The following is a 144,179-nucleotide window of genomic DNA, read 5'->3' as shown; positions in this document are numbered from 1 at the left end:
GACAAAGAATTAATTGGGAATGTCACTGGCAAATAGGGATAGTTGGATGGTACCGTCTTTAAGCAGTCACCAGACTGAATTTTCATTTGAATGAATTTAACACAATTCATTTGCATATTTTACACCCTTTTTTATATATGTAGCATTTTGTTGTTGCTGTTGTCGTTAATGAGTTTTCTTTTCAAAACCCACTCTGGGAAGGATTGTATACAAAGCATTTTCTCTATGATTCAGTTTAACCCCTTCCCCATTATCATTATTTTAAAAATCAGTTTGTCCTCAAATAGTTTTGCAGCCCCAATGACTTGTCAAAAAGATGCACCCCAGAATCATTTGCTACATTGCTGAGATAGCCTGGGTACATCACTCAGAATGCCAAAGGCTGTAATAATAATCAGTTCAAGAATTGCAATAAGGCTCTTTATCCCTCTTTGCAAAGAACCTTGGCATAAACAGCTCCCTCAAGCAATCCCTTGAGTTGTCATAGTCAGACTCAATAATAGTGAGCTGCCTGTGTTCCTACTCAGATAGATGTGTAGCAATGCAAGATTCACCACAAGAGCCTATTGTCAGAATGTTTTCCTGGGACTGTGGAAAACAAGGTTTTGGTTCCCAAAGAGCTATGAAATTCACTGGTTGACCTTAATCTGTCATTCTTTCTTCACATGGCCTATCTCACAGGGGAGTGTGAGGATAACATGGAAAAGAGAGTTATATCCATCATTTTAAGCTCATTGGTGGAAACCTAGAATCCAACATCATTACCAACCATTACAGCTTTGTGAAACAGCTCACATTTTGTGATTCTGGATTAAGTACAATTTTTCTTGTGCCAGATAACAGTTCATCTGCATGCAAAGACAGCTGTTTCCACATGCAGAAAGATGTTCTCAAAATTGCAACCTTTGTCCTAACTACTAATTTCTTAACAGAATAATTAATGTACAAGGCTGTCCCAAGACACTGGGCTGCCTGAGGCAAAGGACACAAAGCTCCCCCTGCCTTTCAGATACAAAACTGCCTAGAATAATAAGCAAATCTTACTTTGGGCCAGTACACACCGGCGGTGAAATGCCGCCTCTCATTGCTGTGCAGCATTGCCGCAGCAACCAAATTGCAGGGCAGCTTCAAACTGCAACATTTTAATCCTACCCTGAAGTGGGATTCTTTTTAAAGGCATCATAGGATATGTTATACATATTAGAACAAAATCTTCCCTTCTTTTCTCCTCCTTAAAAAAAAGTTATAGCACTATAGTGCATCAGTTAATTGACACTTTTGCACTATAACTCTTTTTTTAAAATTCAGAGAGAAGAAAACTTGCCTTTTAGATCGTAAGACTGCCTCATCAAACCACATTCAGTTTTTAGACAATCCTTGAAAAGTACAGAACCAAGAAATCATTGCAAACAGCACCTCACCCTCAGAACAGAACTTATGGATGAGGAGACCTCAACAATGAGCAAAACCCAAGGAGCTCTATTTCAAGAACTCATGTGTCTTTAGATAAATCTAGAAGAGCCCTTAGATGACACTGAGGAATACAGAGAGATGCAGGGGAAGGTCTGTTTTCTTCTGCAAGATATTCACTAGAGCAACTGAGTCATTTTCTGCCTCAGAACTGGACTAGATTGTACAAGATCCAAATATTTATTCAGGGAGACATGAACCTAGGTTGCCACAATGTGATCAAACACCTAGTATAACAGATTTGTGAATTATATGGCCCTCCAGATGTTGCTGAACTGCACTTCCTGGCAGTCCTAGCTGACATAGCCAATAGGGTGGAATGCTGGATATTGTAATCCAACAACATCTGGAAAGACACAAGACTCCCACCTCTTTTAATAACAATGCAATGTTAGAAATATGGATAGCACATTTTTAAATTTCGGACAGTGGTTTGAGTGCTGGACTACGATTCTGAGAAACAAAAGGTTAAAATCCCCGCTCAGCCATGGAAACTCACTTGGGCAAGTCTTACAGGCAATAACAAACCTCTGAGTAAATCCTGTCACAAAAATCCAAGTCTCTCTAACTCAGACTTGACTGGAAGATACATAACAGCAATCACAACATAGAACTATTTCTGAACAAAGAATGCACTGTTGTTCTCTATAGCACATCTGAAATATGATTCTTAATTAAAGAGGTATTTATAGCATCTGCTGCCCAGCTAGACTAGGGATGGACAACTTCACTGGGTCCAGGGGCCAATTTTATGTTCCTCAGACCTTCCGGGGATTGTGTAGACTGTGGGGGTGGGGGAGGGATGAACAAAAGTGGCTGGACATCTACTCATTTTGGCAGATTGGTATTTTTTGATAGTGCATGTGGCCCCTGCAACCTACTGGAAAGTTAATTTGCTGCTTCCCCATGCTTCCAGGAAAGCAGTTCACACACCCTCTTTTTTTGGCCAGAAAAAGTTAGTTTCAGAGATACACTGTGCCTGTCCCTGAGTCGATGATCTTAATCTGACAGGATGAGAATTCATATCTCCAAACTACATATCTGCAACAGGACTCTGGCACAATGATTTAGATCAAAGAAACTGCATGGAGACAAGAGTTCAGTCTCCCCTTCCTCAGCATTGCTTCATGGACCAAATTCAAACCACTCCCTCACAGCAACTTTTAATTAAAAATTGAAATATCAGCTACAGGACTGCTGATCCTGCAGTCTTAAAGAGAAACTAAATTATTGTACAACTATCTCTTTAGCCACAAATTTAGTTAATCCATTATAGAATATGAGAGTGTGCATAATATAAGTAATTAAAATTATTCTTACCTTCCTCCTCTACACATATCTTCTTGTATAAATGATTCTGATCAAAAGTGCTTCCGTGGAATACTTATCCTCCATGCACTGAAAAAGAAAGCCAAATAGGAAACTATTATAATGAATTAAATGCTATACAGTATTTTATTGAAAAATGAAAACATAATGTAAGGGGCTCATGCAAGAAGGGATGGCAGACCATTCTTGATTACAACAACCATTAGATTCTCTTCTCTGCTGAGTAAAACTACTCTCTTCCTTTCTTCAGCATTTTTTTCCTGCCAGTTTAAAACTGGCGAAACTCATAAATACTGTCTGCCATTAGGATAAGTTTTACCAGCTAATCTTCTGATTTTTGGGTTGTTTTGTAAGGTACCTCCTGCTCAAAAGTGGCTGCTCTATTTTATTGCTTTGAACACAGCTTCCAGTCTGCCAACCATCAGTTGTCAGAATGCAGCAAGTTTTAAGGAAACTGCCAATAAATAATAACATGGAAAAAATTACAGTGTGGTACTAGTCGCTACATAATGGGGAAGAATGCCAGTCTGCCACAATAGATAGCTTGAGAAACACTGGGTTAGTAAAAAAAACACACAGGGAATTGATCCAAAATGGCCCAATGGAAGAACTAATAAGAGGCAAAACCAGAATGACAGACAAAGCCCTAGAAGCATTCATGTATGTCTGATCACTGCTGAATATTTTCACATGACAACAGTGGTAATTTTCTACCACTTATTACTGTGATTTCATTATGGGAATGACACCTAGAATATTTCAGAAGAAGATCAGATGGAAACTGTAGCTGTAAATATATACAGTATATACAGTAGTCACGTTTAGGAAATTGTTTGAGTTGGCTTCAGACTAGCCTAACAATTATTTAGTACCTACTGGTTTTAGAAAAGCCTACGGTCAAGTACCTTAATATGCATCCTCAGATTTTTGAAGATATGGAATACAAGACACAATTTACAGAGAAGTTAATCTTTGATTTTCATAGCCCTGAAACTCAGAGGGTGAGCTTTCTATAGATTTTTCTACCCCTTACTAACAGGAGAAGGAACAATTCTATGGTAAATGGTTTCTCTAGTCAGGAATTATGTGCTTTAGAGCTATGCCATAATGTCACTGCACTAGATGACTCTAGATTGTTCAGATTGTCACCATGCAGGTGGACGCAGGCTGATTATGTGGCATAGTATGAAACAAAGACAGGCATGCAACACAGATTAGGTAACCAATAAAGTACATCCAAAATGCCACCAACCTTTAGAAAAGTAATTAGTTTTACATATAAGTAAGTAAAAAGTATTAGTTATACATATATGTGTTTAGAATCTGTTGCCCAAAAGTATCTGTGAGTAAGGGAGGACTGCTCAACCTAAGGCTGGAAACACACATTTGACATCATGGCTATGAACAGTTGGGAGCCACAGTGATTCCCAGTTGCCTGATGTGTATATTTCTTGGTGGACCCTGAAAAAAATAGTCTTTGCAGAGCAGATCTGGAATGAAAGACATATTTCTATCAAAGAAACTAGAATCTCGACAATCAGCTGTTTGGTAGGGGAAAAGTTACTTGCTGGGAGACAGCCCTCCTTTCCCTACTAAACAGCTAGTTGGCAGAATTAAGAATCTTCAAAGAAAAGATATATATATATATATATATATATATATATATATATATATATATATCTCCAGATCTTCCAGGTTCTGTGCTGGTTGGGGAGTCTGAGAACTGCAGTCCAAAAAGTGACCTTTCCCAAGCTTTTCAAATTTATAAAATAGGTGACAGATGTACAACCCCAGATTGATGTTTTGGTCATAGGAACTGCAGGGAGAAATGTTCAATCTAGTTATGGATATACTTGGACATCTGATTTCATGTTCATGTAGCTCCTAGCTGGACTGAAGCAAAAATATATTAAGTAGCCTGTATAATTGCCTTTTCCATATAGGAGAGCTAGTGTGGCATAGTGGTCTGAGTGTTGGACTATGCCTCTGGAGACCAGTGTTCAATTTCCAGCTTGGCCATGAAACCTACGGTCTGACCTTGGGCAAGCCACTCTCTATCAGAAATAGGCAATGATAAACATCCTCTGAATAAATCTTGCCAAGAACAACCCATGATAGATCAACCGTAGTGTCGCCATAAGTTGGAAATGACTTGAAGACACAACAACAACAACATGTTCTGTTACACCAGTGTAAGGCACGTCTTGGAGTGATGAACAGCAGCAATAGGTGAAGGGCAGAAAAAGCCATCACCTGAGAAAGAGTTCCATAGCAGCTCCAAACAGCTCAGGAGCTGGCAGGGCTGCTTTCTCTCTAGAAAACAAACAAGATTAGGATATCAATACTGTGTATGTGCTTGCCTGCATGCATGCATCCATGCATATGTCCAAGTATAAAAATATTAAAAGACACAATCTAGTAAATAATCAGTTGTTCCCATTTTTAAAGTATACAGGCCAAACTTATAAATAACAGCACAAGTAAATGCCTATAAGGTATAAAACAATAGTTGGAGGGAAATGGATGGTCAAAGGTCATGGCAGGTCTTCATTCAGGTGGTATGAAGTAAATTCAGATGGCATGAAGAGGCATTTTTATTTTGTAAGAATTTATATTGATGTGTTAGACTTGAGCTGGAGGTGGGGGGGGGGGAATGAAAGAACTTCATTGGTCACTAAGGTAGTTTGTTGTGTGCCTTCAAGTTCTTTCCAGCTTATGGTGACCCTAAGGCAAACCTATCACAGGGGTTTCTGAGGCTGAGAGTGTGTGAAGTTTACCGCATTAAAGTTGGAACAGCCCTTAAGCATTCTTAAAGGGACCATTCCTGGAACGGGAGGTGGTGGGGAATGCTGTATATCACACAGTGGGAACACCGCCACCGCTGCTGAGCGTTCCCATTCCATTCTGGAAGTGTTCCAGAGGGCCGATTTTCAAGAAAGCTTGAGAAAGCGTTTCCGAAAATCGGCCCCAGGGAACGCTCCCAGAACGGAAGGGGAACGCTCCCAGAACGGAAGTGGAACGCTTGGCAGCGGCAGCATTCCCGCTGTGCGATATACAGCGTTCGCTGCCACCTCCCGTTCCAGGAACAGATCCTTTAAAGGCCGGTCCAACTTTAATGCAGTCAACTCCTGTGTCTTACCCACTGTCACCCAGTGAGTTTCCATGGTCAAGCAGGGAACTGAACCCTGATCTCCAGAGTTATATAAGTTAAAGAACTGTTCAGAATCATTCTTCAAAAATCGGCTGCTGTGGGATGGATGGGGAACGGATTGGGGACTCCCAGCAGCATCGACGGCATTCTCCCATGTGATAACATGAGTTTTTTCCCCATTCCATTCCATTCCCTTTCCCATTCCACTCCATTCCCATTCTCCAAGCCTCATGCAATAAACTCCATAGTCCAACACTCAAACCACTACACCACACAGGTGCTCCACAGAGGTAGATCACAGGACAAAAGTCAACTGGTCTCTACTTGAATGAAGACCTTTGTCCATCTACTTTTCTTCAACTGTTGATTTATACCTTATGGACCTTCACTCATTGCAGCTTGTTTATAAGTTGGATTGTGATTATATAATAGTGTTATGATGTCTTTTTTGTTACATATGCACGCACACATACAATATTTATATCCTGACTTTGTTTTTATTGTTTGTGTGAGTTAGGTCTTCTGTCCCATTCTTTTGTTCAGCTTTCTCTGTAGAGAGAAATTACTTCTTATGCTTCCCCCAGCCCCACCACTGCAGGGCCCATGGCCATTTCACCCTTGCTGCTGCACCACCTCCACCGGTGTAATTGTTGTCTTTACATGCTTTATAAAATACAAGAAGTTAGGAAACAAAATAAAGATAGAGTTAATCATGCACACAGAGAAAAATATTCACTTGCCTGTTTATTGGATGGACTTTTAGGGAAGGGAGCTTTGTCTAAACATTGGTTAGTTTGTTTAATGAATTTGTTGTTGTGTGCCAGCTGCCGGATGATCCTGGACAAGTCTGTACTTTGAAGGGAAGCAGGAATCAGTAAACTCAAATCCAATCTGTGGTTAAACATCTTTACTTATTGGTTACAGTTATATAACTACCCTGGTGGATTGACCCAGTTAATATTGGTAGACAACTATAAATCTTCTTCGGAAACAGCTATCCATGAGAAACTGAGCATTTTTGGATTTTCCAGTAACACCATTCTAAGGTGAGGATTAGATCAAGTAAAATCAGGTGTGAAGCAAAGGATTCTGGATATAGAAGGTCAGACAGATTTTGCTGCGTTTTCCAATTACATATTTGCAAACAATCAAATGCTGGCTTCTAATCCAACTACATACTTATGTTACAGTACCTAAATTTAAGAAAACTTTATCATTAGCTTGAGTTGATTTTCTCCCAACAACAGTACTGGAAGGGAAATGAATTCCGATTCTGTCCTTGTGATACTGGTGCCATAAAAACTACAGTTCATGTATTTTAATTCCAATTTTATAAGGCCATTCACCACCAACTGAATACCCCCCTTTCAATTAAATTTCTGGGACACTGATGTTTTTGATTTGTGTTATTTGTTGGATAGTCAGAACGAGACTGTTATACTTAAAGTAACAAACTTTTCCTACATTGTGTGTAAGATACATCTTCAAACGGTTAATAATCAGAGGTTAAACTTGTTCCTTTTTTTAATTATTGTACTCATTATTGATATATTGGTCAATGAATGAAATAAATGGTTATCGTTTAAAAAAAGAACAAGCTTTTGTTAACATTCAGCATTTTAAAATGAATTTGAATGGGAAAATTTAAATCAATGGATTGATTATAAAAAGGAGGTAGATCACAAATTCCTATAAACTCAACTTGTTTGTGAGAAGCTAATAAAACATAAAAGTTTAAAAATCCAGGCTTCTAAGTTTAATTCCAAAAAATATAGCTAATGTTATCATCTTTGTTGGCATGCTTTTAATTTTAAGGATTTTAAAAATGAGAATGTACAGGTTATAATCTAGCAAAAATTTAGATGTAGTCACATCTATTGTTAATAGACCATCCACTTGTAATACATTATTGTGTCAAATGTCTCTCCTCTTCAGATTACTGTACACCTGGAGAGTAGAGGACATTTTTGTAAACTATATTCTGTGTGGCATGTTTTTCCCCCCCTTGAGTTGTGTGATTTCATGTAGTTAAGATGCAGAGACATACACAATAAAGGACTATATATTTCTGATATATAAAATATAACACCAATTTTCTTTTACAGATGTGTACAGAGTTTTATTATTATTAATTATTATGATTTGGGACTTAAAGCAGCTTACAATGTAAAGGAAAAATATAATTAAAATACACAAAAAGTGAATATTAAAATAGAATTAAATTTATAGTATTAAAACATAGTATCAAGTTAAATTAATAAAATGCAATTAATATATATTTTAAAAAACGATTACAACTGTTCAGTTTAAAACAATACAGCACCACCTGGTTGTTTTTTAAAAGCTCTTTGTTTTAAAAATCTGAAGGGATAAAAAAGGGTTTAGCCTTTTTAGAGGGCATTCAAGCTCCCCGGAAAGTGAGGCATCCAATGAGAAGGCCCTCTCTCAAATCTTCACTAAGTGTGCTTGTGACAGTAGTTGGACTGAGAGAAGGGCATCTCCTGATAATCTCAGGCTTGTGTAGGAAGATACGGTCCATCAGACAGTGTGAACCAGAGGCATAGTTGGTTTTATAGGTCATGACCAGCACTTTGCATTATGCCCAGAAACAAACTGGCAGCCAGTGAAGCTGTTTCAACAAGGATATTGTATGGTTTATATAACCTGCCTAAGTTAAAAGTCTGGGGGCAGCTCTTTGGACCAGCTGAGGTTTCCAAACACTTTTCAAAAGCAGCCCCATGTACAGCACATTACAGTAGTTCAAATGAGATGTAACTAAGGTGTGTTTCACCACGGCAAGATCCAATGTTTTAAGGAACAGACACAATTGGCACACAAGCTTTAAATGTGCAAAAGCACTCCTGGCTACTGTAGAAACCTGGGCCTTCCAGGTTCAAACTGGAATCTAGGCATACATCTAAACTGCTAAACTGGAGTATAACCCACTCTAATTTAGGCTGAATCCTATTCCCTGATCTGCCTTTTGACTGACTAGGATCACCTCTGTTTGAATTAAATGGCCCCTCATCCAGTCCATTACTGATGACAGATACTGCTTTAGGACCAAGACAGCCCCCTTAGATTGAGCTAGAAAGGAGTACAGTAGTAGAATTAGGGATCATGTTGATGGCACTGTACTCCAAAACTTCAGATGACCTCTTCCAGTGGTTTCATGTATATGTTAAATAGGATAGAGGACAAAATAGAGGTACCCCACAGCCAATGGCCCCTCCAGAAAGGAGGGGAGCCACTTTAAAACAGTGCCTCAATAGAGATTATCACACAACAGATGGGATAGGGATGGGATCACTCTCCTGTCCTTATCCAGTCCATGACAGTGATGGCATGATGATGATGATGATGATGATGATGATGATGATGATAATAATAAATATTTATTTATATCCTGCTTCTTCCGATTGAGGTTCGAGGCAGGTACCAACAAAGAAAACATAATATACAACAATAAAAAACCAAGCCCCACAAAACCCCAACCCAACCCTCCCTCCTAACTGTAAAATTAAACAGTAAAAAAAATGTTTAAAAAGTACATAACAATACATCAAAGTTAAAAACAAATCACAAATAAGAAAAATAATAAAAGGGGGATTCAATTGGTTCTGGACATTATCAATCGGGGAAGGCCTGCCGGAAGAGAAAGGTTTTTGTTGCCTTTTTAAAAGCCTCAAGTGAGGATAAATGGCAAATCTCTTCCGGCAGGTCATTCTAAGTTTTTGGAGCGGTGACAGAGCATAATGTCATTCTGATCATGTCATTATCCTGCCACTGAAGCAGCACTGCATTAACACGAACTCCCGTTGATACAAAATGCCGGGTAATGCCACTTCAATTACCGGACAATGACAGGATCAGCACGATATGATATGAAAGTCTTTCATGTGATCACTGTCACTTGTGCTTTCCAAATGGGATAATGTCCAGATAAGCGTGACATTGTCTGAAAATCCTTCCCGCAATCATCCATGAAGGGTGGAACTGGGTCAGGACAATGACATCCCATCTCCCGTGTGATAATCTCCTAAATCCCATCCAAGCGAGGCAGCCCAGGAGAGTACCATGGCTGATATCATGGTCAACCATGTATCAGAGTACATGTCTATATAATTCTGAATATCTTCTTAATTTGCTTTCTTTGAGAAAAAGAGTAGGAACAAATATCTCTGAGATTGCTATTCAGCTGTGATGGATCTTGTAGTCTAATAATATCCAAAGAGGCACATTTTCCCTGCCCCTGGTCTACAGGAAAAGGCCACAATTATACCCAGGGTTTAAAACACTGATTTATTACATTTGTTTTCAAATGCCCAATATAGGTACCATAGTTTTCTGGGAGCATACAGATATTTTTATTTTATAGTCTATGATATGAAAAATTAACAACAAAAACATACTCAAGATAAAAAACAAAATAATTTCAAAAGCAGCAGAGAAAAAATTATGTGCAAAGATCTAAAAGCAAATCCCAGCGTATTGAAAAAGATGGTTTTACTCTTGCAGTTAGTCCAATGCATTCTGGCCTAGTAATATCTAACAGCCTTCTTCAGGGACTTAGAGAAGATAAAAGAAAGAAAAGGGACAATTGAAATTATAACAGGAGACAAGTTACAATTTGCCATATCAATTTTGTTTACATATATCTTCCATTAATATGCATGGCAGATTTATCAATTTTTAAAATGCCTGTTAACCCAAATATGTTAGTACAGAATATTACTTACAATGCAACTTTAAAATTATCTGCAGGGATTCCAAAAAAAGTGTTACCAAAATTATGCTTGGCAATTAATAATCTGAGAAGTAGGAGGCAGGCCATTACACTGTTCCATTTTTTACCAAGGCCATCCTTATCATAGCAATTCTACAGCAGAGTGGAAATTTAGGGAATATGTGAAAACCCAAATTATAAAGAAGACGGATATACTTTCTGGCAACGTCCACATGGCAGAATTAATGCCATTTGACAATGCTTTAACTGCCATGTCTCAATACTATGGAATTCTGGAAATTGTAGTTTTGTGAGGCATTTAGACTTCTCTGTCAGAGAGCTCTGGTTTCATAATAAACTACAGGTCCAAGGATTCCATAGCATTAAGCCATGGCAGTTAATGTGATGTCAACCTGGATTATTTCTGCAATGTGGATGCAGCTTCAGTTCACATTTAGACCATGGGAGACTAATATGGCAAGTCTCAATAGCCAATCCATTTCTTTTTTAACCAGGGCCCTCTCATTCTGAGAAAAAATATTCTCCAGCACCCAAAAAGGCATATCCTTAAAGGAGTGACCATGTTCCAGAAAGTGGTCAACCAAAGGGGCACCTGATCTTCTGTTCCTGATATTGCTAAGATATTCCCCTATATGGATTTTTAAAGCTCTAGATATTTTTCGCTATATAATTTGTTGCATCCGATGGCATAAATCACATATGGGGTGCTACAAGCTGAAAATTGTTTTAGGGTGTATGTTTTTTTCATTATGATTTGTAAATGTTGTTATATTTAAAGTATACTAACAATATGTACAATGTCCACATGGGTGGACAGCCTTGCAAGGCTGTTGCTGATGGTAGAATGTTGGGATGCACATATTGATGTCTTCTGAAATCATTTCTTATTAATAAATCAAAAGTACTATGAGTCCTCTTAAAAGAAACAAAGGGCTTTTCCTGCCACCCATGTATCGTATGTACTCAACTATAAGTCGAGAAATTTATGCCCCAAATTTGCTCCTAAAATTTTGGGTAGACTTATATAAGGGTCTGTACATCAGCTGTGCTTAGAAAGGTCCTAAAGCAAGCAAACCTGATACCACAATCCCCATTGACACTAATTCCTTCCCCCTCAAGTCTGCTTTGCAAGTCTTTGCTTCCTATCAGAAAAGCTCACCATTTAAATCTACTTACTTCTCTCTGCTCCGTTTTGCAGGAACTGGATTCCTATGGAAAAAAACTCCCCATTTAAATCCACTTGTTTCTCTCTCTGCTTTGTTTTGCAAGACCTGGCTTGCTATAAATAAAAAAAAACACCTCTCCATTTAAAAACATCTCTCCAGTCCCTTTGGCAAGACCTTGCTTCCTATGAAAAAACCTCTCCATTTAAAATCACTTGCTTCTATCTTTAGTCCATTTTGCAATCCTATGGAAACAACTCTCCATTTAAATCTACTTGCTTCCTTTCTCAATCCGATCTTAAACGTTCTCCTCCAGCACCTGGGAATAGGTTGGGAGAGGTCCAGAGAAGGAGAAGGAAGGATTTTTCCCTTTCCATCTTTCCGAGTTTTACCCTCGTCTTATCCACAGGTCATATCAAAATCCAGGATTTTGACCCTGAAACCTTCCCTCGACTTATACATGAGGTCAACTTGTACACGAGTATATATGATATGACCTATAAGATTTGTCACTATTTTCTGATACTGCTCTGCAATTTTTAGGTTATGTTATCATAAGTCAAACTGCAATTTATTCTGGAATTAATTTTTCTTTCCTGGTTTTTTCTTTCCTCTTTTTTGAAAAGATCAGTGGTGTTATCTGTGCAGCTCTGTTAAAACTGTTGTTAAAGACAGGCTGTTGTTAAGGATATCCCCTGTCCTATAGCTGATTCATAAAAAAAAAAATCCTCCTTGTGCATTTCTTTTAATTCTCAAGAAGTTCCCCTGAATTTCCACCTTGTTGTAGAACTGCATGATAAGGGTGTCCTTGGTACACCATGACAAAAAATGGAATAGTATAATGCTCTGCCTTCTACTTCTCAGTTGACAGGCATAACCTTTGGAAACACTCTTTTCAAAATCCCTGCAGGTGGTTGTAAAGCTGCAATGTAAGTAATATGTTGTACTAACTCATTTGGGTTAATAGGCATTTTTAAAACTGAGACATTTTACATGCATCTTGATGCAGCCCCATCAAGTAACCTGAACCCAAGTCATTTAGATGGAAAACCACTGGATTAATTTGATCATATCATTCAGTCCCAGTTAACAATCTGGGCTGATGTTTTTGGACTATTTTCTAAGGCAGCCCCAAATATAAAACATTCCAGTAATCCAAATCAACTGCCAGTTCATGATATTCTCTCTTTGGGGTTAGAGCGAATCAACTGAAATCAATGGTTGAGATTCTACATCAGATTTGCAGGATGTAAACATCTGTCTTCTCCCCTTCTCTGCATCAGTACAATCTACATGGCAACTGTGAGAACATACTCCATGGTCATTTTAATGTCCAGTGAGGGACAGTCAAGCAACATCTAGGAAGGAGGATGATTTTTTTTTCTGTCTTTGCAGCTGAAGAAATACAGTTGGTCACTGCCTGGTCTTTCCTGCCTTCCCCTGGCCACTAAATAGTTGTAGCAGAACCAACCAATTAAGTTGTTGAAGGGAGTCATTGCACAATGGCATACCTCCTTCCATAAGAACATAGAGATATAAACCAGCACAATTCCAGCCAATAACTAACTTAAGTCCAATTCAGTCATTCTACTCTATGGATGAATAAGTATGATTAAGTATTGATCCACCCTTTCATATATATGTGTGCATCTTCAAATCGCCTGTTGACATAAGGTGACCTCATGAATTTTATATGGTTATCTTAGGCAAGAAACACTCAGATGTAGCTTTGCTCATTCCTTCCTCTGAAATATAGCCTGCAGCAACTTGTAATTTTGGTGATCTCCTATCCAAATATTAACCAAGACTGACCATATTGAGCTTCCAAGATTTGATGGGATATTTATATATGTGCTTTATTCAGCTGAATGTGTGCAATTGGGCTGTGTTAAAGTTAAATGTATGTATAAATATATCTCATTAAAATGGGATAATAAAAGTGTGGCTGGACTGTATCCTAAGCAATTGGATCATGCAATTTCATACAGACGCTCATCTTATCATTGGCTATTTCTAAAGGTAAATCAAATAATAATTAGTCAAATGAGAAGAAAGTTCATAACTTACATAATATGACAGGAAATATTACAGTGGGCCCTTGGTGTCCACTGGGGTTTGGTTCCAAGACTCCTCACCCCCACCCCATGGATATCAAAATCCATGGATGCTCAAGTCCCATTAAATATACTGGTGTAGTAAAATGGTGTCCCCTATATGAAATACCAAGGTCCAAGTTTGCTTTGGGAAATTTATATATTTTTTGAATATTTTCAAGCCATAGATGCTTGAGTCCAAAGAATCCATGGATATCGAGCATCGACTGTATTTGTGATTGACTTTAAAATAATACTAATAAGTTATATGACATAATAACCCAGCCTTTGTTACATATATCAACCCAGCCTGTGACTTTTGCTTCTCTGGTTCCACTATCCTAAACCATCTGAACATGCCTTGTTGACTTCATTTTTGCTCCTTGGATGTCCCTTAGCCTTGGTCTGTTCTTCCCATCTCAAAATTCCAACCTGCCAACTTTATTCTTTCAAATCCCTCCTCAAAACCCACCATGTCCATAAAGCCTTTGCCTGAGCCCTTTCACCCTCATTGTCTTCAACTGAAAACAGATGTGTGTGTGATTTAAGGGATTGCTTACCCCACAATCCAGCTTCACCCATAGCTTCTTTCCCTCTCAGCTATTGCCTGGAGCAAATTTTAGATTGGAAACTTTTCAACACAGAAAGAAACCTCTAGTTTTGCTGTTACTTCCTGTAGTACCATGAATGTGGCATGTCACAGTTCCTATAAAAATAAATATTAGCAAAAACACAAACAACCGAAGTCAAAAGTATGGCTAAAAACCACACACTTCAGCCCTAGTTTTAGCTTTTTTCTGCCATGGGTTCTGGAAGTTGTTAAGTATAGAAAAGCCACCAAGTGCTATCAGACCAATAGAGGTTCCCACTGAAGATCAGACAACAGGCTGTCCATATAGCCTTCTCTGTATGGACAATCGAACATTCAAGACATTAGATCCCACAACCACAGCCTTCAAGAAAAGATGCTTCAAATGAAAGAATTCTGAGCCCAGATATTTGTTTTGACTAGTAGAACTGAATGCAAACTACAGTCCTTCCATGCACACACAAATCCACTTCTGGGGATGCTTCCTTCTATTCAGCAGAATAATCTGTCAAGAGTGACACCTGAGGACACCCCAGTAGATCTACCGCCAGTAAATTCAGTTCTAAAATTTGGTCACCTCTGGCCTAAAAAGCACCACACATTCACACAATCACATGTATGCTCTGATTTACTGCACCAGGTATTGGAAGCATTGCAAACACTGATCTCAGCAATGTGTGGCCTACAGAATTCTGATAAATTCCCATCTGCCTCCTGAGTTTACAAGCACAAAGCTACTTGTGTAGCACTTTGGGCCACATGAACACCTGGGCATAACAGTTCTCATGTAAGGAGTGGAAAACCCCTGTGTACACTACAGAAACTAAAAGAGTACAACCAAGTAAAAGCTTTTATAGCCCAGCCACAGATGCTGGCAAAATGTCAGGAATAAACTCTTCTAGAACATGACCACATAGCCTGAAAAACCCACATAAAATATGGATGCTGGCCATGAAAGCCTTCGACTTTACAAAAGCTTTTATGTTTGAAATCTCACTGATTTTAAAAGGTGCATTTATGTTTGCTTGTACCTGTTGGAAGAGAATCAGTGAAAGGTGTTTTTATTTTGACCAGATGTTGAAAGAAAGGGAGCAAAGGAGAAGGACAGGCAGAACAACTTACCAGATGAAGGCTGCTAAACAAGGTCCCCTGTCGGCTTTGGCAACAAAATCTTTTCATCAGAAGATGATGACGATTTTTTTTAGAAGTTTTTCTTCCCAGTTGCAATTTCACAGCAGACTACCATCTTCAGTCTTACAGAGAAAAAACAAACCATATGAAGCCACCAAGTTTTCACATGAACCCCGAGGGAATCCAGTTGCTTCAACTGCCTGGATGGTCAGAGCAGAAGAAACAGCAGCTTTGGAAGTGAAGAAGAAGAGATCAGGGAACAGTGGTGTACGAGTCAGTTTCCTGAAGGCTTCTCTGCTCTGTCTGTGTGGGTTTCATTGTGGGCTGCCTCATCATGATCAAGACAACCTGAGGATGTCAAGCATGAAGTGAGGAGGAGGTGCCTGGCCTGTGGCAGCTTGCTTTTCCTTGCCAGCACTGTTACCATTACCGCCTCCTCCAAACCTTAATGCTTTTCTCAGCGTGAAATGCAAGCACAGGCCAATCTACCAGTATCTCTACCCTCCCTGTGCAAGCGAGGAAGCCTTCTCATCTGCTTTTGAAGTAATTTTTCAAGTTCTGTTTCAAAGAACAAAAGGATGATGCAGTGGGTCATTTGCACCCATGATGGAAGACATCTGCACAGTGCTTGGGACTCATAGCAAGGGCTTTTAAATCAGTCTGCTTATGGTGGCTTTCTTCTTAGCAAAAAGGAGTGGGAGTCATGCATCTCATGGGCCACAAGCATCCCCAAAACTGGTTTTGTGTCCTGCAATGCTCCCAATATTTTTTGCTATTCTCTCCCACAGGGCAACTATACCCAAAAGACCCAGAGAAATCATTCTCCTCGAGAATAATGTTGTCTCCTCCCCCACATTTTTCCCTTAATGGAAATATGTTTTTTTTTAAGTACTATAACTGATCTTCAGGTCCCTTCTCAATTTGTATGTCTCTTCTCAGCAGGTCTGAAAAGATAAGGGTGGAAACTGGCCCTCAAAAGTTGTCCACTCTGTTACAGAAAATTGCCATGAATTGGTGAGTGCCCTAGAGAGACTTGGTTTGGGGATACTTTGTTGCTGCTGTTGTTATGTGCCTCCAAGTCAACTCTGATTTATGATGATCCTATAATATGTTTTTTTCAGTTTCTATTATTTCTTTTAAAACATACACCCATTCTAGAATACATCATACAACTCACAAAGGAACTAACAATTAATAACAACAATAATAAAGCAAAAAAATAACACCCTAACAATATCAATATCACTGAAACGATCAACACAATAGTAAAGCACAGGCATTAAGGGCTAATAGTAACGTACTTATTGGAAAAGGTGGAAGAACATCAGTGTTGTCACCTGGTCCGTAAAAGCCAAAGAACCACAGGCCTAAATTCAATAGCTAGGCCCAATGAGAACAGGTGTGTCTTCTTTTCGTTGGACTAGAAATTGGAATTAGGTCATAGACATTTGTTTGGACTAAAAATTGGAATTAGGCCACAGACACCATCTCTTCCTGGGAAGAGGATTCTGAATATCCAGGATATTCAGCAGTTAACAGCAATACTCTGTTGGAGATAGACAACTTCAGGGGGATTGTGGGCCACTTTCTACCCACTGGACCAACCCCTTCCAGCCATGTGAACTGATAGAGGTCCCTGAGTCTTCTCATCATCTGTGTCTCTTCCAAAGGCAAAGAAACATGGAGAAGAGCCTATGACATATATTTTAAAAGTACAGTGGGACCTTGGTATCCGCTGGATTTTGGTTCCAGGACCCCTTGTTGATACCAAAATCTATGGCTGCTCAAGTCCCATTAAATACAATGGCATAGTAAAATATAAAATGGCAAAATCAAGGCTTGCTTTTTGGAATATATATATATATATATATATATATATAATTTTCTTTGATAGCCCAACAGATTTCCAAGATAGAAAGCCCCTACTGCCTTTCTGGAGTTTTAAGAGTTGTGTCTGTTACAACTGCACTTAGATACTTTTGAAACTCCAGAAAGGCAGTAGAGGCTTTGTACTTCAGGAATCTGTTGGGTTATCAAAGTAACGAATAGATCTGACAGCCCCACAGAGTGCAAACCTGGTCCCTATGGGAGAGTATAATGCTGTCTAGAAAAAGCTCATGCCTTCCATCCAGTTCCCATGAACAATGTACCAACAGTACACCTGTTCTCTCAAATAAGTCCATTAGCTCTCATGCTAAAGTAGTGTTTCTGTCTCCTTGAAATGGGAATGATCCCTGGGTGGGGAGAGAGGAACAAGAGCTGAGAAATACCCAGTTCAGAAAACATAATCACCAAGCAGATAAGGATGAAAAAAGTTTTTGAATGTCCAAATGGACTCTCCGTATGATTTTCAGCACCAAGGGCTGAATGCTTCAAAACCAGCTACTAGAGAACACAGGAGAATTGTTGTACCAGGGGGTTCTTTTTTGGATGATAGGCCACTATGGGAAACAGTGTGTTGGATTTGAGAAGACTAATATAACACAGCTTTTCTTAGTGTAATGCTTCTTTTTCAAAATGGAGGCTACCCTGTCAATATACCCTGGTGGCGCAGTGGTTAAATGCCTGTACTGCAGCCATTCACTCAAAACCACAAGGTTGCGAGTTCAAGACCAGCAAAAGGGCCCAAGCTCGACTCAGGCTTGCATCCTTCCGAGGTCGCTAAAATGAGTACCCAGACTGTTGGGGGCAAATTAGCTTACTTGCTAATTAGCTTACTTGCTGTTCACCGCTATGATCTTTGGAATAGCAGTATATAAATAAAACAAATTATTATTATTATTATTATTATTATTATTAGGGTTAACCCAGATGTGACTTCATAAGATCTGTGGATCATGAGATCCAGTTTACTTCCAGATGAGGGAATAGTTTAGTATGTATGAAAGGGAGAGTTACTCTTCCTCTATTTTCCTTATTTAGCCTCCTAAAAAAAGCAAACAAAACAGAACAAAAAACATATAGGTCTCCTAGTATCTGCATATTTTCCTCCTTGAGGGAAATAGCAAATTGGACAGAGGGAGCATCTAAATAGGGAACATGTTGGCTTCATCCTTCTTCTATTGTTGTGCCTTAATCTGTGTGTCTATTTTTAGATTTAAAAATTACTAATAACTTCCCATTGAACTTCTGATCATTGCTTTTGTCATCATGGTCAAGCTGATTCATCTTGAATAGGGATGAGCCAATCTGTCAGTTACATTTCCTTCTGCATTTTGTTTTCTTCTTGTTGTTGTGTGCATTCAACTAATTTCCAGTTTACTGTGACTTTAATACAACCCTATGATGGGGTTTTCCTGATACAATCTATTCAGAAGAGGTTTGCCTTTGCCTTCTCCTGATGCTGAGAGAGTGTGTGAGTTGTCCAAGATTATCCTGTGTGTTTTTGAACAAAATGGGGATTTGAACAAAGCCATTAGTTTTTGGAAGGCATTTATAGTCTAAGTAGCCACCTAATTTTGCCAAATTCTTATAAAAATGAACTGAAATGAAATTGGTTTCCAATCTAGACTTGAACATGTCACTATGGCTATATACATATATGTCTTCTACCCATATTTAAAATATATGTTAATATATATTAAACATATTTAAATATATATGAAATGTTTTAGGCAATTGAGTGAATTCCTGGGCAGTTCCAGCCAAAGTGTTGTGTTTTTACTGTGCTCTTCTTATGCGTTTATGGTTAAAAACTGATATACTTCAATAGGGCTCCAGGCAAGACATTTAACTGCCTGAGACAAAAAAGTGAATGTGTTTCCGTATCTCCCATAGAATACTACCCCAGGCCAGCCAAACTGTTCTCACACCTGAGCCAGACAATGTTTTTTACAGTAAAAATAAGTCATAATGACTGTTAGTTCTTAATAAAGAACTAATAATTTCTGACAACTGCTTGTAGTGGATGCCTCATTCTGCACAAAGGTTGGGCTAACCCCAAACTTCTGTTTTCCACTACATTTTTAGCCAGAGAAGAGAAAAGAAACCAGCAAATTATGCAAAACAACTTCTCTCTGCTTGCCTTTACATGGAACTGTTTGTGTGCCACAGCCACAATGTGAGAATGGCCAGCTTTGCAATGTCAACACTGACCGAAATTAAATAACAGTTTTAGAGGAGAGAAGGCATTGGGCCTTGGTATTCCATGTGCATTTTACAACTTGGATCAAAAATGTTTATTTGTTTATTTGTTCATTGATATATTTTATGTATTCATTTAATGTAGATCTTGCTTCTCTACCAATATGGGAGCCAAGGTCGCTTACAATACAAATTAAAGCCAACTATAGTTAAACAATGGATAATGCAAAAGTTTAAAAGCAATTAAATAAACAACCATGTCAAAAATTAATTTAAAACAGTTAAAATTTATTTAAAACATAATGATAAAAAAATAGAGCACACCCCTATTAAAATTCTTTCTGCTTTATTTTTATTTGTATTCTCATTGTTATTGGCATGCTATTTTTTTTATAATAATGTTTACATCTAGACAATTGATGACACCAATTCATGTTTTAAAGACACTCCTCAAGGTATTGCTCCTATTTAGAAATAAAGTTCAGCACTGTAATTCAGCATTTGTTTAAAACGAGCCAAAACCTGGCATGGATTCATTGCCCCTGTTACGGGCAAGGATATTCAATTGACAACTTTGGGGCAAAACAGACCGGCAATAAGAGCCGACTTGGGGGTGGCATGGGGGCATGGCGACCGCATGCCATGCACCCTGACTCTGCCCCAATCTGGCTTCATGCCACCTGCCTGCCCAGACAGCAGCCAGCATGGGAACGCTCCTGTGGCACAGTGATCAGATGCCACACACCACAGGAACAGAAAAGAGCCACAGCAGCGGCAAAAAGGGCACCCTTTCCCTGGCACTGGGAAAAGGCCATATCAGGGCTGCAGTGTGCGGTTGCCGTGGCCCCGATGTGGCGCACAAAAGGGTAGTGTGATATTGTCCCTTTAGAGCTGTCTGCTTTTGGCCTTTGTGACTTGTGAACACACTTTTTAAGTAAAGCATGTAACTTAATATAACCTATAGCGTTAGATCTATGAGAGTCAGTGGGTGTATGAGCTTTGCTGGGACTTGGCTGGCAAGTTGAAAATGCGCTGCTGCTCCTGTTTTCTTTCATTGAACAGGTTGAGAGAAGAGGTAGCAAAAATAGCAATGTTTGGGGGGAGACACTTGAATCTGTGTGGGGAAGACATGTTTCTAGGGGAGGAGAGGGAAGAGTATCTGGGATTGATTCTTGAAAAGAGTCCTTCACCTTGGAGTGGTTCCTGTAGTTAAAATCTCTCCCTCTTTCCAGCTGTGCCAGTCTCCAGGTCAGGTCATGTTGGCTCAGTAAACCCCCAACATATACGGTGGCTGTGCCCAATAAAGAAGGATTGGGAGTTCCTCCTCACCAGGAAGAAGCTGGTCAGACAGCTAACCTCACACCATGCATAGAATGCTTTGTCTAAAACAGTGGTCCCCAGACTTTTTCTGGCAACCACCCCTTTTGTCTTGGGTGACAAACCTAGTGCGCGCACACACACACAATGAATATATATTTCTTGATATTAGGTTTATTGTTCTACTGCAAATTCAAAACAACCGAGCAGCTGGCTGAGCAATGACTGAAAGGCCTGAACTGGTCTTTGCTGGAGGATTGGCATGGATGAGAGGCTTCTCAGTTGCTGTTCAGCCAGCTTGCTGCTCTTAGGTGACCAGGTGCAAATGGTGACTGAGCTTGTTTTGAATTTGCAGTAGAATAGTAGACCTAACTCCAGAAAATATGCATAGGGAGTGTGTGCTAGGCTCATTTCCTAAGATAAAAGGGGGTGGTAGCCAGAAAAAGTTTGGTGACCACTGTTTTAGAGAAAGCATTCTATGCATGGTGTGAGGTTAGCTGTCTGATTTTACACCTGTACCAATGGTTTGTAGAACATACAGAAATGGCTACAGAATCAAGTTTTTGTTTCGTAACGGCTAACTGATTTTCAGTAACACCTGGCTTTAAACCCCCCCCCCTCATTCCTTCAAGAGGGTCAAATGTGGATTTTTACAACCCTTGAACATTATGACTCAGTGTGAGTTAAGAAATAAATAAATATGTTTATCTGATAGTGTTGATTCTGCTCTCTTGAGCCAGATGTTCTTCTCTGTTGCATGCCAATGGAAAAAAATAGCCCACAAGAAGAGCTGGTATCACTGTACAGCATCAAAATATACCCTTTAGTTCAGATCCCTGCATTTCCCCCAGTGAGCGTGTCACATGTATACTGCTCTCCTCTTGCACATTAAGGCTGCTCCCTTTATTTCAGGAGTGGCATCTGATCTACTAATTCTGCCTTCACAAATAAATGAGACACTCCTGGCAGGCTGGGGAGATCCCTATATGTGTACTGGAACATTTGCAGCCCTAAATAATTGGTTTACTGCAAGACAACACAGAGCTAACATCATTTTCAGTGCAGTCCTAGGTGTGTCAATACAGAAGTCTCACTTGGAGCGAGATCTTATACTTGGAAAAGGACATATAGGGTATAGGCTTGCAGTCTTAGCAAGCATGATAGCTGAGCAGATTTTTTATTGATGCATCCCTAATCTAGTAGCAGTGTCCTAAGGATATGAAACTGCCTTTCTTTTTGTTGGACTGCAAATTCTATCATCCCTGATCATTGGACATGCTGGCTGGTCCTGATGGGAACTGGAGTTGGCATCATTGGGGGGGGGGACAACTACATGTTACCTATTCCAGCTGTATGTAGTGTGTATAAGCTTCTAACTTAAATATGGACATTTGTGGTTTAAAGTAGGTGTGGGCAAACGAAGGTCCATGGGCTGAATGTGTCCTGCAGGGTTGTTTTCATGGCCCTTGGGGCACAAATTGGACTGACAACTTGGAAAAATTACTTCTTAGACTACATTTACTAGAAAACACCTGCCCACATGGCAGTTAGAAGGTGGTGGCCAAAAAAAGGAATATTCCCATGCTCAACCCATAAATTCCTACATGTTTGCAGGTTAATTATTGTGAACTGGATTATTCATAGATTCCTTTTGTCCCTACATAAAATATGTTCTTGCTAGGCATTTGCAGGTCTTCCAGCACAATTGTATGGTCCACCTCAGGTGAAGGTTGACTTTATAGTTGCACTCGAAGACCTACAGGTGCCTAGAAATGACACTTTTCTAGGCTTCTGGAGATCCTTCAGCATAAATCTGTTGTTAGCTTCCACTTGAAGCTGGCCATAGAGTCATGCTGGAGGACCTACTTTAGGCATTTGTGGGTCCTCTAGCATGATCCTATGGTCACCTTCTGGTGGAAATTGACTATAGAGTCAGACTGGAGGATCAACAGATGCTTAGAAAAATGCTATCTCAAGTAAAAAAAAGAAAGTGTGTTTATATTGTCACCCCTCCATATTCACAGATATTTATTTTTATCCACGGTTTCAAGCATCCATGGCTTGGAAATATTTTAAGAAATATATAAATTCCAGAAAGCAAACCTTGATTTTTGCCATTGTATATATGGAACACCATTTTATTATGCCACTGTATATAATAGAACTTGAGCATCCATGGATTTTGATATCCACATGGGGTCATGGAACTAAACTCTAGGGATACTGAAAGCCCACTGAATGTGCAGTTCAGTGAAATGAAAGACATGCAGTCTGTGATAATTCAGTTAATTAAACTCCTGTTTTCTGTGAAAACTGAATGTGAAATTCCATTCTACAGGGGCCATTTTCTCTCAACTGCACCTCATCTAACTGTTAGCTGTCATTTATTGCATGACGTCCATTAGGTAGGAAGATTTTGCGGAACAGGCTTATGTAAAGCCTTGAGTGTATCAGCACCATGAGGAAGTGAGCAATTGGAAAATCACTTCCTTGACATGGTTCCTCTGAACCACAACTTCTGCTTTCATCTGAATTCATTGGTTCATTTATATATTGGTGAAAGTGAAACACATAGCACTGAATCCTTTTATTTTCTGGAAAAAACTGAAAATGGAAAAATATTAAAAAATAAATATTTCCTCTTACAATTTGAATAAAATGTTTAAGACAAAGCATTCATGCATTTACTCCCCCAAAGTTGTTACTAAAAGCTATGTAACTGAAGGAACTTCATGTAAGACAACACACAATATCTGACTATCAGAGTGTGGTCAAGATGGCAGAAGTTATGTATGAGGAAGCTAACAGAGGCTGCAGCCATTTGCTTTCTCCTGAATCTACAGGAAAGGACAAGCAAGATTCCACCTCCTCCTTTCCTGTTCCCCAGCTGAGATGGTGCAGACTACTTTTGCACTTTAAACTCCGTTTGTAGCAGTTGAAATATGCTAAGAAAAAAGGGAGAAAATGCAAGCACAGGAGAGAAAGTGGGATGTTTTAAAAGTGGCTGGGGAAAATTAGGCTATCAGAGAATTAATTTGGACTCTCTCTGACAAATTGAGACAGTGGAAGGCATATCTCACTTACATAACATACCAGGTGGAAAATATATAGGAAACAGATCCAAAATGTGTGAGAAGGGTTGCCTATCTTTGGAACTAAAGTCGCAGCATCTCAGCTTCCCTCCCACTCCTCCGTTTCAAAACTTCTCAAAATGGAAGTTCCATCAACCCATGCATCCTGTCAAAGCAGTTGTTGAGTTCTCCTCTGCTCTTTCTGGAAGGGGGGTGTTTCAAATCCCAGGGCTGGTGGAGGCTGCTACTCCCATTTTGCACCTCGCCCCCTCCTCCAAGGAACTGGCATCTTGTTCCTCAACCCCAAATTCACTGGTCTGCAGAGGCATCACTAGGTTTGGCATTGCCTGGTGCGGTAACTCATGCTGCCACTCTCTCCCCATTGACCTCCTTCCATCCCACGCCACACAGAATCCTTAGTCATGTTCAAAAGCCTCAAGCCACCAAGGCTTCTTGCTGTGCTGGCTACAGGATCCTAGTTCAAAGAAATAAAAGCTAATTAAATTCCTTGGTCTATAACGCCATAGGTGACATTTGTACCAAAAACTGTAAGGAAAATTAAAATAAACAATTTTCCCATTTCTGCCTCATTAAAGAGTGAAAGCTTGTTTCACCAAGTTGCTGCGCCTATCAAAAATTGCCTAACAAGTAAGCTGTAGCTTAACAACAACAACTGAAGAGTCAAGTGTGTGTTTCTTTTTCTCTTGGCACAATTTTACATTGTCTTTACCTTGAGGTATTGCCCACTAGTCAAGTTGGAGGAATGTTATGTGGTATCACTAGCAACCTCTAGTGGTGATAAAGACATTCTACTCTTTTGAATGTTTAAACATCATAAAAGAAAGTTCTCCGGCTTCTGGAGTCAAGGGAAGGTTTCACCAAGGTTCGCTTTAAGCCAAGTCTTTTGCACGTTTTCGTTCGATATAAAACCTGCTGAATATATTGCCAGTTCCTATCATGTAAGCATGTCTAAGGCTTTCAGCCCGTGCCATACTTTGATTTATAAAGCCAGTGGGCAATGGCTTTTAAAGTATGAGTTGTTCTAAAGACGGCTCAGTTCTGCATTTACAATTCTGACCTATTCAGTACTGTGGAAAAAGACAGTTGGCCCAAAGGAATAAAAGTAAGGAAAGTTTACAGTCACTAAGGGTAGCTATAATTTGTCTTAAGTACAATCCATGGCATTCAACTGTTTTTACACATGCACCTGGAATGTAAGAAAGCACTGGCTGTCTCTGTTGTTGTTAGGTGCCTTCATGTCACTTCCATCTTATGAAAACTGTATTGTGAAATTTTTTCTTGGCACAATTTCTTTAGAGGGGTTTTTGCTTTTGTTTTCCTTTGAGGCTGAGAGAGTGTGACCTGTCCAAGATCATCCAGTGTGGTATCCATGGGTCTCCAGCGTCGTGGTCCATTAAACTAACATTCAAACCACTGCACCACACTGGGTCCAAAGCAGCCACCAATTTCTACTGGTGTATAATGAATGCAGGCCATTCACGTCTTGCAGTGTTTCAAGTTCTCCCCTGAAAAAAATTATTTCTCTTAGGACTGAGTGCTAGTTCTTACTGAAGTGGTGATCTTGTTTCTGGGTTGTACTACTTCAAACCACAGGTTTGACTGTATGCTCTCCCCACATTCCAGAAGCCAATCTTTCCATACAGAATTATCTGGAATTCTATTGAGATACAGCCTTTCTCCAAACATCTCATTTTCTATATGGATTCTTTTTTTTTTTTTGCTTAGTTACAATGGAGCAACAACCACACAATGGCACTAGTACCTGTAATCCAGAGCCCAAACCCAGGAGTATTCTCTCAGTAATTGCTAGATCTGATAATGAGAAGGTTCTAAAGCTTCTTTTAAAAAGGCAACATAAAACTTCTTCATTAAGGAATTTTATTTTAAAGTCTTCACATAAGAAATTCTATATTCTAACAACCAAACATTACAAAACAGATAACCAACAGGTTTATACATGTTAAAAAAGGACAAAGAAATCCATGTATGTACTGGCCATAGGATTTTTGAGACTGAGTAGTACTCTAAAGTTTAATTCATACATTTTAAGAGTGAGACAATACATTTTTCTGTTCAGTAGAGATTCCCAACAGTTTTTTCTTCTTTTTAAAGAAAAACATCAGTATGATTTCCCCCTCCTTGTGAATATTTGTAATCATCCTCAGGTATAGGATAACAAGGAGAAATGTTAATATGAGATTGCTGCACCTGCTTATGGCCAGCAGCAATTTCCCTAAATATCATGACCGGAAAAGATGATACTGTGGCCACAGGCATTACAGTGCAGGCCATATATGTGATCAATTACTCCACGCTTGTTCATCCATTAAAAACACAGTAAATATATACACACACATATATATATATAATGTGTGTGAACCAGCCTTTAATGTTTTACCAGTGTTCTGAAATCTGTGTAATATTTGTTATTTTGTGATACATTCTTTTCAAGTGATGAGGAAAGAGTAGGTAACATTTTGAAACCTGGCCTGCATGCATATGATTAATTGAAACTATAGTTAAAATCTCTCCGTAAAATAGTATTTGCTAAGAACAATTGGTGGGAAGGCTTTCCTTTCCTTAGGCACTTTTCAGAGAAAAACCCACTGTCCTGAGTACATTTCTTTTCAATAAAAGTTAAGTTTATAGTAAAGCAATAGCCCTACGGTAATTAATTTCAGCCAGGGGAGGGGTCATGCAGGCCTTCAAATGTTATTAATACTGCAGCTACCAGTATTCCTTAATATAGTAGCTATGGTGGCTAAGGCTGCTGGAACTTGCAATCCAAGAATACCTGGAATGCAACATGATTCCTATCCTAAATAATAACTTTAATAGATATCAGTATATGGGCATTGTGTCATTTTAGGAAGTCAACCTAAGAGAACTTCGGTTAATGAAAAAAATGGGCACAGCAGAGTTAGATTTATTACTCAGCTTATGAAGTCTGTCTGGCTATATTAACAGGGCTTTTAATTAAGTTTAATGGGAAAGCAAAATAATTATGGGGGCTGATCTGTTCCAAAGGACATACTTCCTTCAATGTCTTCATAGATACTATATTCAGATTTCATTTTGAATTTCTTCAGCAAAGCCAAGTCCTTTTTAAAATGGATATATAAGTCATCAGTCATATGGTTGTTGTTCAATAATCCACTACAACTTTACTGATGTGTGCAGAGAGGTGTACAATTCTAGTCACTTCCAGCGGCAGTCCTATTAAAATTATTTGAACAAAGCATTCTAATTTATCACCTGTAGAGTACAAGTAATTTGAAACTTTCAGACAATGGTTTTCCTACTTGGGTAGCCTTTCAGAATAGGAAAAAGTGTGCGACCTCCCAAGCACAAACTGGGAAACAGTATTTTTCAGGATTACAGCTTCCAAAATACCCTATAGTGAGAGTTTCTGGGAGTTTTCCATCTGGAGCACTGTATCTGTTCAGGTTTTTTGTAAGCAAGATAATGGTTTTCCATCATGTATACATGAAAGAAAACAGACATGTATGTCCTGATCATCATAGGTGAAGCATTCCTGGTTTATATATTCCTGAATAAGTGTTTTGCTGAACACATGAATTTGTGTTTCTTTGTTTTTAAAAACAGAGGAGTCAACATTTGTTAATTATTTCAGCAGGGGCAGCAAGATTAGATGGGGGGGTATATTTTCCTGTTTACATGCACCTCCCTCAAATCCTTGATCAATAAAAATAGAATAAGCATTTGTTCTCCCCCTATAAATCTATATACCCATAAATTGAAAGTTAATGTGGGTTTCTGTTCTGCCACTTCCTGTGCCAGATGTTCAACATCTTATATTTGTTCAGAGTTCTTTTCAGATAATCACAAGCCTTGACAGATTCATGTTCAAAAACTGATTTTCACTCACAGCTCTCTTTGGAAAGACTGGGGCACCTGCATCAAATCCTGGTTCATTTCAACTAAGAACTTCCATAAAATGTCTTATTGTGTATGCATGCAACTTATTTTCGTACTGTTACACATGCATAAAAATGTCTGAAATTATTTAAATTCCACCATATTATATGTAAATAAATGTCTAGTTTTGAAAACATTATTCTTAGTACCTTACCGAAATGGCAACTTGAGAATATGAAGAATGGTTCATATTCATCCACTTAAACAATTGCTCACATGCAATTTTCAGCTGTATTAAAAGCTCCATGAAATTACAAAAGGTATTGTTTTAAAGAACATTTGCAGCTCCATTATTAAAGAATAAACATATAAATTGATTGCATATTCAGTTTTCTTCATGAAAATATATCACACTTATCACTGTTCTTAAAATATGTCTATAGGTATTAATTAGCTTGGCGTACAGCAGGGATGTAAAAAGTGTGGCTCTCCTGATGCCCCTGGACTGCAATTCCAGTCAGACATAAGCAGCATAGCCAATGGCAATTATTGCTGGGAACTGCAGTCCAGAAACATCAAGACACACTTTGCCCATCCTTATTACAGAGGCACTGGATATCACTGGAGAGATTCAATCCTGTTAATCTGATAACTAATCTCATTCTCTATTTTTCAATTTATTTATTTTTTAACGTTAAAAATATTTTGAGGCCACTTATTCCCAACAATGAATTCATACATTTAAAAATCCACACAAACTACTGTTATTAGCAACAACAAAGAAAGATTTTTAAAGGAGATGATATAACTGGGACACACATGCACACACTGTTGTACTTGAGATCCGAACACTCATGTCAGTTCAGAAGATACCACTTTTTTTCATCAGTGCAGCAGCTGTCACTAAAGACATGTTTCTATCTGTGTTCCTGCTAATGTCACATGAACCTGCACCCTCTTACATGGTGTCAATGTGCTGGTGTTTTCTCCAACAAGAAAGCAAAATAGAAAATATAGAGTTCCCTTACATTTTGTTTTTTCAAGATTTTGAAACAACCCCCCAGTGCAGAGGTTTTGCTGCACAAGGAGGAGTTACAGTAGACAAGAGAATCTGACAAGAGAAGGGACATTCTATTTCAGTGCTCTTGGCGCATATCTTCCGTGATGATGGGGGAGACTCTGACAGTGATATTGATAGGGAAAGCCCTGTCCACAAAAGGCTCTCTCTATTGCATGTCGACAGTACCTCCAATTAGGATGAATGTGGGGAAACATTCGAGTCATAATAAAACTCCAAACAAGCTCATAAGTGGCAGAAACTGCTCTTCACTACTCAGATAAAGGCAGACAAAAGAATTAGGTACCTCTGTTGTTTCATAACAAAGTTCATCATTTCACTGGGCTATACTGTCAATTCTTCCAAGGTATTAGAGGAATGAAGAAGGAAAATGTAAGAAGCAGAAAGGATTGGACAAATAACTCACTGCTGTAAAAGATCTGCTATTTCTCTTGTATAATACAGAACACTTTCTCTTTCTTCTCTTCCTCACAAAGAGAAAAATGAAACTCATGAAAACAGAAGAATAAAAATAGTTGTTAGCACTAACTACTAGACCCACTGTAACTTGTCCCTCCCAACCAAAAAAAAAAAAAACCCTTTTGAATATTTTAAAACATTTGAAGTACTCTTAAAAACTTAGTAGGGTTATTTTAAAATGCTTATACAAAAAAGGAAATGTCAAAAAGCATAGCATTCTAGATATTAATAGGTTTTTTTCACAATCTGAGGATAGTATTTCAAAACTGAACTTTGTTTCCCTTTAAAAGTTCACTTCTTGTACAATGCATATCATGACTCTTCACAATGCATATCATGACATCAAATTGCCTATAAAAATAAATCTCTCAAAAACAAATACCCCCTTCAGTTTTGGTGAGGGAAGGAGAAGTGATGCTGACAAAAAACACCTTCTAAAAATAAGTTAAAACATTTCCAGCAAAATATTGTTCTTTAAAGTACCACGGTAACCCCAATAAACTTTGAAATTATGTCAGCTTTTGCAGTCCTCTTCTTAGTGACATCCATTTACTTCAGCATGACTTTCAAGCAGCCTGGTTTTATTTCTGCAAAACTGGAAATTAAAGATAACATTATTGAGGATTCACACAGGATTGACTCCAAACAGTGGATAGGAGGGAAATAGTGCCATTCCACAAAAACCTAGGCTCTGCCAAAAGAGTATGTTCTAGAGTACTTCATATCAGTGGCATCCCCAGCTATTGTGTCACCTGATTGGGGGGGGGGGGGGGGCTTCAGGAATGGAGCTTCCGGGGGCAGCCAACTCATCCTCCATCAGGCTGTCCTGTCCTTGTCCTCTGGAGGAAGGGGGAAGCACGCTCGGCCTCCAATGGGCCACCTCATCCTTCTCCTCCAGAATAGAAGTACAGGACAGCATTGGGGAAGAGGTGTCATCTCTTCTGGGAATGTCACTGGGTGCGGGATGAATCCCCCTAGTGACACCACTGCTTGTTATGCTTCTCCAAGAGGTTTCATGGACATATGACCAGTTTTGGATTTAGTTTCACTTCTCTCACTAGGTAAAAAATGGCCCTTTTTTTGAGCAGGAAAAAAAAATCTTTCTGTATTTGCAAGAGCAACCATGGAGTCCAACCAGCTTTTACAATGGTTGACATCAAGGAAGAATATAAACCTAAAAAAATAAAGAAAAAGATAAACCTTATCATACAAAAACTACATACAGCAGCATCAAAAGTACAGTGGGCCCTTGGTATCTGCTGGAGTTTGGTTCCAGGACCAGCAGTGGATACAAAAATCCATGAATGCTCACGTTGCATTAAATTTGTTGTTGTTAGCTGCCGACTCATGGTGACCCTGTGGATGAGACATCTCTAACACTCACTTGTCCTCCGCTACTCCGCTTAGATCCTGTACATTCAAAGCCATGGCCACTTAATTAAGTCTAACCATCTGGTGTAGTCTTCCTTTCTTTTTGCTGTGTTCCAGTTTTCCCAGCATTATTGCGTTTTCTAATGAGTCTTTCCTTCTCATGATGCATCCAAATATGATAACCTCAATTTAATCATCTTGATATCCAGAGAGAGTATGGTCTTTATCTGTTCTAGGACCCACTGGATCTTCAGCACTCTTTTCCAACATCACATCTCAAATTAGTTGATTATCTTTCTGTCTGGCTTCTTCACTGTCCAGTTTTCACATCCATACATGGTGATGGAGAATACAATGATTTGGATAATCCTAACTTTAGTATTCAGTATTTGCACTTTAGGATCTTGTCTAGTTCTTTCATAGCTGCCCTTCCCAGTCCAGTCTTCTTCTGGTTTCTTCATTGCAATCTCTACCCTGGTCAATTTTTGATTCCAGGTATGGGAATTCTTTGATTATTTCTATTTTATCATTATCTACGATGAATTCATGTAATTCTTCCATAGTCAATGTTTTTGTTTTCTTAATATTCAGCATTAAGCCTACCTTAGCACTTCCTTCTTTGACTTGCTTTAGTAACTGTTCCAGGTCTTTGTTGGTTTCTGCTAGAGTATTATCTCATCTGCATATCTTAGATTGTTAATACTTCTTCCTCTGATCTTCACTCTTCCAGCCTCTGAGTCAAAGCCTGCTCCACATATGATATTTTCTGCATAGATGTTGAACAAACAGGGTGATAGAATTCACCCTTGCCTGACGCCTTTACCAACTGGGAAACATTCTGTTTCTCCATATTCAGTTCTGACTGCAACTTCTTGTCCTGACTACAGGTTACATATCAAGACAAACATTTGGAGTAGTACACTCATTTATGCTGTCAAATGTTTTGCTGTAGTCAATAAAGCACATACAGTGGTACCTCGGGATACGAATTACCCAGGTTACGAAATTTTCAGGATACGAAAAAAATTAATTTAAAAAAACTGTTTCGGGTTAACAAAGTTTTTTCGGGTTACGAAAAAACTTTTGGTGCTTTTCGGCGCGATTTCGCACCAAAAAGCGGCTTTTCCCCATTAGCGCCTATGGGGATTCGGCTTGCGAAAGCCTTTCAGGTTACGAAATTGACAGCGGAACGAATCAATTTCGTAACCCGAGGCACCACTGTACTGACTTTTTTTTCTGGAATTCCCTTGTGCACTCCATTATCCATTGTATGTTTGCAATGTGATCCCTGCTGCCTCTTTCTTTTTTGAAACTTGCTTGTATACTTGGGATCTCTCTCTCCATATATGTAGAAGTCTGTGTTGTAAAATACAATGGCATAATAAAATAGTGTCCCCTATATAAAATGGGAAAATCAATGTTTGCTTTCAAGCTGTGGATGATAGAATCCATGAATATGGAGGGTCGGCTGTAGATTCTGACACAGCACATGGAAAGGGATTCGCTATTCACAGAATTAAAACAACAATAACCAAAAAAATGGTGGTCTTGCTCAAGCCCTGGGACATATATGAAATTGTTCCCTGACCATCAGCTAAAGCAGCTATTCCTTCAGACATATAGTAAGATGTTTTCCAACGTGAAATAAAGAAATGTGTTAGAGTATGATGTAGGGTGTTTGAGCTAGCCTAGAGACCTAAATAAAAACCTGTACAAATTTACTTTCTGCTATGCTCAAATTCCTCCATAGTCCCAATCTACTAAATTCCTATTCATGATTCCCCTGATTCTCTTTTACGTGTAGCACAGCTTTCACCAACCTGCTACCCTCCAGATTAGTTGTTCAAGGAACATGCTGGCTGCTACAAATCAACATATTTGAGAAGCACAAGGTAAGCGAAAGAAGATTACTGTGGCATATTCTCATATAATCATAGCTGCTGTTATTATTGCTGCTGTTGTTGGCATTTATTTTCCACATTTTATTCCACAATCACTTTTCCCCAGGAATGTGAAGAGGCCATCATCACCAATGGGCTAACCAAGGTAGCCATCCTAATACAGCAATAGCATTCTGGCATTTCATACAGACTTGACTCTTACTTCTATGTACAGCTGTTCCTCTGAATCCACAGATTCTGCATCCATGGATTCAACCATCCATGGCCTAGAATTGGTCTCTCTCTCTCTCTCTCTCACACACACACACACACACACACACAGACTCAAATCTAAAAAATGAACATTGATTTTGCCATTTTATATAAGGGACACCATTTTACTATGCCACTGTATATATCAGGACATGAGCATCTATGGATTTTGGTATCCACAGTGGTGGTCCTGGAAGCAAAGCTCAGCAGATGCCAACGGCTCACTGTAGAAGCTGTGTAGAAAATACAGGCAGCATACTGCAGACCTAGCGATGAATGAGGCATTGTAGAAAGATTTAAGTATTATTGTTCCTTGAATATAATCATCAATTTTTAATCCATTAGATGCAGGTTTCAGTCACAGTACGTTGACTTACCTCAATTTGTGGTTTGTGAGGTATTTCATAACGGCTGGTTTGATACGAGCAACTCCTCCCTGGCTATGGTTTCCCCTTCCTGTGATCACGTAGAGATATGGCTTACCACCAGCCAGGTTGTACTCTGTTATACAAAAATGATAATATTCTCTCTTTAGAAAGCAAATTTTTTTTTACCTGTCTAAGAACCTTCAACATAGGGATTTTATGATAATTTTCACTGCTACATCCAGACAAATGAAGCTGCCTTATACTGAGCTAAGCCACAAGTCCATCTTGTCTAGCCTTGTCTACTAGATAGTGGCTTGCTAAAATCTATCTGGTTGTCTATGATTATGTTAATTAAATACCAGCAATTAGACCTGGGATGTACTGTATAAAGCATATGTTCTAGTCACTAAGTTATATCCTCCTCCAACACACAATCATGACATTTTCCCAGTGATGGCAAAGCAATTTAATACAGTTCAGAATTAGTTTATTTTACATCCCAGTTTTCTCCCATATGGGACCGAAAGCAGCTTATACCATAGGTTAAAGCAAGACAGCTAAAAACAATCTGGAATTCTAAAACTAAAAAAGCATTCATCTTACATAAAGCATTAGTTTAAAACAATTAAAGCCCATTAAAACCTATCCATTGCACTACCCCAACCAAACTAAAAACTGAAGACCTGGTTTAAATAGGAAGATCTTGGCCTGCCAGCAGAAGAACAGGAAGAGTGCCAACTGAGCTTCCTTTGGTAGAGAATTCCATAGCATCTAACAGAATAACATCTTTCTAGAAGGAAACTGACTGGTACCTTTTGTTTTTTCCTGTAGTACTCTATCCAGATGATGCAAAGCTTCATCCACATGAAGACCATGCAGGTCCAAAAGATTTTCAGGCAGTTTCAAGGCATTCACCTTCTCAAAGATTTGCAAAGCGGCAGCATGGTTTGCTTCTTTCATTTTTTGCTCATGAAGGCGACCCTTTATTCAAACATAGATCAGCTATCAAATCATGAGGAGCAACTTAAATGTAGTGCTGAACACTAGGACTCAAAAAAATTCTCACAAGCAGGGAGTTATAATGTCTCAATGCCTCGATAAGTAGGTCAAGTAAGGCCTGATCAGATGGATTACAGTGAGATGTAAATAAATAAGATTGCATGAAGCAGGAATAGAGAGCAAAAAGAGACAAAGGAAAAGGAGAGAAAAAGAAACTTCATGTGAGCCCTAGCTGAAAATAAACAACTGGCAGAGAAGAATCAAATTCTCCCTTAACATTTATAAAAGAATCAGATGTGATGGTTTCAGTACTATGGTTCAAAAGCACTCTGTGAGAGGGCAAAATGTAGGCTGGGGTTCAAGACACAGAGAAATACAGGTATGGCTTAGTTAACAAAGTATCTGGCAGTGGAGCACTTTTTTTTACTAAGGCTTAAAGCTACATATGCATAGAGGCTAATCCTAATCTAGCTAATTAATAATTCAGGTAAAGAATAAATATTTCTCTCGCCATCTTTTCAAAGAAAGTTGAGAAAGGAGGAAGATGGAGAGCCCAACAGGGCAGGAGAAAATCTTTGTGTGTGAGAGAGTACTTCCTAAAAGGGGGAGTGACCTGAATCACATGGTTTGTTTACCAATTTGCAAAGTTATTGCCCTGTGATCCAACAGGAGCAAATGGGATGTTTGTATGAGGGGAGACAGCAGGATTTGCCTGCGGGAAAATCTACTTATCTAAGGAGGAGAACAGAGAATGCAAAAAATCTTCCAACAAGATTAGGCAAAGACTGCCCAGCTACTGGTTAAATTAAATTTACCTGTTGTACATAAAATGCTGCTACAGGCTTCATTCCCATGCGATATGCTTCCCCAGCTTTTCTCAGACTTTCTTGTCTACGCTGCTGGTGAAGAAATGCCTCAGCCCTGAAGTCATCATATCCAGGATATTCAAAGTCTTGAAAAACATTCTCACTGAGAATGTCTTCTGGTTCCTTGGTTTTTTTGACCTATGATTCATGAAAGCTACACTTAGGACACAGTCCAAAACATGTAAGACAATTCCATGATGTGCAGAGCAGCTCACATTCTCTTTGCTTAGTTCAGCATAGCCAAGATGAGACAAGCATTTATATTATAATTGAAATGGATACCAGTAATTAATTAGTCTTTATACAGCTCTCTTTACAAAATATATATGTTAATGACTGTGTAAAACAGATTTTACCTTTTTCTTCAAAGCACTGTTAGAAGACAGAATGGCACCCTGAGCAGTTTCTTTGGCTACAACTGTTTTTACTGGATCAGCTTCCAGAACTGCATTCAGAAACTGGACAGTTTGTTCCAAAGAATAACTGAGACAAATTGAAAAGAAAAGGGATAATGGAATAAAATAGCCAAATCATTCTGCAGCAAGAAAAATGCAAAGAAAAAGCAAGAAAGAGAAGAATACTTTCTAATACTTCATTTCAAATTCTTAATTCATTTCTTTGTTGTATAAAATAATGGTAATGCAAGTAATAAAGGCTTAACAAAACTACAGGTAACAGCAAGCCAATGGACACTATCTTTGCACCTACTATGGAAGCCAAGAGAGAGGTACGCCAACAAGATGTGCTTGGGAAGCTTATTATACCTCTTATTATTTTGAATCTGAAATTTTAAAATGATGTGTATTTTACTCACTGAAATATGAAACATTAAGCAAAAAGCCAGTATTCCAGTATAAAAATTAGGGTCTAAAATGTAAGTTCTAAACTTCTACCCAGTAGTTGTTGGACTGTATCTTCCATAATATCCAACCAGCAGAGTGGATTGTAGGGGATAATGGTAATTACAGTTTAACAACATCTGGAAAACACAGGAGGTTACCACACTACAGTCTTATAGTGCTGCTATTCCACTTGTGCTGGTCTGGCTGCCTCCTGTTGCATTCTGGGATTGTCAGTTTGGGGAGGGGCATTTAAAATTCTTAGCCAGAGAACTCTTAGGCGTTATTGAACTACAGTCGACCCTCTGTTTTCTCAGGGGATATGTTCCAGACACACACACACACACCCCGCGAAAATGAAGACTTGCACGTATTCAAGCCCCATAGTCTTGAATGGGGCATGCCCCGACGAGCACGCAGGGGATACGCTGTGGGAGCGCGTATTGACAATAATGGAGGTTGTCCCTCCACACATATTCAACAATGTGGATCCCAAGTCCATGAGAAAGGAGGAGTGACTGTACATGCCTCAGAATGCAATAAGAGGCAGCCAGAGCAGTAAAAGTGGAATAGCAGCACTAGGAGTGTGTGCAGTAATCTACACAAGCTGCTCAACCAGATGTAAAACATCTGACCAGTTAATATTATTTTCAATTTTGGTGTCTGGCAAGCTTCCATGGGAAACCAGGCACCAAATTTGGGAGCTAGTACACCCAAGCTAATAAAGTTTGATCATTAGTCACTATTTGTCTTTATTTAAGACAGCAGGGAGACCTGGAAGGGAACCTCTGATGATGACAACGAAAGTGGTCTTCAAGATATTCAGACACCAAGTTATTTAGGGTTAGTCTACACTTAAAGATACTATGTGAATTGGTATACATTTTCACATATTCACATAGACAGTTAATTAACTTCACTTTCCTGTGCAAATTCACATCTATTCATGCTCCCCCTGCCAAAAATAACTATCAGGAATCCTAGGGGAGGTAAAAGCTGCTGGTTCTACTGCTAATTGGACCTCTGCCTTCCAAGTGCCTTCTAAGAAGCAGAGCCCTCCCTCCAGTTCATCTGGTGCTACCCAGAGATGCAGGCCCAGCTCCATTGGGCCTGGCCTAGATTAAGAAGCCGAGCCCTCCCTCCAGTCCATCTGTCTTGGTCCAGGCCTTAGAGGGAGAGAAGAACTGCAGGACCTGATCCCTTCCCCACCACCATTCCCTTCTCCTTTTGTGTCGTGTCTTTTTTAGATTGTAAGCCTGAGGGCAGGGAACTGTCTTATTAAAAATAATAATAATTGTAAGACGCTCTGAGAGCCTTTAGGACTGAATGGTGGGGTATAAATACCATAAATAAATAAATAAATAAATTGCACAACCATTCCAATGTATGCAAAGCAGACAAGTGGCCACATGTGTGATAATGAGTATTTCTATGGATTTCAGCAAGATACTCTGGTAAAAACTTCCATGCAGTTTAAGTTTTTTGGGGAGCCCTCTGGAAAAAAACTGAACTCCTATGAATCGCATGTGTCCAGATTCCAGGAGTATTTTAAACATGGAAAGAGGAGTATTTTAAACATGTTGACTAGCCCTAAGACTATCAGCAGTTTTATATTTACAATATTTATTATGTTAATCTACAATACTAAGCAGCCTTTTGGACAGACAAACTCCTTTTTCACTGATACACATCTTATCAGAAACTCACTTGTTGTCCTTGAACATGTCCATTAGGAAGTTTGGATTTATGGTTGGGAATATCTCCAGAAGTTGCTTCTCTTTCAGCCTGGCTGCACAGTCTTTTCTAGCCATGAAAGGAAAACATTTCTAAGGGGATTTAAATATATGTATATATATAATTATGTACCTAGAAAAAAACTATAGAAAAATAGATTCTGTAAGTAAAATAAAATAAAATAATTTCAGTTCACACAATTTCTCTGCTGCTTTGTTAATTCCAGTCCACTGTTTACAGTGAGACATTCTCTAGCTTTAGCCACTTTAATTTAAGGGCAAAAGGTTGCTTTCAAAGATGAGTTCAAAGGGATTTACACTCAAGAAATTACCTGTATGGTTGTTCATGTAATCACTAATTAAAAGGCAATGGCTTAACAATCAAACCTTACCACTGTTGTATGTGTCAAGAACAGTCCTGGTTGCCTTGCCATCCTCTTTCTTTCCTAAAACAACCACCAAAATTCTTGGCTATATAGCACATCAAGTGTTTATTGCTATCATAGTGTGAGCAAACTGGGTGGGTGAATAAATAAATATAGAAATTAGAGCCAGAGGATAGGATGTCCCTAAATATCGTGCCCCAATTGACTTATCTTATGCCCTTCTGTTGCCTATTGCAACTAACAGGCAGAAATATAGCTCAGACATAGGGCCGGAACAGACCGACATAAAAAGCCGCCGGAGCGCCTTAAAGCCAGCTTTCTGCCACATCAGGGTGGAAAAAAGACTAGCTATTTGCCGCTCCTTTTTTGGCCAGCAAAAAAGCGGACTGGGGCCATGGTGTGTGGTTGTTGTGGCCCCAATCTGGCTTTGTTAAGGGTGGTCTGTTTCACCCCAGAGTTATAAGAAAAATATACATACCAGCTCATGCTTTTCTTGCAAGGCTATTTCTTCAGACATAATCTCACGAAGTGATACTTTCTGTGTCTGGACATTCCAATGATCCATGAAAGGAAAAATGTCTGAAGCCGCTACATTTCCAGCCAGTTCATCAATGGGTGGTTTTTCAGTATTTTTTCCTTGACTGTTCGTATGCTGAGAAAGGACACTGTCCAGCTCATCTAGATGTAAGTGCTCAAATAGCATAGGATCTTCAGGGGGGCAAATTGAAAGACAAATTTTCAAAGAATTAAAAAAGGCAAAGGAAATTCAAGTGCTTTCTTTTTCTTGTTTTTAAAGCAGGAGTGAGCAAATTTTAGCCACGGGTCACATGTACTATTTATGGCTAGGCAAGGCTCATAACTTTGCCTCCTAGACACATATTTAAGGCATAATTCTATTTTAATAATGCCCATATCCATGTGGTAAAGAATAACAGCATATACTTACTTTCTTCAAGGAGCTTGTTCAATTCCTCTTCTCTCTTTTGACGTTTCTAAATTAAAACATTTAATATTAATGAATAACATATATAAGTATGCCTTAATAATAATAATAATAATAATATGTTTTATTTATAGACCGCTATTCTGCGATGATCATAGCGGTGTACAGTAAAATCGTAATACAATACAAAATACAGTTAAAGGAGGGAGAAGTCTCGTCCTTCAGGCAGTCCCTGATGTTGCTGGGTCTGCCTGAATGGCTCCCTCTGAGGCCGAGATGACAGTTGAGGAGGGAGGGGCCTCTTCCTTCAGGCAGTCCAAGATGTTGCTGGGTCTGCCTGATGGCTCCCTCTGAATATCAGGACTCGTAAATTTATTTAGATGACTTTATTGATTCAGAACAGGTTTGCATGTTATGCAAACACACATAACCAACTGAATTTCAATTACCATGCAAAATGAGTTCTTACTGTTAAAATGCTAGTTCCAAATATCAGAGCTGGGAAATATATAGCCCTGAAAATATCATAATCAGCATAATCAGCATAATAAATAGTCATATTCTCTCAGTGCTATGCTGAAAAGGGACAATGGGAGTTACCATCCAACAACATCTGAAGGATATTTCCTATCCTGAGATGTATGAAGAAAATGATGTATTATCATTAACATCATCCTATAATCATAGGTGTTGATATTTTAGTGAATTATAGCCATTTTTGGTTTAACTTATGAAACACACAGCTCAACACTTATTGCAAGTTAGGCAGCAATTCAGTATTTAGTTCAGAGCACTGCTCAGTAGTCATAATTAGTAGGACAGCTGGCCCTCTGTATCCTTGGATTCAATTATCCTGGACTTGAAAATATTTTAAAAAAAATATAAATTCTAAAAAGCAAAATTTGATTTTTCCATTTTATATAAGGGACACGATTTTACTTCACCACTGCATTTAATGGGACTTGAGCCTCCATGGATTTCGGTATATATTGGGGGGGGGGGGGGGGGGGGCTGGAACCAAATCCCAGTGGATACCTAGATGCCACTGTATACATGGGTATCCTGAACACAGCTGCAGCTACTTTCTTGTCCATAAGGCCAGGGACTTGGGAACAGGGTAAGAGATGGCAGAAGGCCCCTAGTTGGAAGTCCAGGGCTTCTAGCCAGAAGTCTCCTAATCCAATGGCGGCTATGCCCCAATTTATTTAGTTTGGTATAACTGTATACAATTGTGCTTCTATAGAAACTGGGAAATACCACGCTACAATGTTATAGCACTGTTATTCCACTTCAACTCCTATGGCAATCTCTTGTGGAATTCTGGCGTTTGTAGTTTAATGAGGTCTAAGAGCTCTCTGGCTGAGAATTCTAAATGCTCCTCCTTAAACTACAAGTCTTAGGATTCTACAGAAGGCAGCCACAGCAGTTAAAGTGGAATACAGTAGGCTCTCACCATCCAAGGGCTTGCCATCCGCAGATCTGAGCATCCACAGGCAGCAAGCCCCATTGTTTTCAACAGAAGCATGTGAGCGCACCTGCGCTAGTGGCCGCACACATCACACCACCATTAGGGATAACAGGACTTGAAGTCCCACATTTTTTTCTTATCCACAGGGGAGTCCAGAATGGATCCCCTCCAGATACAAAGAGATGACTATAATAATGCTATAACATGTGATATCGTCCTTAGTCTTTGACTATAGTTTTGCCAGTTCTCCTTCAACTCATGCTTGTAATTTTGAACCTTCCTTACATTAAGCATCTCCTTTATATTTTTAATGTAAATCCAAAATTATGTAATCTTTCTTTCTAAAATCTTTGACCAATCCCTCCACATTCAACAGTCCTAAAACTCTTATCTTCCACTTCTGGAACAAAAGAAAAGTACTTTACATTGATATGACTTCTTCCTGCTTTACAGATGTGATGCACTTTCTTTAAAAATTACTTCCTTCACACATTGTTTGACATCTATGGTTTAAATTTCTGCAGTAAATTGGATCAAAATAATGCTATTTATCTACATGTTCTACGTATTATGGTATGCATTTATCAAACATTAGTAAATATATAACTATCGCTGAATTTTAGCCTGAAGAGAACAAATAGTGTGAAGATTAATAATCAATCCATTTGGGACATTGTTAGGCACTGTTTATTTTAAAGGCACTAAGCCTACTGAAGGACATGGTGGCTCAGTGGTTAAGATGTTGACTCTGATAACAGCAAGGCCAGAAGATTGGCATTTCGAGACCCAAGCGTTGCGTGATGGAGGGAGATCCCATCACTAGTGTGAGCTTCTGGCAACACAGCAGTTCAAAAGCATGTAAAAGTGCAAGTAGATAGATACCACTTTGGTGGGAAGGTAACAGCGTTCCATGCACCTCAATGTTTAGTCATGCTGGCCACATGACAACGCTGGCACCATCATCTTAGTAACGAATATGAGCACTGCCCCCTACAGTTGGGCACAACTTGACAATCACATCAAAGGGGAAACCTTTATCTTTTTAAACCTACTGAACAATCTAATTTGAAGTTGTCATCCTCCCAGCACTCAGCTTCTGATTCCAACGATACCTTATCTTCTCCAAATTAATCTGTTGATTTAGATAAATTGGAAAATTTAACATCTATGTCTCTCAAGCTACAACAGCTGGACTTAAAGAAGAAAGAAAGGCTATTTTTCAAATGGCATCCCTGACTAATGATATCTCTTGGAAACCACATGACTATCATATTTTTCCTTCCTTTTCTGCTCTACCACCCAGTGAACAAGCAAGTATCTTAGAGAGGCTGAATAAGAGAAATCTAAACTGAGGCTAAGTACAGGGTGCACCTAACCCTCTTGATGCAATAGCTTTTCCATTGGCTGCCTATTTATTTCTGGGCACAATTCAAAGTGCTGGTGATGACCTATAAAATGTTATATGGCTCAGGTCCAAGACTGTACTCTCCTGTACAAACCTGCCCATGCTCGAAAGAAACCAACCTTGCATAATGTGGTAGATTTTTATTTCTTGCTATTGCTATTTTGATATGTTTTAACTGGATTCAAATGTTATGGTGATGTAATTGCCTTTTCACTTTTGTATGCTGCGAATTTTAAATTATGTTTGTTTTAACCTTTGTAAGCCACCATGAATCCCGACCTTGGAAATAAGCAGGAAATAAATAAATAAATAAATAAATAAATAAATAAATAACACATTTGGGATTGTTTTATAATTTTATATTTGACTGTATGTCAGTTACTTCTATAGTACTGAATTTTACTTACATAATATGTTTATAATTATTCTATAATTTGTATTTTATTATTAGATTGTATGCCTCTGGCAGGATTTAATACTTTGAACTGATTATTTCTGTAAAGGGCCATACAAATAAACAACAACAACAATAATTCATATATATATATTAAAGCATAAAGCTGTTTTAAACCTCATGCGAATTTAAGTAGTGCAATACTACTGGTTAGTAAATCTCTCTCTTCAGATTTCTTAAAAACTACAAATGGTAACTTCATAAGAAAAAAGCACAATCCTGACATTAGAAAAAACATAACTAACCATAATAGATGCTTTCCATTTCTCATGAATTTCTCTGGCCAAATTGAGATCAATATGAACCACATAGTCTTCAGAGGTTAGTGATCCTTAATTCAACAAAAGGAGACATAGATAGAAGGGATTATATACAAATGGAAATGAACTTTTGCATATTTAATCAGGCATTTTTTATTACATTGAATACAGCACCATGGTTTTGTAAGATGTAAAAAGATTTTTGGTTTTGGCCTTTTCTCTTTGTTTTAAAACTTGCTGTGTTTCATTTTATTGTTTTATACGGTAATTGTAATTCCATTCTTCATACTGGTTTTTTTTTAAATGTACTGCTCAAGAACTTTGTTAATTGGTCATGACAATTATAAATGTAACTTCTGAATTAAACATAACTCCTTGAAATAATTCAGAGGGCCTCTCTAAAATAGATGGGCACAGTAGCCCTTCGGACCCCAGTTCAAACGAGGTGATAGAAAAGAAAGTACTTTAAATTACTTTCGCAACTTTAACAGCCATGGCTCAATACCATGGAATTCTGGGAACTGGTTTGTTGTGGCACCAGACCTCTCTGACAGAGAAGGCTAAATGTCTCATAAAGCTACAGTTCCCAAAATGTCATAGCATTGTCATGGCAGTTTAAATGGTGTCAAAAAAAGAGATCAAATTAGTCTGGCATGACTTGTTTCTCAGAAACCCATGTTGACTTTTTTGTGATTATGCCATTCCCTTCTAAATGTTCACAGACTCTCTGTTTAATGAGCTGCTCTAGAATCTTCCCTGGTATCGATGTCAGACTAACTGGGTGATAATTGTTGGGGTCCTCTCCCCCCCTTCTTTTTTAGAAGATGAGACACCTTCAAAATGTAGTTTGTACATGCCGCCAAGAGAGGAGATGGAAATGTTACTATTTCAAACAGTTGTGGGAGCAAAGGCACTGTGGGAGGAAGGACTGAAAAAATCACCTGTACTGCAACAAATTTCCCCTCTCACAGCTGCTTGGTTTCAACAGATATTCAAAATAATAGATGTAATTATGTCCTTCTCAGGTCCTCCTCTCTCAGCTGCACGCAAGAGTGGCCACTATACGGGCCACTCTCACCACTACCTTTCCTTCCCCCTCCTTCCATGGCAGAGATCATCAAGGCAGAGGTAAGAGTGCTTACTTCCTAGTACAAAAGCCTTCAGGTTTTTGACTTTCTGCTACAATGCATCAACTACGTCATCACATTGAAGATCCTACTCTGTAATGAATATGGGTATCAAGAAACAGTAATGTTTTATGGTACTATACCTGAATCAACACCAACAGGTCCAAATATTTCACTTAATTGAATGGCTAATTCTGGAGGTAAGGTCAGTTCCAGACAATCTATGCTGACAGGATTTGATGCAGGTGTGGGGTTCAGTATCTTGGTTATGTCATCACCTTGAGTATGCTTTTTGTTCTGTTTATTTTCTGCTTGTTTTGAAAACAGTGGTTTAGAATCCATTTCTTTGTGTTCTTCCAATCTGCCTCCATTATTTTCCAAATTTTCTGTTTGCATTAGGTCAGACAACAGCTCCTGAACATCTGTATCTTTTACTACTGAACACTCCTGACACTCTTCTGAAGATGAATTACCAGTTACCTCAAAAGTAGGTTTCAAAGTGCTGAAGTCTCCATTAAAATCATCAGGTACCACCACAGGAACACATACATCCTTTTCAGTATGTAAAGGCATGTTCTGATGCTCATTTTCTGACAGAATAACAGGATACATCTCTTCTGCATGTGTTTTCATACAATCTAAGACAGAGGTGTCCTCTTTTGATTCTTCTGGAAGAGCTTGGTCAGAACCTTTGTTTATTTCTGAGGGAGTAAGCAACATATCTGCTAACATGTTGGATATTTCAGCATTTTTTTTGAAAGCGTCTGAAGTTTTAAGATGTCCATTATCAACTGAATTAGCAATTATTTCAGAATCTATGATATATCTAGAAGACACACTCACAGTTTCTTGCTTGGTTTCTTCAAAGTCTGCAACATTCCCTTCACCACCAGTATTTTCCTTGGACTGAGACATGGCAGAAGATTGAGCCTCTCCTTTCTGCAAGCATCCAATGTTATCATCTTTGCATAACTTCTCATCAGAATCTAACAGGATTCCTGTAGTCCAATCAATGTCCCTGTTACATCTTTCATACAAGTCTTTTAGTGCATCAAATGAGAAGGATCCAAAGAGTTTACACAAAATATCTAGATTCTCAGATTCATCAACACTGACAAGTTCACTTTCTTCCACATATGTGCTTTTCTCATAAGTTACTTTATAAGGTATTTTTTCTGGACATTCTAAAGTGGCATCAACATCTTTTGGTATGAATCCATCTAGCCTACCATGTAAAACATTGGTATCTTGCGAAACAATGATTTTCCTTTCAAGCCTCCAAAGAAGAGCAAAATCTTGAGGCTCTGTTTGTGAATGCTTGTTGGTCTCTGTCATGATGCATTCATCAGGTTTCTCTTCAAGCACATTAAACAGAGTCAACTGTTCCTCTGGTTTGCTATGGGCCAAATTATTGGTAAATGTTAGGGCTAATTTATGGTGCTTCCGTATTTTTTTATTTTGTACTGGCTTCTTGTCATGAACAGTGTCTGAGCTATTAGATGCATGAAAACTTTCCTTCTTGTCAGTACTTGCAAATGTGCCTGAAAGGTCAGCCACTGCACTTTGGATATTTATACTGTTATCACATTGACTACTTCCAATCTCTTCTGATTCACTAAGGATTTTCTTAGGTATTCTTTTAAGTTTGTGTTGCCTTTGTTCTAGAGAGCTTTGAACAGGCCAGTCTCCTACTACCACCAATCCTGATGTATCCTTTTCTGTATAAACATTGGACATAGAGGCAGAGATTTGGTGACTGTCGTGCTCCTTATTTACAGAAAGCACCATCTCCTTCGAAGCATCTATCAAGTCCAATTTTTCACCTTCACTTGGAATCTTTAAGGAATCAAAAGTGGGCAAGTTTGCATCTTTATCCTCTTTGTGATTCTTTGTAAGTTTTTCTAACTTTCTGGCTCTTTTCACCCTTTGCCCCATAGTTTGTTCTATCGGCCAGTCTCCCACAAAATTGAACACCTCTGGCCTTACTGATTTGTTTAAAGTTAAATCTCCCCCATCCATTGTTTGTTTCTCTCCTGATTTTGTTTCTATTAGTACTTCAGTGGACTGATTCATTTCTACTGGAGCTTTTAAGTCATTGTTGCTGTATTCCTGAATGTTTTCAGTGACACAGAAATCTGAGAGTTCCTTCCCTTTTGCTATGTCAGTTTTAATGAGTTCTGTTTCAAAAACAGAATCCATTTTGCCTTTTCTTGGCGATGTACAAACATCCAAGTCATCCTGAGGGACTCTGTATTCAGAATTACATTCGTGTAAATTATATCCAAAGTCATACTTTTCCTTTTCAAGATTTTGATTTTCCACTGCAACTTTCTCTGAGAGATAGTTGTCATCCACATATTTTAAAAGTGAACAGAAAGGTTCTTCATTTCTTCCATAAGAACGTATATTTTCTTTCCTGTACATGAAATAATGAAATTGAGTTCTTTTTGAAAAAATCATTTTGGACCATGTGCTTTTCTGCTAAAACATATTACAGTACAATCTCTTTTTCAATTAAGACTGATTAAAAAGACCAGAATGTGCCAGATTTGGTTCCTCTTTGTTCTGATTTTATTTTGGAGATCAATAAAAATTTTGTTTATCTCAGAATATTTCTGTCAACCCCTGGTACAATCAAAGAGTTATATCAGCTGCCCAGGTTGATTTTATTTTAATCGGAAAGATCAGGAACAAAATGTAAGATTGGATGCGCCCTAAGACATACTAAAATGTGCACACACATTTCTGTATAATGACTGGTGCAACAGCTGAATTGACACATTCTCAAAAGTTTTCTGCTTGTCACTCTATCTCAGTGGTTCCCAACCTGTAGGTCGGGACCCCTTTGGGGGTCGAATGACCCTTTCATGGGGGTCACCTAAGACCATTGGAAAACACCTATTTAATTACAGTTATGAAGTAGCAATGAAAATAATTTCATGGGTTTGGGTCACCACAACGTGAGGAACTGTATTAAAGGGTCGTGGCCTTAGGAAGGTTGGGAACCACTGCTCTATCTATTCCTTTCAAATCTTTTGTGACAGTGACACGATTTTTGAGCGTTTATTGTTTGAATTATGTTTTTACAGTTTGAATTATGTTTGTATCATGTTTTACTGTCTGTTAGGGAGATGGCTGATAAAAACTGTTGTTAAACAAATGAATAATATTGTACATGAAAGCTGCTCTATATTTTTAGGGGGAAAAGCATCATATGCAAATAAAATGCATATTTTGCTTCTTCCACTGAAGTCCCATCTATCCCTCAGCCTAGCATTATCCAGACAGGGTGATGCACACCATTAACCTCAAACCGACATCAGGCAGATCAGTTGAGGATCTGGTAGATCCAGTCTGATCTTGGCCCAAAAGACCCTTAATCTGGTCTAAAAAGACTTAGCTATTTGCAGCCCTGTACACCCCTTGCTTGTCACCGCCGTTGCATTCTCTCTGACAGCCATGATGATGATGATGATGATGATGATGATGATGATGATGATAATAATAATTTATTTGTATCCCGCTCCTCTGAGAAAAATTGGAGTGGCTAACAAGTTAAAAATACAAAACATATCAAATCCCTAGAATCCTCTCCCCCTTAAAAAGGTATTAAATATGATAGAGAAATAATGACCATGGCCTGTGACATCAGAAGGGGTGCCTGACCAAATGAGTGTAGCCAGGCACCCCACATCTGCCCTTAGGGGTGCCTTCAGAATAGGTGAAATGGAAGGAAGAAGTAAGGGGTGTATGGTGGCAGATCCACAACACTGCAGTGACAGACTGGCATATGAACCTTTTGACATGCCAGCCCAGAGACTGACCCAGGTCAGAATTCAAGGCAGGGTAGCCTGGACTGGACCCATGGTATCCTGCCCATGTGCTTAGTAGATCCATGCAAATTGATAAATGTACGTAATAAGCAGAATTTCTGTCTCTGAAAACAACAACAGTTGGGCAACCTGCAATATGAAGTTTTAATCACATAATCATAAGAGATGGAAGAGACGCCATGGGGTCCAACACCCTGCTCATTCTAGGATCTCCAACTAGAACCATGATGGCGAACCAATGGCACGCATGCCCTCCCTGGCATGTAAAGCCATTTATGAGGGCACACAAAGATGGGTGGGTGGGTGGATAGGTGGGAAGAAGAGGAACAGGTACATGACGGTTCATCCTCTTCCCACCGCCTGCCTGGGTCCTCAGCTGAAGACCTGGGATGGCGAGGAAGGGGAACAGGTGTGCCCAGGCCCTAGCTGTCTCAGCTGAAGGTCCAGGCAGGCAGTGGGAGAGAAAAGAGGAACAGGTGTGTGCCTGTTCCTCCTATTCCCACCCTCCGCCCAGGTCCTCAGCTACCTCAGCTGAGGGCTTGGGCAGGTGGGTGGGGAGAAGAGGCAGCAGAAAACAAGCCTGCACCCTCCTTTTTGTCATATTTACATGCTTTCAAATGTTTTTTTTTATGGCTCACTTTTTTTATTTCATCATATACCAATATTTTCAAATATACGGTAAATAAATGTGTGGCATACATGCCACCTTCACAATAGGGCCATTGGTGGTCCTCCCAGGAATGTAAAATACAAGGTCCTGTGCCTGGCCTTCTTCTTTCTTATTCTTTTTCTCTCTAGGAACACAAATTCACACCTTCAAACTGAGGAAGCCCATACAAGCCTCCAAAAAGTGTATGTGCGCATAAAATATATACTTATAAAACCAGAATTCTTTAACAAAATATTGTTTTGTAATCATTAGAGGGATAAAGTTGTCTAGAAAAATAGGCAAGCTACATTCAACAGGGTATTTCTCCAAAAGAAAAAGAACAAGTCAGACAGTATTAATTGGGGAAAAAAATAATTTCAGAAATTAGTATTGACAGAGTGTATTAGATAAAAAAATGTTCTGGAACTGTAAACTGCAGGACATTTTTAAGTCCTTAAGTGCCATGAATAGGTACACTCTAATGTTTCATACTTCTCTAAAAATCAATGTTTTCATAAAATGCAATCTGAGGTGACTTTATGTGACAAAAGGTCTTAGATAAAACTTTTTGACATCCAATGTCATACATAAGGCTAAGGAAACATATTGATTTTACCCCTGTTCTTTTTTCTGATGAAGGACTTCATCACAGGTTGCACTTTTCAATTCATCGGGGATTGAAGAATTCAAAATTGAATTAACAGTCAGGCAACGTTCATACCGCTCCAACATTTTTTTAATTTTTTCTTTAGACACACCATGAATATTTCGCCTAAACATAAACAAAAAAATCCAAAACATTTGAGATCCTAACACCATAATAAAATCATATTTTACTTAACACATTTGAAACGTGTGAATAATTTATTTAGGTTAAGCTGATTTATGGGACATTACAATTGAAAAACAGGTACAGAATATTTACCTTACTGGCTTTATAAAGGTCCAAAACACGCTGCAGAAATAATCCAGTTTGAGACCACTTTAACTGCCATGACTCAATGCTAGGTAATTCTGGGAGCTGTAGTTCTGAGAGACATTTAGGCTTGTCTGTCAGAGAGCTCTGGTGCCATAATAAACTACAATTCCAAGGATTAGTAGTGTAGTGGAGTCTCCTTCCTTGAAGGTCTTTAAGCAGAGGCTAGATGGCCATCTGTCGGGGATGCTTTGATTTGGATTTCCTGCATGGCAGGGGGTTGGACTGGATGGCCCGTGCGGTCTCTTCCAACTCTATGATTCTATGATTCTATGATTCCCTAGTACTGAGCCAAGGCAATTAACGTGGTCTCAAACGGGATTATTTCTGCAAGTGTCTTTTGGACCTTTGTATAGAAAAGCAAATGAAGAAATGTGTTTTTATTTAAATTTAAATTTAATGGAATATTATTAAAACAAAAAATAAATACACAGCAACACAAAGAAGAGGGAGAAAAGAACATCAAATTACTACTTATGCCTACAGACCTAAATGAACACATACTTACACACAATAAACACACTAACCATAAAGACAATAAAGGACTTTCATCTTTCTTCTGCCACAGTCTTCTATCTTAACCTTCCACATTTCCTCTTCTCATATGAAGCTAAGCAATTAGATAAAAGTCTACCTTAACTTCTAACCCACAAACTACGATGTTTTGTTACAACTAACACACAATTCTTGAATTTATATATTTTAGTATCAACTACTAAAACCTATTACCTTTGTATTCCCTTCCCTCTGGTGTACATATTCTAAAAATAATTTCTATTCTTTCAAGAAACCATTTATAGATTTTTCCCCTAATCAGATGCATTAGTTTCTCCACAATTTTTTATTTTTTTATTTTTATATACCGCCCTTCATACATACATTTTCATCATTTCCCCCCACTATTCCCCCCCACTATTCATTGGTATTTGGAAATTGGGAGTCTCTTCCAATATTTTGCATATACTAATCTACCTACCAATACCATATACCACACAATCTTCCCATGTTCTTTTTCTGTTTTTTAGTTTTCATCACAAATTACTAAAGAGCTCTAGATTTTTTGTTGACAATTTTGATTTCAATATTTTCTGAATTTGTGATTTAATACAATCTCACACCTTTTTTTCCTTTTTCTCTTTTTTACACCTCCACCATATATGGGGAAATTATTTGATTTATTACATTTCCATTGTTTATTATTAGTTCCCTAATTTATGTATTATTCTCTTCTTTTTTATTATACTAATATGTCTGCATAGGTTAACCAACCATTTTCCAAAGTGGCTCCTTTATAATACACCATTTCTTCCACAGAGATCCAAAATTGAATTTTTTGAATGTTTTGCGCCTCAGACTTTCCCATAATTCAGCCTGTAGGAACTGCAACACATGTTTTATTCCCACATCATCCAGCATTACAACTTTCTCAGTACACCAAATCACAAAAGCTTTCCAGGTCCTATTGTAAATCTCTTTTGTTGCTTGTCTCCTTGAAGCCATAAGTGTCCACTACTTCTTTGGAATAACCACATCTCTCTAGGTCCTTCCTCTCAATTCCCATGCAGTCAGTTCCAACCAATCTGGGTTTGGATGATGAATTAAACTGTGACTCAATAAATTCTGTCTTTTTGGCAATCATGCTGGTTGCGCTACTGAAAAGAAATAACATTAACGGGAACCATGGTTGCCTTGGCCAATATGGTGCTATTAGCATTGAGTACATCCTTTCTCTTTGCACTTTTAGTAATACCTTTTGCATTATCTTTATGGGCGGAAAGAAATAACAGCACCCTTTCAGCCACTCAACCATTAGAGCATGGTAAGATTCTGTTCCTGAGCTTCCATCTATCAAAATATATCTTCTTAACCTACAATTCTTTTCTGATGCAAAAAGGTCCAGCTGAAACAGACTAAAAAGATCATCCAAATCCTTGAACACTTCTTTTTTTAATGTCCATTATCCTGGAGGAATCATGTTGAGACTAAGATCATCTGCTCACACATTTAGCTTTCCTCTCAAATATACTGCAGATTCGGAGCTGAGATGCTTCTCCACCCATTTAACAACTTGTTTGACGCTGTCATGAAAGTCACAGAAGAGACCCCCTTGATTGTTAATGTAGGCCCTTATTGTCATGTTGCCTGTTAGAATCTGTGCATGCTGACCCTTTACTAATATTGTGTCGTCACTTACTGCTAGCTTGACTGCCTTCAGCTCCAGGTAGCTTATATTGTCTATCATGCTCCATACTCCTTGTGTTGAGAAATGCTTGCAATGCACCCCTATCCTGTTAAGACGAACATCTGTTATCTGAATTTCTCCTTGAATCATCAAAGGCAGTCCCATGTTCAAATTATTGTCTGAGAGCCACCACTTTCTTATATGAAATGGTATCCTTACTGTCCAATGTTCCTTTCTTCCAATAGTTCATTCATATGGTATCAGAAGACTCTGTACACATCTGGAATAATATCTTCCCCAAGTAACTAGGTGTATGGTTGATATCAGAAGACCCATTCTTTTAACTAGTCACATTAAGTCTGCAGTTCTTGAAGATCTCAGCCATGGTGATTCTTTTTTCAACTTCAACTTCCTGATCTGTAGAAGGCGCAAGAAGCTGCTTTTGGTGTCCAATAGTGCTCTCAAATGTTTCAGCTTCCTCGTTGGCATTAGATGGTTCCTTTTGTAGTTTACTACAAATCCATAACGTTCCAAAGTCAGTCTCTTCTTGTTTAGGTAAAACATCTCTTAAATCTGCCTTTAGTAATATGGCGTTGAGATATGGGTACAACTGTATCCCCTTTTTATTTCAGGTAAGCAATCAATGGTATCAACATTTTGGTGAACACTCTGCAAAGGTGCAAGGCCAAAAGGTAATGCACTGAACTGATAATGGTCCCCTTCGTATTCGAACCTGAGAAATCTCCTGTCTGTTACTGCCACAAGAACATGAAGTTAAGCTTCCTTTAACTCTATTGAGACCATCAGATCCCGTTTGCAAATTGTCCTTTATTGTCTGATGTGTTTCCATCGTGAAAATCTGAGATATTTCAGATTCCCCCAGTGGCTATTTGAGTGGCATTTTTCTGTCTCACCCCTTGTCTGGCTCCTGATTGCTTTTGTTTTTCCCAGTACCTTTTATATTTTTCTCCACGCTCTTTCCTTTGGTCTCCTCCTTATGTTTCGTCTCCATCATTCCTAAACCTACTCTTTATTTTCAATTTCTGTTCTTAATTTATTGGAGAAGAGAGTCTCAGGTCTGGCTGGCAGGGCAGGTAAATAAAAATTGACAGAGAAGGAGGGAGTCTCAACGGTTACAATGGAAAAAAGCATTTTAGATTTCTGGTTGGCACGTGGGATAAAACCTAGACGTGGTGGATTGCTCTACCTGCTATCCTGAGAATTCCATAGCACTAAGCCATGGCAGTTAAAATAGTGTCTAGATTATTCTTGTAGTGCGGATGCAGCCTGAGAGTGTGGCAGAAATCCCCAGCATCTGAACTGACATATTTGGGTTCAGTAAAAGCTGCTCTTACTCTTACTGGGCTCCTTTCTAGCTGAGAATATGTCAATATTTCAACTACAAATGCTATAATTGAATTGTTAGCACTATTATTGTTATTTACCTTTCCAGTTCTTTTGGTTTAAACTTCCACCACGTATCTGGTTCACGAAATATAACTTTATATTTGTGTTGCTGTGACTAAATAAAAGTTAAAAAAAATAAATCAACACATCACTCTACATTTCCAAATTGTTAAGAATACAGTTAAAAAATGAATCAAATCTTATTTTAAAAAATATCTCACCAACCATTTATCTGCTTCTAAAAATGCTGTTTTCCCAGAACTATACAATATAAATACCCTTAACATAAACATATACAATATGTCTATGCATGTTATGATTGTTCATATATATATGGCTTGTCCTGCCAACTGTTTCCAGAACCTAACTATAGACTGCAACCTAATGAACATTTATTTGGGTATATGCCCTACTGGATTCATTGGAGTGGCTGTTTCTCTTACTGTTAGGTATCCTGGGATTCATTTAGTGGGTCTTGACTTTATGCTCCCCGACAACCATTAGGCCATCCCTGATCCTCCAATAAGTATAATCACACATAGAGGATATGTGCCTAAAATACACCATGCCATCTACTACTGCACACAGAAAAAGTTAACAGGTTTTCAGGTTCAACATCCCTAAAGATGGAATACTAACCAAGGCAACATAAGGCTTCATTTCCCAAGCCTGAGTGTTCGTGTTGTCTATTATTATAGGAGTGATCCTTTTTTCAAACGCTTCTTTGGCTGAAAAATATATCAGTAAGTTAAAGACGTTATTACAAAATCAGTATTTTGTTAGATCCTATTTAAAAGGCAATCATAAAAGGATAACCTCAAGCTTTATGATGTGTGAGGTATGTGTCACATGTGTAAAAAGACACATGTGTAGTGGTTTGAGTGTTGGACTATGACTCTGGAGACCAGGGTTGAATTCCCCGCTCGGGCATGGAAACCCTTGGCTGACGTTGGGCAAGTCACATGCTCTCAGCCCCAGGGGAAGGCAATGGCAAACCTGCTCTGAACAAATCTTGCCAAGAACACCCCATGATAGGTTTGCCTTATTGTCAAGGGAACTATCCTGGGTGTGGAGGTGTGTCAACCAGTCCCAGATGGGGTTACACTCCCCCTAAAAGATTATGTTGACAGGATAGGGATGCTTCTAGAGCTGTTGCTCCAAAGGACAGCTCAGACAGATGCAAAAGCGAGGAGTGCTCACTATCAGCTTTGGCTGTTACATCAGCTACACTTCTACCTAGACCTGCAGGACCTAAAGATGGTAGTAACGTCAAAGATGGACTTTTCACATGTGCTGTACGTTGGGCTACATCTATACCAAGTTCAGAAACTTCACTCAAAACACGGCAGCCAGACTGCTTACTGGGACATCCAGGAGTGATCATATTACACTAATATTAAAATTACTCCACTGGCTGCCAATTAGTTTCTGGACAAGGTACAAAGTGTTGGTTATCACCTTTAAGGCCCTACATGGTTTCGGTCCAGGTTACCTACAGGATCACCTCCTCCCATATAATCTGCCCCGTACAGGTCTTCTGCTGGACATTTACTCCAATCAGCCAGGACTAGGTTGGCAACTATCAACCAGAGGTCATTTTCTTCAGCAGCCACTATACTGTGGAATGACCTGGCAGGAGAAATATAACATCTGACTATGCTGTCCGAATTTAAAACAACATTGAAGACCAGTCTCTTCCAGCAGGCTTACCCAGATGATTTTTAAATTGTGAATTTAGATGATGAATTTTACATGTGGATTGTTTTAAAATGTATTATGTCTTATTTGTCCTTTAAAACTGTTGCATGTTTTAATTAAAGTATTTTAATTGATGTTGTTCACTGTTAATTTGTTGTTCCTCCATGGGGAGAGATGGACCAGACACAAATGTTGTTTATAGAAAGTTCTATACCATGTTTATGCAACTGTTCTTCAACTATATCTACAATATCTACAACCATTCTACTACTGCATCTGTACCTACTACCGCATATCCACACCTACCTCGTTTTCGATTCCATTCATGTGCTTCTGCTAAACAATCAGCATCAAACTGGTACTCCCCATTTTTTTGGTAAAAATAATCATCTGTACTCAGGATGATTCCATCAGGATTATCTTCAAGCAGAGCCCTATGTGAAATCATGGGAAGAAATTTATATATATATATATATATATATATATATATATTCAAAACAAGTTTTCTTTACGCTTGCACGTATGTATGTATGTACATGCATACACACTCTCTTACTTTTAGCTTTCAGATTAAAGAGATGGTTCTTGTGAAGATGAACTGATTTTTTTAACAATGGTAATATCGCTGATTAAAACAGGACTTGTGCTCTTTGTAACACTCAGTGTTTCTGCTTTGTAAGATAACTAGAGGGAAGCTAGTAATCTAACTACTGCTGCCCTTCCAAGGTCATACAAAACAGTGCAAGATCTCAGCCTGCCAAAACTAAATTGGCTGTATATTTTTGTGTTAAACACAGAGATCAGAAGTCTGGGCTCCCTACCATCACCATCTGCAACTCCCTTATCCAGATCAATTCTTTGCCCCTATCCAGAGTTAACCATGATTTTGCAGGTGAGCACTGATACAAAATTAAGTAGATTAAGTAAATTAAGTAGACCTCAAACAGTGGCTTGAAGTCAATCTGTAAATTATGGTTACAAAGAAACCAGACTTGTATGTGTTTATACTTAATTCAAAGCCTGGAGGGGGAAGAGGGGGGAAGGGGAGAGGAGGGGAGGGAGAGAGAGGGAGAGATAGATAGAAATATCCCATTATATAACATAAACAAGTAACCTACCTTGCCAAGTATGATTTGCCAGACCCTGGAACCCCTCTAAGAAGAACAAGGACATGGCCTGCAAAAATAGTCTTTCTTCTCACCGAATGGCAACCAGGAAGCTGGTGTCTTTGAGAGAAGTTCATTTTTTGACTTCCATCTTTATTTTCCAAAACCTCTGGCACATAAGAGCTGCCCCAGGACTGTGGAAATGCTTGGGAGGAACATATTTTTCTAAGACTCCTGAAATCTGAAGCAGGCCTCCACTTCCCAGGGCTGATCGCAACTGGAGTTACAAAGCTGTGACTTGTAGTTTGAGGATAAAATGAAGGATAAAAAATAGGCTCCCATGAATGCTTCTGAACCACAGAAAATTCTGAATTCCATGGCTGCTGAGATGGGTCAACATTTGTAAAAGGTGTTAATGTTAAACTGGATCCCGCACATAGATCAGGCACAGCAGTATTTTTAGGACTGTGATATGTAGCGTTTGCATGTTCCTGATTTTCAGTACTCTGTGAATTAAAACTGTCTAATGTACCTGTTTCACATTCACCAAGTCCCTGGCACTGTTGGGTTGGTATTCCATTTACAGTTGTAAGGTCCAAAAAAACATTGTGTGTTTGAGATGGGTCAGTATCAGACACTTCCATGTTGGCTAGGGTAATATCTTCTGGCACTGCACCACTGTCAAGTACTACTGCAGGCAAACTATACCTCTCAGGGACTGGTGCAAAGATATCTGTCTCATCTAATGGGCCATCCTTTGTCTGAACACTTGATTTTCTACAAATCAATTCAGAGGATTTGTAGTAATCTGGATTTAACAAAGCAAACGTGCTTTCCAATTTTTCACTGTCTGTTTCCATTTGTTGTGAAGAAAGCGTGGCATTATAACCCGAAATGGATTCTGCATTCTGAGATGACTCCTTAACACAGTCAGAACTATTATAATAAAAGGCCAGAGAAAGATTACCTGAGATGTGGTTATTTTCTGAATCTTTCATTTCACTATCTACATTATGTTCCTCCAAAGAATTATGTAGCAAGTAAAATAGTTCTTCAGATGACAAAGACTTTTCAGATTCTTTACTAGAGCTCACAGTTTTTATTGCAGTAGAACTTTGGCCCTCTGTTTCAGAGCATAGCTGATTTTCACCAACCAGCGATGTAGATATGGAATCAAAACCTGAGACTTCAGATGTTATTTCCTTTGCAGCTGTGGACAACTCCAGTAGATAATCCATTGTGTCTTCCACTATCAAACAAAGAAAGATCAATGTTGTGGGAAGTTATACTACACTTATTATGCAGAAAAACATTAGGAACACTACAGAAAATAGACATGATATCTTCTATGTTCTTTTGAAGGTTACCTGGCTCTCCAAATATCCTGCAGCTTCTGAGTAAATGTCTTTTTGCCCATTCTACAACCAAAAAAAAGTTGAAGACTGACAGATGAAGTGTTTCAGTCACAGAAGGGGCAAAGAACAGTGCTTTGAGATAACTGTGGCCTGTTACAGACTGTCAAAATAAAGCTGCTTCGGGTCTCTTTGGAGGTATGCTATTTAAATGATGCATGGTCGCACCAAAGCCACACTCCATTCCAAAGCACTGGAGTGCAACTTTTGGTGCAGCTTCCGGATTCTTACGATGTATGCATCATTTAAATAGCATATCTCCAAAGAGACCCGAAGCAGCTTTATTTTGGCAGTCTGTAACAGGCCTGAGGCAATTTGTCTATTTGAGGACTATTATAAAGTCCATACAGACAGACCAAAATAAAGCTGCTTCGGGGTCACTTTGGGGGTATGCTGTTTAAATGACACACGCATCTTAAGAGGCCAGAAGCCGTGCCAAAACTGTGCTCCAGTCAATAGGACTGGAGTGTAGCTTTTGCATGACTTCTGGCTTCTTAGGATGTATGCATCATTTAAACAGCATACCTCCAAAATGACCCGAAACAGCTTTATTTTGGCCTGTCTGTACAGGCTCATAATCTACTTTTTGATACTGATTAAAAAGTAATGCCTGCATTCAGCACATGATTACAAAGATTGTACTGATTCAAATGAAAATAATGAATATGGAACTCAATGCTGAATTCAGAGCATATATCCTAAATAAAATCAAAAGATGAGGTGAGGTATTAGTAAATAAAATGACAATATATTTTTTCTACTCTTTTAAAACCTTTATGTTCTCTGGAGATAAAGTTCTAAATATAACTTCAAAAGAGGAAGTAGTAAAGAAAGACGAAGATGCTTAAGAGGTGCTACCATAACAATCTAAACCCAAATCCTGAGTGTGAAGGACAATATAGCATGTACTGAATAAATGAAAAAAATGTAGTTAATAAATATCACAAAGAAGAAACAAAGAAGTCAATTATAGCAGTGAGTAAAGCCTTTCAACAAAATAAGCAAGATGAATTGTAAATTTTAGGAAAGAGTGTTGACTGCAAAATGTCACTGAGATAAGTAGTAGTCGGGTATGCATGCACAAATGAACAGAAAACACAATACAGTGCCCTCTGACCTGGAATAACCTTCACTGATAATATTTGCATGCATACTCTACTACTTATCTCCAAGAGTTAATAGGTATGCTTAATTGCTGATCTAAAGGGAGTGTTACACTGATAACATTTGTGACTTCTACACAGGGAAATGTGATTAAAAAAATTGAAAAAAATGTCACTGAGAACACAGATCACTCACATACTAAGAACTGCTATTGTGTGTGACACTTCTGAAAGCCATCAAAGATATGGATCTTAGAAGAATGGTGGTGGTTTTAGCTATTTCTCCAGTGAAAAAATGAAGACTGACATAGCTCTTAGTACTAACAATACAAAACAGAGCCTAGAATGTGCATTTGGTAAAAAATCAGTACCACCATCCGATAGCATACACTTTTATGCAGCATACCATATACTTTTATAGTATACAGTTCTTGTCTGGTATAGGAGTTTGCCAGAAGATAGGACTCTCTGGTTTCTATTACAGACTCTCTGGGCTTTCCATGGAATCAACCTTGTAATTAACTCTTTCACATGACTATTTTAATAAATACTCTGTGCTTTAACATACACAAAACACACAGACCTCATCAGGTATGCAAATGTTATAATGGCAATAGCTTTCAATGTCTGCAGACTTTTTCTTAAATCTAAATGGCATAAGGGGAATGTATGTTGTTGAGCTGTCATGTTTTAATAACTCTAATTTAAAACATTTATACTACTTTCAATAACTTCCAACTATAGTTTCGAATCTAATGCAAGCCTAGTATCCCTTATCTGAAATACATGGAACCAAAGTGTTTCTGATCCTATTTTATTTTTTGGACTTTGGAATACTTGCACATATTTTGGAATATTTGCATATTTGGGGATCCCACCACCCACCCACATCCGCCTTGTAAATGAAAAGCAGGACCATTGCAGCCAGCACCTCAAAGACGGAAGCAAGTGGCTGACAGGCTCCCTGGAGGTGGGGCTTACTGCCACTTCTGCTGCTGTTCTACACCATTAAATATAAATATAAGCACTCTGCACAGATCACAAATTACTCATACTAATTACAAATATCAAATATCAAAAATAATAGTGAAACTCAAGAAGAAAACCAAACCAGTTATCATATCAAACTATGATCTAAATAATATCTCAATAGGATTTATTAACAATATAAGGAACAGATTTTTACTACTAAGCATAATAGACCGAGGACCAGAAGAACTATGGTATGAAGCCAGGGACATAATAAAAGAAGAATGCAGACAGACACTTTCAACAGACAAAAAAAGAGAAGAAACCATGAATGACAGATAAAATTCTACAAGCAATAAAGAAGAGAAGCAAAACAAACTAAGAACTATGAATACAACAGTACAATGGCTAGCGTGAAAAAACAAAGAAAACTACTACAATGACTAATGCAGAGATATAAAGACAAACAACAAAAAGGGAAGAACGAGAGACCTATTCCACAAGTTCTGGAAAATCAAATGAAAGTTCAAACCAAGGATCAGGACGCTCTATGACAATAAAAACAACACAATTCAAGACTAGGAAGGAATAAAAAGATACTGCGTGCAATACACAGAAGAGTTATATAAAATGTAAAGTTGAAGGCTTTCATGGCCGGCATCCATAGTTTTTTGTGGGTTTTTCGGGCTATGTGGCCATGTTCTAGCAGAGTTTCTTTCTGACGTTTCGCCAGCATCTGTGGCTGGCATTGTAAGAGAATGAGAAATGAGAATGATATCAAAGTTATATATGAGAAAGAGTTATATATGACAAAAATGAAGGACACGTAGAACAAAGAGCCATATGAAGATGAACCCCAAATTCTAAAAAGTGAGGTGGAAGCTGCAATGAGGGAAATGGTGAAAAACAAATCACCAGGAACAGATGATATTCCAATTGAACTACTGCAATCCACATTGACAGTCAATTCTAGTATTATGGGTATGAGCTTGCAGGAACTAAGCAGAGCTGTGAAAGACAGGGAGTCTTAGAGATGTCTCATACATAGGGTTGCCATGGGTTGAGATTGACTCAAGGGCAATTAAGAACAATAAAAAATAAGCACTTCAGCATCTGCCACCCATCACATGAGGTCAGATGTGGAATTTTCCATTTGTGACATCACATCAGCACTCAAAAAGTTCTGGATTTTGGAGCATTTCAGATTAGGAATGCTCACCATGTATTCAAGTCACACAAGTGTGAACTGACTGATCATCCAATCTTTCAGGACAAACACTTTTTGCTGAAAGGAGAACCAGTGAGATATTTATACACCACTTAAAAGTAATACAGTAATCTGTTTTGGGGGAAATTTTTTTTTTTTACAAAACAAAAGTAAAACACTCACAATGAATTGGATCTTAATTAAGGGTTTCCCCCCCTGAAAAATCACATCACCGTATTAAACACACAGGTTGATACAAATGATAGAATTTAGTTTACCTCGGAAATCACATTCAGACAGCACCATGTAAATGACAGTGGGATCCAAGTCAGAAAATATTTCTGAAAGATTACTGATGAGCTCCTCTTTCTTGATTCCATGTGGCATTCGTAACATTGCTTGATCTACTGTTGAGGGCATAAAGCCAGCTGGAACTGTCTCTGAGTTTTTGATCTTTTTCGATGGACTCACACTTAGATTTTTCTTTTTCTTTGGCATTTTCCTTCTCAAAATAATCTTTTGTGTGTGGGTTTTTTATCACATGACGATAGTTATGTCAAGAGCAAAAGAAAGGCATTTTTATAGACCATATATCCAGATAAAAAACCTATAGTGGAGAGAGCGTACAAGTATCTTAAAACATGGAATCATGATTTACTTTTTACAAGACTTTATTTTACAGACAGTGCCTAATGACAATTCTAGAGATAATACACATAGAATCAGAGTTGGAAGAGATCACAGGGGCCTTCCAGTCCAACCCCCGCCATGCAAGAACTCACAATCAAAGCACCCCTGACAGCCTCTGTTTAAAAACCTCAAAGGAGACTCCATCACACTTTGAGGGAGTGTGTTCCACTGTCAAAAAGCTCTTACCATCAGGAAGTTCCTCCTAATGTTTAGATGGAATCTCTTTTCCTGTAGCTTGCATCCAATGTTCCGTGTCCTATTCTCCAGAGCAGCAGAAAACAAGCTTGCTCCATCCTCAATATGACATCCCTTCAATTACTTAAACAGGATCATCATATCACCTCTTAAACCTCTCTTCTCCAGGCTAAACATACCCAGCTCCCTAAGTCTCTCCTCACAGGGCATAGGCTCCAGACCCTTCAACATTTTGGTCACCCTCCTCTGGACACGCTCCAGCTTGTTAACATCCTTATTAACATGATTCACTGCATACAGAACAAATACTCAGAGATAACATTTTCAAGGTAAATTATCAGGGATCTTTCTCAACAAATTTGTGATTAAGGGCCAGGTTCAGAAGTCTCATACAGTAGACCCACCCCTTACACAGGGGATCTGTTCAGGACTCTCCTGTGTAAGGGAAATTGATTGTATGCTCAACTCCCATGCAAAATAATGGGGTGCGCTCCCGCAGCACACCGTGGTGTGTGCACCATGGACATACACCCCATTGTTTTGACTGGGGCTTGCCTTCCGCATGAACTCAAGTCCGCGCAAGGCAAGCCCACGGAAGGGGCGGGCCAACTGTATTTCTAGTAGTTTCCCCAAAGCTTGGCACACCTTGAATAATTTATAAATTGGTGCCTCACAATCATTTTTTTCAAAGTTAGGAGAACATGCTGCCACTGTCCATTCAGAATTTAAGAAAATATAGATAATTATCCTATTCTCTATCAAAGCTTGGTCATCTTCTTTAAAATACAAATCTTTCCCCACATCTCATTTACACCCTATCAGTTATTTTGCTCATTTGCACATCTATTTTAAATCATTTTATCTAAATTGGAAATATTTCAAAGCCACCAAAAAAAAACTGACAAGGTAAGAGATAGTAAAAAATAAAAATAACTAGCACTACACAATTCAATATGGAGTCACAGACAATAAGCAAAAAACAACTTGTTTTATCTTTAGTTTCAGTGATCCACTTGAGATGCAACTACACACTAGCAGGGAAGGAAAAGCCAGCTTTTGCTGGGCAAAAAAGGAGTGGATCTTTGCCGCTGGCTTCAAGGTGAATTGGGTCCACAGCATGTGTTTGCCGTGGCCCCAATCCATCTTCAGAAGGGGCAACTTCAAGCCACCCCTTCAGGGCCACCTGTTTCCCCCCCCCCCCAACTTACCTTATGTCAGCAGTTTAACTTTCTTTTGCTCAAGTGTAATTATTACCTTCATTTTTACTCACTCACTCCCTGCATTATTATCTGTTCAATTTCAGACTGAGAAAAATGATTCATTACAGTGCATCTGCGTCATACGTGGGTGCCTTTTACACAGCTTTCAGCTTATGCTGAAAGCCATATGACAAAAACAAAATGGTGTGTCAAGCCACATGCACAAAGCCCATTATTGTCAATGGGGCTCGAGCATACATGCTATTTGCTTTACGCAGGGGGAGGGGTGTCCGGAACGGAACCCTGCGTAAAGCAAGGGCGCACTGTACTAGCTGGATGTTTTCTTTAACTAATGTATGTGAGTCTGTGGGCACAGATAATTTATCATATTATGTTTTGACAACTTGCACTTTTGACTGAATGAGAAGCACAAGATTTTGTAACACAGAAGCAAACTTATTCTTCATTTGTCAGTCTATTCCTCTGAATACTAGGTTTTATTAATGCTTGCCTCCTTAGAATAACTAGAACTTCATATTCTGTATTTAACACATCTAACATGATTAATTGCAGTACAACAGCCCACACAACTATGGAGAAATCTGTTGGTGTGTGTACATACATTATACATATGAAGTGGAAAATTTTCAATGGAAAAATGTACCATCAGATTTTCCCCCCGGATATATGACATAAACTCAAGTACAAAGTACCACATACAGCAAGGGTGGACAATTTCAAAACATTTGGGGGCCAACTGCCCAACCCCATCTCAAAACCTGCCACCCACTCCCACAAAGAAAACAAAATTACATTTTATTTCAAAACCAGAAATTACTGAAAGTTTACTTTCCAAAGATTTTTGAAGAAGAAAAAACGCCCATCCAGGGCCATATACTTGGCTCTAGTGGAAGGTCACTGCTCCTCAGAGCATTTTTGACCCTATATTATTTGGATGGCATGATGGTCCATAGAATGCATGAATTGTGGCCCAATATACATGGTGCACAGAAGAAAAGGGTGCTGAACAAATATGACACTGTATGCTTGAGGCATTAAGCACAAACTTTGTGATAGTCAAACACAGTATAAAAGAAGGGCGCAAATATTTACTCACTTTGACCAAAAAGGATTCAGTAGCGCCTTCTTCTCCACATTTCATCTGCTTCTGATTGATTAATTGCCGAAGCAAAATACACAGGGTACAAACTTTACAGTATCTACTTCAGACAACCACCTTGTTTGTATCTCCTCCTGAGCAACCAGTCTGGATTTTTTTTCATTTGTTTAGCCTGATGGTGATATTCATGAACCTATAAGAAAAATAAGCAAAGATTAACATATCATATAAAATCAGCATCTTCATTTACTTGTCCAGAGTTCATAATCTAACTGTTACTCACTGCTCACTTCTAAATACCCTAAAGGCTACAAACCAAGAATTTTTCATTTCAGTAGAAGAATGTATACAGTGGACCCTTGGTATCTGCTGAGGATCCCCTGTAGATTAAAAAAAACCCATGGATGCTCATATACAATGACACAGTAAAATGGTAACTCTTATATAAAATGGTAAAATCCAGGTTTGCTTATTGGAACTTATTTTTATTTATTAATTTATTTATTTACGGTATTTATACCCTGCCCTTCAGCCCTAAAGGCTCTCAGAGTGGCTAATTTTATATATTTATATATTTGGAGGAATGTTTTCAAGCTGTGGATGCTTGAATCCATGGATAAAAAATCCGCAGATACGGAGGGCCAACTGTGCTACGGTATGAACTTTCAAGAAACCATCACACACAAACTATTTCTATACATTTTTCTACTCCAATGGTTACATTTAGGTCTCCATCTCCTTTTGGTCAAACATTCTCATTTAAAAAACCCTGTGGTGTTGATCATTGAAACAGCATCCAACTCTTTTTTCAAAGAATTCAAACTGGCTTTTCGACTCTTAGTAGAGGGGCATATGGGTAGCTGTTACAAGAAATGGTTGAAAAGAAATTTACATCTGAAGTCAAATCACATTTATCTCTACTGTTTTTCATTTCCCATAAAATCTTAGAAATTCTTCCCAGTCTTCTATAAAATAAGAGAAGCCTCCCAGTCTCTCTGTCTGATGCGGAATCAGGGCGGCTGGCTCCCGTACATGGTCAGGCACCTTGTTTCTGTGTCAGATGGAGCAACTGGGGGGCTTCTCAGATGGATCGCTTGCTGGAAAGGCAAGGAGCATTAGGGGGTGCTGTGTGAACAGCCTGGTTTTGCCACAGAGTTTCTTAGAAATTCTGCACAAAACCAGAGCTATTTTATCCCAGGATAAAGGCTCTGCACAAGCAGAATTGGGGCCAATCCCGCCACTGGTGTTTTGGCCTGTATCGTGTAAATTAGGCAACACAAGGCCAGGGGGAAGCCAGGCCATTTGGCCCCTGCAGACAATCCCCTTGACTTAAGAAATTTGTCTTTAATTCCTCCTTTCCTAATGGAAACAATTCCAAAGAATCTCAAACTATTATGAAATTGCTATCAAATCTATCATTGAGTCAATGGAGAAAGAAAATGTAGTTCTTAATTATTATGAAGAACTTTTTCATTCTTATGTTAATTGCAATATTATTGCATCTCTCTCACATCCCTATTAGAACCATAGAGTTGGAAGAGACCACAAGGGCCATTCAGTTCAACCCCCTGCCATGCAGGAAATCTCAATCAAAGCATCCCCGACAGATGGCCATCCAGCCTCTGTTTAAAGACCTCCAAGGAGCGAGACTCTACTACACTCTGAGGGAGTTTGTTCCACTGTCCAACAGCCCTTACTGTCAGGAAGTTCCTCCTAATGTGGAGCTGGAATCTCTTTTCCTGTAGCTTACATCCAGTGCCATGTTCAAATCTCTGGAGCAGCAGAAAACAAGCTTGCTCCATCTTCAATGTGACACCCCTTCAAATACTTAAACAGGGTTATCTATCACATCACCCCTTAACCACCTTTCTCCAGGCTAAACATTCTCATGTGGATTTTCAGAGAGACTTTCTTATGAGATATTTTACTTAACCTTTTGGTGTATTTTTATGCCAATACATATGTGTATGTGTGAATACAAACACACTGTAAAACAACAAAAATAGAAATAATATTGCTATGACCAACAGCAGGGTAGACTAAAGCATAATTATGTGTGCCACAGGCATTTGTGTTCTATATGAGTGTTTCCTGGGCAGTCAACACTGGTTCAGCAACTGTGAATGATTAAAGTCTCAAGTAACAGACAACAACAACAACAACAACAACAACAACATATATGTGCCCTGACTGGATTGCATCTCCATATTCAGTATCCATTGGTAATTAAGAATATTTCTGTTGTAATTACCTGCCATATTGCTGTGGTGAAAATACCAGCGAAACTAAAACAAATATTTGTCATGCTAAAGATGCTCTTAGGAAAGAGGAAACACCTTAAAGATTCAGCACTAAAGTATGTTGTACAATTTGAGAGAGTTCACATTACAACACGGTCATCCTCACAACTTGCCCAATAAGGAAATTTAAACCAGGTGTTCACAGTGTTGGGTCATCATTAGAAACCATAATTTATTTTTAAAATTAATAATGCCTCTACATACTGATACCAGGAAATCCATTCAAAATTAATTAGCGCTTTAAAAAAAAAGAAGTTCAAGGGACAACTAATTGTCCATTTTTCATATTTATGTTTTGCAAAATTGAAATAAAATGCAAATAACAAAAGCAATAGCTGCTTCATTTATACACCGCTCCATACTGAACTAAGCACTCCCTAAGCAGTTTACAACTATAAACTAATTGCCCCCAACAGTCTGGGTACTCATTTTAGTGACCTCCTCGGAAGGATGCAAGTCTGAGTCAAGTTTGAGCCCTGGCTAGAACTGAACTCGCAACCTTATGGTTTTGAGTGAGTGGCTGCAATACAGGCATTTAACCACTGCGCCACTACTGCTAATCATATAGATTAATATTGGTTGGGCATTAACCACTTTTTTCTTTTTACTTTGCTCTATGTGCCTCCAAGTTGACTCTGGGGCTGAACGCACAGGCAGGATACCATGGGCCAACCCTTTAGTATCCTACCTACAGCCTTGGCCTGTTCCCATGCCTGGTACCTACCAGGGCTGGCAAGGCAACTAACTGGTGGGTGTAAACAGGCCCACCTACCACCATTGCATTCCTTGTGAAGGCCTGTTGCAGCCCGTAAGATCAGAAATGGGGTGCTTGGCTTCATCCATGTGGCCAGGTGCTCCTGATGTCACAAGCCGCAACTGGGGCCTTCACAGGGAATGTGGCAGCCGTTAATATTGGACCTGCAACATTACAATCTTCGAACCCACTGTATTCCCCATCTCCACGTGAGAGCTAGACACTGAAGAAAGCAGATAAGAAGAAAATCAACTCTTTGGAGATGTGGTGCTGGAGAAAAGTGCTGAGAATGCCATGGACTTCCAAAAATACAAACAAATAGGCCCCACAAGAACAGCTCAAAAGCCTAAAATCTCCCTTGACGCCGAGATGATCAAACTGAGGCTGTTGTGCTTTGGCCACATCAAGGGAAGAATTGACTCACTAGAAAAGACGATAGAGGGCAATAGAAAGAGAGGAAGGCCCCAGGCCAAGTAGCCAGACTCAATCAAGGAGGTCAAGGGCCTGAATCTACAGGACCTAAGCAGAGCAAAGGAGGATTATGGGGCTTGGAAATGTCTTATCCACAGGGTGGCCACAAGGTCAGGGTCAACTCCAGGGCAGTTAACAACAACAACAAAGTTCATGGCAAAACACACCATCTGTATAAACACTGAGGAAATTTGTCAGCCTGAGAATCCTCAGTGGTCCTCAACCTTTGGGCCTCCAGATGTTTTGGACTTCAGCTCCCTGAAGTCCCAGTCAGTATGCTCACTGTTCAGGAATTCTGGGAGTTGAAGTCTCCCAGAAAGCATTCTCCTAAGATGCCAGCCACAGATGGGAGGCGAAACGTTAGGAATACACTCTTCTAGAACAAGGACACATTGGCCTGTTACAGACTGCCCAAATAAAGCTGCTTCAGGTCTCTTTGGAGGTATGCTGTTTAAATGATGCATGGGTCCTAAGAGTCCAGAAGCTGCACCAAAGCTGCACTCCAGTGCTTAGGAATGGAGTGTGGCTTTGGCGCGACCTCCGGACTCTTAGGACCCATGCGTCATTTAAATAGCATACCTCCAAAAAGACTCGAAGCAGCTTTATTTTGGCAGTCTGTAACAGGCCATAGTCTGAAAAACCCACAACAAAAACTATGGACGCCAGCCATGAAAGCCTTTGACTTCAGATACCCCAACACTCAAACTCATGCCACAATGGCTCTCTTGATGTATACCAAGGATACAATGTTCACTGGGTAACCTTGGGCAAGTCACATCTTCTCAGCCTCGGGGGAAGACAGGCATGGGCAAATCTTCTTCTGAACCCAGGACAGGGTCTCTGTAAGTCCAAACAGACCTGAAGGCACACAATAACAACAACAACAAGAACAACAACAAGAACATAACCCTGGCAACTGGCTGTGCCAAATATCCCATGGAGAGTAAGTATGGCTGCATCCACACTGGGGAGATAACACGATTTGGTCCCGCTTTAACCCTCTCTGGCTCTTTGCTGTGGAATTCTGGGAGTTGGAGTTTGTTGTGGGGCCCAGAGCGGAGAGCCAAAGAGTTAAAACGGGACCAAACCGGGTTATCCCCCCAGTGTGGATGCAGCCTTATAAATCATGAGCACACAAAGTCCTGCCTTGCTCTTTCTCAGGCCTCTAATGGGGAGAAAGAAGGCCAGGATTGAGAAGGGAAAAACGAAAGGAAAAAGCCACAGGACGAGGCTAGCTTCCCCTCCAGGCCTCCCCCCAGCTCGGCCCCGGCCTATTATTTACCTGACGACGTTCCCCGCCTCGCTCTTTCCTGGGCGCTGCCAAGGCTCTCTCTCTCCTCGGTGGCTTCCCCAACGCGAGCGTGGCGCTTAGAGAGGCTGAAGGAGGCGGAGTAGGCCTCCTCGGCAGCAGCAACGGCCACACAGCGCCACCGCCAGGCCGTCCAGCGCCAGCGCAGCAGGCATTCTAGTCCCTTTAGCGCCCTCTGCTGGAGCCAGCGCCCTTTGTTGTTTATGCAGCTGAGCAAAGTAGGCCAGGGAATGAATTGCAGGGCTTCACTGTGGCATTCAAAGATACATAGCCATGTTAGTCTGTAGAATCAGTACCTTGTAGCACCTTTGAGACTAAGGTCCAAAACACACACTGCAGAAATATAATGACTTTGACTGCCATGGCTCAGTGCTAGGGAATCCTGGGAATTGTAGTTTTGTGAGACATTCAGCTTTCTCTGTCAGAAAAGCTGGTGCCACAATAAACTACAGGATCCCCTAGCACTGAGCCAGGGCAGTGAAAGCGGTCTCAAATGGGATTATTTCTGCAGTGTGTGTGTTGGACCACATGGAAAGAAAGAAGTGTATAATTACAGCGCTTTAGAAATAAAGTTTAATAATAATAATAATAATAATAATAAGTTGGCAGCATGAGCTTTCCTAGACTTCGGTCTACTTTCACAGATGCATTGGGTGGAGTGGAAGCCAGATGCAGACGTATATATACACTTGTCCCTTCACATTCACTGGGGTTAGGGGCACAAGACCACTGTGAATATGGGGAAAATGCAAATAACAAAAACACCATGTTTTTACCTGAGAAGACATCTCTCTAGCAATCTGTAGGTCCTCCAGGGCAACTCTGTGGTCAACGTCTGACAGACACTGACCATAGGACTGCACTGGAGGAGCTACAAAGGCCTAGTAGAGTATTCTCTTTAGGAATCTCTAGGTCCTTCAGCAACTTTTAGTTAAAGCTGACCATAGAGTTGCACTGGAGGACCTAGATATTACTAGAGAGAACATATTAATCAAATCCGCAAATATCAAACCTGCAAATATAGAAGGATGAGTGTATATGCCATGGGTATGTGAGGATGTCAATTCAAATTACAAAACCTTTGTGTATAGAAATGAAGTTGCAGGTCCAGTTTTAATGATGGTCACTAGTGCACAAAGGAATAGGAAACTGGTCTTTGTGCCTGGAGATGAACTGGCAGATCCAGTTTTGCAATGGGACTAGCCTGTGGTGAGGGTCCCATTGCAAAACTGGAGCTGCCAGTTCATCTCCATGCACAAAGACCAGTTCCTTAAGTCTTTGTGCACTAACAACCATTGTTAATATTGGACCTGCAACTTCATTTCCATACACAAAGGATTTGAACTGACAGCCTCACATATTGTTGCCCCCGTGGCACAGTGGTTAAATGCCTGTACTACAGCCACTCACTCACAAACCATAAGGTTGTGAGTTCAATACCAACAAAACGGCTGAAGCTCGACTCAGACTTGCATCCTTCTTAAGGAGGTTGCTAAAATGAGTACCCAGATTGTTGGGGGCAATTAGCTTACACTTTGTAAACCATTTAGGGAGTGCTTAAGTGCACTGATAAGCAGTATAGAAATGTACCTGCTATTGCTATTGCTCACAGTCACATACCAATGGTGTATATATATGTATGTGTCCGTGCCTGGCTTCCACTCAGCCAAATTCACCTGAGGAAGTAGACTGAAGTCTACAAAAGCTCAAGCTGCCAATTTCTTTCTTTCAGTTAGACTCAAAGGTGCTACAAGATCTCTACATACTGATTCAACAGATTAACACGGCTATATCTTTGAATTCTGGTACTAACTGTATTTTTTGTGGGTTTTTCAGGCTATGGGGCCATGTTTATAGAAGAGTTTATTCCTGATGTTTCATCAGTGGCTGAGAATGCTGGCATGGAAGAGAATCAACTCATTTGAATTGTGGTGCTGGAGAAGAGTGCTGAAGATCCCATGGACAGCCAAAAAGACAAATGGATCCTAGAGCAGATCAAGCCAGAAATCTCCCTGGAGGCCAAGATGACTAAACTGAGGCTTGGAGAGGTCTCATCCAGAGAGTCATGATCAACTCAAGGCAGTTAATAACCAACATTGTACCAATTCTAATGCTCAAACCTACACGACGCTAACCTGATTATAGCTTTAAACCAGGGCTAGGTAACTGGCTTTCCTGATTTTTTTGCTCTTAACTCTCATCAGGCCCTGACCAGCATAGATAATGATGAAGGATTATAAGAATTGCAGTCCAAAAATGTTAGGAGGGCTACAGTAGCTCTTTCCAGCTTCAAATGCTTAAACGTCCTCCAGCACCCTGCTATTGCATGTCCTCATTGCCTTCATTGTCCTCCATCACTTTTCGTCTTTATTATATTTCAATCCTATGTAACTTTGTGTGTGCATCCTTCAAGTTGCCTGTCAGCGTATGGTAATTCCATTAATTTCAAAGGATTTTCTTGTGCAGGAATATTCAAGAGGTGCTTTTGCTAGTTCCTTCCTCTGAAATATAGTCTGCAGCAACTGATATTTGTTGGTGGTCTTCCATCCAAGTACAGTCTTCCCTCCATTTGTGCGGACTTCGAATCCACATCCTTTGCTTATTCGCAAGGGGCAAACGGAAGGACTTAAAATGGAGTGCACACCCATGGGTGCCTGGGGGGGTGCGCCGCCTTTCACACCAATAGGGCTTGAATATTGGTGGATTTCTGTTTTCGCAGGGGAGTCTGGAACAGATCCCCCGTGAAAATGGAAGGGCGGCTGTACTAACAAGTGGCTCAGTTTAGCTTCCAAGATCAGGTGGCATCTGATGCCTTTAGAGTATTTTTATGTGGGACTAAAGGTTGTTGACTTCAGTTCAGCTTATTTCTGAACAGATAAAATAGGACTGCACAGAACTTCTTTGGCTATTCCAAAAATCCTTATTGGAGGATAGTCCCTGAATCTACCCAACACTCAATGAAATAAATGAGTGGAAGGGGACCCATGTTCCAAAATAGTGCCATCTTGCTAGTCAGGCAAATTTGGGTAGTAATGTGCACAGAAATTAACAAGGAGAGGAGTTGTTCTAATCTGCCAACATCGGGTTTAGCAGCTAGAGTTGAATGCAACTTTAATTGAGCCGCAAGGGTGAAGGAAACACCTTTAGCCATGGTAGAGAAAAATTGGCATTGATCCTTCTGCTAGTGCCAAGGAATGACAAACCCCTGTACCTGTGAAAGTGAAAAAAAGGGGCCAACACTTGAAACTGCTGCCCGCCTCCCTGTTGCTGAGTGAGGAAAGCTATGACTTTCTCCTCCAAACCTAACTGGTATTTCCGGCAGAGGCAGCAGTGGGTGGGGATAAAATGGGCCCAAGAATCAGTCACAAGATTTCCTTGATGTTTTTTGATGGGACAAATAGTAGCAATGCCAAGTTGATAAAGCAGAAGAAAGGGAATGGGAAGACACTACCTGACCTAATGACCCAATATAATTCCTGTCTCATTTTTTCTGAGTTCCCCTAATAAAGGACTGCATGCTGTCTATCTGGGTGACTGTTCTGCTTTTTTTGTTGTGTACCTTCAAGTCACAGGTGACCCTAAGGCGAACCTATCCTATGGTTTTATTGGCAAGATTTGTTCAAAGGAGGTTTGCAATTGCTTTTCCCTGAGGCTGAGAGCATGTGACTTGCCCAAGGTCAGCCAGTGGGTTTAATGGCTGAGCTGGGAATCAAACCCTAGTCTCCGGAGTCTTAATCTCCATTCCCCAAAGCCTGATCTTAGATTTTGACTTGCATTTAATTATGCTGTAGTCCATGGACTCTCATCCTAATAAAATTTATTATCTTTAAGGTGCTACAAGACACTGTGTTAAAAGTAGGTAATAAAAAATTATTTTGAAGCTGGAGGGGTCATGAAAATCTAGAGCTTGGAAAAAGTTGTTTTGAAAAACCAAGTTGCTAGAGTTCCAAGGCTGAAAAGTGTAACTGCATTTTTTTAAAACAATGCTATGCTTTCCCATTATTCTACACTAACTAAAGCAGATATATTTAGTTAACTTTAAAAGATGTTGTAATCGTACAAGTCGGTAGCCTCTATTACGAAACAAACCTAAGTGTGGCCAGACACACCCTGTAACTATAAAATAAAGCAAGGTTACAAAGTGGAGCTGAAGTTATTCCTTGTTGTGCTATAATCTTAATATAAAATGGTTGTGCCTTGAAACATATTCAGGGATAGCTGTGTTGGCCATGAAGCAAAATACAGCAAAATACAAAATCCACAAAACAGCTATGCCTTTACTGGCCAACTAAAAGGCACAACGTTTATTGTGCAAGCTTTCAAAACCACACTGGCTTCTTCGTCAGGCAAAGGTGTTTAGATATGGCACAGGAGATGAAAAGTGATGATAAGCAGCCTTTATTTTGTTTCAGATGTTACTACTATTGTCAGTTAAGACAGTCTAGAGATGGAAATCAATGCAGTCAGAGACGGCTCCCCTCTTGGCCATCTGGGGACTAGGGACAAAGCAATAAAAGACAGTAATAAAATGTCAACTCCATTAGCAACAGAAAAGTAGCTTCCATTGAGATCCAGGCTGTCCCTGGCCTGTGCAAAGCTAACTATCCCTTTCTTAGGCAGAGAACACTGAATTTCTCAAGAAATTCATGTACTAATAACTCTGGAAAAACGTTTAGGTGCTGTATATGTAAAACTTACCAACTGTAATCCGAATGAAAGAATCTTACTTTTGTTAGAGGTAGAAACCTGAGTTAAATCCTAGTCTATTTAGCTCCCTCTTGTTAAAGTTTCCCTAGGGCCCAAACAGACAGGCCAAAATAAAGCAGCTTCGGGTCACTTTGGAGGTATGCTGTTTAGATGCTGCATGTGTCCTAAGAGGCCAGAAGCCGTGCCAAAGCCATGCTCCAATCCTAAGGACCAGAACACACCTTCTGGCCTCTTAAGATGAGTGTTTCATTTAAACAGCATACCTCCAAAGTGACCCTAACCAGCATTATTTGGGCCTGCTAGTTACAGTTATGCCTTGGTTATTGCCAAGAGAGAGAGAAAATGAGAGAGAGAACTGAGTACAAGTTACACTACTGGTATCTAGTTACTTATGGGTTCTGTCATAAGGAAGAGATAGACATAAATCCAAAAATAATCCCAAATTGAATAGATCAAGTGAAATAATGGACCTTGAATGAGTGTTCATTTACAGAATTCCCAGTGGGTTTGATTTTGTGGATTACCTCTAGATGAGACTAAACTTTTTATCGGGGGCTGCATCTGCATTGTAGAAATAAATGCAGGTTGACACCACTTTAACTGCCATGGCTCAATGCTATGGAATTGTAGTTTTGTGAGACTTTTAGCCTTTTCTATCAGAGAGCTCTGGTGCCACAACAAAGTACAATCCCCAGAATTCCACAACACTGAGTGGTGGCAGTTAAAGTGGTGTCAACCTGCATTATTTCTGCAGTGCAGACACAGCCTGTGGGTTAAGAATTACAGGGCCTGAACAGACAGGCCAAAATAAAGCTGCTTTGGGCCACTTTAGAAGTGTGTGGTTTAAATGACATATATGTCCTAAGTAGGGTTGCCATAACCCGGCTGCAACCAGGATTTTCCCGGTTTTGACAGCCCTGGCCCCTCCCGTTCCGGGTACCGCCAAAAACCAGGACAACCCCGGTTGCAGCCGGGTTGCTGCAGCCCGCGGGGCCTCCCTGCCCTCCTCCTTCTCGGGGAGGAAGAGGAGGGCAGTGAGGCCTGGGGCGGAGGAGGCGAAGGTGGAGGCGGTGCCTCCCCGCACGCCCGCGCCACCCTCCCCATGCCACCTTCTGCTGCCACCCTGCACGCCCACGCCACCCACCTCCTCCTCCTCCGCCCCCTCCATTCCAAGCCACGCGGCCGCGTGGAGGAAGCAAAGGTGGAGGTGGTGCGCCTCCTACACGTGGCCGCACCACCCTCCCCGCCTTGGGAGGGTGTGTTCCAGGAGACGCCATTTCTAGGGTCAGTTTCAAAGCGTTCCCAGAAATGGCGTCTCCTGGAACACATTGGGAACCCGATGGGAACGCCCGGCAGCAATGGCGGCATTCCGCCATGCAATAAACTGGACCCCATCAGGTTCCCATCATGCTCCGTGCTCACGCCTGTGAGAACGCACTGGGGAAAGTTTTTACCCCAATGCGATAATCTCCATAGTGCTAGGGAATCCTAGGAACTGTACTTTATTAAGACACCAGAGCTCTCTAAAAATAAAATAAATAAATCATTTATTTCTAGCCCGCCTTTCCATGAGATCAAGGCAGGTTACAGAATCATAGAGCAACAAACGATAAATACCAGCGATACAATATAAAACAAAATCAGACATTAAAACAAGGAATTAAAAACACAGATTAAAAACCTTACAAAAACTAGCCAGGCTCAGTGTCTCACAAACACTACAGTTCCCAGAATCCTTTAGCATCGAGTCCGGGCAGTTAAAGCAGCCTCAAATTGGATTATTTCTGCAGTGTGTTTTGGACCTTTGTTATTTCTCATGTGCACATGCTTATTAGTTTATCCTAAGTACTGTTATTTTCTATATTATTATTATTATATAGAATTAATATATTATATTAATATTATAATTATTAATATTATAATATATATACATTGTAATAATTAATATTAGTATATTATATATTGCTACATATTATACACACACACACACACATATACACAATGTTATAAAACTACAGTTCCCATAATTCTCTAGCATTGAACTAGGGCAGTTAAAATAGTCTCAAACTGGATTATTTCTGCAGTGTGTTTTGGACCAGAGAAGGCTAAATATTTTTTAAAAAAAATACATCATGGAAAAGAAAGTAAATTAACATTTTGCAAGACAATTTTATATATATTGTATATATATTGTATATTGTATATATAGACAGAGAGTCTTGCAATATATATATATATTGTATAATTGTATATATAGAGACAGAGTCTTGCAATATATATATATATATATATATATTGTATATTATATAATTGGGTATATATATATATATATTGTATATTTGTGTATATTGTACATATTATAATTATATATATAGTATATAATTGTATACATATAGTCTTGCAATATACATATATAATTGTATATATATATATATATATTGTATACTGTATTGTATATTTGTATATATTGTATATTATATAATTGTATGTGTGCGTATATATATATATATATGTATTGTATATTGTATATTTTATATATATATATAGTGTATAGTATATAGTATATAATTGTATACATATATAGAGTCATGCAATATATATATATAATTGTATATATATATTGTATACTGTATTGTATATTTGTATATATTGTATATTATATAATTTTATGTGTGCGTGTGTGTGTGTGTGTATATATATATATATACACACACTGTATATTTGTGTATATTGTATATTGTGTGTGTGTGTGTGTGTGTGTGTGTGTGTATATATATATCTATAGTGAGCCGCCTTGGGTGCCAACATGGGAGAAAGGGGGGATAAAAATAAAACCAACCACCCAACAAACATCCCCCCCACCATTCTTGACTTTTTCATGGCTCCTGTTGTGTGAGACCTAAAGACCACCCTCAAAACTGGAAATGCACACCTCCATGGACTCAGGTCAGAGAGAGAGAGAACCCCAGGGGGCTCGATGGCCTGGTTAAAGCGGTATCGAAACGGGCTTACTTTCCCCGTGTGGACAGACCCTTGGAACGCCTCAGCTCCTGGGCCTTGGAGGGGGGCCTTCCCTGTCTTCCACCTCCTCCTCCTCCTCCTCCTCCTCCTGGGGGCCTGCCTTTCCTCGTCCTGCCGGGGAGCGGCACTGTTTCCCGGCGGCGAGGGAACCCAACGAGGCGCCGAGCCTTGAGAGAGAGAGCGAGCGAGAGAGCCGGGGACTGAGGGGAAGGAACCCAAGAAGGACGGCGACGGAGGAGGAAGAGACGGAGGAGAAGCCGCCAACGAGAGGGCCTTGGGCTCCTGTTCCTCCCCCGCTCCTTCTCCTTTCCCCCCGCCAAAGCCACCCCCGGAGGCCGCTCAATGCTGCACCTCCCGGAGCTGCAGGAGGTAAAACAACACGGAAAGGAGAGGCAGAGAGAGAGGCCCATCCTGGGCTTGGGGTCCTCCCTCATGGCGCCCCGGGAAGCAACTCAACGGAGGTCCCGAGTCAGAAAAAAGTGGGAGCGGAGGCTTCTTGGTTCTCAGTTACGGATCCGGGGCCCTGCTTTCGGGCGTGGCCTCCTCCTCCTCCGTTCCCGCGGAGGAGCCCCTCTCCCTCCGCCTGGCTTCCACCGACAGAGAGAGAGTTTTTGAGGCCTAACAGTCTCTTAGGCCTCGCCTCCTTTCGCAGTAGATAGAAGGGGCCTCTGAAGCAGCGCCAAGGGCTCCTCCTTTTCCCTCCCTTCGGTGTCTTCGTTTCCCGCCTCGAAGGGGATCATTGGAGGGGATTATATTGGGGGGGAGAAAGGGGATCTTGGTGTTTTCGTTGTGAAAGGAGGAACAGAGGCAGGGAAGGGAATAGAGGCCTGTTTTGGGAGCCATTGGTGCATCCACGTTGGAGAGATAACCCGCTTTGGTAGCGCTTTAACTCTTTGTCTGGCTCTCTGCTATGGAATTCTGGGAGTTGGAGTTTGTTGTGGGGCCCAGAGCGGAGCTTTGCTCCGCTCTGGGCCCCACAACAAACTCCAACTCCCAGAATTCCATAGCAGAGAGCCAGTCACACTTAAAGTGGTGCCAAACCAGGTTATTTCTCCAATGTGGATGCAGCCCCTTTGGATTAATAATTGTGGGACCCTCTCCTCTCTTTCTCTCCCTCTTTCTCTTTTCTCTCTCTCTCCCTCATGCTGAACTTTTGTTTTTTGACCCATAGAGGCCGGTAGAGGACTGTGGAGAAGAAGAAAACTTTATCATAGCCGCCTCCACTGCCAGCCCCAGTCCCAGCAGCCCCAGGATGGACTTCCCATCCGCCCAACCAAAGCCTCCTGCCGACGGCAAAGTCATCTTCTACCCTCCCGGAGTCAAAGAGATCACAGACAAGATCAGCAACGACGAAGTGGTCAAGCGCTTGAAGGTAAAAAGATTTGTGATAGAATCATAGGGTCAGAAGGGACCAGAAGGGTTGTCCGGTCCAACCCCATTCTGCCATGCAGGAACTCTCAATCAAAGCACCCCCATTGACAGGTGGCCATCCAGCCTCTGTTTAAAGGCCTCCAAGGAAGGAGACACCACTATATTCTGAGCTGTATACAAACAGCCCTTGCTGTCAGGAAGTTCCTCCTAATGTGGAGCTGGAATCTCTTTTCCTGCAGCTTGCATACATTGCTCCAGGTCCTAAGTCTCTGGAGCAGCAGAAAACAAGCTTGCTCCCTCCTCAATACCCCAGTGGGTATCAAAGGCCCCCTGAATTTATTGCCTCTTTCTGGTTTTCATCCTATGATGATGATGATTAGTTTAGGGCAAGGGGAAGGTTTTATAAAGGTTTTACAATGTTTGTGAAGGAGAGATTTGGTATTACTTTTTATCCTGAGGATGTGAAGGGTTTTTATTTTACAGTGACAGTTCATACTGTAGTGTTTCTTTAATGCCGAGAAGTGTTTGGAGAGCTGGTCCAAAGTGTTTGAGGTACCTTGCATTATGATTTTTGAGCTCAGTAGAAATTATCCATAGAGTGTACATGACAAGTGAAGCTGTGTATATGTATTAAGATTACTTAATATATGTTACACATTCGGACAGTGCTAGTATTTTGAGGGAAATAGCACGGTTCATGTTTTTGTTGGCAAACTGTCATGTAAAATTATTTGTTAATATAAAGTAGTAATTTTATCAGATGATGGTAGCACAGAAGTTGAGAAATACTTTATATGGATATCCTTGCATCTAATGGTGTAATTGCTAAATGTATGAGCTTTGAAACAGTATTCAGGGCTCCACATATAAAAAGTCCTTCTAGCAAACTTTGGGGTGGCAGACACCTCCTTCTAGAGCAGAGGTTGGCCCTTCCAATATTGTTGGCCTGTCTCCCATCATCCAGCATGGCCAGTGATAAGGAATGGTGGAAGTTGCAGGAATATTGCATTATTCTGTGGTTTTAGGGTAGGAGAAGAAAGCAAAGTAATGTATTCCAAGTCTGCACTGCATTGAGAAGCTTGGATGGTCTGCCACCAAATGCCAGTAAGGCAGCAGTTTTCTGGTTGCTGTGGTAACTAAGGAACATTCAAGTGGTCCCCAAAGCTCAAATAAGGAAAAATGAGTAGGATTGGTTACCAAGACAGCTGGACAGACTCCTTTAAGCCAATTGGTGCCTTGAGAAAGAGATATTGTTTAGCTATTATCCTGAACATTTGAGGTGCGCCTTTTGGACTCTGTATCTTGCGCAAATGTTCAGGAAGGAAGAGAGAGCATTTTTGTTCCACTGGGAACATTAAAAATGGATTGAGTGAGAAAAGGTCTAGTTCTTGCAAATAGTCTGTTTGTGGCCAGTAGTCTGATTAGGGATTTGACAGCAGCCCAGGAGTGTCTTAGGTGCAGCAGTGTAGATCAGTATGAGCAGAACTCTTCTGTTGTTGCTTTTGTGTGAGAAAACCCCCAAGATATTTCAAACTATCACTTTCCATACCATCGTACAGGATGTGCCACACTCTTTGCAACTCTTTTTGACCCCATACTTTGAGATGTTTTAACATCATGTTACCAAACAAACTGTCCTAAGATATACTGAGGCCTTTCTACAACAACTCGAGTCTCCCTTAGTTGGAATTCCAAAATTCGAAATACTCCAAAAACAAAACCTTTTTTATGGATGGCTGAGAAAGTGACACTTTTGCTTTCTGATGGTTCAGCGTAAACAAACTTTGTTTCATGTACAAAATTATTAAAAATACTGTATAAAATTATCTTCAGGCAAAGTGTATATGAAACATAAATGAATTTTATGTTTAGGCTTGGGTCCCATCTCCAAAGAAATCTCATTATGGGTGTATATCCAAATGCAGGTATTCCAAAATCTAAAACACCTTTTGGCCCCAAGCAGTTTGGATAAGGGAAACTCAACCTGTACTTACACAGTACATTACCTGTGGTACTTATACTATTTATATATCAGTTTGTGTTTGAGTGAGTCTGAATAAATGTGTTTCAACAAAGAAAATGTATTTGCCGTTCTTCACTGTTCTGTGAATAAACATTCAGTTGAGTATGCAAAGCCAGAGCACAGAGACCTGTAGCTGGGTTTATGTTTATAATGCAGGGACTGGCTATCATATTATCTGCTGTTGAACTGTTGATTTTTTGTTAGTTTAATTTGATAGCATTGCTATATTTGTATGTCTCTAGGAAGTGCTCTGAAATTTCCTCTTGTATCGTACTGCCAGCTTGATCCTCTTCCATCTTACTAATAGTTTGCAGTATTCTTGTGTGTTTTATTTCCATTCAAACAATCCACAGGCAAATCAGCTTTCTCATACTGTTAGCAGTTCTAGGCCTTTTTCTTTTCTTTCTACCCCCCGGACCTCTGGCTCTATTTCCCGTACTCAGTAATAGTTTGAGACTTGATCCTTATATGTCCAGGTTCAAATAATAAACCATGGTTTGCAATGCAAAAGAGCAATGGAGAGCCTACAGCTCACATCTCTACCATTGCCTCTCCTTTGTGCGCAAGAGGAGACTGAAAAGTTTAAATTCTGTATTAAATTCAGTAAGGGCTGTTCGGCAGTGGAATGCACTTCCTCGGAAGGTGATAGAGTCTCCTTCCTTGGAGGTCTTTAAACAGAGGCTGGATGGCCATCTGTCAGGGATGCTTTGATTTGGATTTCCTGCATGGCAGGGGGTTGGACTGGATGGCCCTAGTGGTCTCTTCCAACTCTAAGATTCTATGATTCTATGATTCTATGATTCTAAAACTAGCGTGGACAGCTGTGATTTACCAAGTTAATTGCCCTCTCTTGGGAGCCCCAAAATATCTTGGTTGAAGGCGGAATTGGTAAAACCTAACGTTTATAATTCCTTTATAGTGTTTTTGTTGGGAAATGGTAGTGTTCAGGGCAGCAATGAAGTAACCTGAAGGACTGAAATTATGTACTGGTCTCTGAATTCGGTCATTTCTAGCAGAGCAAGGGAGGACAACTTGTTGGACTACAAACAAGTAGGCCATCTTTATCTGTCGGTTATGCTGGTTAGGATAGGAGTGTCAGTGCAATGACATCCAGAGGGACATGGATTATTCTCCCCTGCTGCATGACCTGATCTGTTTCTCTTCTTAAAATCCCAAAAGGGCTTGTTGGCTAGGGATATAATTTGTCATATTAGAAGATGAGCAGTTCAATAGTGCTCCTCATAGATTTTATTAGGTCTTATGTTGTTAGACAATGTTGAAATCTGGGATGGTTGCAAAGGTTGGTCCCAAGTTTGTATCTGTTCACTATGTTTATGTCATGTGGCTGTTGCTGATGAATAGTTGCAGACTGTAGGGGTCATAACGTTTTTTTTACAGGGTGATTTTTACTTGCCCGTTATTTTGTTATACAGTATATCTAAAATGAATGTGATATACCCAGGCTGAGATGTTAAGGTGATAGTTGGAATTCAGGTGGAATTTCTCATGGTTCTCCTTGGATCATATAATGCTGTCATTATGCTTCAGAGGAAAGGCTTTTAGGAATAGGAGATGAGGAAGCATTGCTCTAAGTCTGTCATGAATGGCTTGCTGTGGAACTATGTAGATACCTGTGACTTGTGTCATTTTCTTTAGAGGGGCTGTTTCGATTAAAAGGCAGTGTTGCTGTAAGAAAGTAAAAAAGCTACTGCTGCTGCAGGGATAATTTTTTTAAGTAGAGTAAAAGGTGGAGGGGGGGAGAGGAAGGTGTCATTGCTGTTATTATAAGCATGTGGCACACACATCATGCCCCTTATTTCTTTAGAGATGAACAGTTGGGGAAATAGTTTCATAGGTATTTAATTCAGCCCAGGTGACGATAACATGGCAAAGCCTGGTGGCCAGATAGGCAGTAATATTATGAGGGATAATTATTTGCAATGGGTTATAGTTAATTTTGTAGGGAATGTTAGTGTATTTCCTAATATAACAAGCTGCAACATACTTATGAGCGTCAACAATGTTACCAAGAGAGTGGTCTTAGTTAAAGGGCATTGTCATATCTTGCTCAGGAAGTCAGCTTTGCCTTGCAAATAAGTTTTGGTTCTGATGGCATGAGATGGAATCCAGATAGTCAGATACCCTGTAGTCTCAGCAGTTCCTACTATCAGCATCTTTCAGTAGGGAATGGGAACAAGAGCTAAGTTGACTTTGTTCGTGCAGTGTATTGTGTCTACCTAGTGATATTGCCCCCTCCACATTAATTTCTTCCTGCTTCTCCTCTAACCTCAGGATCTGCTGCCTTTTAAAAATCTTCTTTTGTCTTTGGGGAAGAAGATAGCATGAAGGAAGAGAGAATGCTCCCGTAGAGTTTAGGGATACAATTTGTCCTCTGTAGAGATAAGTATCCAAAGTGTTTTTTGGTCTCCTGCAGTGTTCCTTTCCCATTGCTTGGGAGAGCCAACAGAATATGGGGTCACCGCTCTTTTCTTTACTTCTTAAGTAACAGAAGTAAAGTAGTAGAAATTGTTTTTCAGTCTCTTCAGTTTGGCCTCCTTTTATCATTGCCTGCATGAGAAGTAGGGATGAGTGAAGAAGGGGGTTAAGGGGCAGGCAGAGCATTTAGCTTGCAGAGTGAAAGGGGAAAGTACTCCAATCTTACTTTATGCATCTTGGGAAGTATAGATGGGCTGGCTGAGCATAAGGTGACTAAGAATGCATCTACATTGTAGAAATAATACAATTTAGAAATAATACAATTTAATACCACTTTATGTGCTACAGCTCCATCCTATGGAATCTTGGAAGATGTAGTTTTACAAGATCTTTAGCCTTCTCTGCTGAAGAGTATTGGTGCCTCTGAAAGCTAAAAATCGCAGATTTCTGTAGGATGGAGCCATGGCAGTTAGAGAGGTGTCAAACTGCATTATTTCTACAGTAAAGATGCACCCTGAGGCTCCAGGACACCTGCCAAATGTCTTACAACTCAAGCCCTTTCCTGCATTCTCTTACTTTGAGATTCTGTCATGTGGATGATCCTTCTCTGGAATGAAAGCAAATAGTTTTTCACCGTAGATAAAACTAGCACTCTATGGCTGCCTTTGTTGCTTCATTTCATTTTCCCACCCTCTCCCTCCTTCTTTACCTTCTTTGCCTTATACTGAGGATGCTTTAGATCTTAGTAGCAACAGTTCAGTGGGGACACAGTGAAATCTAAGTAGAAATCATTAATTCATGGAATTAGTCTTTTAGTGCATTGAGAGAAGAGTGCAGTACTGCTTTTCTCTGTTATTCCATAGGACGAAAGAACATCCATTGTGTGATGAGCAGAGGTTTGAAATTAATGTAGTTAAACTTGTATCCCCCCCATGTAGTATTCAGACCATTCTGAAAGTGAAATATTTATCTTACACTTGAATCAGGTTATTGTCAAAATTATTCAAAAGTGAGGGACATGTCTTCTGCACATGATCAAAGACAATATTCTGTATTGTTACTTTGCATATTCCAGGTTTAGTCCTCCTTCACTTACTTCTGTGCCAGTTGATTCTGAAGGAAGTATAGAAAAATACTTTTTCCTAGCAGGAGAGATAAGATGTGAGACGCGGAATGTGTAGTTTTAAAAGGCAGCAAGAAGTATAATGCTAAAAGCCATCAAGTACAAGTTTGTGCCTTTGTTAATCAAAGCCGCACAACAATAGCAAGGAGAAGTAGAGTATCAGATGACAATGAAGTGATGAGGAAGTAGAGAATTAGGTAAAGTGGAAATTGTAAGTACAGTTGGCTCTGCACATTTGTGGCTTTGACTTTTGTGGATTTGATTATTTGCAGTTTTGTTTAATATGTTCTCTCTAGAAATCTCTAGGTCCTCCAGCGCAACTCTACCAGAAGTTGGCCATAGAGTTGTGCTGGAGAAACTAAATGTTCCTAGAGAAAACACTTCTCTAGGCATTTGTAGGTCCTCCAGCATGATTATATGATCAACTTCTGTCAGATACTGACCATAGAGTTGTACTGGAGGACCTGGAGATTCCTAGAAAGGTGTTCTCTCAGATAAAAAGAACAATGTTTTTTTCAACATTCATGTTGGTCCTTCACCCCTAGCCCCAGCAAATGTGGAGGGACCACTGTATATGTATGAGAGACATGATTGAAGAATAGTTTATAAGGCATAGACCAAGAGCATTACTATTAAGAATGCAGCTGCAGAAAAAGTTATGCACTGTAAAGGAGGTAACATGGCTTGGAGGTGGTGAATCCGGGATGCCTACAATGTTTGGACGTATGCACATATATATGGCAAAGAAATAAAAACAAGGAGCATCCCCTGTTCCAGACTGTAGTTAAAAGGGTTCCAAGATATAAAAATGTTGAGGACCATTGCAGCATGATACCTAGGGACTAAATGCTATTATAGTATTGATAGGACGTATCTCCATCTCTACTCCTGAGAATAGTGGTAGTAAATGTAGGTGACCAGTAGCTTGTAAAAGTACTTAGAGTTTTCAAAATCTTGGAGCTTAATTTTATTTTCCAGTTAATGCAATCCTTTGTTTAACAGCAGTTTCTGTTGGCCCCAGATCAGTTGCGCAATGGTTCATTTCAGAAATCTGTGGTCCAATTAATGGTGGCTTGGATGGTAAATGTTTATGACTTCGATATATTCAGAGTTTTCTGTAGCAATGACTATAGCTTATTAAAGTTTCATAGTTCACTATAGTTTTTTAAATTGTAGTTTACTGTAAGCCTTCAGCAGCAGAATGCTTGAAAACTAATGTGTACAATTCATGTATTTAAACACAAATTATAGAGTATTGCTTACTGGGAGACTCACTAAACTGGTATAAATTTATAAGTGTAATCATGTTCACCTGTTGCAGGGGGAAAAAAACAAGACTGGGAGACAATGAACGTGTACATGGTCTCTTGTACTCTCAAAGTAGGCGAGCAGTTGAAGGAGTAGCATGCTGTTGATAAAGTTGTATAGAAAAAGTTTGACCTCTAATCTCAGTTTTTAAATTTATTGGCACATTGTACACCAACTTTGTGGGTGCCAAGCATGCATTAGATCTAGTTCTTCTGCAATCTGGGGATATTCACTAGAAGTTGTCCATACATGGTAATGTACTTGAAAATTTAACCTGTCAGTGTTGGAAAGGTGCAAAGTTCCCAATATTTCTGTGCCTTTGTGGTGGTCTTGTTCAGTTTCCCAGACTTTATTCGTTGCTTTCTTTGAAATCAGCAGAGTCCTATTGGAGAGTGTTATTGTATTTAATAACAGCATCTAGAACAATAATAGCTAAAAATGGAAAAATGAAGAACCCCTGACTCTAGAAGAATGGACATTTAAAATACAAGAATTAAGAGAAATGGACAGACTAATGTATCTTATTAATAATAAACCTAAACACAAATTAGAAGAAGAATGGCTCCCAATTCTGCAATATTGGGAAGATATATTTGGAACTAGGAAAGAATTATTGGAATATTAAAATGATCAATAATATCAAGTTATGGTATAACTTATAGGGAAGGTCAGGACTATACAACATCTAAGACTAGAAAAAGGAGAGTTCAGAATGGAAGCAGGGGGAGGGCGGTACAAATGTTAGAATATGATCATTTTAAGGATGGTAAGATATTAAGCAGAATGAAGGAGCCTTGAATTCAGTGAAGAGCATTACATACTAAAATATTTGGAAGATAGATGAGAAAGACATGCATATTCAACATGATGTTATGATAAAACATTGTAGTCATGCAGACTACAAGATAAGAAAATCAAGGAGCTAAGTAAAATGTGAGATAATTAAGTTAAAGTTAGCAAATCTGTATAAAAAATATACGGGGATAGAAATCAATTTATTTGATGTACTTGGATTTTGCTTCTCTTTTGACTACACTGTATTATTTTAAATTCAATAAAAAACTTTAAAAAAGAAATCAGTGGAGTCCGGACCAATCGTTGTAATGCAGGAATTTGGAGGATTAAAGGAGAAAAAATAATTTTCTTTGCTTTATTAATATTGTTTCTTATGTTTTATTGATCTTTTTTTAAAAAATTGCATTCTCCTCATAAACTTACAAAACCAAAGAGGCTCATTTTGGTTCAGGTTGAAGATCTTGTAGCTCAACTTGTAACAACAACAAAACCCAAAAAAACTATTTGTAATTATTTTCTGAATACACAGTACATTTATTATATCACACAAAATATTTTTGTGACAAACCAAGTTAATATATAATATATTACAGTATATGCTATTGTTGCAACAAAGTGCTTTTCAATGTGTCAAGGGTACTGATTTTTATATTTCCACCATTTTCGGGGGAGGAAGCAGACACTGCCTCCCTTCCCCTCTATGGCTTCAAAATTTCTAGGATTTCACATCTCTAGGACTAAGGCTCACTTTGTCATTTAAAAATTGGTTACCCCAGTTATCCATTGTATGCGTTATTTTCCTTATACTTGCCTTTGATATCAATATTAGTTCATTATCTTCTTGTCTTGAAAAACATTTAAAACAGAGGGAGATGTGATGTACATAGAGATTTCACCAAACCAGGAGTTCTCTTCTGCTCAGTGGCTGTTTACCCAACTTCTCTGTAACTTATTTACCAAGTTTCCTTTAGACCAGCTTCAATATTTGAAATAATTTAAGAAAATAGACCCTGTGGATTAAGATGTGGCAAGGTTCAGCAATTGTTCTCATGCTTATGTAGGTGATAAAAAATAGATTTCCAAGCACCCTTTATACATGGAGAAATACATGGCCATTGAAACATGGCAACGGTATTATGTTTTGCTGGATTATTAATTGCAAATGCGGCCTGTAGTAAAAGGTTGCACTATGGAGAATGACTGCTCTATGGTCTATCCAATCAGCTATAGTTGGTTCATGAATACACAAATCTTTTCTTTCCTCCTCAGCTTTGTACCAAAGGTAGCCAGTTTTTTGTGTCCATGGAACATGCTTAGTACTCTGTTTTGATAGGAGTGCCCCTTTTACTTTTTCTGAATTTATTGCAGATACCAAGATTATTTTGAGTTTGCTGATTCCTCCCTTTTCTCAAGTGGTGCTTTATACGTAAGGATTGGCATTTAGAGTACTGAGTTCACAGATTACAGTTGTCCATATTCGCTAGGGTCTTTCCTCGACTCTTGACTGCTTTGCCCCTGTCTCTGTACGCACTTCTTCCTCTAAGACCAGGCCTCAGCCCTGGCTCCCCCTCATTAAGTTTCTCCGGTCGTGCTCTAGAGCGGCCGAACGTCTTTGGAGAAAGTCCAAACAGTGGGCTGACTTTATCCACTTCAAATTTGTTCTTTCATCCTTCTCACGCACCCTCTCTATGGCAAAACAAAATTATTACAGATCATTGATCTCTGCCAATGAGAGGCGCCCGCAGCGTCTGTTCTCCACCTTCAACACTTTGCTTAAACCTCCCTCTCCTCCTGTCTCTTCATCATTCCCTCCTAATGACTTTGCTAATTATTTCATCTCAAAGATTACCACTATTCGCTCTGAGATAGTCCCTCCTGATTCTTCTTCTGCTCATAATCTTCTATTGCCCTCGCCTAACAAATTTTCTGTTTTTCCCCCTGCTTCCTTGGATGAACTCGCTACACTTCTGAACTCTTCCAAACCTGCAACTTGCTCTCTTGACCCAATTCCTACTCGTCTTCTAACCTCTACAGCTCCTTCTTTTCTACCCTCGCTTCTCCATATCTTCAATCTCTCTCTCTCTAAAGGCTCCTTCCCGTCGGACTTCAAACATGCTCACATTTCCCCATTTCTGAAAAAACCTTTTCTTGACCTCTCCTCTTTGTCTAGCTATCGTTCGATTTCTCTTCTTCCCTTTCTTTCTAAAGTTTTGGAACGGGTTGTTTATTCTCGCTGTCTTGAATTTCTTGAAGCCAACTCCATCCTCGATCCCTTTCAGTCTGGTTTCCGCCCAAGGCATTCTACAGAGACAGCTCTCACTAAGATCTCGAATGACCTTTTACAGGCCAAGGCTAATGGCCTCTACTCTGTTCTCATCCTTCTTGATCTGTCTGCAGCCTTTGACACTGTTGATCACTGTCTTCTAGTTGATATACTTTCTGACCTTGGGTTCTCAGACTCTGTTCTCGACTGGTTTAGATCTTATTTGTCTGGCAGATCTTTTGCAGTGGTCACAGGTGGTCAGACTTCATCCTCTGTTCCCTTATCTGTTGGAGTTCCCCAGGGCTCTGTTCTGGGTCCCCTTCTGTTTTCTCTCTACACACTGTCCTTAGGTAAACTCATTAGCTCTTTTGGTTTTTCCTACCATCTGTATGCTGATGACATCCAGTTGTATCTTTCCGCCCCCGACCTTTCTCCAAGGCTTGAACAGCAAGTTTCGTCTTGCCTCACAGCTGTCTCGCAGAGGATGCACCATCAGCGTTTGAAGCTCAACATGTCCAAGACGGAGCTTCTTGTCTTTCCTCCTAAGTCCACCCTTCCACCCTCCTTTTCTGTCTCTGTGGACAACATTTCTATTCAACCAGTCCAGCAAGCCCGCAGTCTTGGTTTTATCTTTGATTCTTCTCTGTCGTGTATCCCTCAGATCCAGACCACAGCTAAGGCTTGTAGATTCTTTTTGTACAATATTGCTAAAATCCGACCTTATCTTTCCGCCTCTACTACCAAGATCCTGGTTCATGCCCTAGTGGTCTCACAACTTGATTACTGTAACATCCTCCTGGCTGGTCTTCCTCTTTCTCACCTCCGTCCTTTAATCTCTGTCCAGCATTCAGCTGCACGCATTATCACATCCACCCACCGCTCTGACCACATCTCTCCTGTGTTGGCATCCCTTCACTGGCTCCCCCTCCCTTTCCGCATTCAGTATAAGCTCCTGCTCTCAACGTTTAAAGCCCTCCATGGACTGGCCCCTCCTTACTTATCAGACCTTATTTCTCCTCACCTTCCCACTCGGGCCCTCCGTTCTGGTAGTCAAGGTCTGCTGTCCCAGCCCAGGATTTCCTCTGCCCCATCTAGGTTTCGCCCCTTTTCACTCGCTGCCTCTCACTCCTGGAACCTTCTTCCCCCACGAGCAAGGGCCATCACTTCTTTAACCAGCTTCAAAACGGAGGTGAAGACCATCCTGTTCAGAGAAGCGTTCCCAGGCATTGCATAATTGTCACTTGCTATTTGATGTCCTTTTGTTGTCTGTTTTATTGAATCATTTCCTGTATTGCTATGTATTTTATATGTATTATCTTACTCGACAGGCCCCTTCCCCACCACCACTCCCTTTGTGTCGTGTCTTTTTAGATTGTAAGCCTGAGGGCAGGGAACCGTCCAATTAAAAAGATTGCATGTACAGCGCTGTGTAAATTTACAGCGCTTTATAAATAAAGGTTAATAATAATAATAATAACAACAACAACAACCGTAAATAACAAAAACACTGTTTTTACCTGAGAGGACACCTCTCTAGGAATCTCTAGGTCCTCCAGTGCAACTCTGTGGTCAATGTCCAACATACACTGACCATAGAATGGCACTGGAGTAGCTACAAATGGTATTTCAGTGCAACTTTTAGTTAAAGTTGACCACAGAGTTGCACTGGAGGACCTAGACAGTCCTAGAGAGAACATATTAATGAAATCCGTGAATAATCAAATCCGCAAATATCAAAGCTGCAAATATGGAGGGATGACTGTATATGATAGTAATGTCTTGTTGAGATAGAACTTTATAAATAACTTATTTATTGTTGTTGTTTGATTGTTTATTTAGTGCCATTCATGTGCATGGCACTTTACAGTTACAAAACAAAAGATTTATAACTATTCCAATAATTAAAATACTAAAACACACAAGGAAGAAAGCACACACACACACACACACACACACATTGAAGAATAAAACAACTTCACACATAACCTTGCTATCTGGTGATAATGGATTATAAATGTCTTGAGAAAGCAAGTATTTTCAACAACACAAAAATGAACACTTTAACAAAAACTGAACACAACTGAATCTGTTCAGTTGATAGAGAATACTGTATTTACTCCCAGGCACTGGTTGCTAGTTGTATTTTACTAAGAATTTTTCAGATTTCTGCTTACCTCATTAAGATATAAATATGTAACCGTAAGTACTTGGACTATTTATGATGAACACTGTGAGTACAGAGAAATAGAAAGTATGTTATTTTATGCTTTGTAATTTTCTTTTTTAAAATAATATTTTATATTATGTTTTGCAACAAACATTTGATTTTGTTGCTTGTATCCACAGTTTACCAGGACACAAATCATATTAAAGAGCTTCCAAAGCTCTCTGATAGAGAAGGCTAAATGTCTCACAAAATTAGTTCCCAGAATTTGTTAGCATTGAGCCGGGGAGGTTAAAGCAGTTTCAAACTGGATTATTTCTTCAATGTGTTTTAGACCTAGCTTAACTAAAGGTATTAGAATGTCCAAGATGGGTGATTTGTAATAAATCTGATGCTGATTGTTCTGTTTTTGTTTTGAAGTGTCTTTACTATAGCATTTTAAGAGGGAAAATCTGCTGACCTAATGTGAAATCCTCCTTATTCCAGTTAACAGTTTTTAGTTCCACGGATCATTCTGTAAAAGAGCCTTCTTCCACAACTTGGTTCCTCCAGATCTGTCAGTCAGCAGCTCACTTACTCTCCAGCCAGCATGGCCATCTGTTGGTTACGCTTTAGACTAAGGATATGTTTGGACCATGTACACTGCCATTATATCACTGTCTAATTATATTTCTGTATTCAAGATTGATGTACATCGCTATGCCAGCTATGTGTGGTGGTAAATGATTGGGGCAGACTCTTGGAATAGTACTATGGTAAAAGAAAAGCAGTGGCCACATGTCAAGCAGAATGTGGATGGCCTTTGGGATTTACTTATTTGTTTATTTTTAGTGTATTTATACCTGGCTCTTCAGCCAGAAAGGCTTTCAGAGTAGCTTACTGATAGTTAATTAGACATTTCCCTGCCTTCAGGCTTACAATCTACAAAGACATGACACAAAAGGAGAAGGGAATGGCAGTGGGGAAGGGGAATACATCCAGCGGTTCTTCTCACCCTCGGAGCCCTGGACCATGCCAGATGGACTGGAGGGAGGGCTTGTGTTCTTACTTCAAGCCAAGCCTGATGGAACTGGCTGGCCTTTCTCTCCCTCTGAGGCTGTATGATGTCAGATGGCAAAGAGGGAAGAATTATGATGTTTAATCTACTTGGACGGGTATACTTGGAAGTTGGCATGACTAATTATCCTTAAAACTGCAACATTGTGTGTGTGTGTGTGTTCATTTTAAAGCAATCAAGTGCCTCACTTTGATGGGCCGGATACTAGTTTGCCACTAAAAACATCTTGATTATACTTGTGTATGTGTTATTCTTAAACGGATCTTGTGTATGAACAAATTCATTGGAGTCTTTTAAGTGACTTGGAAATGAGAGTGTTTCAGCAGCTATAGCTAACTACATGTAAGGTGCAGCAATAATTAATGGCAATCTTGCATATATAATATTGCTGTCATTCTCTCTTGGCAACGTCAGGGAAAGTATCAGAAAACAAGATGGGCCCTTAAGGACTCATGTGGGCATCATGCTTACATTTGGAGTGAGAACTATATTTGGGTAATTTCATTTGTTCCATGGTCCTGTTTAGGTACTGCCTTTGTCTATCAAAAAGTGTCGCTTGATAATCACAATGTCTTACCTTATTATATAAGTATGTCTGATGGCCTCGTTAATATTCATGTTGGTTTATATAAGGTCTCTGATTATATTTGCTTTTACAGAGAAATACAGGAATATTTCTCATGTTCTGTAAGGAATCTATACAGGGCACCTGACCCAGATTCTTGACTTCTGTCTTTTCAGTCTGTGAAATTGTGTTGTTATGCTGATTTTCTGGACATATTCATCCTTGCTTTGCTCCTTCCTCCAGACCTGATACTGAGTTTACGTTTCATGTAGAGCTAAACATAGCAGCATGCTTGTTCTTCATCTTGAATTAAGCTTGACCTAGTATTAGGTTAATCATGCCTTCTTGTACACATCTACTAAAATTATATATAGAGAAATTCTAAGTAGACATTGTAATTAATCTGAAAGATAAACATGCCTAGGTAAAATTAATCTTGAATATTGGGTGTCTTTTAAACTTGCACCTTAGAAATAAAGTGTGGATAAGGTAGATTAAGGAAAGTAATATGTATGCAAAAGTTAATTTTTATTGTACTCATTAGAGATTAGCACCTATTTTATCTGTTGTTGAACTGCAGTAATTGTTTTAATATAAATGAAGATGAGTAAAAGAAATGAATTCTGCTTTACCTAGTGATATTTGCAGAAAGAGTGCTAGAATTTGTAGTATATGTAGGGAAACCATATTGCCGAACTGTTGTTCCACCTCAAGAGACTACTGCGCTATGGAGATCAGAGTTGCTATGCCATGGAGACTGGAATGGATATACAGTATACATGGAGCTCAGTGTCTAAGCAGATGGAAAATGAAAACAGATAAGCAACTCTTGCCTGTTGTATATCTAGAAGCTGAAACTATGGCTAGAACAAACCATGGTTTGGCATGTCTGAATTGAACAATGCACTACTGTGTTTAATTAGCCTTTTCTTTTTTAAAAAAAGCTGTTTTGTCAAATTCTTAAACAGTGTTTGAACAAAGGTGCTTGACCGTTGACATTTCACTGAACGTCTTAAGTCAAGAACAGGTTTGGGGCCAAAATCAATAAGTTTGTTATGACCCGTGGATAAGTCGAGTGTAAAACCTAGAGGCATGGAATAAAAGATCTAAAGGATGAAGCAAAGAACTTAGAAAATTCTGGAACGCATAACAATTTGTGCTCAAACTAAAGGCTGGATGGATGAGAAAGTAAAGGGGGGGGGGGGGTTCAATGCTTCCAGGACAGATGATGATACTCTTGCCTTTCACCAGGGGATGGTTTGTTTTTTATCGAAGTTAAAGTACAATTCTTAAATTGACTTATGTTTTTTGATAAGCTCATTTTGTCATGGCCTTTGGCTAGTACAATAAACGTTAACTTGACTTATGGATAAATCGACTAATTTCACTAAAATTTCTAGACGTATACCTGAGTATATACAGTTATTGTGCATTTTGGTTGGCCCAATAAAAATATCACTGTTTGGTGAATTTTGGATATTATTGGACTTTGCTATATGGCCAACAGGGCTACCCTTGGATATGCTTTCCAAAGGTTTTAAGTGCAAAAAGTCAGATCTCATTATCAGTACAATAAATCATCTAGCTTGCTTATAAACAATTTGATCAGCTGGAAGTACAGTTTCTCCCAGTCATAGTCACCAGAATGAATGGAAGGCAGGCTTTCTTGCAAAGTTTCACTGAAGTGGTCAGGTTAAATGCATTAAACATTCCTGGTTTCTGTATTTGTAAGGAGCTAAGAAGAGATGTCCCTTGTTATTTATCTTAACTTAGAACTGCTGCTTGATCTCATTAAGAATATGTCACTAACTACAGATGCATATGTTTGTTTATCAATGTGTTTATAAAAAACATTCTCCATTTGTCATACAATTGAAAAGTGAAGTGATAATATGTTGATTAAAAAGAATGGTGCAAAACCGAGTAAGAACAGCTTTACTTTTGCACCAATCTTTTTGAGTCACCTTGTCTAATCTACAAACCCAAAAATCTGTGTGTTCTTGGCTCAGTATCGTCACTGATTGTGTTGCACTTTTCTTGTCCAATGTCACAGAAGTAATTCCAGAATTTCAGTCACTGAGAAATGCATACGTAAATGATCACAAATCTGATGCCCTCTGCTTTTTATATAACCTGGTTTTATGTAACTTTAACATTTGTTTTGTGAAGTGTCTGGATTCAGAATAACATTTATTTCAGAGTACATAGTCTTTTTAAAAAAATTCTTAATAAGTCAAATTTTGAATCTTCTTTTCAAAACAAGATTTGAACTGCCTGACATGGTAGTGAAAACTCTTACTTGGGAGAAATAATTGCAGTAAAAATATTCTCTCACATTTTCAAATGCTCCCTAATAAGTTCTTGTTAGTACATAATATGTACAAGAAGAAGAAGCATAGAAATGGCAAATCAGTTGTGAACCCTGGCAGCCTAGTATCTCAGGGGTCATTCACCTTTTTTATCAAGGAGATCTGCGTCTCCTTGGTGAATTGAAGTTCCCACTATGTTTGCCATGACCGACTTAGCTGATATGGAAGAATGGGACAAAAAGCTGGTCCATGATACTTTTTACAATACATCACATCTTTGTGAACCCAGCTAAGCTTGCATCTTTTAGCATATGACATACAGTAAGTGCAGCCTCTTTTGCCTATACTTTATATGTGCAAACTGCTTTCTGGTACACAAATTAACAGGCAAGTGAATGACATATCTTTCATTTGACTCTAAATATAGTAGATGGTCAACATTCTGCATCTTTACTGCTTCTGAGATTTTTAACAAGAGGAGTCCAGAGGTTTAACATTAATATACTGTAACCTTTTGGTAGTGGAAATTATATATACCATAGGTGGGATAAAGATGGTATTGAAAAGGGACTTGGAACAAAGTATACTTCCTTCATGAATGAATGCAGTTTTGTAAAAGTAGCCTCTTCAGCCATTCATGAGAAAAATTAAAACATTGCTAAAACTCCTGCCTTTGTTTACAAAAGATGGGTAACATGAGTAAAACCACTAGATCTGCTTATTAGTGAAGGTGAAGATACTGGTGTAACTGTGCAGTGAGTTCTTGTTTATGATTGCAAAAAATGTTGTACAGCCAAGTGCAAAATTGTTACTTTTATTAATTTGTGTTGACAATTGCCTAAGGACTTAATATTCTTCCTGCTGGTCAAAGCTACACAGGAAATAGTTCTACATTGGAAGTTAGTTACTGTGAACAATGCAAGCCCATGTGTGTGGGGAATTATTTTAGCTGCCCAGCACTCCAGAGGTGATAGTGCCCCGTGATCGGAGGGACTCTCTGATGCTCATGTGGGGTGACTGGGCAGGAGCCCTGGAGTCTGGGCACCCACAGGAGGCTCCTCGGGGTGAGCCAGGCGCCTTCTCCACAGAACCACGCAGGGTCCCTGTCTGCCCAGAAGATGCCCAGGAGGCAGGGACAACAGGGTCCCAAGTACAGGTTGAGACTTCCTTATCCAGAATTCCAAAATGGCCCACATAGGTAGCTGAGACAGTGTACACAAACTTGGTACGCAAACTTTGAGGACAACGGGAACATACCTGAAGTCCACTTGTCCCTAATGGCTGTCCCTAATTAGAGATTTGTCCCCAATGGCGATATGGCCATATGGCCATGCCATCATTGGGGACGACAGGACTTGAGCATCTGCGGATTTTGGTATCCACGGGGGAAGTGTTCTGGAACGGATCCTCCGCGGATTTTGAGTTCCCACTGTATGTTTAAGTTTAATAAAAAATACCGTTCCCCATAACAGTCTGATCACCACTGAGGTAAATATCGGATGCTTTTCTCTAGATGCCACTGCTTTCTGGGACCGAGTAGCCAGCCTTTTCATTGCTGGCTCCCTGTCTGTGGAATGTACTCAACACAGGAATTGTTAAACAAAAGACCTTCTATTTTCATTGCAATAAACCCTTTTAGAAATTGGAGTTTGCAACACTGAATGAGAAATTGAATGTGTAACATTGTGCTTAATTCCCAGATGGTAGTGAAAACATTTATGGACATGGACCAGGACTCAGAAGATGAAAAACAACAATATCTCCCTTTAGCCTTGCACCTTGCGTCAGAATTCTTCCTCAGGAATCCCAATAAAGATGTCCGTCTGCTTGTAGCATGTTGCTTGGCTGATATCTTTAGAATTTATGCCCCAGAAGCACCATACACCTCCCATGACAAACTCAAGGTAAAAGTGTTTCAAGATAATTTCCACCTGTTCAGTTAGGCTGCTATTGTTTTGTCCCTTCAAGTCGATTCTGCCTTATGTTAAAGCGAACCCTTCACAGGGTTTTCTTGGCAAGATTTATTTATAAGGGATTGGCCTTAGCCTTTTCTGAGGCTGAAACGGTGTGACTTGCCCAAGATCATCTAGTGGGTTTCCATTACTGAGTGAAGATCAAACCCTGGTCCCCAGGTGTAGAGGGTTGGGGTTGGACTAAAGTTATGTAGACCAGGGTTTGATTACCTGCTCAGGCATGAACCCCCTTGGGCAAGTCACATCTTCTCAGCCTCAGGGGAAAGCAATGGCAAACCTCCTTTGAACAAATGTTGTGATAGGGTCACCAGAAGTTGGAAATTGCTTGAAGGCGCACAACAACAACAACAGTTTATCATTATGTTTAAATAAGGTCATTGTGAAGTTTCCTAATGACAGTAATTATTGTATGTAAAATATATGTTTTGAAAAAGCATTTTCAATTATTGTTTCCTTTTTTTCCAGGATATATTCTTGTTTATTACAAGGCAATTAAAAGGATTGGAGGACACTAAAAGCCCCCAATTTAACAGATACTTTTATTTACTAGAGGTAATGTTTTCCTAGCTTTGTTTTATATTTCCAGTCAAGTGAGTGTAAATTATGTTTATGAAGTTTGTACCTTAAAATATGCTTGCTGATGCACTTTCTGTAAAAGAAAAGAACACACAGTATACAGTACTTATCACTCTGATCCTAGATTTCTTCCATTGTCATTTTTATCAGGGCTACAGAGACTATGTCGAGGTGTGAATCTATTTATATATTGTGAGAGCAGAGTATACGTTACATAAATGAAAAATGCTCTGCCACTCGAATGTAGTAGCTAACAAATCAATCTTTAACATAATTGTGCACAGTTGATCATGCTAGCAGACTGCTTAGAGTGGTGTGGTGGCCATTAGCTGCATTTTTAGATATACATTTGATTTGATCTTAGCCAAAAGTCCGAGATACACAGTTTCGATCAAAATGGTAATCTAATGTTTTGTTTTTCTCATAGAATTTAGCTTGGGTTAAATCTTACAACATCTGCTTTGAGTTGGAAGATTGCAATGAGATTTTTATTCAGCTTTTTAGGACTCTCTTTTCAGTTATCAAGTAAGTTGCTTTATTTAAAACCCCTTTCCAGTCTCTGTACCATGCAGGATTCTTTTTCTAATATATAAAAAAGAAAAATATTATAGCAGAAATAACAGAATTATGGCTTGCTAAAATATAAATTTTATTACTCTTTTATATTATAAGGCAATACAAGGAAATGCCTCTTGTGGTCGCTAAAAGAAATCACTGTTGTGAAGAAATTATTTAACTGGAAACTGTATGTGTTCAGGCAAAGTCATACTTACCTTTGGAACAGGCCATTGTATCTTATAGATATAAAGGTCAGTTCTCAAAGTTCTGCCACAAATTTTTTTACTTGATCATGTCAAAAATCACATAAATTTTTGTGCAGAGTGATGGAGTTTGATTTGTTGTAGTTTTTAAGTTCTGTGGGAAGAGAGTTTGAGAGGAAACAAAATCTTCTCCAAACCCCAAGCACAGGCAATCTTAGTTACTTTCCCAAATGCAGTTCCAAATTCAAACCTTTATTTTGTACTATAAAACTGAATGGCTGCCTTTCCTTCCTATTGCATAGGGTGAGGGAGATGCTGTAGTTGGAGTAGAACTACATTGTGAGAAAGAGCTGACCCTTACTGCTGAAACTGGGAGGTTTATTTTGCACTGAGAAGGACTGTTCAGAGTGGGGTTACTAGGATCCTCTGTAGCATATATATTTCCTACCACTCATCATAAGAATAGGATAGCGATTAAAAAATGATGGTACTAAAAATGGATAAAGCTACTTCTGATAGCATTCATTAAAACTTTCCAGACTAGGCCATGAAGAGCCATCTGAGAAATTCTGACTGAACTTAAGAGGGAAGTTTCAAATGTAATGGTACATTTTATTTCAAGAATTGGGGTTAAAAATGTGTAATTTAATTCCATAATTTAGCAACAAGATCCTCCATTTGTCCATTTTTGTACTATTCCATTCAAATATTCTAATTCTGATTTTAATGTCACGTTTAGTAATAGCCACAACCAGAAAGTGCAAATGCACATGTTAGATTTGATGAGTTCTATCATCATGGAAGGCGATGGAGTGACACAAGAACTATTGGACTCAATTCTTATCAACCTCATTCCTGCACACAAGGTTTGCAAAGTTTTTTTTAAAACTTAAAGAGTCCTGTTTTCCCTTCTACTCCATAGCATAGCTTTATTACTTATTACATGAGTAAGCCAAGGCTTGTGCTAGACAGTTCCTTCCTTTGTTTTTCCTTATTCTTTTGATGCATGCACCTAGTTTTAAAAATCTATTTTAAATTAATGTTTTACTGGATTGCTATTTTTTTAAAATTTTAATTGTGTTTTGTTTTAACCAATGCTGTAAGCTGTCCTGGGTCTCATATTGGGAGAAAGGTGGCATATATATTAAATAAATAAAAAAGTTGTTGCTGCCTGTAGAAATACTGAATTGATTCATGGGAGTAATACAATGTGTTGACTTGAGGGAGCCCAGGATGTCTCTGTCCTGTATTTTTGTTATTATACACAGAGAGCAGTATCCAGTATATATCCTGGAAGGCACCATATGGATTCATTATGCACGGCTGACTCCACAGAAACCTGTAAGGGGACACTGCAAACTAGTGAGGAGACTGAGTGAGCCATTTTATAGAAAGTGTTAGAGTAGAGGCAGTGACCAGGGCTATACCATGCCCTAATTTTGGGTGTGTATCTGTAGTTGACAGCTTGTGGAATCAGTGGGCTTACCAGAATGAATACAAGTCATTTTTAAATCCAAAGATCTGAATCAGAAGCTGTTTTACAGCTCTTCCTAATTGAATGAGGAGTTCAGATAGTGGGTTCAGAGACAATTTGGGGGCATTGGAAACCAATATTGTATTGAATTATATTTAACTTTTTACTCAAAGGAGGGGCGACATGAGAGTCTGCAGACTCATTCACCTTCTCCTAATTCAGGAAGTAAAATTCAATAGATGAATCAAGATGATTGGAAGTATATATGGCATTCTTATGTATAGATGGTACTTTTTAGAAATTGTATTTTACTTTCTGTTGAAATTCATCCATCTCCATAGATAACAAACAATATGTTGCTTGTTAACAGCTGGATTTTCTTTAATTTTTTTGTCTTTGTATTCCAGAACCTTAATAAACAGGCATTTGATCTTGCAAAAGTTCTGTTGAAGAGGACGGTCCAGACCATTGAGCCATGTATTGCCAATGTATGTAATATGTGCATCAGCACACCAGTGATTGCTCCCTTCTTGATTCTTTACTGCTTTGAACATTTTTGTTTGGATCTATCAAAACTTGAAAATTGACATGTGGTTGACATGGTTGAATATTATGGTAGAATCAGCAGTCACAGCGATATTCTGTGTACCCAAACTAGGGAATCACACTGTAGTAATGGAATGGCAGCCACTTTCAACGCTCATTCTCTGTATTCTCCCTTCCTTGCAGGAAGACAGAGAGAAAGTACATAAGTTAGTTTGGGATGTTTTTTAGTCTTGGCAAACTGACTTCGCTAACTAAGAGAACAAAGGAGTCTTATGGCTGTTGCCCATTGGTTTTCACTCTTTCTGTTTCTGAAGAAATAACTTGGAGTGGCATGTAGCTGTATCTGATAATTTCATGCCATGGGTTGCTAGGAAAGTGCTTGATTTTTGAAGATAGTAAATGTGTTGATGAAGCATTGTTGGAAAATGAGACATTACCATATAGTCCTAAAGTTATGTAAAACTTTCTCTGAAACACGACATGATGATTGTTAGTGGCCAAATTCTAGAAGAGTTTGAGTTTTCAGATATTAACAAGGTTCAGAAAAGGCTTGGGCAGTTCCCTGGAATGAAGGGACTGCCTTGAGGACCTGCAACCCACAAAGCTATACCTCTACTCACTCTCTTCTGCTGCTGAAATTTGGCAGCTGTAAAATTTGCTGTCATTGCCAAATTTCAGCATTTCTTTATGGTGACAAGTACTGGAGAGAAGAAGCAGTGGGACACATGGTTCTCCCAGCATTGAAGGGCTTTATATGCCATGAAGAAGCTTGGAATCTTCAAACTAGTTATGTCCTAAAGCGAATTCCTTGTAGGATTAAATAGGATTGTATAAACATTTTATGATATGACGGTTGCACTGAAAAAGCTTCAGATTACCATGAATTAGTATGCATGTTTCATCCTTGAATAAAAAATAATCCATTAATGTACCTAGCACTGGCAGGATTGGTGGCAATGATAGATCCTAGCTAGTTATCAAGGCCACCCAAAATTTTTGTACAGCTGTTTTGAAAATAGTATATTTAACAAAAAAAATTCTCTTCTAGTTTTTTAACCAGGTTCTGGTACTAGGAAAGTCCTCTGTAAGTGATTTGTCAGAGCATGTATTTGACCTGATACAGGAACTTTTTGCTATTGATCCTAATTTGCTGCTGTCTGTCATGCCACAGCTTGAGTTCAAACTGAAGGTAAGGAACTGCTGTTATATTAGAGAAATGTTTCTTATATTTTAAGCATGTAGAATTTTTCAATATTTTCTGTTTATTTTAAGAACAAATTAATTTTCTATAATTGACCATTTCAGTATATTTTAGTCAGGTTCCAATAGCTCCACATGATCAGCAAGTGAGCTTTGGACTTTATGGGACAGGATCATCATGCTGCTTTGCAAACTTCTTTGAAAACTTGAGATAACAGAGAATCAGTTAATGATCTGGCTTGAAAGAAAAGAATAAGATTCTATCCACAACAAAGCCTAAAGTACTGTTTAGATAAGAGTATTATGCAATAGAATGATGAAATGGTTTGTTGCTGTTACACCATGTCGAAGTTTTTCAAAGATGGTCAAAATTATTGTTCTCTAATTGATGCTATAATATGGCAAGCTTGTAAGAATATATCAAGATACAGGTCCTTTTGGATTTATGTTCTTTATCACTGTTTGAACAAAACAGTTTGAGTACAGCAGTAGGGTTGCAGTAATGGAGAGTACAACAAAATTGTAAAACCTTAGCAATAGTGAGTTATGGTAGCAGCATTTCCTGACATGCTCAGAACTGTTGTGTTTTAACAGACAGTGGGCATTATGAATTGCTGAGCTGGGGGAATTTCTATAGCAAAGAGTAGATGGATTGTGAGAGAGAGGAGAGAGTTTTTGAAAACAGATTGCCTTGGTGAATAGACCTTGTCCTGGTTGCAATAACTAGAACTTACCACATGTACTGTTACCATCATGTTGGGTTTCTCCACATCCTAGTAAATGTGGAGAAAGAGCATGAAGACAGTGCATGAATCACTATCATTCTGCTTTAAGTACCGTATATACTTGACTATAAGTCAACTTCATGTATAACTCAAGGGCAGGTTTTGGGGCTAAAATTATGGATTTTAATACGACCCATGGATAGGTCAAGGGTAATACTTAGGGGCATATAACGAAAGATCTAAAAGATGAAGCAAAGGAAAGCAATGCCAAAGAATTTATAAAATTCCACCAGGCATAACTGGTTATTCTCACACTAAAGGCTGGATGGATAAGAGAGTAAAGCGAGGTGAGTGCTTCCAGGACAAATTACACTTTTGCCTTTCATCAGGGGATAATTCCTGTTTTTAAATGAGAGTTAAGGTCCAATACTTACATTGGCCCGTGATAAGTCAACTAAGTTTTTTGAGGTCAATTTTTTTTACTTAAATCTGTAGATTTATATACAGTAGGCCTCCTGATCCTAGTCCAATAGGTACCATCATAGTGTAGCTTTTACTGAAAATAAGAGATAATACAGTACCTACTCAAGCTGTGGTATGAGTCCTGTGGTATGAGTATGCATGAATAAATTCAGTAGTTTCTAATACAGCCAGGACTGGAGTAACTTTTCCTGGGGATGCTATTCACCCATGACATTCCTGAAGAGAGTGATGTGCTGTGGCTCTAAGGCAAGAATGAGGAAAGTGTGGCTCATGTGTATTCCCTGGCCCTTTTTGCAGCTTCCAGAGCCACTCAGTCCTCCAGTTGTAAAGAAAAGAAAAGTAGGCATCTTTCTACTTCGAAAATCCTCCAAAGTATTTCCTGGAATGTTGGATTTCTTGTGAGGAAAAATCTTATCCAAAAAAAAAACCTCCCCTAAACTGGCCTGAAAGAGAGGTTGTATAAAACAGACTTCCAGAAGCATTTTCAGATGATGTTGGGTCAAAAATGCAGGATGCAAATTGATTCCTGCGGCAGTTGCCCACTCCTGCAGGAAAATTGGCATAATACTAACTGGGGGGAAAACTTTGGGGGTCATCAGCGACTTAAAAGCCTATTTTGAGGTTTAAAGCAAAACTCCAGGGCCTGAATTGTATAGACATGATACTTGCATATTTCAGTTTTATTTTGACAAGGTATTATGTAATAGTTATTCTTCCTTTTTCAATTTATAGAGCAATGATGGAGAGGAACGTTTAGCTGTTGTAAGGCTTTTAGCTAAGCTGTTTGGTTCTAAAGATTCTGACCTTGCAACACAAAACCGTCCTCTTTGGCAGTGTTTTCTAGGCCGGTAAGATAACATACAAATGTATATTTAGTTATGTTAGTCTCAGAAGCAGCTCTTTTCATACTAGTTCTTCTCTTTCCTTAAAAAAAGTATTGTGTAATATTTGATTTCACTATGGCAGGACATATTTGCTACTTATCAGTAGACCAAGTTTTAAGAAAAGAAAGTATGAAGTTTTCATAACATGTTTGAGCCAAAATGTTGTGCTTTTTTAAAATGTCATTGTGTTAGTAGTAATTTTGATGAGAAATAATACGCCTTCTTTTACATGATAACTGTTTTTGGCTCTTTGAAATGGTAACTGTGTACAATATATATCATAGCATTTGTGGTGTTTTCGTTGTTACGTAGGCAAAGTAATTATTTTTGACTCCTCTGTTTGTTCTGTAGGCATTACACATATAACTATTTGAGTGCAACTTTGCCTAATTTTTATATATTATATTTAAATTGCAAATATTAGCATGCTTAATGTTCTATTATTTATTTTAGAGTTTATCTTCCTTTCCGATGTGGCTTATTCACAATGTGCTTGACTCTTAAGGATGCATTTTATTTATTTAAAATAACATTGAATAAAAAATAATTATGAATTAATATCTTTCCCTCACTCAGATTTAATGATATCCATGTTCCCGTAAGATTAGAAAGCGTGAAATTTGCAAGTCATTGTTTAATGAACCATCCAGATTTAGCAAAAGACCTCACTGGTAAGATCTGTTATCTCCTGTGTTAGAATAATTAAACAAAGGGTATATCATAGTAGTACTATGTAACATGGTAGTTCAGGTACATAATGTAGTAGAACGAATATAATTATGAAAACCTTAATATGTAACTTGATTAGTCTGTTCTTCAGCTGAAAGATTAAAAATAAAATTCAAGGCAAATTTTCCTATCAAGAGTAGGAGTTGATGTGTTGGATGTGGTATTATCCATTGCTGAAGATTTAATAAATGAATAAATTGTTCTGAAACTGGAAGCCCAGAATGTACTGAATCTTTCAATAGTTCGTGTTTTCCTTCCTTTCCTTTTTCTTTGAAATAGAGTACTTAAAAGTTAGATCACATGATCCGGAAGAAGCCATTCGACATGATGTCATTGTTACAATAATAACTGCTGGCAAGAGAGACCTCTCTTTGGTCAATGACCAGCTACTAGGCTTTGTCAGAGAGAGAACGCTGGACAAGAGGGTAAGATGAACAGACCATAATCTTAACCTAAATGAAATTGGGTCATGTAATTTTGTGATGCTGCACATGTTCCTTCAAGTAGTAGCCTTTCAATTTTGAAGATCCCTTGTTAATTGTGGGATTCTTAGAATGATGCAACAGTGGCACACCCTTCTTTGATTCTGTGCATTGAATTAAAAATTGATCCCGCTGTCACCTCACTTTTTCCAAGGAAAAGCAGGTCTAGATTAGTTTTGTCATTTATTTCCTCTAGTGTTATTTCCCCTTTATAATATTTTAATTTTTAAGAGGCTTATGAACTCAATTTGGCCAAAATTATAACAGTATATTATTGTTCTTAAGACATTTTGACTTGTTGCCCTGTCAGGCTTTTGTGTTGGAGAACTAAAATGTCTTTGGACCAATTTTATTTTATCTAGCATTTTAATATTCCAGTTAACATAAATAATAACCATAATGGTGATTCTTCTGTTTTAATTTGTGTCCTAAAAGTTTCATTCATGTTCTAGACTGGTCGTTCTTAACCTGTGGTCCATGGACCATAGCAGTGTCCACACAGGGAGTCTGCAAAGCTAGTTAGCCCACCTCCTCCCTACAGCAGTATGGCCATGTGAGAGGAGCCAAGGCATAGGCTAGCTGGCTGGCTTGACCAGCACATTGCCTATAATGTGGCTGCTAAGCTGCGGGGAGGAGGCAGGCTGCAGCAGAGCAGCAGTGGAGATGACAGCCAGACACCCTTTGCCCTTCTATCTCTCTTTCTCTCCCCTCCTTTAGAGCCAGAAATAGTCCAACTTCCTATTGGAAGTGCTTCAACTTTTTTTTTCCATTCTTCACTACGGAGCCCTGGTGGCGCAGTAGTTAAATGCCGGTACTGTAGCCACAAGGTTGTGAGTTCGATCCCAGGGCTCCAAGGTTCACTCAGCCTTCCATCCTTTCATAGGTCAGTAAAATGAGTACACAGCTTGTTCGGGGCAATTAGCTTACAGTAAACTACTTAGAGAGTGCTCAGTTCACTGATAAGCAGTATAGAAATGTATATGCTATTGCTATTGCTTCATCAAGAGGGGAGGGGACCAAAGGCTGTGCAGGAGGTAGGGAATTTGTGGGGGGGGGGGGAGAATGAGTGGATTAGTAAGCAAGGAAAGGGCCTGACATCTCTACTCAGCACAGATGCCAGCTGAGGTGGGGAGAAGAGTTATTGAGTTCAAGATGTTCAAGTCCCTGTCTTGGCAGTGCTTTGTGATCCCCTGTTTCTGGGGAGCAGAGTTCAGTATGCTTCCAACTTTAGAGTGGACCGAACAGCAGGATGCAGAGCCAACCAGCCAGCCTTTAGCTTGGTTCCTGTCACATGGCCTCTCCATTGTTGCTCAGCTGTGCAGCCTGTCTCCTCCCCAGACTGGAGTGGCCATGTGACAGAAGCCATGGCATCGGCTGGGCCTGTGCATTGGTGTTCAATGCACTCCAGCCGCAAACTGATAGGAAGAAGCAGGAGAAAGATCTTTTCTCCCTAACCATTACCTCTGAGAGAAGGTTTAATGGATGGTATAATTGTTAAGGTCTCAGTTTTCAGATACTTTTATTTATTGATTTATTTGTGTTTTAAATCTTGAGAGTCCGCAGCAAGAAAATATATTTAAAAGAGGTCCCTGGTTTTTTAAATAAAGGTTAACAACCACTGTTCTAGACATTAACATGAAAGATAAAAATATTTGTACTGCAGCTGTTTTTGAACAAAATAATTACAACATTCAATTTTATTTTATTTTATTTTAAGTGGCGGGTAAGAAAAGAAGCAATGATGGGCCTTGCCCAGCTATATAAGAAATACTGTCTTCATGCGGAAGCTGGAAAAGATGCAGCAGAGAAAGTGAGCTGGATTAAGGATAAACTTTTGCACATATATTATCAGAATAGTATCGATGACAAGTGAGTTAATTTTAAGCCTTTTTTCTAAGATATAATTGTGGAGAACAATAAGCTACATCTGTTCCATCTCCCTTTTTTAGAGAATTATAATTTAGTGAAATTTCTGAAATGGGCAAACTGTGGTTACCCCAACTTAAAACCTGAGAGCAAGTCTGGGATCAAAGCTCGCAATGCTGCCGATGCCAATTTGGGGATAAACGATGCATAGTGCTGACTGGTTTACACAGATCAAACATTATGGAAAACTTTAAAGAATCTTAAATCATATAAAAGGAGAGAGATAAAGGTTTCCTGGTGTCTTAGTTGAGCTGCTGTGTTTTTTTGTCTCCAAATCACCTGTAATATTTTGATAAGATGATGAGATAACTACTTGGAATAAATACATTTCCAGAAATGCACAAAAAGACTGAAAAATCTCCAAACATGCAGTAAATTGCTGAGCTGCTCCCTTTATCCCACTTTCTGGTGCAGGTAACCCATATATAACATAGATTTCTTTTGCACATAAATAGACAGTGATGCAATTTTGGCAGAAATTAGACACAGTGAGAGGGTTCCCTGCCAGAAAAAAAAATTCTCCACTCCGGTCTTAAGAGAACCAACCATTAGGCATCCTATTGAGCCTGATTTGAGGAGGTGAGCAAGTCAGCAGCAGTTCTACCTTGTCCTGTCCCTACTCCCTTTTTTATTTTGTCCTGCATTTTGGTGTACATACCCTTCAGAGACAGTTCACAACAAAACATAAAACACTGTTCCTGCTTTTTGGCTTTGGGGTAGATCAGAATGTCTCTGATGTGCTACAGGCCTCCCATTCCAAAGCTGCAATACTGCACATTTCTGTCTGAACCAAGGCCCCCCCTGAATTCAGTCAGGCTGACTTCAGCAGGTAGAGGGCTGGCCTTCCAACTGCTTGTATTCTGATTTGGAGGAGAAATGTGTCTTAGACTTAGTTATGTTGTGTAATACCTATCTCACGTTGGCTCTGGGACTTGGCATACATTTTCCTAACGCTAGTGGCAGCTGCTACTACTTCAGCCATTTTACCTGCTGAGGCCTGGGGACTGGCTCTAGGATATCCCCTGCCCCCCCCCCCCCACACACACACACACATCCGATAACAGGAGGAACATTCAGAGTCAGAGGGTCTGGAGAAGTTCTAGTGCAAGAAAGTGAGCTGTAGGGGCTGCACCACCTCAGTGTCAGAGAGACTCAGACTACAGTTGCCCCTCTTAAGTCATAGATCTGGGATCCACAGCCTCGAAAATCTACTATTTTCAATGGGGCACATGCCTCATTCAAGCCTATAGAGCTTGAATATGTGCAAGCCTCCATTTTTGCAGGGTGGTGGTGTCCATAACACACACCCCGTGAAAACGGAGGGGCAACCGTGCTAACATTCACTTGTTCATACCCTCTGTCATATATGCTTTCACATACATGGACATTCATATGCATTTTGTTGGGCATGGTGCCCTAGAGACTAGAGACTGGATGGAATTGCTCCATGGAGTGCATGGAATTGAGCCAGTCTATCCTTGCTCTATAGCATCCCTTGTCAGAAATGGAATCGTAGACAGCTGATTTAGGTGGAATTCTGCTGTTAAAAAAGTTCATTCTTTTGCATTGGTGTCTTTCAGGTATTTCGATTTTTCAAGGGCCATTTTTCTGTTTAGTGATATGAGAGAGGTGTCTTTTTCTAGGGAGGAGCAAAATGTGTGATAAGCTGTGTCTCATTTATTTCTTTACCTTAATAATGGGATTTCATCAAATATTCTTTAAACTAGAAGAGTTGTTTTATGTATTTTATAGGGAGAATGTATGTAGAAATGAAAGCATGGTCAAACAGGGCACCTGAATTAATGTTTATAATTTGAAAGCTACACACAGTTTAGTAAAAGCAACAAACTCTCAATTTGTTTTCTTTTGCAGATTATTGGTAGAGAAAATCTTTGCCCAGTATCTTGTTCCGCATAACTTGGAAACAGAAGAGAGAATGAAGTGTTTATATTATTTGTATGCTAGCTTAGACCCAAATGCTGTAAAGTGAGTATCCATTCACAAAGTTATTTTTTAAATTAATCACAACTGTACATTATAAAACCAAAGGTTCCTAACCTGGAGTTAGAGAGTTCCTTAACTGTATACAAAAATTTTGACGGGGGTTTGGTTCCAGATCTCCCTGCAGATACCAAAAAATGTGGGACCTTAAGTCCTATTACCGTCAATGGGTGCTGACGATATTGACGATAATGGGGCAGGGCCATCTGCAGATGGCTAGCCCATCGATACAGAGGACCACCTGCATTTTAAAATAAAGTAGAAGTGGTTTAGACTTTTCATCAGATTCTCAAAGGGGTATGTGACACCCCTCCCCCAAAGGTTAGGACCCACTGTTTTAAATACTTCTGTATGTAGAATAATCAAACACAAAATACCTTGTAGCTCAGCATTGGTTCTTTGTTGTCTTATTGGGATGAGTCAGTTAGTTCAAGCTAATTTCTTGTACTGGATATCTAGCAGAATTTAGTAAGTGCAGACATTTCAAGATCTCCTCCTTTTGAATTATATCAGATGGTGTTTTGTAAGAAACAGTTGAGTAACTAGCTCAGTGTTACTAGGTTTATGTATATGTGAGGTCAGGAGGAATGTGGATCTGCTTATATGCATAAGTCATTAAAAGAAATGTGTCCTGTCTGGTTGCTAGAAGACGAAGCTAATTGATTATCAAGAGAGGATACACTGTATTCAGCAATATGGAGAGCTTCTTGTGTTTGTGGAATCATACTGGTTTATTACATTTTAATGATTGTCACTCTTTTTATACCCAGGGCACTGAATGAAATGTGGAAGTGCCAGAACATGCTTAGGAGTCATGTGCGGGAGTTACTAGATTTGCATAAACAACCCACTGTAGGTTTCAGAATAATATGGTTGTCTTATCATTATTCTTTTTTTAAAAAAAAATCTAATGTTGTTTTACTTGAGATTTTTCTTAATGTCAGTATTTAGTAATCAGTTTTATAATGGAACATAAAGATGGTAGAGTCTCCAGCTCGCATAAATATTTGATGTCATCACTTTATACTGTATGACTTTTTGCTTTAACTTTTGTAATATTCTTGCATGAACAAACTACTAGAAGCACTTAATATATAGTACATTAAGTAATACATGAGCAAAATTTAGTGTCTTCTCTTAGCGTTTTTCAGGAAATGCATGGAAAGAAATTGGTATCTGTCTTTCCAGTAGGTTTGCAGTTTGTTTTTGTAAGATAGTCAAATACTAACTATTTTGTGACCTAGTTTTTCTGATTCATTTTCTGATAACCATATATGTGTACTTACTTCCAAACTCAAAAGTAGAATGATTGGGAGGGAAGCAGAGCTACAGTATAATTAGAAGCAGCTCAGGCATGCATGCTTCAGGCCAGGTTTTCAATGACTCACTCTGAACTTCTCTTTTCAGTCAGAAGCAAACAATGCTGCTATGTTTGGAAAACTGATGACCATAGCAAGTAAGATCTAGCAACCATTATTAGAATTTCAATACAGCTTTAAACACTGCTATTGTAACTTATACTTTCACATTTTAATTCTGTAGAAAATCTTCCTGATCCTGGGAAGGCACAGGACTTTGTGAAAAAGTTTAACCAGGTTCTTGGTGATGATGAGAAGCTTCGTTCTCAGCTTGAGTTATTGATCAGTCCTACATGTTCCTGTAAACAGGCAGATGTTTGTGTGGTAAGAGCTGTTTTATTAGTTTTCAATGTAGATATTACCAAGCTGCTTGCAGAGTGTTTCTAGGACTGAGCGTTTGACTTATGGTTTGAATAAAACAGACATGAACAGACGGACATTCCTGTATTCAAGAAGCTGGAATGGCTGCTGTTCTTCCATTAGCAGGCAAAGAATCTTTTTAATTCTGAATTTTAATTTTGAGAACTAGACATGTTTAAAGAAAAGGCTTCAAGAAAGTGCCGAACTATTTAAACTGTACTGGTTTTGAACTTTTTGTTCTTGTTTTAAAGTGCATGTTTTGAATTGAGGTTCTTTGTTATTTTTCTTTATACAGAGGGAAATAGCACGAAAACTTGCAAATCCTAAGCAACCAACCAATCCTTTCTTGGAGATGGTAAAATTTCTTTTGGAAAGAATTGCCCCTGTACACATTGACTCTGAAGCCATTAGGTAAGTGCTGTTGCAGGAAGTAGTTTTTGCAATGCAGCTCTTCACCCTTATGTCTCAATAGTACACAGTCAAGGAGTCTGGATAGCTCTCTATCAGTTCTTACACAGATTTATTTTGGTTTCATCCACTGAAAAGTTGTTGGAGTTAAAAAAATTCTCTCAGTGGCATAGGAGAGTAATCCATATGATCTGGGTGATTTCTGTCTCCACCCGGAATGAGGCAGGAATCATGTGTTACAGTAGACCTAGAAACAGAATCCTTGCCCTCATTCTATTACTCTTTAAAAATCTCCATGGTGCTTTCTTTCCATGGTAGTTTCTGCATGTGTGTCGCTCAAACTAACATTGAAAAAAACTTCAATTTTGGAACTTTCCATTCTGTTCCTTCTGTCATCCGAAATGGACTGCACGAGGGAAAATAATTTCAAACTTAATCAAGACAAGACAGAAGTGCTCTTTGTTATTCAAAAGGCAGATCAGGGAATAAGGATTCAGCTTGTGTTAGATGTCATTACAGTCTCAATTGAAGACACAGATTCACCATTTGGGATACTCCTGGAGTCAAGGAGGCTCAGGATTTTGTAGTGTCTAGGAGTATGTTGGCACATTTCAAGCTTCTGTGCCAACTGTTGTTGTATTTGTTGTTCATTTATATAATGCCATCCATGTACATAGTGCTTTTAAAACATTTATAACTATTTCATTAATAATGTCAAATACTAAAACACAATGCTAAAATACATAAAACCCCACAGAGACACGTGGTGCAGAATAAAACAAAATCATCAGTACAGATAATCAAATATACTAAAGGTACAAAGGATTAATCTAAAATTCCAAAAGTTTTAGAAAACAGAAAAGTTTTCTATTTGGATTTAAAACTGGCGAAGGAAGGAACAGTCCACAACATTACATAGAGACGATTTCAAGAATGAGGAGCACTAAGAGAAAAAGGATGAAGCCAAGCCAAGGAGGAGAAAACCTTTGGCTGGGTTAGAAGCCTAGAAATTCCCAGAGCACAGATTTTTAACGGCTGGTAAAAAGAGATAAGAGCTGCAAGATAAGGAGGAGCTAGGCTATGCAGGGCCTTGAATGTTAGAATGGTGATTTTCAGATTATAATTTAAATATGCAAAAAGAATATTAAATTGAATATGTATGTAATAAATAAGCCTTGATTCTTCTCACCATTTGAACATGTGTATTTTTAAAAATTTCTTACAGCGCATTAGTAAAGTTGATGAATAAATCAATAGAAGGGACAGCCGATGATGAAGAGGAGGGTGTAAGCCCTGATACAGCTATTCGTTCGGGGCTTGAACTTCTCAAGGTATTCCCTGTAAAGTCAGTAAATTAGAATTACATCTAAATTAGCTGCATTCTAGTCTGTTCTGATAAATTTTCTTGCAAAGGAGTCGATTGCTGCTGCTTAAAATTTAAAATTGTTTTTCAAACTCTACTGTTCGCTTGGGGGAAAAACAGCTATGGAAAAGACTGACCTCAGTCATCCTTTTAATCTGTTGGTATATTGTTTAAGACAGTGGATTGCGACTGAATGTCATTCTCAACATTAACACAGTAAATTAAATTGTGTGAAGGCAGAGTGGGTGAAGCAGAAGAATCCATAAAGTAGGTGGAGCTTAGTATAATGTCTGGGTAGAAAATACCTGTTTCAAAAATGACCAGAAGCAGGATAAATCAGTTTAGTTTAGGAGTGAAGGAATGGGCTTGCTACATTTTGACAGAGGCAAGAGGCAATCTGAGTGCAGTGAAGGTATTTGAAGCCACACAAACAATGTTAGAACACTGGATGGCTGTAACCAGTGTGACTGTGGTAAATGATTTTGGTCTTACCAGCTTTCAAACAGGAAACCTTTGCAAAGGAACAAAGATTGTTTTTAGTTTTACAGTGAGAGGAATTGCAAACTGTGTTAAGAGATACTGCCTAGTGTAAATCAGATTAGATAATGAGTTACATTTATTCTTAATGATTATTTAGGAGCTTTGCATCTATGAACTGGGAAAGCTGTTGTAGAATGCATGAAATATTTATATCCTGATAAACTTCATTTCTTTAGTTTTCTCACTTGTGTATGTGTGTGTTTATATATTAAGTGTGTAAATTTTAATTTATTAATTTAAAAGCTTTCTTAGGCGGGTTATAGACCACTGCTTTGCGGCGGTCTCCCGCCGGCGCCATTTGCTCCATGAGGGAGCTGCAGCAGCCACACCGCGTGGCTCCCGCGCGGAGCAAAAAAGAAGCTCCATTTTGGAGCTTCTTTTTGCAGCGCCTCTATGACGTCGCGAGGCGCCTGGGGCGGACTTACGACGTCATAGACGCCGCGCGACATCTGGACACACAGCGTCCGATACGTAAAGATGGCGGTGCCCGTATGAACAGGGCGCCGCCATCTTGTACGTATTCTATACGTACTAGGGTTAGGGGGGTGCGGAAGCACCGCCCCTTCCTAACCCTAGTACGTATAGAATACGTACTAAATGGCGGTGTGTAACCCACCTTAGTTTCAGGAGCCTCTTATTTAAAAGTTCTCTTAGGCCCAAAACAGGCAGGCCGAATACAGCAGCTTTGGGGGCATGGCGGTTAGATGACGCATGCTCCCAACACAGCTGGAAGTCACTCTGAGGCCGCATGAGGTGGACCGAAGCTGCCAGCAAAAGGTGCCGATGGCTCATTTGGAATTGCTGTGGTGGCCCACTTCACTAGTGGGCTGTCCAGTCACCACAGTCTTGGGCTGATCGGGACTGGTTCAGCCTCTGGCTGTTCCTTTTCACCCGTCTGCTTCGGTTCATAGATTCAGGAGCTGTTTCTTATGTGGCATGGGTTTAGAGAAGCAGAAGCTTCAAAGCCCACTAGTTTCATAATTCTGAGCTTTGAAATAGCTTTGAATGCATTTATAAATATATCATTTTTAAAAATGAAAAACATGAATTTTGAAAATTGTATATATCCTGGCATAATACATAATCACCTACCCCTGGTTGTTATTAAGGTAGAGTACAAGGATTTTGTCTAGCACTGCACAAGCAGACTACTTCAGGAAATGTGCAACTGTATACTGAAATTTCTCTGCTTCATGGATAGAGAGCCTTTAATGTGCTTAATGCTAACCCTTCTTTTAAACTAAGCAAGCACATATGGAAAATGTGTGTAGATTTATAGCCTACCATTATGCAGTTATTCAGAATGCTTTCATTAAAATGCCTTTTGGTTTTGATATGTATCCATAGGTTCTGTCTTTCACGCATCCTACCTCGTTCCACTCTGCAGAGACATATGAATCTCTCCTGCAGTGCCTCAGGATGGAAGATGATAAGGTAGCAGAGGCAGCCATTCAGATATTCAGAAACACTGGCCACAAAATAGAAACAGATCTGCCTCAGATAAGATCGTGAGTGCATTTCTCCACATATCAAAAGTGTTGGGGACCCCCCCATTTGCCGCAATATTTCAACATATTGCTGCATAATCCTATTTTCTTGCTGATGCAGATATGGACAGTTTTGCTATCTATTATTACATCTCTTAATTTGCGGTTATCATGAGATGATCGGAGTGGACCTGAGTGCACATAACAAATCTTCTTGCTTTTACATTAAAAACATGTTGGCCCTGTGGCCTAGATGGGATAAAAGTGGGAAATTTTATTACAGTGAGATTACAAGATAAAATTAGGTAAACGTTAGTATTTGGCCTTAATAAAAGTGTCCTAGACAGCTTTTTAGGAGGAAAGGGAAAGGGTTTTTATTTTATTTTTTTATAGAGGACTGTATGTGCATCTGGACTTTCTGTTTGTCTTCAGCCCTACAGCCCACAAATGTCCTATCTGGAAGCTCTCCGACCCATCTGAATCAGATTTTGTGAAGGGCTGCAGTAGGAAAGGGAAACAGTTACTGAAGGAGCAGTTTTGCTAATAGGAAAATAAAAGAATTAAATGGCTATCACTATATATATTTTTATAAGGAAAGATATTTTTATATTGGTAGATGTGTACGTCCTTAGTTGAATGAGTTCCTGTCTTCAAAATGAGCACTTTTCCAAAGATTAATTTGTTAGGCCATACATTGGTTTATGTCTTAAGATAGTTGGCAGATCATGTTCATGAAATGTGGACTAACAAAAAATTGTGAGAATTGAAGAGAACACAGGCTATGGGAGATGGCCAATGGTTTGTGTCAAAGTAACTTATTAGACTGTGTGGCTGGAATCAAATGTTGTACAGTGGTCCCTTCTTTTACACGCAGGATCTGTTCCGGACCCACCCCCTCGCATAAAAGAAATCCCACGTATGCTTGAGCCCCATTAGAAGTAATGGGGCTAATGCTCGCAGCAGCGTACATGCACCACGGGCGTGTGCACCATTGCCCTTTCCGGCACACAGAATCCTGTTGTTACTGCCCCATCAGCAGTCCTTTGTGCACCCTTAAAAGCTTGCTTGCCATCTAGAACAGGAATTTTTTGGCACCACAGAAGGCTGCACCTGGAGGGGAAAGAGAAGGAAGTCTCAGTTCCATTGGCATTGGAAGTCTGAAGTATGCTGTTGGACCTTGTGAACTGAATGCAAGTTGTTTGTAAAAGCAATCAATCATATAGCAGGCTTCATATTCACTCAGCATGTACAAAGAAAAACAACATGTTGAATTATCTGTAAGAACTTGAGTTGCTGTTAGATATATCATATTTTTTTTCTTGAGAATGAAGAAAAAACCTGATAACAATTGAGAAAATATTAGCGTATGGGGAAAACAGAAAATAATTAACCATGAAGATAAATGCTTAATTGTTAAAAGGTTTTGGAAACAATATATAGATAGTAGAAAAACGTATCCTTTTATTTCTGTGGTTTTGAACACACAGTATACGAATGTTGCATTTATCTTTTATACTAGATAATACTATTTAACGGAAACCATACGTGTTCAGATGAGTTACAGTGTGCTTTATCATCTGAAATCCAGAATTATATCTTTACATACTTTCCGTTTAACTCTTGGAGGACTGGTTAAAATGGCCACAGTAGTGTGTTGCCATGAATACAAACACACATATACATTTATTTTAAAAACCCTGTACAGTGCACCTTTTGTATATGCATCCAGGAAAAAATGTGGGACCTCAAGTACCATTGCTTTTATGGTGGTGCGCTCCCACACGCTGTGCTGAGTGTGTGCTGCAGGCCTGCATGTTATTAAAAGTGCTGGGACTTGCCATCTGTGTGACCTTGAGTCTGCGTATTGCGAGCCCACGTATGGCGTAGGCATGCTGTAATAGTAAATGCTAAATAGTACAGGGATGGGAATTGTGTGATTCATGGCTATATACAATCTTTTGGAGAACAAGTGTAGCCCTTGGGAGCCTTGTAAATCTCCACTCCCCAGGTTTTTTTTGACACTGACAAAACTTAAACTGGAAGAAGGTTTGGCTAAATGATGCTGTTTTAACAGTGGCTTCATCTACACTACAGAAATAATCTGCATTGACACCTCTTTAACTGTCATGATTCAATGTTATGGACTTCTGGGAAATGTAGTTTATTGTGGCACCAAAGCTCACTGATAGAAAAGGCTAATTGTCTCACAAAATTACAGTTCCCAGAATTTCATAGTACTGAGCCATGGCTGTTAAAGTGGTGTCAACCTGGATTATTTCTGCAGTGTGGATGCAGCCAGCAATTTTCCTCCATTCCCCCCACCCAAGAAGCACCCAGAATTACTTGGACTGGTGTCATATTATCTTTGGTCCCCCCAAATGGTAGAGGCATGATGTGGCTATTTGGAGCTATGGAGGAAGCCAGCTTGGTGTGGTGTAGCCCTTGAAACCTTGGAGTGTGTCCAGTGTTGATTTAGAACTTTCTGTATATATGATAGTGGAGATTTAGGCTTCAAATAGACAGCCCAAAAGAGCCGCTATTGAGCTGCATTGGGGGCATGGTGATCAGATGACGCATGTCCTGAACGTGGGCAGAAACCACCAAAGAACTGGCCCAAAAAGGAGTGATAAATTATTAGTTCTTTTTGGAATCTGGCTCAGGACCTGGATCAAGGCTGGATGCATATGGCTGCCATGGGCCTAAGACAAACAGTGGTGGCACAGTCCTTGCACGGACCTTTTGTGCTGTCTGCTTTGCTCTGTACTGGAAGATGAAAAGAGTATACAGTTGGCCCTCTGTTTTCAGACCCACCCCCCCCCCGCTTGCACATATTCAAGCCTCATAGGCTTGAATGAGGCGCCATTGGAGGCAGCGGAGGTTGCCTCCCCACCAGTAATCGAGGGCGCAGATCCAAAATCCTCGAGTTAGGAACGACTGTATATGTTTTATATTGCCACTAAATCCACATAAATATTCAGGATAATGATTAAATTAGACCGGCACATGTTCAATACTGGAAGATGTATATTGATATCACAAAAATGTAGTGTCTAAGAAAAGATGGGGGGGGGGAATAAAATCAATGGGTGGTGTATCTAAGTTTTGCCTTAACAAAAATACTGCTGTCTCTCGAATGGTGTGGGATGTGGCGTGGGTGGGGGTCTAAGGCAGAAATGCAGCAGAAATAAGGGTTGCACATTTTGCAAGAACAGAACTTTTTGTAAGGCACATTCTGTATCTTAGACTTTTTGATGTGTAATAACGCAAGAAAAAATAACTGGCTGTCACCCTATCACATTAATTTGGGTGATTGGGTGGGGTTGAAAATGATGTTCATTAACAGTGCATTTGAACTCCTTTTTACACACAAAACTTTTGCTGCAAGTTTAATTTTACAGTTTTATATTCTGTGATGCTGGGGTATTTCTGAAAAGGTTGGGCTGACTTCACTGAAATAGTTCAATAATGAGGGTTTTTTTCCTTTCTGTTCATGTGTGTTACATCTGTGCAGAACTCTAATCCCTATTTTACATCAGAAAGCAAAGAGAGGAACACCTCACCAAGCAAAACAAGCTGTCCATTGTATACATGCCATATTTTCAAATAAAGAGGTTCAGCTTGCACAAATCTTTGAGGTAGGTTGCTTTACTTACCTGAAGATTGAGTAACCATTATTGGGCCTTGTGGGAATTACTGTTTGTACAATCCAGGGAGATATAATTGTATAGTAATGAATAAATTTCATTTCACAAAAAGGTAGTATAAACAAGCACTAAGTAGTGTTTTGGTCCTTGGATCATAGAACCATATGTTGGACATGGTCTCATAGGCTATTGGGTTCAACACAATGCTTAGTGCAGGATCACCAGCTAAAGCATCTTCAACAGGCAGCTGTCCAGTCTGTTTTTAGAGATGTCCAGAGAATGAGACCCCACCATCTTTCTATGCAATTGGTTCCATTGCCAAACCGTTCTTACTGTCAAGAAGTTCTTTCTAAAGATCAATCAAAATCAACCCCCCTATAACTTAAAACCGTTACATCTGGTCATATCCTCTGGATCAGCAGAGAATAATACTACTCCCTTCTCTCTGACAGACCTTGAGGTGTTTAAAGAGTGCAGTCATGTCACCCCTCAGTTTTGTCTCCACCAAACTGAACATGCTCAGTTCCTTCAATCTTTCCTCATATGTTTTGTTCTCCATACATCTTATCATACAAGTTGCCCTTCTATGAACCTACTCCACCTTGTCTATATCCTTCTTAAAATGAAGCATTAAAAACAGAATGCAGTACTCTACATAAGACTCGACCAGCGCATAATATAACAGTACTATTACTTACATCAGATTGGAAACTGTGCTTCTACTAATTCAAGCTAGACTAGCATTTGCCTTCTTTGCTGCAGCACCACATTTCTGATTCATATTCAGCTTAGGGTTAACAATAATTACAAGGTCCTTTTCACACAGTCCATGTATCCCCCATCTTATACCTGTGTATTTGGTTTTTGTGGTGTAAATGTAGAATTTTACATTGTCTCTATTGAATTTCAATTTATTAATTTCTGCTCAGTTTTCTAGTTTATATTCTTTAGTGTCCTTTAGAATTCTTTTCTTATCTTCCAATGTGTTCCCCTTCCCAGTTATGTATCATCTGTGAACTTGATAAGGATTCCCTCCATCAAAATCATTGATATAAATGTTGAAGAATAATATTCCTAGCACAGAATCCTGAGGCACTCAGCTGAAGACCTCCTTTCAGTTTGAAATGCAGCCATTAATAACATTCCACCATTATCTTGGTCATTCTCTTATTTTGAACATATTTGAAACAAACTCTTCTTGTTGATCCCTGCTTCCCTGTCCAATCATAACTACAAGGTGGACTGAACACAAGTACAGGAATTGCCCCCAAGAGTTTTATCTTTAGAATGCTTCACAAATTCATTGCAGAATCGTCATCAAGAAACTGATTATACTCCCCTTTTACCTTGATTTAACTAGCACTCACACTTTTTTTCACAGAAGAGCTTTGCAGGATGTTTTGTAGTTCCAAAATTAGCTTTCTTTGTGACCATTGCTCCTGTGTGATTGAGACAATAGTGTGTGTTCAGTCATAGTTTACATGACCTGTGCTCCATCTGTCACCCAGGCAGTTTGATTGGCCAAAGCTCGAGGTAGCCAACTTGAACAGTCCTGGGTAGAAACTCACATCCCCATCACCTACTGTGGGTTGCAGTGTGTCCCAAAGTTGCAAAAATGCTGCAAAATTCAAGAAATTAAAATTGGAAGTGACCAGACAGACATTCTATTTTGATTTTTGGTGTGTGGGGTGTGTATATCAGGCTTCTGGCCATCACCATCCATTAGAATGCCAAACAGCCATTTCTAGAGGCCTCTAGGAGCAGCAAAATACATTTTTTCCAAGTTTAAAAAAATGATGCATTGTGCATGGGGAGTGTGGACACCAAAAAAGGCTTGGGATGAAATGTGAAACTCAGGGACCTTGCTTTAGCCATCACTTTTGTAAATTGATTGAAAAACTAAGGAAGGTTCCTGCTTCTACAGGGCTAGAAATGGCACTCTGAATGATAATGTTAATAGCCCATATCATCTCACAATTTCATGTAAGATGTGGGCATTAATAGGAGTCCTGCCATGTTAGTCATTTCATAAGGTTCTGGGGAATAAAATAAATAATAAATAACTTTATTTATATACCGCCCTTCGAAACATCAGGGCGGTTAACAGCAATATTCAATACAATTTATAAAAACAATACCATTAAAACAGTAATAAAAGAACTTGTGCCAGATCATAAACAACTGACAGAGGGGGGAAGAGGACTCTCAGGGCAAAGAATCAGGGGTAAGCCTGCTTGAAAAAGAATGTTTTTAGCCCCTTCTTAAATTGGGCCAGGGAGGTTGCTGAACGGAGCTCGATGGGCAGCAAGTTCCAGAGGGTGGGGGCCGAGATGGAAAAGGCCCTTCTAGTGGTGTTAACCAATCTAGCCTCCGGAACTCTTAACAAATGCTGCCCGGTGGATCTGAGTGTGCGGGGCGGATTGTACGGAGAGAGGCGGTCCTTTAAGTACCCTGGGCCCAAGCCATTTAGGGCTTTATAGGTTATAACCAACACCTTGTATTGCGCCCGGAAGCGAATAGGCAGCCAATGTAGGTCTTTTAAGACCGGTGTTATATGACTGGTCCTAGATGTATTAGTGACCAGTCTTGCTGCCATATTCTGCACTAATTGCAGCTTCCAGGTATGGTACAAGGGTTGCCCCATGTAGAGCGCATTGCAGAAATCCAACCGAGAGGTTACCAGAGCGTGTACCACTGTTTCTAGGTCCCCCTGGCTCAGGTAGGGACGCAGCTGGCGTATCCGCCGAAGCTGATAACAGGTGCTCCTGACCGTTGCGTCCACCTGAGATGTAAGGTGGAGCGACGAGTCGAGGAGCACCCCCAGACTGCGTACAGAGTCCCTCACGGGAAGCGTGATCCCATTCAGGACAGGTGGAACCACCGCCATCCCTGGGCCAGGAGAACCTATCACAAGTACTTCCGTTTTCTCTGGATTCAAGCTGAGTCTGTTTTCCCTCATCCAGCCCATTACCGACTCCAGACAGGCCACGAGAGGAGAGATGCCATCCCCGGTCACTGCATCAGTCGGAGACATAGAGAAAATTATTTGGGTGTCATCAGCGTACTGATAACCCTGCGCCCCATGTCTCCGGATGATCTCTCCCAGCGGTTTCATGTAAATGTTGAAAAGCATGGGAGACAGAATGGCTCCTTGAGGGACCCCAGATGTTAGGGGTCTCTTGTCGGAGCACACGTCTCCCAGCTGCACCATCTGGAAGGGTGATCCTACTCTTCGTCCTTCCTCTACAGGAACAGGATAAGTAATAGTACACTAAACTTCACTGCTGGTTAATCCATGAGGTAAAATAACCCCCTACATCAGTGGTGGCGAACCTATGGCATGAGTGCCAGAAGTGGCACTCAGAGCCCTCTCTGTGGGCACACACGCCATCACTTCAGCACAGAATCCGCCAGAGTTTGTTACAAGAAAGTCAGAGGGACATGGCACTTTACAATAAATAAGTTGGTTTTGGGTTGCAGTTTGGGCACTCAGTCTCTAAAACGTTTGCCATCACTGCCCTACATCATAGAATCATATCCAGTCCATCGTGTAGATATTCCCAACATATTGTGTGTGCTTTGTCAGTGATCTTTTGTGTCAGGGCTTTGGTGTCGAAAAAATTCTGATCTAGCTAAGCAAACAAGACTAGCCATGAATGCACATGTCCCTAGAGACTGCAGTGTTTAGATTCTCCTGAAGCCATTACCACCAGTTTTATCCATGTGCTTATTGGATAGTGGCATGGGCACTGTACCATCAACATCCCCCTTCTGTCTCTCATTCTCAGACCTGGCCTGAACCTTGTACATATGGAAAGCTGAAGCTGTCAGATGATATTAATTATTAATATTTAGTCCAAACTGGGTAGTTGAATAGAGTATATTGCATTTCAGGTTTTGAGATGTATACTTTAAATGTCAGTACACAGTTTTGGAAATAATATCTCTTAATTGACAATTCATGTTTTGTTTCTTCTTTTCCAGCCTCTAAGTAGAAGTTTGAATGCTGATGTTCCAGAGCAGCTTATAACTCCACTAGTTTCTTTGGGTCACATTTCCATGTTGGCACCAGATCAGTTTGCATCGCCAATGAAATCTGTAGTTGCAAATTTCATTGTAAAAGATCTCCTGATGAATGACAGGGTAGGTTTCAAGGTAATATAATGAGACCATATGGAATGAACTATGCAAATATGAGTGTGAGAAGAAGCAAAATTATATTAAAATTCTCTTAAGTAACATAGTTGTACATTTTTCTTAGAACTTTTCTGTAAATAAAATCTTGTAAAAATCTTTGCAGTCTACAGGTGAGAAGAATGGGAAGTTGTGGTCACCAGATGAAGAGGTTTCTCCAGAGGTTCTAGCAAAAGTAGGTTAATATTTTCTCTTGGGATGTTAGGTAGACATTTTCTGCAAAATTATTCCTGTACATTCCCCTCCCCCTTCTGATTAGGAACATGATGAAATAATTTGGATCATGCTCCAGTTCATTCTGGATTGCTCCTCACCTGACCCAGATTGCACCTCCTCCTGTTCATTTCTCAGCAGCTAGAATGTTTCTGTTTCTTCATACATCTGTGTATGAACTGTGAGTTCTGCTCTAGTAAAGAAGTCTGTATCTCTTTTATCTTTCTTGACCAGTATATTAATCAAGGAGTAAAATATTATTTTTTTAGTCACTAAACAAAAAGAGCACACAGTAGTGGGAGGGGGAACGGAACAAATACAACTATAAACTAGAAAGGGCTTCTATGTCCCCATGCAAATAAGCATTTCACTGGGGCTTTTTTTAAGAGATTCTTTCCCTTCACTCTCTAAATGGGAGTCCCTCTCAATCAAAAACAGGTGGTTGTTTGATTTTCTATGCTGAATACAAAATGAGAATGTATCTAATGAATGAATAAAGCTCCAAATAAATAAACCTTTCTATTTATAGCAATATTAAAATAACACTGAAATGCAAAGTGGCTAAAACACACTATATTGCAGCATAAGCTAGCACATGAAAGGAAACAGAATACAATTTCACCTATACAGTACATACAAAACTAAATGTGCTTTGACAGAGAAAAAAAACATGTGCAGCTCCAGAAGAAAGGAATAGGAATGGGGGCAGGGAGAGCCTTAACGTCTATCAAATAAATGACTTTGAGAAGCTTGCGTGGAAATCAATTTGTTGAAAAAAACCTCTTCAGTTCAATTTGTTGAAAACTTCAAGTTTGAAAGAAAACTTAAACAATATCAGTTAAAGAATTGATTCACTTTTTTTTAATTTTTGTCTTCGTACTAATTCTGCGAATATATGCTGAAATAGATAATACAGCAAGTTAACGGAAGTATTTTGAGACACCTGATAGGAAAAGCTTCATTTTTTTCCAGTCTCATTTTTGCATGATGTGAGTAGTATGCACATGCACACTTTTCTCCAGTTTTGAAATTAAGGGCATAATTAAGGATGCTTTTTACCTGTATTATGTCTACATAGAATTGGTACACTGTATAACTCTTCACAATTCTTATCTATTAATAGGTTCAAGCAATTAAACTTCTAGTACGTTGGCTCTTGGGTATGAAAAACAACCAGTCAAAATCTGCAAATTCCACACTACGGTTATTATCAGCGATGTTGGTCAGTGAAGGAGACTTGACAGAACAGAAGAGAATCAGGTAACAGGTTTTTGAAAATTATTTTGAGTTTATTCTAGGAAGATTCATATTTATGCCCCAGTGCAGGAGGGGCCATTCATAGCTTCCACAGGTGGGTTCCCTTTTTAGACTGGAAATGTGGATGCAGAGTAGATAGAGTAGATATCAAATATTCCATGCAATACTGCTTCCTTGCACCTAAGTGTGGTTTAGACAAGCCCTCTGATTTGTCTTGCAATATGAGTAGGATCATGCAGTCTTTTGAAAGCATCAGGTAGTATACACACTAGAGAACAAATAAATGAGCAGTTTTAAAGGGAGCTGGAAAGGGAGCTTCATGTGATGTTCATTTTCAATTTACTGTATATCCCACCTTTATCCAGACATGGACCCAAGGTGGCTCAGGCCATAAATTAAAACAAACTATGGCTAAAAAGTAATGGCTGAAATAAAAAGTTTTAAAATAATTAAACTATCCTATTAAAAGTAGGACTAATTTGAAATACTTTAAGGATATTTAAAATGTAACAGTGTTAATAAAAGTAGAGGCTGGCCTATAATTTAATGTTGCTTCTGCAACAATTGCATAATAGCCAAAGGTGTGTCTAAATAAAAGGTTTCCACATGCTGGCAGAACGAAAGCAGAGAAAGGATCAACCTAATGCTCCATGTGAGAGAGAGCCACAACCTAGGAAAGCCACTGAGAAGGTACTGTCATGCCTCCTCACCAGATGTGCCTGTGACAGTGATGGGACCAAGACACACACCCCCTCCTGCCCCAAGGATCTTAAATGTAGGTAGATAAAGTCTTTCAGACAGTCTGGATAGTTCTGTTTCAGAGATGAGCAAAATGTGGCCTACACTGTTTTTTTGCAGCTCTGAAGCACCCCCTTTAAAAAAATAAAATGTATCTCTCCCCATCTGTCACTAAGAAGCAATGCCAAACTGCTAAATACACTAATACAGTGGAATTGACTAGCATACTCAAATACTTTGTCACTCACCAAAAACTTTTATTTTGCAAGTACTTTGAAATCCTTCCCTGGTCAACTGGAACAGGAAACTTTTAGTATGTTGCTTCTTCTGCCACTGCTATTGTCTATGCTTCTTTACCATAGTAAGTTAATTTACAGTTCATGGTTTTCCTTTGGACATGAAACCCTTGGTTAGTTGGCCAGCTGGGAATATGCACTTCCTGCTGCACAGAAATTGTCACTTCTTTTCTGTATAGTTCAAACTGAGTAGGAATTAAGGCTATACAGTGGTACCCCGGGTTACGAAATTAATTCGTTCCGCCGCCGCTTTCGTAACCCGGAAACTTTCGCTAGCCGAAATGCCCTTAGGCGCTAATAGCGAAAGCCGCGATTCCGTGTGAAATCGCGCCGAAAAGCACCAAATTTTTTTTCATAACCCGAAATAACCTTCGTAACCCGGAAAAATATTTTTAAATGGATTTTTTTCGTAACCCGGAAATTTCGTAAGGCGGCGCATTCGTATCCCGGGGTACCACTGTATAGAACAAGCACTTATTACATTTAGTTTTAACAGATTTGTAAGAATTGTGCCACCTGCAACAGAAATGGCACCAAACATGTAGTAGGCTTTGTCACTTAGCCTTCTCATCTGCTGTTTAGGCTACCATATTGTTTGGAGAGGTGCATGATCATGCCACCATACATATAATGTTCTGGTAGATATGTAACCACTTATCAGAAGGACAATTTGGCCTTCAGTGTGGCCTAAGCGTAAAGAGGTCTAACAAAACAGCCTAAATTTGATAATGGACACCTGAAATGTGCTAGTTGACACTGTCTTTTACATGACAGTGTTGAAAGTCTGGTTTAGCCAGAAGTAGTGGTTTTTGTTTGACATAGATTTTTCATACTGCTGATGCATCTTTAGACATGGGTATAATTTCTGAAAGAAAGGAAGATTTTTTTTTCTTTTTTATGCAGCAAATCTGACATGTCCCGTCTACGACTGGCTGCTGGCGGTGCCATAATGAAACTTGCACAAGAACCTTGTTACCATGAAATTATTACCCCAGAGCAGTTCCAACTCTGTGCACTGGTCATTAATGTAAGTAACTGTTTTGAAAGCTATGACAATTAAATCAGGAGGGGACATTTCCTATGATAAAACTTGTGTTCATTGCAGATTATTATGCTGTATATAAATATATTTTTAAATGTTGCAGAATTACATATGCAGGAGTTTTCTTTTAACCTGATGGTCTGCTTTAGTTTGCTTCATTGCATTCATCATGTTCTTTTTTCTTGCAGGATGAATGCTACCAGGTGAGACAGATATTTGCTCAGAAGCTGCATAAGGCACTGGTAAAATTACTGCTCCCATTGGAGTACATGGCAATATTTGCACTGTGTGCCAAAGATCCTGTAAAAGAAAGGAGAGCCCACGCGAGACAGTGCTTACTTAAAAATATAAGCATACGGCGAGAATACATTAAGCAGAATCCTATGGCCAATGGTTAGTAAATTTAGTTAGAACTAAAATGGTCTCTCATATAATATTTTTATTCCAAATAATTTGTTTGGTCATCTATAAGAAATAAGCAATAACATTAGTATATCCATTGAGATACCACTCTTAAATTCTTTACTTTAAAGAACTTTTCTTATAAAATACAGTAGATGATATAGATATTTCCTGTTAGCATAATAGCAAAAAATTACACACTCCAGTGATTTATATGTGTCTGTCTATATGCTGATTGCTAATGCAGTTTTTTAATATAATGTTATTTCAGAAAAACTATTATCCCTGCTGCCTGAATATGTGGTACCATACATGATTCACTTGCTTGCTCATGATCCAGATTTTACGAAACCTCAAGATGTTGATCAACTTCGTGATATCAAAGAGTATGTGTCATTCTTTACCAGATGCTTGACAAAGTGTGGCTCTAAATGCTCTCTGATGTGATATGCCTGGACATTCTCTAAACCCACACTTAATTTATTGATTGTAAACAGAGAACAGTATCTGTGCTTTCACCAGCCTGCCTACACAATACTAGGAATTGTTTATTTTATTTCTTTTCAAGGATTTATATCCCGCCTTTCTCCCACAGCGGGATTCAAGACGGATAATAGTTGAGGAACGCTCGTTTTGGTAGTTAGATCCAGACTATTTAAGAGACTGTATCTCCCCATATGAACCTGCTAGAGCCCTAAGATCTTCAGAGGTAGACTTTCAGTCCTGCTACTATGACAGGCTCACTTGGTGAGGACACTAGAGAGAGCCTTCTCGATGGCAGCTACCACCCTCTGGCATGACCTTCCACAGGATGCTAGGCTGGCCTCCTCCCTGTTTGCCTTTCACTGGCAAGAAAAAACATTTGTATTTATACAGGTTTTTAAATATATAAACAAGACAAACAAATAAAAGTGGTTTTTTATGGGAGTGTTTTAGTTATGTTTTTAACTTTCCTGTGTTTTTGTGTTAATTTTAATACTGTTTTATCTAGATGATTTTAATTGTTGTTTAAATTTTTATTGTAAAGACTTTTAAAATGCTTTTATGTTGTGGTCTGGCTTGAGTCCCATTCTGCAAAAAGACAGCATAGAAATGAAATAAATAATAAAATTGGTAGTTCTTGCTTATGGATTCTCATGAATTCTGCGAAGTTCTGAATGTCATCTAGATCTAGTTTTCAAGCTGTCTCTTTGTCCCTGTTACTGAAACAACCTACAATAAAATTAAAAACTCTAAAAAGTAAGGAGGCTCTCCTGACTTCACTAGAGCCATAACAATAGAATTAATAGCACTATCATACCTGCCAGCCCTCTCCATTTGGGCAAGTTTCATTGTTGACCTCTGCATTGGCTCTTCAGATCATTTCAGACACTCAGAAATTAAGATGTAAATACATAATAATTATTTATTAGAAAAATTTCCTTCCTATTTCCTTCCTTTGTCCTAACTTGGATTCCTCACATCATAGAATCAGTGGGGTTGCTGGATTAGTGGTGTTATGGGTTTCATGGCATTTGATTATTTTGTGTTTTATCAGGTGCCTATGGTTCATGCTAGAAGTCTTAATGACAAAGAATGAAAACAACAGCCATGCCTTCATGAAAAAGATGACAGAAAGTATCAAACTTACAAGAGATGCACAGTCACCAGATGAGCCAAAGGCAAATGAAGTAAGGAATATGAAAAGAGAAGGGTTTTTTAAGACCTTACATGAACAAGATAGACAGAATGAGTCAGAAGAAGCACTAAGCCAAAATTCCTCATTTCTTTATGGAGAGTTATAGTTAGCACAAAAAAATTAATCTTGCAGAATATTGTTAATTTGAAACAAGGATAAATTGGGAACAATTCCCATAAAATGGTATATGCTTTAATTTAAATGAGATGCATATTATAAAAGCTGGTAACTAGAATTGTTGCCAGCATTTTCTACAGGAGTAGCTATGTAATTCAGTCTTGTGAATTTGAAGATGAACAAATGTATTATAATTTAAATTATAGTAGTATCAAGTGTTAGGTGTTTTTTTTTAAAGCATGTTTTCCTTTCAGGCACTTGTGGAAAATAAGCACCTATGCTTGCTTGGTTTATAGCATAAAATAAGTTCTTAATATAGTTGTCTTAGCTGATTTCTAGATGTAATAGAGTTAACATAGTCTTCTAACTTAAAATTACTAATTTTAAACTTAATTATTATCTTTTTCTTTTCAGAAACTCTATACTGTATGTGATGTGGCTCTGTGTGTAATCAACAGCAAAAGCGCTTTATGTAATGCAGATTCGCCAAAGGATCCTGTATTGCCAACCAAATTTTTTACACAACCTGAGAAGGTAACTTTGTGACATTACAAAAATAAATCTAGGACTTTTGCATTTAGATAGTTATCAAAATATGTTCCTATTCATTTCCTCTCCAGAGAAAAAAGAATGCTACAAAATTTGTCTTTTGCAGATGTTCAGAAATACCAAATCTGTATCTGTGATTGCTATGTTATATTTTTAATTGCCAAAGCAAATGAAAAACAAGCTGTATATGCCTAACATGTGAAATCAATAATATTTGTCCATAGAGACTATAATATAATGCCCAAACTGTTAAAATGTTAATTGTTTAGTTTTAGTAGCTCAGAGCATAGCACATTTTTCTTCAGTATCCTTTAAAAATTTGGATTCATGCACTGTTGACGTTCTACTCCATTGCCAGTAAATAGAACCTCTCATCTCATTGAAGGTTCTACACTTATCCTGGGGAATTTTTAATGTTTTCCTACGGAACATCTTCTGTGTCCTATCGTAAATTGCTTCTGAAATGTTTCCATTTCAAAAGCAGTTTGTTGTGCAATGTGAATAGCCGTTGTTGGGTAGTAGGAGAGAAAGAGCAGGGGGGAAAGTCCTGTTGAATTCCTGACCCACTTCTTCAGTTGAAAATTAGTTAATTAAAATAAACTACATAAATTCTAATTTGGAAAGACTAGAAAGAGTTTCAGATTTTGTGTGCTTCCATCAAATTACATACTCTATCTTGAAAGTATTAAACATAAAAAATAACATCCTTTTTTTCTTTTTCTTGAAGGATTTTTGCAATGACAGGAATTATATTTCAGAGGAGACAAGAGTTCTTCTTTTAACAGGAAAGGTATTGTTTGTAACCCAGTTACTACAAACACATGGAATTAAGCGCAATGGGGATAGCATGAACACACTTACTTAAGTAAATCCCTTTGACTTCAGTGAGATTTACTTCTGAGTAAACAAATTTAGAATTACATTGTGTCCGTCCTAAGCAATCCATAGGTATGGGGGTGGAGTATATTTTATTTTCTGCATCTGTATTTGAATCTGAGGGGATAGTTGTGTTCAGTAGAATATCAGGGGAAATAATCCTGGGACAATACGCTTTTAGATCATTTTAGAACTTTCTCTTTTCTGGTTAAATGCCTGCAGCCACACACTCACAAACCACAAGGTTGTGAGTTCAATACCAGCCAGGGACTGTGGGTCAACTCAGCTTGGCATCCTTCCGTAGGTCACTAAAATGAGTACCCAGCTTGTTGGGGACAATTAGCTTAAATTTTGTAAACCGCTTAGTACATTGGTAAGTGGTATAGAAATGTACCTGATGTTGCTATTGCTAGAGGGATATATGAAGGTTTTTCAATATAATTTTAAGGCTATCTTGCATTTGGGCTTTAAATAACTGTTACAAGTGCCTGTGAATTTAGCTGTGTTTCAAGCAGCCAGTTTAAATGCTAAAACCACTGTATTACTTTAACGTAGAGAAGAATTCTAAATAAAGTTGGTAAACTGTAAATGGCATGTGTGGTTATATTTCAGACTTAATTAAGCCTATTTTTGTACATTTTAGCCTAAACCAACTGGTGTATTAGGTGCAGTAAATAAACCTTTATCTGCAACTGGAAGGAGACCATATATCCGAAACACAGGATCAGAAACTGGAAGCAATAACAGTGTAAACTCAGAGCTGAGCTCTCCTGCAGGAAACAAATCAAGGTATACTACTTTTCAGTAACAGATTGTGGCAAATCCAATAACTGTCTGCTCCTGTACCTATAACAGTGGTCTAGGTGGTGATTGTGTTTTTACCCTCAGGTGTACAAGGGCAACTAGAGGCTCCCAGATGCAGTTCACACAAAGAAACACATGCACACACATAATGTGTGGTGTGTGTTATAGGGGTGTGGTAGTGAAATGTTTGGCTGATCTTGCACACTCCAAGAAGGAGAAGAAGCAGCTTTCAGCTGGTTCTTTGCCCTGTGAGTGCAAGGACAGTGGGACCAGGTCTGGGGGCACGTCTTTAGTTAACCAGCGACTGGGAGGAGCTATATCTGAGCATCTCCAATTGCCCTTCCACTCGAGTTAAAGAAAGGTACAAGGAGATATAGGATATCTCTTTTGGCAGGATTCTTAAATGTATTTGCACTTGCAAACTAGGGATCACCAGAAATTTCCTTGCCTGTCTGTGGCTATACTATATCTGCCATAATTATGTGAGAAATTACCTATCTTTATTGGTGTCTTTGTTTTTTGCTGCCCTGATATAGAAATTCAGAAGTTGTAATAATCTTTCATGCCCAGTATCCTATGAGAGCTGATTTCAGAAATGTGAATCACTCAGACTTTTGGTTCAATCCCTTAGTCTAGGTTCTTACATTGTTGAAATCTCACATACTGTATAATATTAAGCTCCTAGCTAACTAAATTCTGCAATATATATGATGTAAGATGTTCATATGACTGTGACACCATCTATCAAAAACTGACCACATATTATTGATACTGTGCAGTAAGATTGTTAAAGTAATAATACTTATTAATGGATTGGTACATAATTCCATATTCTGTAATAAAACAAGATCCAGAGATCACTTATTGATCCCCAGCCCTACTCTTGAGCGTGAATGGACATAATCCCTTATGCTACATTTACTAAAGTATCAATTGTTTAACAGCGTCATAACATCTTGAAGCATATTAAAATTAAACTCTTAAATTACTTGATTGCAAACTACTATATTTTGGTGCTGTGAGTTCCACTGTTCCAAATACTGTCTATTATACTGCGTTTTAGAGCAGGGTGGAAATTAGCCAGGTCTCCAGCTTTGTGGGTCTACAACTCCCAGCAGTTCTAGCCAGCATAGCCAATAATGAAGAATACAATAGTCCTTTGTTATCCCCTGGGGTTTGGTTCCAGGATCCCCCTATGGATAACAAAATATGTGAATGTTCAAGTTCCATTAAATACAGTGGCATAGTAAAATGGCATCCCTTATTTAAAATGGAAAAATCAAGGTTTGCTTGTTGTAATTTATACATTTTTAAAATATTTTGAAGCCGCAGATAGTTGAATCCGTGGATAAAAAATCCATGCATATGGCAGGCTGACTGTACTCCAAATTGCAGTTGAGCAACATCTGAAGAGCTGCACAATATCCAACCTGCTTTAGGACATGTTTTTTATGTATTGCAGTATTACACCTCTATAGATTTGTGTCTATGGCCCAGGCTGCGCAAAGACAGTGGGATAGCAGCTGAGTGAACTCATTAATTGCTATTAGAAGGGGTTTTTTTTCCCCTCCAAGACAGTATTTTTTAATTCATTGCAGACTGATTAAGTGCTTGTGTATGCTTACTTGGAAAGTTTTTTCAGAGCAAAATGTGGATGCTGTGTAAAATAATGTAATGTAGAATAACATTTTTTAAAAGATGACTGAAAGATACATTGCACTCCCTGTGTTTTGACTGTTTTGTAGTTATGGAGATAATGATATATCAAAACTAAAGGCAAAGGACAAAATCTAGCATAGAGGTAGGCACATAGAGAAATCACTGTGTTTAAGAACATGATTCTGTGCAAAATATAGACTAAATAAAATGTGAGTTTATTTTAAAAATTTCTATTTTATTAACTTAGCTTTTAGAGGTGGCAAAACTTTGGATGATTTTACTCTGTTACTTTAAAAAAGTTGAATGAAAGCTATCAATTTGCATGTGCATTTTGATCCATTTTTTACTTTTAATTTGTTAATTAGTTGCACTGTAAAGGGACACAGATCTTTTCTGTTTCACACAGTTAGAGTGAAAAGTTATTTACATCGTTTTTTTAAAATCTTCCAATAGGGAGGAGAACACAGACATATCAGAAATTGGTGTCAGTGAAAATGATGAAAATCCGGTGAGAATTATTTCTGTCACTCCAGCAAAAATAGAACCTGTAAAGAATAAGGTATGATTGAGAAGTTTATTTCATTGTATTTAGCTATTTTGATAATCTGCCTTGGAAGTGTTCCAGATATTTATATCTAACTGTTCCATTTTGTCTGCCACTCCATGAATATGAACTTAATTTCATAATGTTGGCGGGATACAGACCGCCCCTTTGAGGCGGCCTGCACCCGCCCCTTTCCCTACCAGATCGGGCCCTGGGCATCCGCAGCAGCAGCCCAAGAGGCCCCAATCCGCCGCTTCTCCAGGCCTCGGGGAAGCAGCAAAACGCCGCTTCCCCCTGGCCTGGAAAGGGGTGTCTTTGGGGCTTCATGCCCCAAGGACATCCCAACAGCTGCGCCTTTCTCTTCCATATTGCTGGTGCAGCCGTGTAAAGACTGCGCCAGTGATACACGCAGCAAAAAGGAGCTCTGTTTTGGAGCTCCTTCCAGCGCCGCTGAAAGGGCGCCACACGCACCCTGCAGTGGTGTGAGCACATCACACCCGCGCGCGTGCTGTTTGGCTGCGGCGCGGCCGTGACATCACAATGGTGGCGCCCATGTATACAGGGCGCCGCCATTATTATGCCACAGGTATGTTCTAGGATTGCGGGGTGTCTGTAAAGGACGCCCCGAGGCAACCCTAGCACATATCCAGGCCGGTGCAAAGTGCCGTTGATAACTTTCCTGACATGTAGTAAAAACAACTTAAAGTGAGATTATTGATCTGCGTTAATATTTTCCTGATTGGTCAGGTGAAAAAAGAAACGTATCATATTTGTATCTATATGTGTAGTTGAGCCATGTCAACTATAGGACCAGTACATTTGCTTGAGCACATGAAGTGATATGAAATATTAATTTTGCACACTTTGACTGATTTTGTCTTGTTACATGTCCATGTCCTGAACATGGTGATTTAATTTGTGTGAGGCAGGAAGCATGAGTAGCAATACAGCACAATGAACAGAATATTAAATTTACACCAAGGAGAAAGTAAGGATGTAATGGATTTTAAACATACCATATGTGTTGCCCTAAACTGTCTATAAATAGACAAAGGTAAAAATAGTATTTAAATAAATAAATAATAAGGCATTGGACCACATTAAATTGGGATCATGATTACAGAGAGAGAAATATCAAATGATGTTTAAAACTTTTTTTTGTAGACTGTGATATTACATTTGTTTTGAGCAGGTAAATGAATGCAGTCTGTCACAGGGTATATAGGCCTTATGGGTGCAACAGCATCTTCACTGCAGGGCTCCCTTCTCTTTACACTACTGAATATACTCAACTATACGTTGATCTCATATATAAGTTGAGGGCAGGTTTTGGGCCAGAATTATGGATTTTGATATGACCTGTGGATAGGTAGAGATTAAACATAGGGGCACATAACAAAGGAGATAAAGAAGAAGAAAAGGAAAACAATCCTAAAGAATTTAGAGAATTCCAGTAGGCATAACTATTTGTGCTCACACTAAAGGCTGGATGGAGAAGGGTGTAAAGCATGGGTCAGGACAGATTATGCTCTTGCCTTAAACCTGGGGATAGTTTCCTTTTCAAATAAGAGTTAATGTACAGTATTTATATTGACTTGTGGATAAGTCAACACAGGTTTTTTTGGGTCAATTTTTGACCAAATTTTCTAGACTTATACATGAGTATACAGTTTGGCCTTTCTTTACGCAGGGGATCCATTCCAGATTCCCCCACTTAAAGCAAATACCACCTATGCTCGAACCCCATTTAAATGAATGGGGCTCGTTCACCTGGTGGCACGCACCTGCCACAGGCGCACACCCCATTCATCCCTATGGGACGCGTTGCTTCTTCTCCCCACGTAGCTTTCAGCATATGCTGAAAGCTATGTAAAGCGCACCCGCGTATGACGCAGGTGCATTGTATACAGTAATTCTCCCCCATCCTTAAGGTTATGGGTCATGTTTTATACGTGGATAATGCCATTCAGAGTTTGCTCACAAGTCAGGTTTTGAGAATTCAAAATAATATATTTTATAAATGAAATGTTGGCGGAGGGTCATGGTTTGGGAATATTAATATTCTCTTAAAACTGCAAGTCCGCCTGGACTAATTATGTTGTGGTGCTTGGAAGGTTCCTTCTGTAGTTGCTTTTGAAAATGTGCTTATAAAATACAAGCTTTTCAATGAAAAACTAAATTTTAGGGACTCATTTGAAAACAAGATTCTCTTCTCTAGGAGATTAACTCTGATCAAGCAACGCAAGGAAATGGTAGCACTGAACGTGCGAAAAAAAGAACTGCAGCAGCAGCTGGAACAGAAAATATCCATCAAAAGACAGAAGAAAATAAAACGGATGAAACAGGCCAGCCTGCCCCTCCCAAACCCAGGCGAGGACGCCCACCCAAGTCCGAATCTCAGGGCACCACAGCAAAAAATGTTGAAACAAATAAACCATCTGGTAGAGGACGGAAAAGGGCAGCACCAAGTCAAGAAGGTTTAGAGGCAACTAATGCCAAAGCACCAAAACAGCAAGACACAGTGAAAAAGGCAGTACCACCACAGAGACAGATTGATCTACAGAGGTAAACACACAATTTTTCTGTTATGAGAAAGGCTCTTGAATTTGTAAGAGTCCTGTCATAAACACAACATGTCTTAGGTCAGTAAATCAAAACAGCCTAGATTTAACTCTTAGTTTAACTCTGTCACCACCTGGTATATTCATACGTATAGGTGATAAGGCTAATCATCCTGAGTTAGGAGAAAAGTTAGAAATATAAAGGCTATATATGGGTTTTGTTGGGATAGCTGCAATTGTGCACTGTCTTGCATACTGTTCCCTGTCCTGTTACTTGACTTCTGCACCTTGTTTCTCTGGGTGAGCTACATTGTCAACATTTTCTCTGTTATATTTCTATAATACTAATCTCAGCCTTTCACCAAAATTCAAATTTCTAAGATTACATGTCTTATTAGTCTGTGCATTTTATTTTCAGATGTAAAATGTTATGAATCAGGACATTCAGATTGTTGGGATGGTATTTTACCATAAAGATCCTCCCCCTCACCTGACTAATGTTAAGGAACATCAGAGTTGAGGAGTGCAGAAAAAAAAAGCTATTCTGTTGCTTAAAAAATGTTAGCCTCTCCAGCTGACGCCAAGACTTGCAGCCAACACTGGCTACTTCTAAGTAAGAATGGGCCCTTGGTATTCACTGGTGTTTGGTTCCAGGATTCCCCCATGGATCCCCAAATGCATGGGTGTTCAAGTCCCATTATATACAGTGGCATAGTCAAATGGTGACCCTTATATAACATAGGAAAATCACATTTATTTATTTATTATTTTACTACAGTATTTTTAAACCATGGATGGTTGAATCTGTGGATAAAGAATCCATAGATATGGCAAGCTGACTGTAGCCAGAAGGTCTTGGTGGCTCCTGGAGACTTTCTCTTGTCTGAATCTAATGTGGCAACTATAGGAACTTTTCATTCTCTCAACCCACAGTCCTTTGGGTTGCAGCACCTTGAGCAAGTTCCAGAGGCAGGAGCCGCAAGGCTTTTTTCATTACTTTTCTTGTTAGATGTAGACAACTAGAACCCTGGAAGTGCATTCTGCACCCTAAAGTTCTCCTTTGCCATTATGTCTCTCATTTTCTTCTGCTTAGGTTGTAAAGCAGAGAAATGTTATTTAATTTCCCTTATGCCTGAGGGTAAGCAAAAGTAGGAACTTGGATAGATTTTTACTCTTATGTATGCTGCTCTTGCTTTTGCACGAGCAAATTGGAGTAAGCAGCAGAATATGGGAGGGGAGACTCTATTCAGTTCTCTGGTGTTCTTCATAATGGAGTGGAGGCAATCAAAATACTCCTTTGGCTATGCTGATTCTAAATGGGAAAAATTAAGTTTTCATAGTTCCACAAACCCACTCACCAGGAATGGCTGCCCTTCTGTCTGGCAAATAATTCTGAAGAGGAAGGAGCACCTGTATTGGATGCAAGAGAGACTTTGCCCAGAATCCTCTTGGAGGAGTGCTGAGGGACAAAGGAGAGCATAGTGGCATACATAGGGAGTGGAGAGAGTTTAGCTCTTACCCCTAGTAGCTTCAGCAAATGTGCTAGAAGGAGAAGAAGGTGCAGCCTAGAGCCAGCCTCAAGTCTTGGCCTCAGAAAGAGGAGGAGCTGAGGACACTGCCCATGCTCTTGCTCTTTCCCCTATTGAATCTAAAGGATTTTATTCCTTTTTTGGCCTGATTCTTTCCTCCTAGCAACCCTGTTCTTTCACTGTCCTAATTTTATATGGGGGAGGGGGGAGAAGGATGGAATTAAGATGACTTGTTCTTTCACAGAAAAAGGTATGTGGCTGGAATTTCTTGAAGCTGTCTTCCTGTGGGGCCAGGGAGTGTGGTAAAAGCATGCTTTTTTATTTTTGGTTTTTGTTTTACACCATTGTAAGTGAGTGTACATTCGCTCACAAAAAAATGAAGGTGCTTTACTACTCCTGGGTAGAAGAAGAGCCAGCCACTTAATTTCTGTGGCTCTCCCAGAAAATTATTTTATTCATGCTGTGGGTCATTCCTTAGTCAGAGGCAAAAACACCAACCAGGAAAAAGTCTATCCTGGAATTTTTTGCTCTCTGAGTAGCAGGTGGATAGTTTCACTCCATTGCTAAAGCTGTGTGTGTGGTGATGGAGATTAGACCTTTTTCTGTAACTTCACACTCCATTAAGTATTTACAGATGCATAGATGGTGATTAGATGTCCACAAAATATGAGGCCTATCCATCCACCCACAATTGAGGAAGAATATCTTTGGGCCAGAACAGACTGGTAAAATACGCTGTCTTCCCAGCAGTTTGGGGCATGGCATATGCAAAACGCATGCCCCCAAGCCGGCAGGAAGCCGCCATGAAGCTGCCATGAAGCCACCTGGCCATTTACACGGCAGCAGCTTTTCGGCACTCCAGTGACACAGTGTTTAGACACTGCACACTGCAGGAGCGCCAAAAAGCCACAGTGGCAGCGGAAAGTGCACCCTTTTTCCGGCACAAAAAGGAGCAGCATTTTGCTTCTTCTTCTTGAGTCAGAAAAAAGTTGGATTGGGGCCACGGCATGCAGTTGCCATGGTCCCAATCCAGCGCTCAAAGGGGCAGCATCATACCGCCCCTTTGGGACAATCTGGTCCAGCATTTACTTCATACTAATAAAGTGTTTACCCTGTCCAAAAGGTATTTTTGTGTACAAGGAACTAATGAAGGAGGACAGGAATGGCATGAAACACTTGCTGCATTTAAATTTCTAGATGGTCAAGAGAGTAATAATTACAAATAAAGACTGGTTGCAAAGTCTGGCAAATATATGTTGCCTTCTTGTTGTATAGCAATTTGTTTCTGAAATGCTGAAGAGGGGAACATTGAAGACTAATGTGGGATACAGGTCTTGTGATCAAAGAAAAAAGTGTAAAATTCTAGTAAAACTATACTTTCCCACTCATCTGTAAATTACATTGATATAGTCTAGAGAAGTTTGTTGTTTCAAGGGGGCTTTAAAAATAATCTGTATATATTGAGTTCTGGAAAACAGCAATTACCTTTTCATTTCAAAGGACCCAAACACAATTCTTAGCTTGGTTTAGTTAGAAATTTACTCCCAAATGATATTACCATTCTAACATTTTTCAGAAGCCAGGTGCTGGGAAGTGATGGAGATTCAGTGATGGAGATAGAATCAAGTCCTGGATATTCTCCAAATGAAATGGATCTTTTTAAACTTTGTGAGAGCAGCCAGGAAGACACTGAGGATACAGATGTAACAGAGGGAGGCTTCCTGAAGGTGCAGCAGGCAGCTTATACAGGGCTATGTTGTTGTTTTTTAAACCATGGGTTGGGCGGTGCTGAAAGGAGGTGGCAGTAGTCAGGCATATGGAAATAAATGCTGAGCATCACAATATAATTGTGGCCCGATTCCTCTTGGTAGTACCAAGTAGAATAAACCCATTTAATCAGTGGGATTTACAGAAGCTGGAACTGTTACAGCTAGAACTAACCAACAAGTTTTAGGCTGTGTGTCTAGTTAATTTAGCTCTTGCAAGATGATAACCCAGGAGTAAATAATACTGTCCTTTACTGGACATCTTATATAAGAGGGTGCTGAAAATTTCTTGGCCCAACCAAGAAGGGAACGACCTCAAACCATGACACTTACGTGTTTTTTCACACATTCACCCCAAACTTTGACACACATGGTAGATCATTTTTCAAGATTCTTTAACTCTTCCAGGGGAAAAAAAACACACACCTGAAATACTGCTCTTCTGCTGCTATCACCTCTGGATCATTTGAAAATTTCCTTCCTTTCAAACTCTTTTTAAAGTTTTGAAACAAGAAATAGTCAGATGAAGTAGCGTGGATGAAAAAAACATCTTTGCTACTTCCCTCACCATTTTTCCTTTACTGCCTACTTTAATTGGCACAGCAGGTTAGAGTAGTATTCTGCATTAACTATTTGGCCCTTTTGAAGATAGTCAGTCATCAAAATACCTTCCTTATCCCAAAACAAAAAACAACTTGTGGCCATGACCTTTCCTGCTGACCTTTGTGTCTTGATTTTTTTTTTTTTTTTTTTTTTTTTTGCCATGGAGAACCTAATTGCTTCTACTGCCAGAACTGTTGTTCAGTCTCTGGATCATAGTGATATAACCATGTTTCATCAGCAGTGACTAGTCACTGCAAAAAAAGATCACTAGATCTCTCAAAATAGCAACTTGGAGGTATCGACTTAAATGTCATTTCTGATCAACAGTCAAACATTTTGGCATCCCTTGGCTGACAGCTTCTGCATAGCCAGTTGCTCATGAATTATAAACCCAATGCAATCCCAGGATAACTAGTGTCTCAGCAATTGTTTCATGTGAGATTTACTGATCTGCCAAAATCAGATCATGAACACGCTCAATACCGTATATACTCATGTATAAGTCAACCTTGTGTGTAAGTCGAGAGCGGTTTTTGGGGCCAAAATCATGGATTTTGATATGACCCGTGGATAAGTTGAGGGTCAAACACTGGAGCATATTACAAAAGATACTTGGGTACTTGGAGGACTGCCTCTCCCCATATAATCCGCCCCGCGCTCTCAGATTGGCCGGGAAGCAATTGTTGAGGATTCCTGATACGAGGTACACCGTGACTGCACAGAGGGCGTTTTCCAAGTCGGCCCCGCAGCTTTGGAACTCTCTTCCCGGCGAGCTCCGCTCGGTTACCTCCCTTGACCTGTTTAGGAAGAAGCTGAAGACCTACCTCTTCCAGCAGGCTTTCCCCTAGGCTGTGATATCTGCTCTCTCCCCGTTACACTAGCACTTTTGAGCTAGCTATTGTTGTGGTTTTAATGTTTGTAATTTTTATCTTGTTTTTAAATATTGATGTATTGTTTGAGATTTTATAACGCAGATACTGTTGTAAATTGTACATTGTTTAGTACCCCTGTTGTAACCTGCTTTGATCTCCCTGGAAAAGCGGGCTATAAATAAACAGTATTATTATTATTATTAAGATCTAAAGGGGGAAACAAAGCACCACTTTCCTCCCTATATCTCCCTCTCTGGACCTCTCCCAAGGGTCACAGTCTTGGCATGGAAAGGGGGAAACAAACCTTGGCGCACACACACACACATTCTTCCCCTTACCAAAAGCATCTCCAAGGCCCATGGCTTGCAAAAGGGAGGACAGACTCCACTTTCTCTCTCTCTGCTCGTCACCCCCAGGATTCCCAAGGCTCATGGCTTGCAAAAAGGAGGACAGATTCCCCCCCCCCTTCTCTCTCTCTCTCTCTCTCTCTGCCCTTCACCCCCAGGACTCTCAAGGCTCATGGCTTGCAAAACTGGGTACAAGCCTGGGCATACTCTCAGTGTGTTTGTGTGCCTTGCCTCAGCAGCTGCCTCATAACTCTGGCTGCGCAAGAAGGCTGAGAGGGATAACACACACACACACACACGGAGAGAGAGAGAGGAGAGCGCGCCGAGGATTCAAATTGGGAGCTGTTACAAGGCTATAGAGGAAAGTGGGCACTTCTTCTTTCAGGAAATTTATACGCATTAACTTATACATCTACCCATGATTTTGGAGTCCATGTTGAGGCATAAATTTCTCAACTGAGAGTCAAGTATATTCGATAGTTTCAGGAGTTGACACTATTTAAGGCCTTCCAGACTTTGCTGCATCTTTGGTCTCAAAATCACCATGAGAAAGTTGGCACACAACTTCTTCACAGTTGAGTGCGATGGGCACTTGTCATTCAATGTTTGTGTCATACATGCATGGATTTTCTTTAGAAATTAAAGCTGGACGCCTGCAAATTGGCAGTTTACAGTACAAAACAATCTTTCAATCTACAGTGACAAAATTATGATCAGAAGTGGGATGTTGGTCAGGCCAAGAACTTTTCAGCACTCCCTTGTATAATGATCCTTTTATATTGTTGCAGGGATAACATATGTGGCACTTTGAATTTAAACCAGTGTTCTCTTAAACATATTGCTTGGCCTGTTATAAATACCAGTTGTCTACAGTGACATTTAGAGGAGACCTTTATCTTTGACACATAAATGTGAATTAAAAAACATAATTTGCAGCACAATCCTATACATGTATATTTAGAAGCATGTCTCGCTGCTTTCAGTGGTGCTTAGCTTCAGGTAAGTGTGTATAGGATTGCAGCTTCATTAAAAGAAACCAGATATGCACTCAGAGTAGCAAAGTTCTTTTTCTGATTAGATTTTGTTTCCAGTGAGTTTTGACTTCTAATTATCTTTTTCCTCCACAAGGTAAAAAGAAAAAATCCTTGCAAAGGAAGGAGAGAAGGGCCAAATGAAGGCATGCTCCAAGCTTCTGCAAAAACCAAGAAACTTCCTGTATAGGTGCTGAAATTGCTTCAGATCACACAGCTTTCAGCTCTGAAAACAGAAGGAAAACTGCTTCCCTTTCAGATGAAATTAATCTGCAGAAACTCTTGAGAGAGGCTAAAAGCATCTGTACTTATTTCCCCTGAGACTTTTTTTATGAAAAGTCAATAATTAAGCAAATTGCTTAACACTTGATTCCAGTCTCTGCATATCTGGAATTTAAAAGTGTTTTACTCCATTAATTTTCATGCTGCATTTTTTTTTTAGAAGAAAGTCAAAGTGAGGTCCTTAAAGCAACGTTAAAAATTCTCAGACCTAGAACCAGGTATTGCCCACCTCTTTTGAAGAAAAAATTGAAGCCTACTGAATGATTTTTAATCCAAGACAAGGAAAATACCTGCATTCTCATCTTCCTTTTGGAGACTTTTATGTATAATTCTTTCCAGCAAAGTAATATGTACAGATTTTAGTTCCTGCTATGAGAAGTCACATAGTGGCAATTTTTATACATGTTGCTTTCTGACTTTTATCAGAGTGGGAAACTAATCACCTGATTGATTTGCAAGTAGACATTTCATTTTTTTAATTTCCCCCTCCATTTTAGTTTAATATAATTTGCAATAAATGTACATATTGTTGGTTGTTTTATAAAACATATATCACTTCTAAATGGGTTGACTCCTGTAGTTCTGTTGGGATATTCTAAATTTGGAGTAAGGGAGGAAAGAAATCCCAGCATTTGATTTTATAATGTTTGTCACCAGATTTTTATTATTGATGTAAAAAATCAATTTTTAAAAATAGTTGGACTTTTGGCAGCTTTGTAAGGAACGTTGGACATGTTTAGGATTGCTCTCAATTTTAAGCATTGTGCTGATTGAAAGTAAGTCTTGTTTTATGTTTTTGTCTTCCTGTCCCAGCTCATTTTTTAATGTTTAATTTAGAAGACTTGCATCAATATTGATTTTTTTTTTGGCATTGTTCAATCTACAGTGTACACTTTTATGTACACGTGATCATATTTAAGTTTGTTGCATAAAATAAATGCTTCTAGGTGTCACAATGGTATTTTTTATAAAAAAAATATTAGGACTCTTGCTTTACCACCATTCTAAAGGATGTCGACATAACATGTAAGTCAATACAGACTTTAGTGAAGTTTAATGACGGCTCTCTGGCTTCAGTAAATGGATTGGGAAGGCATAGATACATACCGGTAGTCAGCAAAGTGTCTAAATGAAGTTTCAAAAATGCCTCACTGTTCCAGCTCTCTTCATAGCCGATATGTCAAGTCATGCAAATCTATCTTCAGAACAGGAGAAACTTGAAGAAGCGCAGCCTGGCATCTGTGCATTAGTTAAAACTGAATTATGTATGGTATGGCAACTTGATTGGCTTGAGAAACACAACAGCACCAAAGAACTGCTAGTTTTGAAATGAGGGAAAATAACAAGTAATGGGAGCATGACAGTTTACTTTGGGGAGTGTTACATCTTGACCACCACCACCCCAAATTAATAATAACATACAGTATAGAACTAGTGAATGCCAGCTGGAAGTGACTGGTACAATAAAAACCCAATGAAAAGGGCATTATTAATGAACAACTAAAAAACAATTGCATGTGAGATGGTAATGGAGTGCATCAGTTGGTACATGTGGTAGTTGATAAAGCAAAGGAAGCTGAAATTAGAAGCTACAAAGGTGAAAACTCTTCTCCTGGGCTGTGAAGCTGATCTTCCAAACAGGCCATCCTACATGAAATGGCACTAAATGATGGGATGTGAAGTCCTAATTGAACTGAATATTGAAAGAAAGCTGGCTGCCTTGTAAAACTGCACACTTAGACATTTAGTGGTTGTTGATCTTCATGAATAAGAGCCCCAGTTCAAGCTCCATGTAAATGAGATGAGAATGCCTGAATATTTAATTTTTTTAAATTGCTTAACAATCAGGGAGGGGGAGTTTCTGCCTACTGTTATATTACCCTATATTTCAGCATCCCTATGTACCAAATGACAGCTTACTTTTGTCCCTGATTAACCCTCAGTATCACTTCCCTTATTTTTGTCTTTTTGGAAAGCTACATGGATGTGAATTTCTATAGTTGCCATTCTTTAGCATTCAGGCCCCTTACCAAACTGGAAGGCCAGGAGGTACAACATACACATCTTCATTCTAGGACCCATATGTGGATGATAAAGGTGCAGGCAATATATGACCTGACATTTTGCACAGTTTAGCTGCTGAGGTGTAATTTGAACTCTTCCCGATATACTAAAGGCAATCATGTCCTTTCTCCCCAAATATTGGCCCCATATGTATGGGGCCATTGTTAGCCAAATGTGCAGGCAAACACTCCCTTTTTTGGCTTCAGATATTGCTGTGTTAGTCTGTAGCTGTATTAGTATACAAAAGGATACTGTAGTGCCATGAACAGTGTGTCAAAGATGTTGTAGTATAAACTTTCATAGACTTATTCTGGTTCTGTGGAAGCATCAGCATCTGAGGAAGTGAACCAAGTCTACAAAAACGTATGCTACAACTTTTGCAGTCTAGAATGTTACAAGATTTCTTTGCATACCTCTTTTGGCTTGTAACTCTTAGTAAAAAATAAGCAGTAAATGGGAGAGAGCATTAGCCAATATAACTAGAATAGGCTCATGCTATGACCTGTGGAATACATGTACATCCAAATTTCATCTAAAAAGTATTGATGGGTGTATGTTACTGTAGGTGTCTATGAAATTGTAGCATATTTTACCAGAATCTAATGTGCTAGGGCACGAGGGCATTGGAGATGGACTGGCACCGAGAGCAGCGAGCTCAGTTGAGGCAACCTGATCAAATTCTGTGTGAAAATGTTAAAATACAAGCAGCAAAAAGGGTCCTTGCACCAGCAAAAAGGGTAAACAGAAAAAGGCCCATATGAGCAGAAGGGACTCTTGATGAGGGCTATACTTTAAATGTTAAGGAAGGATGGATCTTAAGGAGCTTTTGCAGGAGCATGGGATATGCATGGTCCTGGCACTTCTCTCCTTCATTAGAAACTGGTAGGGAGAGACATGGGAATCAGTGTTAAATATCAAATGAAACACTTGTGTCTTCAATGATCTGTTTTCTGTGCCATGTCATGTGTATAATGAGCAGCTTAGTTAAAACTTTGGTGAAGCCTAAATAGAGCATTATAATGAAGGCTGAGGAAGGATGTAGACAACGATGGCAGACCTGCATTTTGGGATTACTGACTTAGCTCTATGTTGAACCGAAGACCAAGCCTACTCTTCTGTCCCAACACATCAGAAGCATCAAACACCTGAACAGCAGAGGCTATTTCAAGAGAAATTAAGACTGCTTCTGGTTCAATTCTGTACAGGTATTACACAAAATAACTTGACCATAGCAAGCAATTATTAAAGCGAAGATTCTATTTTTTACATCTTCTGTGCAGGTCGGCCTTGTTGTCATGCGCTTCCAAGTCATTTCTTATGAATCAGTCCCTGTGTTTTCTTGGCAGCATCTGTTGAAAGGGGGTTTGCTCTTGCCTTCCTCAGAAGCAGAGTATTACTTACCCAAGATCATCCAGTGGGTTTCTGTGGATGAGCAGAGAGATTCAAACCCTGGGCTCTGACCTAGCCCAACACTCAAACCAACACACCACACTAGCTTTCTAGATGTGTTTTGAACTGAACTAATTCCCTTACTGTGTCAATGCACATACACCTGGGTGCTAGGATAGCTATATCCCCCACAAACTCCAGTTCTTAAGTCTCCATGCAAATGTATATACAGTAGGCCTCCTGATCCTAGTCCGATAGGTACCATCATAATGTAGCTTTTACTGAAAATAAGAGATAATAAAGTACCTACTCAAGCTGCAGTATGAGTCTTGTGAATAGGAGTAACTAAGGTACCAGACCCAATCTGATCCTGGAAGCTAAATAGGGCCACCTCTCTTCAGAACTTGTATAAAAGACTACCAATACCAGATATTGTAGGGTACTTTTCAGAGAAAAGACCTGGAAAACCACATTGCCTAAATAAGTGCTACAAAATTCATGGGTTCACCATAAGTTGAACAGCAACTTGAAGGTGCATACACACAAAGTATGTGTGCCACTGGTATGTCTAGAAGTAGGTGTTTATTGCAGTTGAGGATTTCTGATGTTCCCAGGTAAGTGATCAAAATTGCTTATTGCCCTATGAAAGCTTTGCTCACTCTGCCAAAATGTAGAGATGTGAGGTAAAGGGACTACCACCAACTGCTTCTGAAAAAGAAAAAAGTGTCTTCCAATCAAGTTTTTCAGTTGACCATTTTTCAAAAACCTAGA

General features: G+C 39.2%; 2 protein-coding genes across 9 annotated transcripts; one reads left to right on the top strand and one right to left on the bottom strand.

The window, feature by feature from the left end:
* Window positions 1-26,026: 26,026 nt before the first annotated feature.
* N4BP2 (NEDD4 binding protein 2) lies at window positions 26,027-63,864 on the bottom strand. Of its 5 annotated transcripts, none has more exons than XM_089525137.1 (17): window positions 63,817-63,864; window positions 60,774-61,102; window positions 55,817-57,053; window positions 55,005-55,132; window positions 53,640-53,728; window positions 53,039-53,115; window positions 49,052-49,207; window positions 44,097-46,369; window positions 42,812-42,897; window positions 39,243-39,288; window positions 38,775-39,004; window positions 37,885-38,003; window positions 35,695-35,821; window positions 35,288-35,476; window positions 34,286-34,454; window positions 33,483-33,606; window positions 26,027-30,176 (listed from the first exon to the last, which is right to left on the bottom strand). In XM_089525137.1, the coding sequence occupies exons 2-17, from the start codon at window positions 60,991-60,993 to the stop codon at window positions 30,131-30,133; spliced, it is 5,316 nt and encodes a 1,771-aa protein (XP_089381263.1). In that variant the 5' UTR covers window positions 60,994-61,102; window positions 63,817-63,864; the 3' UTR covers window positions 26,027-30,130. The 5 variants fall into 5 exon arrangements, 4 of the variants coding, with proteins under 4 accessions (XP_089381263.1, XP_089381262.1, XP_089381264.1 ...); XM_089525136.1 differs by lacking the exon at window positions 63,817-63,864 and adding an exon at window positions 63,697-63,779; XM_089525138.1 differs by lacking the exons at window positions 60,774-61,102; window positions 63,817-63,864 and adding an exon at window positions 63,697-63,779.
* A 12,405-nt stretch (window positions 63,865-76,269) lies between these two features.
* PDS5A (PDS5 cohesin associated factor A) lies at window positions 76,270-140,901 on the top strand. 4 transcript variants are annotated; one of them, XM_089525132.1, is made up of 34 exons: window positions 76,271-76,630; window positions 77,433-77,633; window positions 95,376-95,579; window positions 96,114-96,200; window positions 96,652-96,749; window positions 97,725-97,851; window positions 98,867-98,947; window positions 100,054-100,194; window positions 102,146-102,261; window positions 102,874-102,968; window positions 103,306-103,451; window positions 105,226-105,377; window positions 107,307-107,420; window positions 108,206-108,287; window positions 108,843-108,891; window positions 108,978-109,117; window positions 109,449-109,564; window positions 110,787-110,892; window positions 112,812-112,972; window positions 116,463-116,586; window positions 120,580-120,750; window positions 120,896-120,964; window positions 122,126-122,262; window positions 124,197-124,320; window positions 124,524-124,728; window positions 125,009-125,123; window positions 126,275-126,407; window positions 126,947-127,066; window positions 127,809-127,871; window positions 128,601-128,746; window positions 130,874-130,979; window positions 133,183-133,529; window positions 136,634-136,781; window positions 139,771-140,901. In XM_089525132.1, exons 1-34 carry the CDS (start codon window positions 76,604-76,606, stop codon window positions 139,861-139,863), a joined length of 4,344 nt encoding a protein of 1,447 aa, XP_089381258.1. In that variant the 5' UTR covers window positions 76,271-76,603; the 3' UTR covers window positions 139,864-140,901. The 4 variants fall into 4 exon arrangements, with proteins under 4 accessions (XP_089381261.1, XP_089381258.1, XP_089381257.1 ...); XM_089525131.1 differs by having other exon boundaries at window positions 76,273-76,630; window positions 136,631-136,781; XM_089525133.1 differs by having other exon boundaries at window positions 76,275-76,630; window positions 120,580-120,738; window positions 136,631-136,781.
* Window positions 140,902-144,179: the final 3,278 nt, after the last annotated feature.

The sequence above is a fragment of the Sceloporus occidentalis genome, unplaced genomic scaffold, assembly GCF_023333645.1.
Source record: "Sceloporus occidentalis isolate IW3139 unplaced genomic scaffold, rSceOcc1.0.p SCAF_5, whole genome shotgun sequence".
Taxonomy (NCBI): Eukaryota; Metazoa; Chordata; class Lepidosauria; order Squamata; family Phrynosomatidae; genus Sceloporus; species Sceloporus occidentalis.
The sequence above is the reverse complement of the archived record's forward strand: the minus strand, read 5'-3'. Positions and strand labels throughout refer to the sequence as shown.

Coding starts and splice junctions, on each gene's coding strand:
- N4BP2 (XM_089525137.1), bottom strand. CDS start 60,993: ATGCCAAAGAAAAAGAAAAATCTAAGTGTGAGTCCATCGAAAAAGATC. Junction 55,133..55,816: donor GGCAAATCATACTTGGCAAG/GTAGGTTACTTG, acceptor GATTTCACATAG/GGCTCTGCTTGAAGATAATC. Junction 35,822..37,884: donor GACATGTTCAAGGACAACAA/GTGAGTTTCTGA, acceptor AATTTGTCTCAG/TTATTCTTTGGAACAAACTG.
- PDS5A (XM_089525131.1), top strand. CDS start 76,604: ATGCTGCACCTCCCGGAGCTGCAGGAG. Junction 110,893..112,811: donor CGGGGCTTGAACTTCTCAAG/GTATTCCCTGTA, acceptor ATGTATCCATAG/GTTCTGTCTTTCACGCATCC. Junction 127,067..127,808: donor TTTTTACACAACCTGAGAAG/GTAACTTTGTGA, acceptor TTTTTCTTGAAG/GATTTTTGCAATGACAGGAA.